The following is a 144,179-nucleotide window of genomic DNA, read 5'->3' on the forward strand; positions in this document are numbered from 1 at the left end:
ATAGTGGAGGTGACAGGATGTATGGTATAGTGGAGATGACAGGATGTATGGTATAGTGAAGGTGACAGGATGTATGGGATAGTGGAGGTGACAGGATGTATGGTATAGTGGAGATGACAGGATGTATGGTATAGTGAAGGTGACAGGATGTATGGGATAGTGGAGATGACAGGATGTATGGTATAGTGGAGGTGACAGGATGTATGGTATAGTGGAGATGACAGGATGTATGGTATAGTGGAGGTGACAGGATGTATGGTATAGTGGAGGTGACAGGATGTATGGTATAGTGGAGATGACAGGATGTATGGTATAGTGAAGGTGACAGGATGTATGGGATAGTGGAGGTGACAGGATGTATGGTATAGTGGAGATGACAGGATGTATGGTATAGTGAAGGTGACAGGATGTATGGGATAGTGGAGATGACAGGATGTATGGTATAGTGGAGGTGACAGGATGTATGGTATAGTGGAGATGACAGGATGTATGGTATAGTGGAGGTGACAGGATGTATGGTATAGTGGAGGTGACAGGATGTATGGTATAGTGGAGGTGACAGGATGTATGGTATAGTGAAGGTGACAGGATGTATGGGATAGTGGAGGTGACAGGATGTATGGTATAGTGGAGGTGACAGGATGTATGGTATAGTGGAGGTGACAGGATGTATGGTATAGTGGAGATGACAGGATGTATGGTATAGTGAAGGTGACAGGATGTATGGGATAGTGGAGGTGACAGGATGTATGGTATAGTGGATGTGACAGGATGTATGGTATAGTGGAGGTGACAGGATGTATGGTATAGTGGAGGTGACAGGATGTATGGTATAGTGGAGGTGACAGGATGTATGGTATAGTGGAGGTGACAGGATGTATGGTATAGTGGAGATGACAGGATGTATGGTATAGTGAAGGTGACAGGATGTATGGTATAGTGGAGGTGACAGGATGTATGGTATAGTGGAGATGACAGGATGTATGGTATAGTGAAGGTGACAGGATGTATGGGATAGTGGAGGTGACAGGATGTATGGTATAGTTTCCCCCCTTTGTTTCCCTTTGAGATGTGCTGAGGAGGACAAACAGTAAAATGACGAGACAGACGACCTCTAACCCCAACCTTGGGGGTCACTAAGGGTCAAACAGGTCCTGGTGCTGCTGCTGCTCCAGCTGATTGTTGAAGAGGTCGATCTCTCGGTTGGCCTCCTCAACATACTCTGCTATGAACTGGTCCATTTCTGCAGGGGCTTGATGTAAGGACAGCTACACCACCTACTACTCATCAACAACAAACCATTCAGTGGAATAGGGCTGTGTTGTCAGGTGTTGTATTAGACGCCAGGGCCTTACAATGGTTGTGTTGAGGACAGACAGTAGCGATAAAAGGATACGTGGATGGAAGTTGTTCTTCTCTCCAAAGAAACTGACGTACTGTTGTCCATTGTAGAAGAAGCCTGGAGGCAGAGGGTCCAGATGTCTCTTCACCTGAACACAGAAACAGGCAGGTTGACAGGCGGGTCAAGAGAGAGGAACAATGATATGTTGTATTAGAGGAACACTCACATGGATGGTCCTGATTTCCTGAGGAGAGAGGCTGGTGTGGGTCTTCTTCACCTTCCTCACCTCCTTCTGAAAACAAGACCACAGATACCAAGATGAGTATATTACCTCTGATGTTAAGGTTACAATACGATCAACCTCTGCAACTTGTCTACAGCACAGTAGATGGTCAGTTGGATGGTCAGCTAGATGGTCAGTTAGATGGTCAGTTGGATGGTCAGTTAGATGGTCAGTTAGATGGCCAGTTAGATGGTCAGTTAGATGGCCAGTTAGATGGTCAGTTAGATGGCCAGTTAGATGGTCAGTTGGATGGTCAGCTAGATGGTCAGTTAGATGGCCAGTAGATGGTCAGTTAGATGGCCAGTTAGATGGTCAGTTAGATGGCCAGTTAGATGGTCAGTTGGATGGTCAGTTAGATGGTCAGCTAGATGGTCAGTTAGATGAGCTGGGAGTTCCAGTAGATGGTCAGTTAGATGGTCAGTTAGTTGGTCAGTTAGATGGCCAGTTAGATGAGCTGTGAGTTCCATTAGTTGGCCAGTTAGATGGCCAGTTAGATGGTCAGTTAGATGGTCAGTTAGATGGTCAGTTAGATGGTCAGTTAGTTGGTCAGTTAGATGAGCTGTGAGTTCCATTAGTTGGCCAGTTAGATGGCCAGTTAGATGGCCAGTTAGATGGTCAGTTGGATGGTCAGTTAGATGAGCTGTGAGTTCCAGTAGTTGGTCAGTTAGATGAGCTGTGAGTTCCAGTAGATGGTCAGTTAGATGGCCAGTTAGATGGTCAGTTAGGTGGTCAGTTAGATGGTCAGTTAGATGAGCTGTGAGTTCCAGTAGTTGGTCAGTTAGATGAGCTGTGAGTTCCAGTAGATGGTCAGTTAGATGGTCAGTTAGATGGTCAGTTAGGTGGTCAGTTAGATGGCCAGATAGGTGGTCAGTTAGGTGGTCAGTTAGGTGAGCTGTGAGTTCGTTAGATGGTCAGTTAGATGAGCTGTGAGTCCCGTTAGATGGTCAGTTAGATGAGCTGTGAGTCCCGTTAGATGGTCAGTTAGATGGCCAGTTAGATGAAATGTGAGTTCCAGTAGTTGGTCAGTTAGATGGCCAGTTAGATGGTCAGTTTGATGGCCAGTTGGATGGTCAGTTAGATGAGCTGTGAGTTCCAGAAGTTGGTCAGTTACAGTGCCTTGCGAAAGTATTCGGCCCCCTTGAACTTTGCGACCTTTTGCCACATTTCAGGCTTCAAACATAAATATATAAAACTGTATTTTTTGTGAAGAATCAACAACAAGTGGGACACAATCATGAAGTGGAACGACATTTATTGGATATTTCAAACTTTTTTAACAAATCAAAAACTGAAAAATTGGGCGTGCAAAATTATTCAGCCCCCTTAAGTTAATACTTTGTAGCGCCACCTTTTGCTGCGATTACAGCTGTAAGTCGCTTGGGGTATGTCTCTTTTAGTTTTGCACATCGAGAGACTGAAATTTTTTCCCATTCCTCCTTGCAAAACAGCTCGAGCTCAGTGAGGTTGGATGGAGAGCATTTGTGAACAGCAGTTTTCAGTTCTTTCCACAGATTCTCGATTGGATTCAGGTCTGGACTTTGACTTGGCCATTCTAACACCTGGATATGTTTATTATTGAACCATTCCATTGTAGATTTTGCTTTATGTTTTGGATCATTGTCTTGTTGGAAGACAAATCTCCGTCCCAGTCTCAGGTCTTTTGCAGACTCCATCAGGTTTTCTTCCAGAATGGTCCTGTATTTGGCTCCATCCATCTTCCCATCAATTTTAACCATCTTCCCTGTCCCTGCTGAAGAAAAGCAGGCCCAAACCATGATGCTGCCACCACCATGTTTGACAGTGGGGATGGTGTGTTCAGGGTGATGAGCTGTGTTGCTTTTATGCCAAACATAACGTTTTGCATTGTTGCCAAAAAGTTCAATTTTGGTTTCATCTGACCAGAGCACCTTCTTCCACATGTTTGGTATGTCTCGCAGGTGGCTTGTGGCAAACTTTAAACAACACTTTTTATGGATATCTTTAAGAAATGGCTTTCTTCTTGCCACTCTTCCATAAAGGCCAGATTTGTGCAATATACGACTGATTGTTGTCCTATGGACAGAGTCTCCCACCTCAGCTGTAGATCTCTGCAGTTCATCCAGAGTGATTATGGGCCTCTTGGCTGCATCTCTGATCAGTCTTCTCCTTGTATGAGCTGAAAGTTTAGAGGGACGGCCAGGTCTTGGTAGATTTGCAGTGGTCTGACACTCCTTCCATTTCAATATTATCGCTTGCACAGTGCACTTTGGGATGTTTAAAGCTTGGGAAATCTTTTTGTATCCAAATCCGGCTTTAAACTTCTTCACAACAGTATCTCGGGCCTGCCTGGTGTGTTCCTTGTTCTTCATGATGCTCTCTGCGCTTTTAACAGACCTCTGAGACTATCACAGTGCAGGTGCATTTATACGGAGACTTGATTACACACAGGTGGATTGTATTTATCATCATTAGTCATTTAGGTCAACATTGGATCATTCAGAGATCCTCACTGAACTTCTGGAGAGAGTTTGCTGCACTGAAAGTAAAGGGGCTGAATAATTTTGCACGCCCAATTTTTCAGTTTTTGATTTGTTAAAAAGTTTGAAATATCCAATAAATGTCGTTCCACTTCATGATTGTGTCCCACTTGTTGTTGATTCTTCACAAAAAAATACAGTTTTATATCTTTATGTTTGAAGCCTGAAATGTGGCAAAAGGTCGCAAAGTTCAAGGGGGCCGAATACTTTCGCAAGGCACTGTAGATGAGCTGTGAGTTCCATTAGTTGGTCAGTTAGATGAGCTGTGAGTTCCAGTAGTTGGTCAGTTAGATGAGCGGTGAGTTTCAGTAGTTGGTCAGTTAGATGAGCTGTGAGTTCCAGTAGATGGTAAGTTAGATGAGCTGTGAGATCCAGTATATGGTCAGTTAGATGAGCTGTGAGTTCTAGTAGATGGTCAGTTAGATGAGCTGTGAGTTCCAGTAGTTGGTCAGTTAGATGGCCAGTTAGATGAGCTGTGAGTTCCAGTAGTTGGTCAGTTAGATGGTCAGTTGGATGGTCAGTTGGATGGTCAGATAGATGGTCAGCTGGATGGTCAGTTAGATGGCCAGTTAGATGAGCTGTGAGTTCCAGTAGGTGGTCAGTTAGATGGTCAGTTGGATGGTCAGTTAGATGGCCAGTTAGATGAGCTGTGAGTTCCAATAGTTGGCCAGTTGGATCGCCAGTTAGATGGTCAGTTAGATGAGCTGTGAGTTCCAGTAGTTGGTCAGTTGGATGGTCAGTTAGATGGTCAGTTAGATGGCCAGTTAGATGGTCAGTTAGATGGCCAGTTGGATGGTCAGTTGGATGGCCAGTTGGATGATCAGTTAGATGAGCTGTGAGTTCCAGTAGTTGGTCAGTTGGATGGCCAGTTAGATGAGCTGTGAGTTCCAGTAGTTGGTCAGTTCGATGGCCAGTTAGATGAGCTGTGAGTTCCAGTAGTTGGTCAGTTAGATGGCCAGTTAGATGGTCAGTTAGATGGCCAGTTGGATGGTCAGTTGGATGGTCAGTTGGATGGTCAGTTGGATGGTCAGTTAGATGGTCAGTTGGATGGTCAGTTAGATGGTCAGTTGGATGGTCAGTTAGATGGTCAGTTAGATGGCCAGTTAGATGGTCAGTTGGATGGTCAGTTAGATGGTCAGTTGGATGGTCAGTTGGTCAGTTAGATGGTCAGTTAGATGGTCAGTTGGATGGTCAGTTAGGTGGTCAGTTGGATGGCCAGTTAGATGGCCAGTTAGATGGTCAGTTAGATGGCCAGTTAGATGAGCTGTGAGTTCCAGTAGTTGGTCAGTTAGATGAGCTGTGAGTTTCAGTTAGTTGGTCAGTTAGATGGTCAGTTAGATGAGCTGTGAGTTCCATTAGTTGGTCAGTTGGATGGTCAGTTAGATGGTCAGTTAGGTGGTCAGTTAGATGAGCTGTGAGTTCCAGTAGGTGGTCAGTTAGATGAGCTGTGAGTTCCAGTAGGTGGTCAGTTAGATGAGCTGTGAGTTCGTTAGATGGTCAGTTAGATGGCCAGTTAGATGAGCTGTGAGTTCCAGTAGGTGGTCAGTTAGATGAGCTGTGAGTTCCAGTATATGGTCAGTTGGATGGCCAGTTAGATGGCCAGTTAGATGGCCAGTTAGATGGTCAGTTGGATGGCCAGTTAGATGGCCAGTTATATGGCCAGTTAGATGGTCAGTTGGATGGCCAGTTAGATGGTCAGTTGGATGGCCAGTTAGATGGCCAGTTAGATGGCCAGTTAGATGGTCAGTTAGATGGTCAGTTAGATGGCCAGTTAGATGAACTGTGAGTTCCAGTAGTTGGTCAGTTAGATGAGCTGTGAGTTCCAGTAAATGGTCAGTTAGATGGTCAGTTAGATGAGCTGTGAGTTCCAGTAGTTGGTCAGTTAGGTGGCCAGTTGGATGGTCAGTTGGATGGTCAGTTGGATGGTCAGTTAGATGGCCAGTTAGATGAGCTGTGAGTTCCAGTAGTTGGTCAGTTAGGTGGCCAGTTGGATGGTCAGTTAGATGGTCAGTTGGATGGTCAGTTGGATGGTCAGTTGGATGGTCAGTTGGATGGTCAGTTGGATGTCAGTTAGATGGTCAGTTAGATGGTCAGTTAGATGGTCAGTTAGATGGTCAGTTAGATGAGCTGTGAGTTCCAGTAGGTGGTCAGTTAGATGAGCTGTGAGTTCCAGTATATGGTCAGTTGGATGGCCAGTTAGATGGCCAGTTAGATGGCCAGTTAGATGGCCAGTTAGATGGTCAGTTAGATGGCCAGTTGGATGGTCAGTTGGATGGTCAGTTGGATGGTCAGTTAGATGGTCAGTTAGATGAGCTGTGAGTTCCAATAGTTGGCCAGTTGGATCGCCAGTTAGATGGTCAGTTAGATGGTCAGTTAGATGAGCTGTGAGTTCCAGTAGTTGGTCAGTTGGATGGTCAGTTAGATGGTCAGTTAGATGGCCAGTTAGATGGTCAGTTAGATGGCCAGTTGGATGGTCAGTTGGATGGTCAGTTGGATAGCCAGTTGGATGGTCAGTTAGATGGTCAGTTAGATGGCCAGTTAGATGAGCTGAGAGTTCGTTAGATGGTCAGTTAGATGGCCAGTTAGATGAGCTGTGAGTTCCAGTAGTTGGTCAGTTAGATGAGCTGTGAGTTCCAGTAGATGGCCAGTTAGATGAGCTGTGAGTTCCAGTAGATGGCCAGTTAGATGAGCTGTGAGTTCCAGTAGTTGGTCAGTTAGATGGTCAGTTAGATGAGCTGTGAGTTCCAGTAGATGGTCAGTTGGATGGTCAGTTAGATTGTCAGTTAGATGGTCAGTTCGATGAGCTGTGAGTTCCAGTAGTTGGTCAGTTAGATGGCCAGTTAGATGAGCTGTGAGTTCCAGTAGTTGGTCAGTTAGATGAGCTGTGAGTTCCAGTAGTTGGTCAGTTAGATGAGCTGTGAGTTCCAGTAGTTGGTCAGTTAGATGGTCAGTTAGATGAGCTGTGAGTTCCAGTAGATGGTCAGTTAGATGGCCAGTTAGATGAGCTGTGAGTTCCATTAGTTGGTCAGTTAGATGAGCTGTGAGTTCCAGTAGTTGGCCAGTTGGATGGTCAATTGGATGGTCAGTTGGATGGTCAGTTAGATGGTCAGTTAGATGAGCTGTGAGTTCCAGTAGTTGGTCAGTTAGATGGCCAGTTAGATGGTCAGTTAGATGAGCTGTGAGTTCCAGTAGATGGTCAGTTGGATGGTCAGTTGGATGGTCAGTTGGATGGTCAGTTAGATGGTCAGTTAGATGAGCTGTGAGTTCCAGTAGATGGTCAGTTGGATGGTCAGTTGGATGGCCAGTTAGATGGCCAGTTAGATGGCCAGTTAGATGGTCAGTTAGATGGTCAGTTAGATGGTCAGTTAGATGGTCAGTTATATGGCCAGTTAGATGGCCAGTTAGATGGTCAGTTAGATGGTCAGTTAGATGGCCAGTTAGATGAGCTGTGAGTTCATTAGATGGTCAGTTAGATGGCCAGTTAGATGAGCTGTGAGTTCCAGTAGTTGGTCAGTCATTCTTGTACCTGCTTTACACAGATCCTCAGCCAGTCCTTCAGGGCCTCCTGTGTCAATCCCACTCCATGGAACAGCAGGAAGCATCCAGAGGGCTCCTGGTCTCCCTGGTGGCTGTCCCCCAAGGGCTGCTGAGTGATACGGAGGTTCCCACTCACAGTGTTGTAGCTCACCTCCATCATCCTCTCAGAGTCTGGAGAAGAACATGGAGATATCTCAGCATCTCACTGACCTGTCTGATGGTCCTAATGACTGGTCTGATGGACCTACCACTGTGGCAGCTACATATACCAAACAGCATGCTGAGGATGAGGAGGGGTTCAGTGCTACAACATCCATCCATCTATCCATGATCCAACTCCAGAATGACTCAAACAACATGGAACATTCAATAGAAGACACAAATAAACAAAATCAATGCAACTAGTTTAATTCAATGGACAGCAACTTAAAATTCACAGAAACTAGTAAGGAACACGCCAAGGACCACCAGCTTCAGAATCATTCAACTTCCACAAACATCTGCTCTTTCTTCATTCTGCACTCTCTTCATTCTGCACTCTCTTCATTCTGCACTCTCTCCTCATTCAACAACGTCACATAAACGTCTGTATGAATAACGTGAGGAGAAACTACTCAACCAAACTAAACCAGTGGAGAGTGAAGGAGCTCAGTTTCCTACCATCAGCTGGTGCTGCCTGCCTTGAGGACAAACCTTTATCTAATAATACTCACAACTGGGAATGCAAGTACAGGTTAAATGTTGGCATTTAGTATTAGAACACAAGGCAGAAGACATCTCAAATAATACTTGTATGATTATTGATAAGTAGTACAAGTAAACATTTCTACTCAATCATCACCATCATTGTACAGAGTGATGTTGTGTATATTGTCAGTGAGGGAGAATAACAGAGAAACCCTACCAGAGAAGAGGACCTTCCCCGAGACGTTGTAGACGTTTCCTCTGAAAGGGTTTGGTCTCAGAGCTGACTTGAAGGCTAGGGGGCAGAGAGAGACTGGTAGGATATTCAACGGTAGAAAATATACATGGTTAAGCATTGTACTGTACACTATATAGATCCTCGAAAAGTTATACAGCTGCACCATTGAGAGCATCTTGACTGGCTGCATCACCGCCTGGTATGGCAACTGCTTTGGCATCTCACCGTAAGGCGCTACAGAGGGTAGTGCGTACAGCCCAGTACATCACCGTGCCAATCTCCCTGCCATCCAAGACCTCTATACCAGGCGGTGTCAGAGGAAGAGCCTAAAAATTGTCAAAGACCACCCAAGTCATAGACTGTTCTCTCTACTACCGCACAGCAAGCGGTACCAGAGCGCCAAGTCTTGGACCAAAAGGCTCCTTAACAGCTTCTAGCTTCTGCCTAAATAAAGATGAAATAAATCAAATCAATAAATAAGGCCCATCTCCCCAGATACTGCTGAACAGTTAATGGCTACTCTGACTGCTAACATTGAGCCCTTTCTTAATTGAATGACATTCTTGCACTGGCTCTATGCGCCCTCACACACACACTACATACGCTCACACACACACACACTACATACGCTCACACACACACTACATACGCTCACACACACACACACACTACATACGCTCACACACACACACTACATACGTTCACACACACACACTACATACGCTCACACACACACAATAACATATTGGTATTGACTGGTACATCTAGTCTATGGTCTCAGTATTGGTATTGACTGGTACATCTAGTCTGTAGTCTCAGTATTGTTATTGACTGGTACATCTAGTCTGTGGTCTCAGTATTGGTATTGACTGGTACATCTAGTCTATGGTCTCAGTATTGGTATTGACTGGTACATCTAGTCTATGGTCTCAGTATTGTTATTGACGGGTACATCTAGTCTATGGTCTCAGTATTGTTATTGACGGGTACATCTAGTCTATGGTCTCAGTATTGGTATTGACTGGTACATCTAGTCTATGGTCTCAGTATTGTTATTGACTGGTACATCTAGTCTATGGTCTCAGTATTGGTATTGACTGGTACATCTAGTCTATGGTCTCAGTATTGGTATTGACGGGTACATCTAGTCTATGGTCTCAGTATTGGTATTGACGGGTACATCTAGTCTATGGTCTCAGTATTGGTATTGACTGGTACATCTAGTCTATGGTCTCAGTATTGGTATTGACTGGTACATCTAGTCTATGGTCTCAGTATTGTTATTGACTGGTACATCTAGTCTATGGTCTCAGTATTGTTATTGACTGGTACATCTAGTCTATGGTCTCAGTATTGTTATTGACTGGTACATCTAGTCTATGGTCTCAGTATTGTTATTGACTGGTACATCTAGTCTATGGTCTCAGTATTGGTATTGACTGGTACATCTAGTCTATGGTCTCAGTATTGTTATTGACGGGTACATCTAGTCTATGGTCTCAGTATTGTTATTGACTGGTACATCTAGTCTATGGTCTCAGTATTGTTATTGACTGGTACATCTAGTCTATGGTCTCAGTATTGTTATTGACTGGTACATCTAGTCTATTGTCTCAGTATTGTTATTGACTGGTACATCTAGTCTATGGTCTCAGTATTGTTATTGACTTGTACATCTAGTCTATGGTCTCAGTATTGTTATTGACTGGTACATCTAGTCTATGGTCTCAGTATTGTTATTGACTGGTACATCTAGTCTATGGTCTCAGTATTGTTATTGACGGGTACATCTAGTCTATGGTCTCAGTATTGGTATTGACTTGTACATCTAGTCTATGGTCTCAGTATTGGTATTGACTTGTACATCTAGTCTATGGTCTCAGTATTGTTATTGACTGGTACATCTAGTCTATGGTCTCAGTATTGGTATTGACGGGTACATCTAGTCTATGGTCTCAGTATTGTTATTGACTGGTACATCTAGTCTATGGTCTCAGTATTGGTATTGACTGGTACATCTAGTCTATGGTCTCAGTATTGGTATTGACTGGTACATCTAGTCTATGGTCTCAGTATTGGTATTGACTGGTACATCTAGTCTATGGTCTCAGTATTGGTATTGACTGGTACATCTAGTCTGTGGTCTCAGTATTGTTATTGACTGGTACATCTAGTCTATGGTCTCAGTATTGGTATTGACTGGTACATCTAGTCTATGGTCTCAGTATTGGTATTGAGTGGTACATCTAGTCTATGGTCTCAGTATTGTTATTGACTGGTACATCTAGTCTATGGTCTCAGTATTGTTATTGACTGGTACATCTAGTCTATGGTCTCAGTATTGTTATTGACTGGTACATCTAGTCTATGGTCTCAGTATTGTTATTGACTGGTACATCTAGTCTATGGTCTCAGTATTGTTATTGACTGGTACATCTAGTCTATGGTCTCAGTATGGTTATTGACTGGTACATCTAGTCTATGGTCTCAGTATTGGTATTGACTGGTACATCTAGTCTATGGTCTCAGTATTGTTATTGACGGGTACATCTAGTCTATGGTCTCAGTATTGTTATTGACTGGTACATCTAGTCTATGGTCTCAGTATTGTTATTGACGGGTACATCTAGTCTATGGTCTCAGTATTGTTATTGACTGGTACATCTAGTCTATGGTCTCAGTATTGTTATTGACTGGTACATCTAGTCTATGGTCTCAGTATTGTTATTGACGGGTACATCTAGTCTATGGTCTCAGTATTGGTATTGACTTGTACATCTAGTATATGGTCTCAGTATTGGTATTGACTTGTACATCTAGTCTATGGTCTCAGTATTGTTATTGACTGGTACATCTAGTCTATGGTCTCAGTATTGGTATTGACGGGTACATCTAGTCTATGGTCTCAGTATTGTTATTGACTGGTACATCTAGTCTATGGTCTCAGTATTGGTATTGACTGGTACATCTAGTCTATGGTCTCAGTATTGGTATTGACTGGTACATCTAGTCTATGGTCTCAGTATTGGTATTGACTGGTACATCTAGTCTATGGTCTCAGTATTGGTATTGACTGGTACATCTAGTCTGTGGTCTCAGTATTGTTATTGACTGGTACATCTAGTCTATGGTCTCAGTATTGGTATTGACTGGTACATCTAGTCTATGGTCTCAGTATTGGTATTGACTGGTACATCTAGTCTATGGTCTCAGTATTGTTATTGACTGGTACATCTAGTCTATGGTCTCAGTATTGGTATTGACTGGTACATCTAGTCTATGGTCTCAGTATTGTTATTGACGGGTACATCTAGTCTATGGTCTCAGTATTGTTATTGACGGGTACATCTAGTCTATGGTCTCAGTATTGTTATTGACTTGTACATCTAGTCTATGGTCTCAGTATTGGTATTGACTGGTACATCTAGTCTATGGTCTCAGTATTGGTATTGACTGGTACATCTAGTCTATGGTCTCAGTATTGTTATTGACGGGTACATCTAGTCTATGGTCTCAGTATTGTTATTGACTGGTACATCTAGTCTATGGTCTCAGTATTGTTATTGACTGGTACATCTAGTCTATGGTCTCAGTATTGTTATTGACTGGTACATCTAGTCTATGGTCTCAGTATTGTTATTGACTGGTACATCTAGTCTATGGTCTCAGTATTGTTATTGACTGGTACATCTAGTCTATGGTCTCAGTATGGTTATTGACTGGTACATCTAGTCTATGGTCTCAGTATTGGTATTGACTGGTACATCTAGTCTATGGTCTCAGTATTGTTATTGACGGGTACATCTAGTCTATGGTCTCAGTATTGTTATTGACTGGTACATCTAGTCTATGGTCTCAGTATTGTTATTGACGGGTACATCTAGTCTATGGTCTCAGTATTGTTATTGACTGGTACATCTAGTCTATGGTCTCAGTATTGTTATTGACTGGTACATCTAGTCTATGGTCTCAGTATTGTTATTGACGGGTACATCTAGTCTATGGTCTCAGTATTGGTATTGACTTGTACATCTAGTCTATGGTCTCAGTATTGGTATTGACTTGTACATCTAGTCTATGGTCTCAGTATTGTTATTGACTGGTACATCTAGTCTATGGTCTCAGTATTGGTATTGACGGGTACATCTAGTCTATGGTCTCAGTATTGTTATTGACTGGTACATCTAGTCTATGGTCTCAGTATTGGTATTGACTGGTACATCTAGTCTATGGTCTCAGTATTGGTATTGACTGGTACATCTAGTCTATGGTCTCAGTATTGGTATTGACTGGTACATCTAGTCTATGGTCTCAGTATTGGTATTGACTGGTACATCTAGTCTGTGGTCTCAGTATTGTTATTGACTGGTACATCTAGTCTATGGTCTCAGTATTGGTATTGACTGGTACATCTAGTCTATGGTCTCAGTATTGGTATTGACTGGTACATCTAGTCTATGGTCTCAGTATTGTTATTGACTGGTACATCTAGTCTATGGTCTCAGTATTGTTATTGACTTGTACATCTAGTCTATGGTCTCAGTATTGGTATTGACTGGTACATCTAGTCTATGGTCTCAGTATTGGTATTGACTGGTACATCTAGTCTATGGTCTCAGTATTGGTATTGACTTGTGCTACTATTTCTTTATTTTTCAACAAATTATTTTCTTTCTTAATAAATTATTTTTCTTTCTTAATACAGTGCCTTGCGAAAGTATTCGGCCCCCTTGAACTTTGCGACCTTTTGCCACATTTCAGGCTTCAAACATAAAGATATAAAACTGTATTTTTTGTGAAGAATCAACAACAAGTGGGACACAATCATGAAGTGGAACAACATTTATTGGATATTTCAAACTTTTTTAACAAATCAAAAACTGAAAAATTGGGCGTGCAAAATTATTCAGCCCCCTTAAGTTAATACTTTGTAGCGCCACCTTTTGCTGCGATTACAGCTGTAAGTCGCTTGTGGTATGTCTCTATCAGTTTTGCACATCGAGAGACTGACATTTTTTCCCATTCCTCCTTGCAAAACAGCTCGAGCTCAGTGAGGTTGGATGGAGAGCATTTGTGAACAGCAGTTTTCAGTCTTTCCACAGATTCTCGATTGGATTCAGGTCTGGACTTTGACTTGGCCATTCTAACACCTGGATATGTTTATTTTTGAACCATTCCATTGTAGATTTTGCTTTATGTTTTGGATCATTGTCTTGTTGGAAGACAAATCTCCGTTCCAGTCTCAGGTCTTTTGCAGACTCCATCAGGTTTTCTTCCAGAATGGTCCTGTATTTGGCTCCATCCATCTTCCCATCAATTTTAACTATCTTCCCTGTCCCTGCTGAAGAAAAGCAGGCCCAAACCAAGATGCTGCCACCACCATGTTTGACAGTGGGGATGGTGTGTTCAGGGTGATGAGCTGTGTTGCTTTTACGCCAAACATAACGTTTTGCATTGTTGCCAAAAAGTTCAATTTTGGTTTCATCTGACCAGAGCACCTTCTTCCACATGTTTGGTGTGTCTCCCAGGTGGCTTGTGGCAAACTTTAAACAACACTTTTTATGGATATCTTTAAGAAATGTCTGTCTTCTTGCCACTCTTCCATAAAGGCCAGATTTGTGCAATATACGATTGTTGTCCTATGGACAGAGTCTCCCACCTCAGCTGTAGATCTCTGCAGTTCATCCAGAGTGATCATGGGCCTCTTGGCTGCATCTCTGATCAGTCTTCTCCTTGTATGAGCTGAAAGTTTAGAGGGACGGCCAGGTCTTGGTAGATTTGCAGTGGTCTGATACTCCTTCCATTTCAATATTATCGCTTGCACAGTGCTCCTTGGGATGTTTAAAGCTTGGGAAATCTTTTTGTATCCTAATCCGGCTTTAAACTTATTCACAACAGTATCTCGGACCTGCCTGGTGTGTTCCTTGTTCTTCATGATGCTCTCTGCGTTTTTAACGGACCTCTGAGTCTATCACAGTGCAGGTGCATTTATACGGAGACTTGATTACACACAGGTGGATTGTATTTATCATCATTAGTCATTTAGGTCAACATTGGATCATTCAGAGATCCTCACTGAACTTCTGGAGAGAGTTTGCTGCACTGAAAGTAAGGGGGCTGAATAATTTTGCACGCCCAATTTTTCAGTTTTTGATTTGTTAAAAAAGTTTGAAATATCCAATAAATGTCGTTCCACTTCATGATTGTGTCCCACATGTTGTTGATTCTTCACAAAAAAATACAGTTTTATATCTTTATGTTTGAAGCCTGAAATGTGGCAAAAGGTCGCAAAGTTCAAGGGGGCCGAATACTTTCGCAAGGCACTGTATCTGCTGTATTCGGCACGTTACAAGTAAAAATAGATGTCAAAATTGTATTTGATATAATTAAATAATTCCAATGCTATTGTACTGGAAATGTTTTAGGAACATGTGCCATGTCATGACAACTCAGACTGCAGTCTCTTGGTGCTCTCCATATTAGTAGAGAAAGGTCTTCATGTGTTCCACTTGATTGACTGATGTAATTATTAGGGGGTTCTTACCTTTACAGTGTTTCAGAAACAGAGGTCTCTCCAGGGGAAGGTTGAACATCACATACTGGTGGCCCAAAGACAGGGACCCACAGCCACTGACGAACCGGCCTTTACACCTGAAATACACACAGACATCAAACCTTGTGACGGGCATTCATGCACGCTTGATAGAGTAGATAGCCTGTGTTTTCTAAGCCGCTGTTAGAAACAGTTCTAATGAGGCACAGTGACCACTGAGGTGTCATAAGGTGTCTAAATGGACCGGTCCAGAGGTAGAGCCCAGCCAGTCTGTGTACATGGCAACCGCCTGGCCAACAGCTTGGTAGTGGTCTGTTACAGTAGGAGGAACCAGGCTGGTAGTGGTCTGTTACAGTAGGAGGAACCAGGCTGGTAGTGGTCTGTTACAGTAGGAGGAACCAGGCTGGTAGTGTCTGTTACAGTAGGAGGAACCATGCTGGTAGTGGTCTGTTATAGTAGAAGGAACCAGGCTGGTAGTGTCTGCTACAGTAGGAGGAACCAGGCTGGTAGTGTCTGTTACAGTAGGAGGAACCAGACTGGTAGTGTCTGTTACAGTAGGAGGAACCAGGCTGGTAGTGGTCTGTTACAGTAGGAGGAACCAGGCTGGTAGTGGTCTGTTACAGTAGGAGGAACCAGGCTGGTAGTGTCTGTTACAGTAGGAGGAACCAGGCTGGTAGTGTCTGTTACAGTAGGAGGAACTTGCTTTGTAAGTAGGAAAACATGCAAAATCGGCAGTGTACCAAATACTTGTTCTCCCCAATGTATCTCCCTCTAACTTTAAGCATTAGCTGTCAGAGCAGCTTACCGATCACTGTACCTGTACACAGCCCATCTGTAAATAGCACACCCAACTACCTCATCCCCATATTGTTATTTATTTATATTATTTTGCTCTTTTGCACCCCAGTATCTCTACCTGCACATCATCATCTGCACATCTATCATTCCAGTGTTAATGCTAAATTGTAATTATTTCACCTCTATGGTCTATTTATTGCCTTACCTCCCTAATCTTACTCCATTTGCACACACTGTACATAGATTATTATATTGTGTTATTGACTGTACGTTTGTTTATTCCATGTGTAACTCTGTTGTTGTTTTTGTCGCACTGCTTTGCTTTATCTTGGTCAGGGCGCAGTTGTAAATGAGAACTTGTTCTCAACTGGCCTAAATAAAGGTGAAATAAATCAAATAAATCAATAAAGAAGGCCCATCTCCCCGATAGCTCAGTTTGGCTGTGTGGCCAGCTCTAGGAAGAGTCTTGGTGGCTCCACAGTGTTCTTGGTGGCTCCACAGTGTTCTTGGGGACCTTCACTGCTGCAGACATTTTTTGGTACCTTTCCTCAGATCTGTTCCATGAAACAATCCTGTCTCTGAGCTCTACGGAGAATTTATGACCTCATGGTTTATGATCTGACATGCATTGTCAACTGTGGGCCTTATATAGACAGGTGTGTGCCATTCCATATCATGTCCAATCAATTGAATTTAGCACAGGTGGTCTCCATCAAGTTGTAGGCATCTCAAGGATGATCAGTACCTCCCGAGTGGCGCAGCGGTCTAAGGTTTGGCCGCCCGGGATGTCCTTGTCCCATCGTACGCTAGCGACACCTGTGGCGGGCAGGCGCATGCATGCTGACTTCGGTCGCCAGCTGTACAGTGGTTTTTCCCCGACACATTGGTGCGGCTGGCTTCCGGGTTAAGCAAGCAGTGTGTCTAGAAGAAGTGCGACTTAGCAGGGTTGTGATTTGGAGGACGCATGGCTCTTGACCTTCGCCTCCCCCGAGTCCGCAGGTGAGTTGCAGCGATGGGACAAGACTGTAACTAATAATTGGATACCATGAAATTGGGGAGAAAAAGGGGTAACCCCCCCCTAAAAAACAAGGATGATCAAATCATGTCCAATCAATTGTATTTAGTCATAGAAGCATCTCAAGGATGACCAATGGAAACAGAACGCACCTGAGCTCAATTTCTAGTCTCATAGCAAAAGGTCTGAATACTTATGTAAATAAGGGTCTGAATACTTATGTAAATAAGGGTCTGAATACTTATGTAAATAAGGGTCTGAATACTTATGTAAATAAGGGTCTGAATACTTATGTAAATAAGGGTCTGAATACTTATGTAAATAAGGGTCTGAATACTTATGTAAATAAGGGTCTGAATACTTATGTAAATACGGGTCTGAATACTTATGTAAATAAGGGTCTGAATACTTATGTAAATAAGGGTCTGAATACTTATGTAAATAAGGGTCTGAATACTTATGTAAATAAGGGTCTGAATACTTATGTAAATAAGGGTCTGAATACTTATGTAAATAAGGGTCTGAATACTTATGTAAATAAGGGTCTGAATACTTATGTAAATAAGGGTCTGAATACTTATGTAAATAAAGGTGTTTGTTTGTTTAATACATTTTTTATTACATTTCGAAAAACATGTTTTCGCTTTGTCATTATGGGGTATTGTGTGTAGATAGATGAGGAAAGAATAATTGTTTACATTTTAGAATAAGGCTGTAATGTACATTTTTAAGAAAAGGTCAAGGGGTCTGAATACTTTCCGAATGCACTGTATATATTGTATTATACAGGGCACATTTGGAAAACAGACCTAGATCGCAATATGTCTACAGTGCCTTGCAAAATTATTCACCCCCCTATTTTGTTGCAGTACTACCCATAATTTAAATGGATTTTTATTTGTATTTAATGTAATGGACATACACAAAATAGTCCAAATTGGTGAAGTGAAATAAAAATAAATGACTTGTTTCAATAAATTCTAAAATTACAAACAATAAAAACAGAAAAGTGGTGGGTACATATTGTATTCACCCTCTTTACTATGAAGCCCCTAACTAAGATCTGGTGCAACCAATTACCTTCAGAAGACACATAATTAGTTACATAAAGTCCACCTGTGTGCAATCTAAGTGTCACATGATCTGTCACATGTTCTCAGTAAATATATCTATATCTATAAATATATTCAAACACACACCTATTCTGAAAGGCCCCAGAGTCCGCAACACCACTAAGCAAGGGGCACCACCAAGAAAGTGGCACTATGAAGACCAAGGAGCTCTCCAAACAGGTCAGGGACAAAGTTGTGGAGAAGTACAGATCAGTGTTGGGTTATAAAAAAATATCCCAAACTTTGAACATCCCACGGAGCACTCTGGGCTAGGGGGCAGTATTTTGAAGTTTGCATGACAAGCGTACCCAAAGTTAACTGTTACTCAGGCCCAGAAGCTAGGATATGCATATGCATGTAGTATTGGATAGAAAACACTCTAAAGTTTCTAAAACTGTTAAAATAATGTCTGTCAGTATAACAAAACTGATATGGCAGGCGAAACCCAGAGGACAAACCATTAAAAAAAAAAAAAAATCAGCCTACCACTGTTTCCAATGGCTGTCATGTTTCTTATAAGGCAAAATCCTCCCAGATTGCAGTTCCTAGGGCTTCCACTAGATGTCCTCAGATAATCGCATGGTGTGGTTTCGCCGTAAAGCCTTTTTGAAATCTGACACTGCGGCTGGATTAACAAGAAGTTAAGCTTTATTTTGATGTATTACACTTATATTTTCATGAATGTAAAATATTTATATTTCTGTAATTTGAATTTCGCGCTCTGCAATTTCACCGGATGTTGGCCAGGTGGGACGGCCCGTAAGAAGTTAAATCCATTATTAAAAAATGGAAAGAATATGGCACCACAACAAACTTGCCAAGAGAGGGCTGCCCACCAAAACTGACAGAACATATAGCTGGGCTTTACAGAAGAGTGGCCAGAAAAAAAGCCATTGCTTAAAGAAAGAAATAAGCAAACGTGGGAGACTCCACAAACATATGGAAGAAGGTACTCTGGTCAGATGAGACTAAAATTGAGCTTTTTGACCAGCAAGGAAAACGCTATGTCTGGAGCAAACCCAACACCTCTAATCACCCCGAGAACACCATCCCCATCCCCCCCTCAATACAATTGAGAATCTGTGGTATGACTTAAAGATCGCTGTACACCAGCGGAACCCATCCAACTTGAACTTGAAGATTGGGCAGAAATCCCAGTGGCTAGATGTGCCAAGCTTATAGAGACATACCCCAAGATACTTGCAGCTGTAATTGTTGCAAAAGGTGGCTCTACAAAGTATTGACTTGGGGGGGTGAATAGTTATGCACGCTATTTTTGGTATTATTTCATGTTTGTTTCACATTAAAACATATTTTGCATCTTCAAAGTGGTAGGCATGTTGTGTAAATCAAATGATACAAACCCCACAAAATGTTTTATTCCAGGTTGTAGGATAACAAAATAGGAAAAATGCCAAGGGGGTGAATCCTTTCACAAGCCACTGTAGATCAAATAAATATAAAACAAATAAATGGAGGGGAGAAGGAGAGAAGGAGAGGAGAGAGAGGTGGAAGAGAGGGAGAGGAGAGAAGGAGAGGAGAGAGAGGTGGAAGAGAGGGAGAGGAGAGAAGGAGAGGAGAGAGAGGTGGAAGAGAGGGAGAGGAGAGAAGGAGAGGAGAGAGAGGTGGAAGAGAGGGAGAGGAGAGAAGGAGAGGAGAGAGAGGTGGAAGAGAGGGAGAGGAGAGAAGGAGAGGAGAGAGAGGTGGAAGAGAGGGAGAGGAGAGAAGGAGAGGAGAGAGAGGTGGAAGAGAGGGAGAGGATAGAAGGAGAGGAGAGAGAGGTGGAAGAGAGGGAGAGGAGAGAAGGAGAGGAGAGAGAGGTGGAAGAGAGGGAGAGGAGAGAAGGAGAGGAGAGAGAGGTGGAAGAGAGGGAGAGGGGAAGGAGCGAGAGAGATAGAGGTGGAGAGAGGGAGAGGAGAGAAGGAGAGGAGAGAGAGGTGGAAGAGAGGGAGAGGAGAGAAGGAGAGGAGAGAGAGGTGGAAGAGAGGGAGAGGAGAGAAGGAGAGGAGAGAGAGGTGGAAGAGAGGGAGAGGAGAGAAGGAGAGGAGAGAGAGGTGGAAGAGAGGGAGAGGAGAGAAGGAGAGGAGAAATCAAGGGGAAGGAGAGAGAGGGGAAGGAGCGAGAGATAGAGGTGGAGAGAGGGAGAGGAGAAGGAGAGATCATCTTACCAGCCAGGGTAGAGCAGGTAGCGTGCTCTCATCATCTGCGCCTCAGAGAAGCTGCTCTCAGACAAAATCATCTTCACATCCTCATTCCTATAGAAGGGAATGATGCATTGTTACGCAAGGAACCAAGAGAATTACTGAAAGAGAATGAATGAGTGAGTGAGTTTAGACTTCATTAGGCTAATCTACCTGGTAACGGCTCCTCTCTCTGCCAGGATGAAGACAGCGTTGGGATTGGCTGACCGGATCAGCTGCTGTACAGTTTGGAGGAGAGGGTTCTTCTGTTCTGCTGCCAGTCCAGTGAAGACGACCGTACTCACTATACCTTGGCTGCACTGCTCCACCAGCTTCGGGAAGACAAATCTATAAGGTAGAATCAGATATACACTCAGAACGGCTACCTCACTTTAATATTATCAGTTATGGCACAGAGTGGTTTAGCTCAGAGAGTGGGGGCCCGCAGTCCCTGTTTGTGGGCCACGTCGGTGGCACTGTATTATCCTCAAAGCGGGCAACGAAGGTGTTTAGTTAGTCTGATTTTCTTTTTGTAGTCCGTAATTGCCTGTAGACACTGCCACATAAGTCTCGTGTCTGAGCTGTTGAATTACAACTCCACTTTGTCCCTATAATGACATTTCGCTTGTTTGATTGCTTGCCGATTGGTTATATTGGTTATAAGAAATGATAGCGGATTCATTTAGTTAAATAATAATTGGGTTGGAGTCTGCAAAACGGCAGCCATGCAGTACGGCGCCATCTTTTATAAATTTAAGGAATGAATCTGAGCCTCACGCTTATCACCTGTGGAAGGAGGGGCTTCCAGCGAGGAAGGTGGGGCTTCCACCTCACCTAGCCTAGGCCATAGGCCTATATGTTTTGATAAGGTTTGTATCACAACTAAAGTAGCCAAATAACTTCTTAAAAATGAAGCACATTAATCTGCTTTACAACGGAGTGTAGAGCCTAACTACATACATAAACAGCGTGTGAGTTTCAAGTTTGGGGAAGATAATGTTCACCATAGAAGCATTACATGCATAACCGCATTTGTGGCTATTTTTGATCATGGTGTTTTTCGCTAATGGAACATTTGCGCTTATAGCCTACTACCATGTGCAAATTACTGTGGTTATAATGTGAAGAAATAGCCTAATACGTTATCCACATTTTAAGCTAAACGTTCTGATCTGTTGCGTCAGCTACATTGCGGTATTTATTTATTTATTCTAGTGGTTGTATTAATTTGGGGATCTATCGCATCCCACAACTGTCCCAGACTATGTCTGGAATATTTATTTCTCGCACAGAATAGGTCAACTTTTGTACTATGGGGTATAGTAGATTGACATAGGCTAGTGCTTTTGCTGTTCATTAGGCCTACTCATCTTGTTGGCTGAGGAAAAGTAAATGTGGACAGTTCTTCCAATATCTTCAATATGCACCTCTGAATTGGATAAGGACATGTGCAGTTGCGTCCCTGATGTGTCTGTCTTCACTTGTAGCCTGTGAGAAAGACCCGATCACATGATGGAGAGCCGTGTGAGTGAAGGAGAAGAGCAGAATGCAGCACTCAGGGAGAAGGGCAGAATGCAGCACTCAGGGAGAAGGGCAGAATGCAGCACTCAGGGAGAAGGGCAGAATGCAGCACTCAGGGAGAAGGGCAGAATGCAGCACTCAGGGAGAAGGGCACAGCAGCCACTGGCCGCAAAAGTAATGTATTTTTTTTAGGGTGCATTACGGTCACAAAGGTGATGCCACCGTGAAATTCGAAGCATAATCAAGTGCCTGTCAAACTGTGACTGATGTAGTATGTACAGCGTGGCAAAAAACAAAGCAGAGCTCATGCATTTCAAGCAACTTTTTTTCCCAAATCATCATTAGAGTCCCATCATGCAGCCTTACAATGTATTAAACACCTAAACATACAGGCCAACGTCTGTAGAACAACTCAAGTTACATTAATGACTCTAAATTAAGCATCTAGGAGGACCTGTTTCTTTGTTGACCAAACAACACAGAATAGCCGCCTATTATCGTTTGGATAAAATATCCTTTCTATTTTATTAAGCTTTGTTCAATGGTATTATTTAAACTATAAACCATAAATAACGCCATGACATTCTAAGCAAATCTTGTCTGCTAAATGAACCAGTATAGCCCACAGCCATTTGGCATAGCCACATCAGGACCTAACATGAGGACAACTCAGAGTATACTATTCTGTTCTTCTGAAATAAACTACATTTCTTTATATCATGTTTATTTAGACCTGTATAAAATAAATAATGGATTTATTGTGAAGGTGTAGGATATATTAAATTGATTTTTTTTATTTTAAAAAAAGTAGATGTTTCAAAGGTCTGCATCAGTGGCTTGTAGGATAAATTATTTTATGTTAATTAACGGTCAATTACTGTGAGAACGGCAGTTATTTGCTTGACAATCACCGTCTTGATCAAATTTCCGCCACAGCCTCATGTGTGACCAGTGGAAGGTGTCCTGACCTGTGTTCCATGTATGAGCTGAGAGGGTCCACACAGGCTGTGACCGCCCCGATGGTGAAACAGGCCTGGACCACAGCATCTGGATGGGACAGGACCGCCTGGACCACGTCTAATATATCTGTACATCTAGAGATAGAGACAGAGAGATAGTCAGGGTTAAGCCATCTAGAGATAGAGAGATAGTCAGGGTTAAGCCATCTAGAGATAGAGACAGAGAGATAGTCAGGGTTAAGCCATCTAGAGATAGAGAGATAGTCAGGGTTAAGCCATCTAGAGATAGAGACAGAGAGATAGTCAGGGTTAAGCCATCTAGAGATAGAGACAGAGAGATAGTCAGGGTTAAGCCATCTAGAGATAGAGACAGAGAGATAGTCAGGGTTAAGCCATCTAGAGATAGAGACAGAGAGATAGTCAGGGTTAAGCCATCTAGAGATAGAGACAGAGAGATAGTCAGGGTTAAGCCATCTAGAGATAGAGACAGAGAGATAGTCAGGGTTAAGCCATCTAGAGATAGAGACAGAGAGATAGTCAGGGTTAAGCCATCTAGAGATAGAGACAGAGAGATAGTCAGGGTTAAGCCATCTAGAGATAGAGACAGAGAGATAGTCAGGGTTAAGCCATCTAGAGATAGAGACAGAGAGATAGTCAGGGTTAAGCCATCTAGAGATAGAGACAGAGAGATAGTCAGGGTTAAGCCATCTAGAGATAGAGACAGAGAGATAGTCAGGGTTAAGTCATCTAGAGATAGAGACAGAGAGATAGTCAGGGTTAAGCCATCTAGAGATAGAGACAGAGAGATAGTCAGGGTTAAGCCATCTAGAGATAGAGACAGAGAGATAGTCAGGGTTAAGTCATCTAGAGATAGAGACAGAGAGATAGTCAGGGTTAAGCCATCTAGAGATAGAGACAGAGAGATAGTCAGGGTTAAGCCATCTAGAGATAGATATAATCTACACAGACACAGGAAAGAGATTTAACCAGTGGATTATAAACAGAAAGATCATCAGTGACACCAGCCGCTAATGGAGGATATATCTGTCTGGTTGACTTCTGTAAGCTACATGCTACTATAATAGAACTAATGGAGGATATATCTGTCTGGTTGACTTCTGTAAGCTACATGCTACTATAACAGAACTAATGGAGGGTATATCTGTTTGGTTGACTTCTGTAAGCTACATGCTACTATAACAGAACTAATGGAGGGTATATCTGTCTGGTTGACTTCTGTAAGCTACATGCTACTATAACAGAACTAATGGAGGGTATATCTGTTTGGTTGACTTCTGTAAGCTACATGCTACTATAATAGAACTAATGGAGGATATATCTGTCTGGTTGACTTCTGTAAGCTACATGCTACTATAACATAACTAATATATCTGTCTGGTTGACTTCTGTAAACTACATGCTACTATAACAGAACTAATGGAGGGTATATCTGTCTGGTTGACTTCTGTAAGCTACATGCTACTATAACAGAACTAATGGAGGGTATATCTGTTTGGTTGACTTCTGTAAGCTACATGCTACTATAACAGAACTAATGGAGGGTATGTCTGTTTGGTTGACTTCTGTAAGCTACATGCTACTATAACAGAACTAATGGAGGGTATATCTGTTTGGTTGACTTCTGTAAGCTACATGCTACTATAACAGAACTAATGGAGGGTATGTCTGTCTGGTTGACTTCTGTAAGCTACATGCTACTATAACAGAACTAATGGAGGGTATATCTGTCTGGTTGACTTCTGTAAGCTACATGCTACTATAACAGAACTAATGGAGGGTATATCTGTCTGGTTGACTTCTGTAAGCTACATGCTACTATAACAGAACTAATGGAGGGTATATCTGTTTGGTTGACTTCTGTAAGCTACATGCTACTATAACAGAACTAATGGAGGGTATATCTGTTTGGTTGACTTCTGTAAGCTACATGCTACTATAACAGAACTAATGGAGGGTATATCTGTTTGGTTGACTTCTGTAAGCTACATGCTACTATAACAGAACTAATGGAGGGTATATCTGTCTGGTTGACTTCTGTAAGCTACATGCTACTATAACAGAACTAATGGAGGGTATATCTGTCTGGTTGACTTCTGTAAGCTACATGCTACTATAACAGAACTAATGGAGGGTATATCTGTCTGGTTGACTTCTGTAAGCTACATGCTACTATAACAGAACTAATGGAGGGTATATCTGTCTGGTTGACTTCTGTAAGCTACATGCTACTATAACAGAACTAATGGAGGGTATATCTGTCTGGTTGACTTCTGTAAGCTACATGCTACTATAACAGAACTAATGGAGGGTATATCTGTTTGGTTGACTTCTGTAAGCTACATGCTACTATAACAGAACTAATGGAGGGTATATCTGTCTGGTTGACTTCTGTAAGCTACATGCTACTATAACAGAACTAATGGAGGGTATATCTGTTTGGTTGACTTCTGTAAGCTACATGCTACTATAACAGAACTAATGGAGGGTATATCTGTCTGGTTGACTTCTGTAAGCTACATGCTACTATAATAGATGCTCTTAGAGACCGGTACACAGCTTAATGCGTACATACCCAGGAGTGAGCAGCAGTAGTCGGGGCTTCCCTCCATGTGCTCTCTGTGTCTCCAGGAAGCAGGACAGGTAGCGCTGCAAGTGGGAGGTGGAGAAACAATCACTGCAGTCTGGACCTGGACGGTAGACAACCCACCTACACACACAGGGGAAACACTACAGTTAGACACCACAGCGGGGAACACCACAGCGGGGAACACCACAGCGGGGAACACCACAGCGGGGAACACCACAGTTGGGAACACCACAGTTGGGAACACCATAGTTGGGAACACCACAGTTGGGAACACCACAGTTGGGAACACCACAGTTGGGAACACCACAGTTGGGAACACCACAGTTGGGAACACCACAGTTGGGAACACCACCGTTGGGAACACCACAGTTGGGAACACCACAGTTGGGAACACAACAGTTGGGAACACCACAGTTGGGAACACCATAGTTGGGAACACCACAGTTGGGAACACCACAGTTGGGAACACCACAGTTGGGAACACCACAGTTGGGAACACCACAGTGGGGAACACCACCGTTGGGAACACCACAGTTGGGAACACCACAGTTGGGAACACCACAGTTGGGAACACCACAGTTGGGAACACCACCGTTGGGAACACCACCGTTGGGAACACCACCGTTGGGAACACCACAGTTGGGAACACCACAGTTGGGAACACCATAGTTGGGAACACCACAGTTGGGAACACCACAGTTGGGAACACCATAGTTGGGAACACCACAGTTGGGAACACCATAGTTGGGAACACCACAGTTGGGAACACCATAGTTGGGAACACCACAGTTGGGAACACCACAGTTGGGAACACCACAGTTGGGAACACCACCGTTGGGAACACCACCGTTGGGAACACCACAGTTGGGAACACCACAGTTGGGAACACCATAGTTGGGAACACCACAGTTGGGAACACCACAGTTGGGAACACCATAGTTGGGAACACCACAGTTGGGAACACCATAGTTGGGAACACCACAGTTGGGAACACCACAGTTGGGAACACCACAGTTGGGAACACCATAGTTGGGAACACCACAGTGGGGAACACCACAGTGGGGAACACCACAGTGGGGAACACCACAGTTGGGAACACCATAGTTGGGAACACCACAGTGGGGAACACCATAGTGGGGAACACCACAGTGGGGAACACCACAGTGGGGAACACCACAGTCAGACACATACTGTACTGTGGGTCAGAGTTATAGTTCTTATTGTCTCACCTTCCTCCTTCTCTATTCAGCTGGACCAGGAAGTTAACCAGTCTGTTCTTGTGGCTGCCCGGTAGTCCAGAGATGATGGTTATAACCACCTGTTATCATACAAACACACAGGTACATCAGACTCCTGGACAATCAACAACATGTGGTAAGTAGTGGAAGCTGGGAAGACAGAATAGTAATCTGTATTAGTTACCTTGTCAACTGTCCTGTGAGAGGGTTGGTTACCTTGTCAACTGTCCTGTGAGAGGGTTGGTTACCTTGTCAACTGTCCTGTGAGAGGGTTGGTTACCTTGTCAACTGTCCTGTGAGAGGGTTGGTTACCTTGTCAGTCAGTCCTGTGAGAGGGTTGGTTACCTTGTCAACTGTCCTGTGAGAGGGTTGGTTACCTTGTCAGTCAGTCCTGTGAGAGGGTTAGTTACCTTGTCAGTCAGTCCTGTGGGAGGGTTGGTTACCTTGTCAGTCAGTCCTGTGAGAGGGTTAGTTACCTTGTCAGTCAGTCCTGTGAGAGGGTTGGTTACCTTGTCAGTCAGTCCTGTGAGAGGGTTAGTTACCTTGTCAGTCTGTCCTGTGAGAGGGTTGGTTACCTTGTCAGTCAGTCCTGTGAGAGGGTTGGTTACCTTGTCAGTCAGTCCTGTGGGAGGGTTGGTTACCTTGTCAGTCAGTCCTGTGGGAGGGTTGGTTACCTTGTCAACTGTCCTGTGGGAGGGTTGGTTACCTTGTCAACTGTCCTGTGAGAGGGTTGGTTACCTTGTCAACTGTCCTGTGAGAGGGTTGGTTACCTTGTCAGTCAGTCCTGTGAGAGGGTTAGTTACCTTGTCAGTCTGTCCTGTGAGAGGGTTGGTTACCTTGTCAGTCTGTCATGTGGGAGGGTTGGTTACCTTGTCAGTCAGTCCTGTGGGAGGGTTGGTTACCTTGTCAGTCAGTCCTGTGGGAGGGTTGGTTACCTTGTCAGTCAGTCCTGTGAGAGGGTTGGTTACTTTGTCAGTCTGTCCTGTGAGAGGGTTGGTTATCTTGTCAGTCCTGTGAGAGGGTTGGTTACCTTGTCAACTGTCCTGTGGGAGGGTTGGTTACCTTGTCAACTGTCCTGTGAGAGGGTTGGTTACCTTGTCAACTGTCCTGTGGGAGGGTTGGTTACCTTGTCAGTCAGTCCTGTGAGAGGGTTGGTTACCTTGTCAACTGTCCTGTGAGAGGGTTGGTTACCTTGTCAACTGTCCTGTGAGAGGGTTGGTTACCTTGTCAGTCTGTCCTGTGAGAGGGTTAGTTACCTTGTCAGTCCTGTGAGAGGGTTGGTTACCTTGTCAGTCAGTCCTGTGAGAGGGTTGGTTACCTTGTCAACTGTCCTGTGAGAGGGTTGGTTACCTTGTCAACTGTCCTGTGAGAGGGTTGGTTACCTTGTCAGTCTGTCCTGTGAGAGGGTTGGTTACCTTGTCAGTCCTGTGAGAGGGTTGGTTACCTTGTCAACTGTCCTGTGGGAGGGTTGGTTACCTTGTCAGTCAGTCCTGTGAGAGGGTTGGTTACCTTGTCAGTCAGTCCTGTGGGAGGGTTGGTTACCTTGTCAACTGTCCTGTGAGAGGGTTGGTTACCTTGTCAACTGTCCTGTGAGAGGGTTGGTTACCTTGTCAGTCTGTCCTGTGAGAGGGTTGGTTACCTTGTCAGTCCTGTGATAGGGTTGGTTACCTTGTCAACTGTCCTGTGGGAGGGTTGGTTACCTTGTCAACTGTCCTGTGAGAGGGTTGGTTACCTTGTCAACTGTCCTGTGGGAGGGTTGGTTACCTTGTCAACTGTCCTGTGAGAGGGTTGGTTACCTTGTCAACTGTCCTGTGGGAGGGTTGGTTACCTTGTCAACTGTCCTGTGAGAGGGTTGGTTACCTTGTCAACTGTCCTGTGGGAGGGTTAGTTACCTTGTCAGTCTGTCCTGTGGGAGGGTCAGTTACCTTGTCAGTCAGTCCTGTGAGAGGGTTGGTTACCTTGTCAGTCAGTCCTGTGAGAGGGTTGGTTACCTTGTCAACTGTCCTGTGGGAGGGTTGGTTACCTTGTCAGTCAGTCCTGTGAGAGGGTTGGTTACCTTGTCAGTCTGTCCTGTGAGAGGGTTGGTTACCTTGTCAGTCTGTCCTGTGGAAGGGTTGGCTACCTTGTCAGTCTTGTGAGAGGGTTGGTTACCTTGTCAGTCTGTCCTGCCAGAGGGTTCCTGGTGTCTGGCGTGGAGAACAGTGCCCCCAGGTGGTCATCCTGGATGGGCTCCTGACCCACACTGCTCAGAGCAAAGTGCTGCAGGAACCTGTTGGAACACAGCAGCATTAGGAAGCATGTTGTGGTGGTTCAATGGGAGAACACTTGGGCTATTGGCAGGCAGGGTGGGACATCCACACATACATACTACTGGTCAAAAGATTGAGGTCACTTAGAAATGTCCTTGTTTTTTAAAGAAAATCTAGTTTTTTTGTCCATTGAAATAACATCAAATTGATCAGAAATACAGTGTAGACATTGTTAATGTGGTAAATTACTATTGTAGCTGGAAACGGCAGATTTTTAATGGAATATGTACATAGCTGTACAGAGGCCCATTATCAGTGGTGGTGTTCCCCATTATCACTGCAGTACTTAATGCAGCTGGTGGCCACACCAGATACTGACTGTTACTTTTGATTTTGACCCCCACTTTGTTCAGGGACACATTATTCCTTTTCTGTTAGTCACATGTCTGTGGAACTTGTTCAGTTTATGTCTCAGTTGTTGAATCTTATTATGTTCATACAGATATTTACACATGTTAATTTTGCTGAAAATAAACACAGTTGACAGTGAGAGAACTTTACTTTTTTTGCTGAGTTTATATATATATATACACTGCTCAAAAAAATAAAGGGAACACTTAAACAACACAATGTAACTCCAAGTCAATCACACTTCTGTGAAATCAAACTGTCCACTTAGGAAGCAACACTGTTTGACAATACATTTCACATGCTGTTGTGCAAATGGAATAGACAACAGGTGGAAATTATAGGCAATTAGCAAGATACCCCCAATAAAGGAGTGATTCTGCAGATGGGGACCACAGATCACTTCTCAGTTCCTATGCTTCCTGGCTGATGTTTTGGTCACTTTTGAATGCTGGCGGTGCTTCCACTCTAGTGGTAGCATGAGACGGAGTCTCCAACCCACACAAGTGGCTCAGGTAGTGCAGCTCATCCAGGATGGCACATCAATGCGAGATGTGGCAAGAAGGTTTGCTGTGTCTGTCAGCGTAGTGTCCAGAGCATGGAGGCGCTACCAGGAGACAGGCCAGTACATCAGGAGACATGAAGGAGGCCGTAGGAGGGCAACAACCCAGCAGCAGGACCGCTACCTCCGCCTTTGTGCAAGGAGGAGCAGGAGGAGCACTGCCAGAGCCCTGCAAAATGACCTCCAGCAGGCCACAAATGTGCATGTGTCTGATCAAACGGTCAGAAACAGACTCCATGAGGGTGGTATGAGGGCCCGAAGTCCACAGGTGGGGGTTGTGCTTACAGCCCAACACCGTGCAGGACGTTTGGCATTTGCCAGAGAACACCGGTTTGGCGGTGGGTCAGTCATGGTGTGGGGTGGCATTTCTTTGGGGGGCCGCACAGCACTCCATGTGCTCGCCAGAGGTAGCCTGACTGCCATTAGGTGCCGAGATTAGATCCTCAGACCCCTTGTGAGACCATATGCTGGTGCTGTAGGCCCTGGGTTCCTCCTAATGCAAGACAATGCTAGACCTCATGTGGCTGGAGTGTGTCAGCAGTTCCTGCAAGAGGAAGGCATTGATGCTATGGACTGGCCCGCCCGTTCCCCAGACCTGAATCCAATTGAGCACATCTGGGACATCATGTCTCGCTCCATCCACCAACGCCACGTTGCACCACAGACTGTCCAGGAGTTGGCGGATGCTTTAGTCCAGGCCTGGGAGGAGATCCCTCAGGAGACCATCCGCCACCTCATCAGGAGCATGCCCAGGCGTTGTAGGGAGGTCATACAGGCACGTGGAGGCCACACACACTACTGAGCCTCATTTTGACTTGTTTTAAGGACATTACATCAAAGTTGGATCAGCCTGTAGTGTGGTTCAGCACTTTAATTTTGAGTGTGACTCCAAATCCAGACCTCCATGGGTTGATACATTTGATTTCCATTGATCATTTTTGTGTGATTTTGTTGTCAGCACTTTCAACTATGTAAAGAAAAAAGTATTTAATAAGAATATTTAATTCATTCAGATCTAGGATGTGTTATTTCAGTGTTCCCTTTATTTTTTTGAGCAGTGTATATCCACAGTAAAACGAGTCCTATATCAACATAACCTGAAAGACGCTCAGCAGGGAAGAAGCTACTGCTCCAAAACTGCCATAAAAAAGCCAGACTACGGTTTGCAACTGCACATGGGGACAAAGATCAGAATTTTTGGAGAAATGTCCTCTGGTCTGATGAAACAAAAATTTAACTGTTTGGCCATAATGACCATCATTATGTTTGGAGGAAAAAGGGGGAGGCTTGCAAGCCGAAGAACACCATCCCAACCGTGAAGCACAGGGGTGGCAGCATCATGTTGTGGGGGTGCTTTGTTGCAGGAGGGACTGGTGCACTTCACAAAATAGATGGCATCATGAGGTAGGAAAATTATGTGGATATATTGAAGCAACATCTCAAGACATCAGTCAGGAAGTTAAAGCTTGGTCGCAAATGGGTCTTTCAAATGAACAATGACCCCAAGCATACTTCCAAAGTTGTGGCAAAATGGCTTAAGGACAACAAAGTCAAGGTATTGTAGTGGCCATCTCAAAGCTCCGACCTCAATCCTATAGAACATTTGTGGGCAGAACTGAAAAAGCGTGTGTGAGCAAGGAGGCCTAGAAACCTGACTCAGTTACACCAGCTCTGTCAGGAGGAATGGAGGAAAAATGCCTCATAAAATGTTTTGTGGCTGGTAAAATTTGGGCACCCACCGGCCACTGCGGCTGTTAATTTCCCACCCTGCTGACAGGTGTGATACATACGGCAACAGCCTGTTGTCTTCACAAGGGGAGTAGGTACAAGTACATTTTATAGAATTTTTTATTTAACCTTTATTTAACGTTAATAACCAATTCTTATTTACAATGACGGCCTACCCTGGCCAAACCCTTCTCTAACCCGAACGACACTGGGCCAATTGTGTGCCACCCTATGTGACTCCCGTTGTGATACAGCCCAGGATCAAACCAAGGTCTGTAGTGACGCCTCTAGCATTGCGATGCAGTGCCTTAGACCGCGGCGCCACTCGGGAGCCTACATGTCCTGTTCTGGTAGCTGGGACTATGAGGCCTTCAGGCTGCCTCTATGTGGTAGGTAGTGTATCCTAGGTAGTGTATCCTAGGTAGTGTATACTAGGTAATGTATTCTAGGTAGTGTATACTAGGTAATGCATACTAGGTAATGCATACTAGGTAATGTATACTAGGTAATGCACACTAGGTAGTGTATACTAGGTAGTGTATACTAGGTAATGTATACTAGGTAGTGTATACTAGGTAGTGTATACTAGGTAGTGTATACTAGGTAGTGCATACTAGGTAATGTATACTAGGTAGTGTATACTAGGTAGTGTATACTAGGTAGTGTATACTAGATAATGTATACTAGGCAGTGTATACTAGGTAGTGTATACTAGGTAGTGTATACTAGGTAATGTATACTAGGTAGTGTATACTAGGTAGTGTATACTAGGTAGTGTATACTAGGTAGTGTATACATACATCTCCTGTTCTGGTAGTTGGGAGTATGAGGCCTTCAGGCTGCCTCTATGTGATAGGTAGTGTATCCAAGGTAGTGTATACTAGGTAGTGTATACTAGGTAATGTATACTAGGTAGTGTATACTAGGTAGTGTATACTAGGTAATGTATACTAGGTAGTGTATACTAGGTAGTGTATACTAGGTAATGTATTCTAGGTAGTGTATACTAGGTAGTGTATACTAGGTAATGTATTCTAGGTAGTGTATACTAGGTAGTGTATACTAGGTAATGTATACTAGGCAGTGTATACTAGGTAGTGTATACTAGGTAGTGTATACTAGGTAGTGTATACATACATCTCCTGTTCTGGTAGTTGGGAGTATGAGGCCTTCAGGCTGCCTCTATGTGGTAGGTAGTGTATCCTAGGTAGTGTATACTAGGTAATGTATTCTAGGTAGTGTATACTAGGTAGTGTATACTAGGTAGTGTATACTAGGTAGTGTATACTAGGTAGTGTATACATACATCTCCTGTTCTGGTAGCTGGGAGTATGAGGCCTTCAGGCTGCCTCTATGTGATAGGTAGTGTATCCTAGGTAGTGTATACTAGGTAGTGTATACTAGGTAATGTATACTAGGTAGTGTATACTAGGTAGTGTATACTAGGTAATGTATACTAGGTAGTGTATACTAGGTAATGTATTCTAGGTAGTGTATACTAGGTAGTGTATACTAGGTAATGTATTCTAGGTAGTGTATACTAGGTAGTGTATACTAGGTAATGTATACTAGGCAGTGTATACTAGGTAGTGTATACTAGGTAGTGTATACTAGGTAGTGTATACATACATCTCCTGTTCTGGTAGCTGGGAGTATGAGGCCTTCAGGCTGCCTCTATGTGATAGGTAGTGTATACTAGGTAGTGTATACTAGGTAGTGTATACTAGGTAATGTATACTAGGTAGTGTATACTAGGTAGTGTATACTAGGTAATGTATTCTAGGTAGTGTATACTAGGTAGTGTATACTAGGTAGTGTATACTAGGTAGTGTATACTAGGTAGTGTATACATACATCTCCTGTTCTGGTAGCTGGGAGTATGAGGCCTTCAGGCTGCCTCTGCGTTTGGCCACAGGGGGGGCGTGGCAGTCATGCAACCACTGCAGTCTGGAGTGCCTTGAGGGACAACATGGATCAACAACATTACTCCTAATATTGACATTTCTGACAGATCAAAGTCAGATCACTTTACGTAGAAGTCGTAGAGTAAGTGCCAGTTCGTTACTGTGACTCACATGTTCCTCTGTTCCCAGGTCAGCTGTTCTCTGTCCACCAGCTGCAGAGAGAGTCCAGAGTCTGACCCCTGCCACACTGGTAACACCTGCAACAACAATACAACACCTAAACAACCACAATCACAATACAACACGAACAACCACAATACAACACCTAAACAACCACAATACAACACAACCACAATACAACACCTAAACAACCACAATACAACACAACCACAATACAACACTTAAACAACCACAATACAACACAACCACAATACAACCACAATACAACACTTAAACAACCACAATACAACACCTAAACAACCACAATACAACACAACCACAATACAACCACAATACAACACTTAAACAACCACAATACAGCACAACCACAATACAACCACAATACAACACCTAAACAACCCCAATACAACACATAAACAACCACAATACAACACATAAACAACCACAATACAACACCTAAACAACCCCAATACAACCACAATACAACACCTAAACAACCCCAATACAACACCTAAACAACCACAATACAACACATAAACAACCACAATACAACACAACCACAATACAACACATAAACAACCACAATACAACACCTAAACAACCACACTACAACACAACACAACACATAAACAACCACAATACAACACATAAACAACCACACTACAACACATAAACAACCACAATACAACACAACCACAATACAACCACAATACAACACCTAAACAACCCCAATACAACACATAAACAACCACAATACAACACATAAACAACCACAATACAACACATAAACAACCACAATACAACACAACCACAATACAACACATAAATAACCACAATACAACACAACCACAATACAACACATAAACAACCACAATACAACACCTAAACAACCACAATACAACACAACACAACACATAAACAACCACAATACAACACATAAACAACCACAATACAACACATAAACAACCACAATACAACCACCATACAACACCTAAACAACCACCATACAACACAACCACAATACAACCACAATACAACACATAAACAACCACAATACAACACATAAACAACCACAATACAACCACAATACAACACCTAAACAACCACAATACAACACAACCACAATACAACACCTAAACAACCACAATACAACACAACCACAATACAACACATAAACAACCACAATACAACACCTAAACAACCACAATACAACCACAATACAACACATAAACAACAACAATACAACACAACCTCAATACAACAGATAAACAACCACAATACAACATAAACAACCACAATACAACATAAACAACCACAATATAATAGATAAACAAACACAATACAACACAACCACAATACAACAGATAAACAACCACAATACAACATAAACAACCACAATACAACATAAACAACCACAATACAACACATAAACAACCATAATACAACAGATAAACAACCACAATACAATACAACCACAATACAACATAAACAACCACAATACAACATAAACAACCACAATACAACATAAACAACCACAATACAACAGATAAACAACCACAATACAACACATAAACAACCACAATACAACAGATAAACAACCATAATACAACAGATAAACAACCACAATACAATACAACCACAATACAACATAAACAACCACAATACAACAGATAAACAACCACAATACAACATAAACAACCACAATACAACACCTAAACAACCGCAATACAACACAACCACAATACAACAAACAACCACAATACAACACCTAAACAACCACAATACAACACAACCACAATACAACACATAAACAACAACAATACAACACAACCTCAATACAACAAACAACCACAAAACAACATAAACAACCACAATACAACATAAACAACCACAATACAACATAAACAACTACAATACAACACATAAACAACTACAATACAACAGATAAACAACCACAATACAGCATATAAACAGCTACAGCTCCCTGTTAGTAGAAGGCTCTGTGACTGACTGGCCTGTTAGTAGAAGGCTCTGTGACTGACTGGCCTGTTAGTAGAAGGCTCTGTGACTGACTGGCCTGTGAGTAGAAGGCTGTGTGACTGACTGGCCTGTTAGTAGAAGGCTCTGTGACTGACTGGCCTGTTAGTAGAAGGCTCTGTGACTGACTGGCCTGTTAGTAGAAGGCTCTGTGACTGACTGGCCTGTTAGTAGAAGGCTCTGTGACTGACTGGCCTGTGAGTAGAAGGCTCTGTGACTGACTGGCCTGTTAGTAGAAGGCTCTGTGACTGACTGGCCTGTTAGTAGAAGGCTCTGTGACTGACTGGCCTGTGAGTAGAAGGCTCTGTGACTGACTGGCCTGTTAGTAGAAGGCTCTGTGATTGACTGGCCTGTTAGTAGAAGGCTCTGTGACTGACTGGCCTGTTAGTAGAAGGCTCTGTGACTGACTGGCCTGTTAGTAGAAGGCTCTGTGACTGACTGGCCTGTTAGTAGAAGGCTCTGTGACTGACTGGCCTGTGAGTAGAAGGCTCTGTGACTGACTGGCCTGTTAGTAGAAGGCTCTGTGACTGACTGACTGGCCTGTTAGTAGAAGGTTCTGTGACTGACTGGCCTGTGAGTAGAAGGCTCTGTGACTGACTGGCCTGTTAGTAGAAGGCTCTGTGACTGACTGGCCTGTTAGTAGAAGGCTCTGTGACTGACTGGCCTGTTAGTAGAAGGCTCTGTGACTGACTGGCCTGTTAGTAGAAGGCTCTGTGACTGACTGGCCTGTTAGTAGAAGGCTCTGTGACTGACTGACCTGTGAGTAGAAGGTTCTGTGACTGACATGTTAGTAGAAGGTTCTGTGACTGACTGACCTGTTAGTAGAAGGTTCTTTGACTGACTGACCTGTGAGTAGAAGGCTCGGTGACTCTGTGAGCGTGGCTGGAGGCTGAAGACCAAACAGTGGTCGTCACTGTGGAGAGGGAAGGGCAGGTGGGACAGCAGAGCAGCTTCATACTGTACAAACAGAGCTGCCACCACGCTCGACGAGTCCTGGCGGACACAGACAGCAGACACAGAGATATGGGGGACAGTGGTGGAATGTATAACAACCCCACAGACAGAAAAGGCACAGTAACAATAACAGAACCATGGTTGGTCCGACACAGCAACCTATTCTCACACAACACCCACACACACACACACACACACACACTATGCTGCTGCTGCTACTCTGTTCTTTATTTTAATCTTATTATTATCTATCCTGACGCCTAGTCTCTTTACCCTGCCGTCATGTACATATCTACCTCAACATATCTGCATATCTACCTTATTATTATCTATCCTGACGCCTAGTCTCTTTACCCTGCCGTCATGTACATATCTACCTCAAATACCTTATTATTATCTATCCTGATGTCTAGTCACTTTACCCTGCCTTCATGTACATATCTACCTCAAATACCTTATTATTATCTATCCTGATGCCTAGTCACTTTACCCTGCCTTCATGTACATATCTACCTCTAATACCTTATTATTATCTATCCTGATGCCTAGTCTCTTTACCCTGCCTTCATGTACATATCTACCTCAAATACCTTATTATTATCTATCCTGATGTCTAGTCACTTTACCCTGCCTTCATGTACATATCTACCTCAAATACCTTATTATTATCTATCCTGATGCCTAGTCACTTTACCCTGCCTTCATGTACATATCTACCTCAATACCTTATTATTATCTATCCTGATGTCTAGTCACTTTACCCTGCCTTCATGTACATATCTACCTCAAATACCTTATTATTATCTATCCTGATGTCTAGTCTCTTTACCCTGCCTTCATGTACATATCTACCTCAAATACCTCATTATTATCTATCATGATGTCTAGTCTCTTTACCCTGCCTTCATGTACATATCTACCTCTAATACCTTATTATTATCTATCCTGATGTCTAGTCTCTTTACCCTGCCTTCATGTACATATCTACCTCAAATACCTCATTATTATCTATCATGATGTCTAGTCTCTTTACCCTGCCTTCGTGGACATATCTACCTCAAATACCTTATTATTATCTATCCTGATGTCTAGTCACTTTACCCTGCCTTCATGGACATATCTACCTCAAATACCTTATTATTATCTATCCTGATGCCTAGTCACTTTACCCTGCCTTCATGTACATATCTACCTCAAATACCTTATTATTATCTATCCTGATGCCTAGTCACTTTACCCTGCCTTCATGTACATATCTACCTCAATACCTTATTATTATCTATCCTGATGTCTAGTCACTTTACCCTGCCTTCATGTACATATCTACCTCAAATACCTTATTATTATCTATCCTGATGTCTAGTCACTTTACCCTGCCTTCATGTACATATCTACCTCAAATACCTTATTATTATCTATCCTGATGTCTAGTCACTTTACCCTGCCTTCATGTACATATCTACCTCTAATACCTTATTATTATCTATCATGATGTCTAGTCTCTTTACCCTGCCTTCATGTACATATCTACCTCTAATACCTTATTATTATCTATCCTGATGTCTACTTTTATGACGATGTTGCCGCTTGTTATAGACCACCTTCAGCACTCAGCGGAGTCCTGGACACCTTATGTGAATTGATTGCCCCCCATCTATCATCAGAGTTCGTACTGTTAGGTGACCTAAACTGGGATATGCTTAACACCCCGGCCGTCCTACAATCTAAGATAGATCAATCTCACACAAATTATCAAGGAACCTACCAGGTACCACCCTAAATCCGTAACCATGGGCACCCTAATAGATATCACCCTGACCAACTTGCCCTCTAAATACACCTCTGCTGTCTTCAACCAGGATCCCAGCGATCACTGACTCATTGCCTCCGCCCGTTATGGGTCCGCAGTCAAACGACCACCCCTCATCACTGTCAAAAGCTCCCTAAAACACTTCTGCGAGCAGGCCTTTCTAATCGACCTGGCCGGGTATCCTGGAAGGATATTGACCTCATCCCGTCAGTAGAGGATGCCTGGTTGCTCTTTAAAAGGGCTTTCCTCACCATCTTAAATAAGCATGCTCCTTTCAAAAAATGTAGAACTAAAAACAGATATAGACCTTGGTTCACTCCAGACCTGACTGCCCTTGACCAGCACAAAAACATCCTATGCGTACTGCACTAGCATCAATTAGACCCCACGATATGAAACTTTTCAGGTAAGTCAGGAACCAATATACACAGTCAGTTAGGAAAGCTAAGGCTAGCTTTTTAAACAGAAATTTGCATCCTGCAACACTAATTCCAAAAAGTTTTCGGGCAGTGTAAAGTCCATGGAGAACAAGAGCACCTCCTCCCAGCTGCCCACTGCACTGAGGCTAGGAAACACTGTCACCACTAATCGAGAATTTCAAGGAGGACTTCTATACGGCTGGCCATGCTTTCCACCTGGCTACCCCAACCCCCCCTCCCCGCTTCTCCTTCACCCAAATCCAGACAGCTGATGTCCTGATAGAGCTGCCAAATCTGGATCCCTACAAATCAGCTGGACTAGACAATCTGGACTTTCTTTTCCTAAAACCATCCGTCGCCAATTGTTGCAACCCCTATTACTAGCCTGTTCAACCTCGCTATCGAATCGTCGGAGATTCCTAAAGACTGGAAAGCTGCCGCGGTCGTCCCCCTCTTCAAAGAGGGAGACACTCTAGACCTAGCTTTGCTTTATCTTGGCCAGGTCGCAGTTGTAAATGAGAACTTGTTCTCAACTGGCCTACCTGGTTAAATAAAGGTAAAATATATATATTTCTATATATTTTTTAATTCTATTTATTATGAATCCCCATTACTTCCTGCCAAGGCAGCAGTTACTCTTCCTGGGGTTTATTACGGATCCCCATTTCTTCCTGCCAAGGCAGCAGCTACTCTTCCTGGGGTTTATTATGGATCCCCATTAGTTCCTGCCAAGGCACCAGCTACTCTTCCTGGGGTTTATTATGGATCCCCATTAGTTCCTGCCAAGGCAGCAGCTACTCTTCCTTGGGTTTATTATGGATCCCCATTAGTTCCTGCCTAGGCAGCAGCTACTCTTCCTGGGGTTTATTATGGATCCCCATTAGTTCCTGCCAAGGCAGCAGCTACTCTTCCTGGGGTTTATTATGGATCCCCATTAGTTCCTGCCAAGGCAGCAGCTACTCTTCCTGGGGTTTATTATGGATCCCCATTAGTTCCTGCCAAGGCAGCAGCTACTGCTCATGGGGTTCAGCAATATTAAGGCAGTTTACACATTTCTTAAAACACTACAATACAGTCACAAATTGCATAACAGACTGTGTGCCCTCAGGCCCCTACTCCACCACTACCACATATCTACAGTACTAAATCCATGTGTACGTGTGTGTATAGTGCATATGTTATCGTGTGTGTGTGTGTCTGTGCCTATTTTTGTGTTTCTTCACAGTCCCGCTGTTCCATAAGGTGTTTTTTAAATCTAATGTCTTTGAAATCAATTTTTCAAAATAGAATGACATTTTATTAGTCACATGCGCCGAATACAACAGGTGTAGAACTTACAGCGAAATGCTGAATACAACAGTGAAATGTTGACTTACGATCCCCTAACCAACAATTCCGTTAAAAAAAAGAAAGAATAAGAAGTAAAAGTTAGTCGAGATAATTGAGGTAATATGTACATGTAGGTAGAGTTATTAAAGTGACTATGCATAGATGATAACAACAGAGAGTAGCAGCAGTGTAAAATGGGGGGGGGGGGGGGGGGGGTAATAGTCTGGGTAGCCATTTGATTAGATGTTCAGGAGTCTTATGGCTTGGGGGTAGAAGCTGTTTAGAAGCCTCATGGACCTAGACTTGGCGCTCCAGTACCGCTTTCCATGCAGTAGTAGAGAGAACAGTCTATGACTAGGGTGGCTCGAGTCTTTGACAGTTTTTAGGGCCTTCCTCTGACACCGCCTGGTGTAGAGATCCTGGATGTCAGAAAGCTTTGTCCCAATGATGCACTGGACCGTACGCACTACCCTCTGTATGGCCTTGCGGTCGGAGGCCGAGCAGTTGCCATACCAGGCAGTAATGCAACCAATGCTCTCGATGGCGCAGCTGTAGAACCTTTTGAGGATCTGAGGACCCATGCCAAATCTTTTCAGTCTCCTGAGGGGGAATATGTTTTGTCGTGCCCTCTTCACGACTGTCTTGGTGTGCTTGGACCATGTTAGTTTGTTGGTGATGTGGACACCAAGAAACTTGAAGCTCTCAACCTGCTCCACTACAGCACCGTCAATGAGAATGGGGGGCGCAAATGCAAATGAATTACTTAAAAATCATACAATGTTATTTTCTGGATTTTTGTTTTAGATTCCGTCTCTCACAGTTGAAGTGTACCTATGATAAAAATTACAGACCTCTACATGCTTTGTAAGTAGGAAAACCTGCAAAATGGGCAGTGTATCAAATACTTGTTCTCCCCACTGTACGTGCTCGTAGTTTGTCTATTTTATTATCCATTGATTGTACACTGGCTAATAGGACCGATGGTAAAGGTAGATTACCCTCTCGGCGACGGATCCTTACAAGGCACCCGGACCGTCATCCACAATTTCTCCGTATTTTGCTCCTGTGAATAACGGGGATGAGGGCATTGTCGGTTGTCTGTAATAAATCCTTCCCATCCAACTCGTTGAAGAAGAAGAATTCCTCCAGTATGAGGTGAGTAATCGCTGTCCTGATATCAAGAAGCTCTTTTCAGTCATAAGACACGGTGGCAGAAACATTATGTACACAATAAGTTACAAATAACGCAAAAAAACATGCACAAATGGTTACGGGATCGTAAAACGGCGGCCATCTCCTTCGGCGCCATTATCTATGTGAGCGGCTCTCCTCTAGTAAAAACTGCTGGATGGAAACCTGGTTGGCTAAAGTGAGCGGCTCTCCTGTAGTCAATGTAGCCTACCAATCAGTGAGACCCATTCATTTGGCTACTGGTGTTCCTAGGCTTTTTGGCTATTATCTGCAGATAAATTACGAAAGCATTTGATGAATGTGGCCTCCTGATGTGGTTTAAGCATGGTTGTGGATGTAGAACTTTCGATTTTGGTGTTTTTCTGTTGAAAAATAGTGATTTTGAGAGTATGCGAGCGGAGTTGACCAGTCAGAATTCCCGCTCATATCGCGCTGGCGCTCAACGTCCTTTCCAACCTCTCCCCTAAAAACCTCTCCTTGCTCACAGGATAAAAAACTGCAGCTCCAAATTCGCTTCATTCATTCAAATAATTGAACCAACACCAATCTATTATTGGGACTACCTGGACCTACCATGTGGTCTTGAAGTATTGAAACCAAACCAATTTTAAAAGGTGACTGTAAAGAAGCGCTTATTTGAAACAGGCTACATGTCATATTAAACAGCATATTAACACTAAATAGGTCAGGAGCCAGACAGGAAGCCTAATGTATTATTCAGGCTGTTATTCCACAAAGGAATACATTGTGAAGCATTTGTGAGAGCGACGCAACAGACTGGTAGGGACATAAAGCGCTCAGCATTTAAACAACATTTTGTTGTATTAAATCATTATAGTCTAGAAATTGCACATATAGGTTGTGATTTACTTAGAATAAAATACAAATTAAACAAAATTGCCTTGTTTGGCTCAGTCTACAGTGCCCTTGAATTCATTTTTAGAAACACGAGTTTGGCCAGAGACTGGATTCATGCGATGGTACCTGGAGAGCAGGGCAGAAAGAGGAAAACACCCTCTTGGCGCTTGCAGAGCCACTGGGGATGCTAAACACCTTTCAGGCCACTCTTGCCAGGCTGGGCAGGGCTGCAGAGGTGTTTTTCTATGGGTAGGCCGAAAGGTTTTTAGGCAAAATAATCGTATCAAAACAGAAAGCTCCTTGAAAGAGGTAATATGTCAGGCCTACTGGGCCAAAATCTATTGTATAGATAATAGAACTTTTAAGATATCTGGTTTTTAGTTTATAAATACTTTGCAACAATGACACACTTAGTTATCTGTTAGCACATGTACATAGTGAGTACTCCATCATGAGTCTTTAGTTGTAGACATTACATCACCACACTCCCTGTCTTGCTCTTGGTCCTCTCCCCTTCATTTAGAACCTCTGTGTTTAATCCGTTTCTTGATGAACATATCTATCCAACTCCATGACAGTAGCTAAAGCAAGGGCCTATAGCAGCACCCAAGAAGGCTACAAATGCATGCTGGGCTAAGCATGGCCTGAGCTCACTGTGCATTTTGGATGGAATCAAGGCATCAGAATGTACCAGAGGCATCGGAATGTACCAGAGGCATCGGAATGTACCAGAGGCATTAGAATGTACCAGAGGCATTAGAATGTACCAGAGGCATCGGAATGTACCAGAGGCATGGAAATGTACCAGAGGCATTAGAATGTACCAGAAACATCGGAATGTACCAGAGGCATCGGAATGTACCAGAAACATTGGAATGTACCCGCGACATTAGAATGTACCAGAAACATCGGAATGTACCAGAGGCATCAGAATGTACCAGAAACATTGGAATGTACCAGAGGCATCGGAATGTACCAGAAACATCGGAATGTACCAGAGGCATCGGAATGTACCAGAGGCATGGAAATGTACCAAAAGGCATCAGAATGTACCAGAGGCATCGGAATGTACCAGAGGCATCAGAATGTACCAGAGGCATCAGAATGTACCAGAGGCATCAGAATGTACCAGAGGCATCAGAATGTACCTGAGGCAACTAAAACAGGCCCCAACCCAGGCCCCAACCCATCCAGTGGCTGGATGGAATCAAGTAATCAGAATGTACCAGAGGCATCAGAATGTATCAGAGGCATTAGAATGTACCAGAGGCATTAGAATGTACCAGAAGCATTGGAATGTACCAGAGGCATTATAATGTACCAGAGGCATTAGAATGTACCAGACGCATTGGAATGTACCAGAGGCTTTAGGATGTACCAGAAGCATTGGAATGTACCAGAGGCATTAGAATGTACCAGAAACATTGGAATGTACCCGCGACATTAGAATGTACCAGAAACATCGGAATGTACCAGAGGCATCAGAATGTACCAGAGGCATCGGAATGTACCAGAGGCATCAGAATGTACCAGAGGCATCAGAATGTACCAGAGGCATCAGAATGTACCAGAGGCATCAGAATGTACCTGAGGCAACTAAAACAGGCCCCAACCCAGGCCCCAACCCATCCAGTGGCTGGATGGAATCAAGTAATCAGAATGTACCAGAGGCATCAGAATGTATCAGAGGCATTAGAATGTACCAGAGGCATTAGAATGTACCAGAAGCATTGGAATGTACCAGAGGCATTATAATGTACCAGAGGCATTAGAATGTACCAGACGCATTGGAATGTACCAGAGGCTTTAGGATGTACCAGAAGCATTGGAATGTACCAGAGGCATTAGAATGTACCAGAAACATTGGAATGTACCCGCGACATTAGAATGTACCAGAAACATCGGAATGTACCAGAGGCATCAGAATGTACCAGAGGCATCAGAATGTACCAGAAACATTGGAATGTACCAGAAACATTGGAATGTACCAGAGGCTTTAGAATGTACCAGAGGCATCATAATGTATCAGAGGCATTAGAATGTACCAGAGGCATCAGAATGTACCAGAGGCATCAGAATGTACCAGAAACATTGGAATGTACCAGAAACATTGGAATGTACCAGAGGCTTTAGAATGTACCAGAGGCATCATAATGTATCAGAGGCATTAGAATGTACCAGAGGCTTTAGGATGTACCAGAGGCAACTAAAATAGGCCCCAACCCAGGGACACGTGGCTGGCTACTCCGTGTACTTGTGGAAAACACTTTCGGCATGTGACAAATAACATTTGATTTGTTCCCAGGGCCCTGGTCAACAGTAGTGCACTATAGGGAACAGGGTGCCCTCTGGGAGACAGCCCATGTAACTGCCTGTGTTCTGGTAGAGAAACGTACCAGGTCATACAACTTGATCCTGCTGATGAGGCTCCTGGGTAGAGTGATGGTTCCGTACTGAGGATGGAGGAACAGGATGCCCTCTGTGAAGAAGCTCATCTTACCTGAAACACACAGACACAGGAGGTTAAAGGGACATCATTCACATTAACTACAGACTAACTCATTAACTAATTAAATAACTGACACACTGACTGGCTGGCTGACTGGCTGACTGACTGGCTGGCTGGGTGGCTGACTGGCTGGGTGGCTGACTGACTGGCTGGCTGGCTGGGTGGCTGACTGGCTGAGTGGGTGGCTGACTGGCTGGGTGGCTGACCGACTGACTGGCTGGCTGGGTGCGTTCGAGTGGATCACTATTTAATAGCCGTTGTTCCTGTTCCCAAGAAAGCTAAGGTACCTGAACTAAATGACTACTTCTGTCATCATGAAGTGCTTTGAGAGACGAGTCAAGGATCACATCACCTCCACCTTACCGCTTACCGCCCCAATAGAGCCACAGATGACGCAATCGCCATCACACTGCCCTAACCCATCTGGACAAGAGGAATACCTATGTAAGAATGCTGTTCATCGACTACAGCTCAGCATTTAACACCATAGTACCCTCAAAACTCGTCATCAAGCTCGAGACCCTGGGTCTCGACCCCGCCCTGTGCAACTGGGTACTGGACTTCCTGACGGGCCGTCCCCCACTGATCCTCAACACTGGGGCCCCACAAGGGTGCGTTCTCACCCCTCTCCTGTACTCCCTGTTCACCCACGACTGCGTGGCCATGCACGCCTCCAACTCAATCATCAAGTTTGCAGATGACACAACAGTGGTAGGCTTAATTACCAACAACGACGAGACAGCATACAGGGAGGAGGTGAGGGCCTTCGGAGTGTGGTGTCAGGAAAATAACCTCTCACCCAACGTCAACAAAACTAAGGAGATGATCGTGGACTTCAGGAAACAGCAGAGGGAGCACCCCCCTATCCACATCGACGGGACAGTAGTGGAAAAGGTGGAAAGTTTTAAGTTCCTCGGCGTACACATCATGGACAAACTGAAATGGTCCACCAACACAGACAGTGTGGTGAAGAAAGTGCAACAGCGCCTCTTCAACCTCAGGAGGCTGAAGAAATTTGGCTTGTCACCAAAAACACTCACAAACTTTTACAGATGCACAATCGAGAGCATCCTGTCGGGCTGTATCACCGCCTGGTACGGCAACTGCTCCGCCCACAACCGTAAGGCTCTCCAGAGGGTAGTGAGGTCTGGACAACGCATCACCGGGGGCAAACTACCTGCCCTCCAGGACACCTACACCACCCGATGTCACAGGAAGGCCATAAAGATCATCAAGGACAACAACCACCCGAGCCACTGCCTGTTCACCCCGCTATCATCCAGAAGGCGAGGTCAGTACAAGGTGCATCAAAGCTGGGACCGAGAGACTGAAAAACAGCTTCTATCTCAAGGCCATCAGACTGTTAAACAGCCACCACTAACATTGAGGCTGCTGCCTACATACATACTTGAAATCATTGGCCACTTTAATAAATTGACATAATAATGGTATCACTAGTCACTTTAAATATCACCACATGAATAATGTTTACATACACTACATTACTCATCTCATATGTAAATACTGTACTCTATACCATCCACTGCATCTTGCCTATGCCACACGGCCATCGCTCATCCATATATTTATATGTACATATTCTTATTAATTCCTTTACACTTGTGTGTATAAGGTAGTTGTTGTGAAATTGTTAGGTTAGATTACTCGTTGGTTATTACTGCACGGTCGGAACTCGAAGCACAAGCATTTCACTACACTCACATTAACATCTGTAAACCATGTGTATGTGACCAATAACATTTGATTTGGTCAAGTAGGTGACAATCGCTGGTTTCTGCCTTTCAAAGTGCGTTGCATTATGGGGGTAAAAATGGTCCGACTTGCACCGACATGTCGACTGCATAAACGTTACAAAAATCATGTGATCAAAGGTGATGACTGTAAGTTTCTGCAGTTGCTCTTCACCAACGTCATCCTGTAGCCCTCACCTGCATTGTGGGAGGATCTATTGTCAACCAATCATTAGGGTGTTTTTCTTTGACCCGTGTCAACGTGACCAAAGACGTGATTGAGACAGGAACCAACTTTGCCACAGTTCACGTAAACACTGGATATGTACAAATGAATGTGATATTTAAGGCCCTCTCTCTGTCCAATTGACTGTACATTGTTCACACAGTACCAGTCAAAAGTTAGGACACACCTACTCATTCCAGGGTTTTTCTTTATTTGTACTATTTTCTACATTGTAGAATAATAGTGAAGACATCATAACTATGAAATAACACATATGGAATCATGTAGTAACCAAAAAAAGTGTTAAACAAATGAAAATATATTTTATATTCTTCAAAGTAGCCACCCTTTGCCTTGATAACAGCCTTACACACTCTTGGCAAAGCTGTCCACCACCATGTTGCACTGAGCCTTGCTGTTGGAAACCAGTAGCACCGACTTCCGGCTGTCGCAGATGCACCTCCCACAACATAACTTGTCTATAGCGGTTGCTTTCGCCTTACTAATCTAACAAGACCACCAACTGACTGACTGACTGGTCGTGTTCCAGAGCATCAAAACAACTGCAGGCGACTGACTGATCTACAAATCACCTGGGATCATAAATAACTACTCATTTTAGATCCTCTCGAACACGGCCACTGGCTGGACTGACAGACTGGCTGAACTGGACAAACTAGCTGGCTGGCTGACTGACTAACTGACTGGAATAGAGGTTGACCGATTAATCGGAATGGCCGATTAATTAGGGCTGATTTGAAGTTTTCATAACAATCGGAAATCGGTATTTTTGGGCGCCGTTTTTAAATATTTTTTTTATACCTTCATTTAACTAGGCAAGTCAGTTAAGAACACATTCTTATTTTCAATGACGGCCTAAGAACGATGGGTTAACTGCCTCGTTCAGGGGCAGAACAACAGATTTTTACCTTGTCAGCTCGGGGGACCCAATCTTGCAACCTTACAGTTAACTAGTCCAACGCTCTAACCACCTGCCTCTCGTTGCACTCCACAAGGAGACTGCCTGTTACGCAAATGCAGTAAGCCAAGGTAAGTTGCTAGCTAGCATTAAACTTATCTTATAAAAACAATCAATCAACGACTGTTGTTGCTCCAATGTGTACTTAACCATAAACATCAATGTCTTTCTTAAAATCAATACACAAGTATATATTTTTAAACCTGCATATTTAGCTAAAATAAATCCAGGTTAGCAGGCAATATTAACCAGGTGAAATTGTGTCACTTCTCTTGCGTTCATTGCACGTAGAGTCAGGGTATATGCAACAGTTTGGGCCACCTGGCTCTTTGCGAACTGATTTGCCAGAATTTTACGTAATTATGACATAATATTGAAGGTTGTGCAATGTAACAGGAATATTTAGACTCATGGATACCACCCGTTAGATAAAATACGGAACGGAATAAACGTTTTGTTTTCGAGGTGATAGTTTCTGGATTTGACCTAAGGCTCGTATTTCTGTGTGTTTATTATAGTTAAGTCTATGATTTGATATTTGATAGAGCAGTCTGACTGAGGGGTGGTAGGCAGCAGCAGGCTCGTAATAGTCAAAGGTATATGGTTTAGAGAGAAATAGTCGACGCGTTATAATTCCTGTAATAACTTGCGGCTGAACTTGAAAGGGGTTCCTTCGTTATTTTACCGTTCATGTCTTCCATACAGAATGTCTTGATCTACTTCAGATAAGGTCTGTGTTTCGTGCAGGTTTAAACCACCTCTGTTCATGTCTTCCATAGAGAATGTCTTGATCTACTTCCAATAAGGTCTGTGTTTCGTGCAGGTTAGGGTGCAGGTTAGGGTGCAGGTTAGGGTGCAGGTTAGGGTTCAGGCTTAAACCACCTCTGTGTTTTGATACCCATGTAAATCTCACTAGGATAAGGTAACGTTTGTCAACATATTTTCATAAATCCACTCTACAAATTTTTTTTATTTTCGCTTATATTTAGCCAATATTGATCAGAGTTACCTTGCCCTATGGATATCTACACAGTTATAAAATTGGCAAGGTGGTGTAAGCCTACAAAAAACACAGACCTTATTTTAAGTGAATCTAAAAATATCCTATGGAATAAATGAATGAACCGCATTTCAGATTTTGCTAGAAGGTGTCATGGGAATTATGACTCGCACTTTGGTAGTCAATTCTTCCCATGCCCATTATTAAAATAGGATTTCCTGCATATAGAAAAGACAGTTTTTGTTTTCAACATTCATCACAGGTAACTTAAACTCTATTTTTATTCAAACAGTTGAGTATTTGTCTCCTAAGCAGACTCTTCAGTATCATTGTCACTTCAGAGCTGTGTGTTTTACAGATGGCAGAGAAAAGCAGAGCACCAGTGTGGGACTATTACATGGAATTGGCACCAGGGAAAGCAAGGTGTCTTATTTGTGATAAAGATGTATGCATGGGGTCAGCAACGGCTAAATCAAAAAATACCACCAACCTGTGGAATCACCTTAAGAACACCCATCCAAAAGCCCATAATATATATTATATTATGTTAAAATAAAAGTGTTCATTGTTCATTCAGTATTGTTGCAATTGTCATTATTACAAAAGTGTGTGTGTGTGTGTGTGTGTGTATATATTTATCGCCCGATTAATCGGTATCGGCCTTTTTTGTCCTCCAATAATCAGTATCGGTGTTGAAAAATCATAATGGGTCGACCTCTAGACTAAACTGACTAGCTGACTGGCGGGCTGACTACAGAGAGAGCAAGTATGTGTCACCTTCCTCTGGAGTGGAGAGCAGGCTGTTGGAGAACACATGAGCTGTGTCTGCTGTAGTCAAAGAGGTGCCCAGGCAGGTACCCTCCTCCTCCTGGGGATTAAACACACACAATACACATCAACACACTGACCAGCATGTCTCAATGTAATAACGGCAACATGAGCGGTTGTTGTCTGACCTTCAGCAGGACCTGGGCCTTCTCAGAATGCTTCACATCAGACTCCACCTAAAGCCATTAGGACACACAGTTAACAAGGGCTGTGAACGAGAGGATCAAATCCACAATGCATTATGGATTATGGACTGATCTACAAATAATAATTAGCATTTATGATGCAAGGTGATTTGCAGGTCAGTTGGCAGTCATTTTGAAGCCCTTGAACACGGCCATTTTGTTGAAAGTGACTTGATCCCTGGATGAATGGAGAGAGAGGAGAGGAAAGGAGAGAGGATTGAGGGGAGGAGAGAGGAAAGGAGAGAGGATTGAGGGGAGGAGAGATGAGAAGAGAGGAGAGATGAGGAGAGAGGGTAACATACCAGCCAGCAGACGTATCGAGGCAGAGCTGTCGTCAGGATGGTGTAGCAGCTGTCTGAGGAAACACTTCCATCTACAGGACAGACTCAACATTACAGTTCAACAGGAGGAACAACATGACTCACAGACACACAGTTTATAATAATAGGGAGTAGGCATCGGTCAGGCCTAACAGTATGTGTCTCTCTTACCTTTCTGTTGGATGTTGATGCTGGACACCAGGAAGGACTCAGAGAAGACTACAGAGCCCAGGTCTCCTTTCCCCCACTGGAGGTCTGGGATGTCGTACACTGACATGGACGCCTGGGACACACAACCACCACTATAAAGTATAACCCTTAACCCCTGACCCCTAACCCCACTGGAGGTCTGGGATGTCGTACACTGACATGGACGCCTGGGACACACAACCACCACTATAAAGTATAACCCTTAACCCCTGACCCCTAACCCCACTGGAGGTCTGGGCTGTCATACACTGACATTGACGTTTGGGAGTGATGGACAGAAAACACACATTGTAATTCATTCCAATCTAATCAATCAATCAAACACAGTGACATGCCTACCGCAAATGTTATGGAACAATTATCAGGTTGGAAGAATTGACTTACAGTTTTCACCAAGAAGCAGCTTCCTTCTTCACTCAGAGGAACAATTCTGAAAAGGAAAACAAGAAAGACGGAACATTCAGGAAAACAATGAGTCAATAAAAAGCCAGCTGACAACATTGAATCATAGTGTGAATAAACACTTTCTTTATAACAATCAGAACCCACCTGCCCTGGTTGTTCACAGCTTGGATGTGGAAAACACTTTTAGATCTGAGAGAGAAAACAACAGGTGAACACTTTATACTAGATCAGCTAGCGTCGTCATTCAGAGGACACTAATGAAACAACAGGTAGAACACTTTATACTAGATCAGCTAGCGTCGTCATTCAGAGGACACTAATGAAACAACAGGTAGAACACTTTATAATAGATCAGCTAGCGTCGTCATTCAGAGGACACTAATGAAACAACAGGTAGAACACTTTATACTAGATCAGCTAGCGTCGTCATTCAGAGGACACTAATGAAACAACAGGTAGAACACTTTATACTAGATCAGCTAGCGTCGTCATTCAGAGGACACTAATGAAACAACAGGTAGAACACTTTATACTAGATCAGCTAGCGTCGTCATTCAGAGGACACTAATGAAACAACAGGTAGAACACTTTATAATAGATCAGCTAGCGTCGTCATTCAGAGGACACTAATGAAACAACAGGTAGAACACTTTATACTAGATCAGCTAACGTCGTCATTCAGAGGACACTAATGAAACAACAGGTAGAACACTTTATACTAGATCAGCTAACGTCGTCATTCAGAGGACACTAATGAAACAACAGGTAGAACACTTTATACTAGATCAGCTAACGTCGTCATTCAGAGGACACTAATGAAACAACAGGTAGAACACTTTATACTAGATCAGCTAGCGTCGTCATTCAGAGGAATACAAAGGTAGAGTTGTTATCTATTGTGACAGGTGTGCTGGTACCTGAGAGCAGCTCTGTACTGAGGCAGGTGGACCGAGTCCAGTGCCAGATGGAAGGTATGCTCTGCTACGTCCTTCGCCTGGAAATATACACAAAATATACACAAGTTTCAGTCAGTAACCAAACACTCGTCCTCATCCAACGCCTACAGCATACCGCCGTGCCTAGCTAGTTACAGCATACCGCCGTGCCTAGCTAGTTACAGCATACCGCCGTGCCTAGCTAGTTACAGCATACCGCCGTGCCTAGTTAGTTACAGCATACCGCCGTGTCTAACTAGATACAGCATACCGCCGTGCCTAGTTAAGATACAGCATACCGCCGTGCCTAGCTAGTTACAGCATACCGCCGTGCCTAGCTAGTTACAGCATACCGCCGTGCCTAGTTAGTTACAGCATACCGCCGTGCCTAGTTAAGATACAGCACACCGCCGTGCCTAGCTAGTTACAGCATACCGCCGTGCCTAGTTAGTTACAGCATACCGCCGTGCCTAGTTAGTTACAGCATACCGCCGTGCCTAGCTAGATACAGCATACCGCCGTGCCTAGCTAGTTACAGCATACCGCCGTGCCTAGCTAGTTACAGCATACCGCCGTGCCTAGCTAGTTACAGCATACCATGCATAGCTAGTTACAGTATACCATGTATAGCTAGTTACAGTATACCATGCATAGCTAGTTACAGTATACCATGCATAGCTAGTTACAGTATACCATGTACAGCTAGTTACAGCATACCGCCGTGCCTAGCTAGTTACAGCATACCATGCATAGCTAGTTACAGTATACCATGCATAGCTAGTTACAGTATACCATGTACAGATAGTTACAGCATACCGCCGTGCCTAGCTAGTTACAGCATATCGCCGTGCCTAGCTAGTTACAGCATACCGCCGTGCCTAGTTAGTTACAGCATACCGCCGTGCCTAGCTAGTTACAGCATACCGCCGTGCCTAGTTAGTTACAGCATACCGCCGTGCCTAGCTAGTTACAGCATACCGCCGTGCCTAGTTAGTTACAGCATACCGCCGTGCCTAGTTAGTTACAGCATACCGCCGTGCCTAGTTAGTTACAGCATACCGCCGTGCCTAGTTAGTTACAGTATACCATGTATAGCTAGTTACATTATACCATGTATAGCTAGTTACAGTATACCATGTATAGCTAGTTACATTATACCATGAATAGCTAGTTACAGTATACCATGTATAGCTAGTTACAGTATACCATGCATAGCTAGTTACAGTATACCATGTATAGCTAGTTACAGTATACCATGTATAGCTAGTTACAGTATACCATGTATAGCTAGTTACAGTATACCATGTATAGCTAGTTACATTATACCATGTATAGCTAGTTACAGTATACCATGTATAGCTAGTTACAGTATACCATGCATAGCTAGTTACAGTATACCATGTATAGCTAGTTACAGTATACCATGTATAGCTAGTTACAGTATACCATGTATAGCTAGTTACATTATACCATGTATAGCTAGTTACAGTATACCATGTATATCTAGTTACAGCAAATGTGTGTATTGCTAGTTAGGTAGCTCAGTGGTTAGAGCGTTGAGCCAACAATGGAAAGTTTGCTGGATGGAATCACTGAGCTGACAAGGTAAAAATGTGTCATTCTGCCCCTGACCAAGGCAGTTAACCCAGTGTTCCCCTGACCAAGGCAGTTAACCCAGTGTTCCCCTGACCAAGGCAGTTAACCCAGTGTTCCCCTGACCAAGGCAGTTAACCCAGTGTTCCCCTGACCAAGGCAGTTAACCCAGTGTTCCCCTGAACAAGGCAGTTAACCCAGTGTTCCCCTGACCAAGGCAGTTAACCCACTGTTCCCCGGGCAGCGAAGACGTGGATTATGGCAGCCCCCCCCTCTCTGATTCAGAGCGGTGCACATGTCAGTTCAATGCATTCAGTTGAACCATTGACTAGGTATCCCCCTTTCCCTTTCAGTACACCATCTATAGCTAGTTACAACACATTTGTATAGCCAGTTATAGTACACCATTAGTTATTGTATACCATGTAAAGCTAGTTACAGCAAACGTGTAGCTAGTTATAGCAAACATACAAGGTGAGGTCGGAAGTTTACATACACTTAGGTTGGAGTCATTAAAACTCGTTTTTCAACCACTCCACAAATTTCTTGTTAACACACTATAGTTTTGTCAAGTCGGTTAGGACATCTACTTTGTGCATGACACAAGTCATTTTTCCAACAAATGTTTACAGACAGATTATTTCACTTCTAATTCACTGTATCACAATTCAAGTGGGTCAGAAGTTACAAAACACTAAGTTGACTGTGCCTTTAAACAGCTTGGAAAATTTCAGAAAATTATGTCATGGTGTTATACGCTTCTGATAGGCTAATTGACATCATTTGGAACTGGAGGTGTACCTGTGGATGTATTTAAAGGCCTACCTTCAAACTCAGTGCCTCTTTGCGTGACATCATGGGAAAATCAAAAGAAATCAGCCAAGACCTCAGAAAAAATATAGTAGACCTCCACAGGTCTGGTTCATCCTTGGGAGCAATGTCCAAACACCTGAAGGTACCACGTTCATCTGTACAAACAATAGTACGCAAGTATAAACACCATGGGACCACGCAGCCGTCATACCGCTCAGGAAGGAGACGCGTTCTGTCTCCTAGAGATGAATGTACTTTGGTGCGAAAAGTGCAAATCAATCCCAGAACAACAGCAAAGGACTTGTGAAGATGCTGGAGGAAAAAGGTACACAAGTATCTATATCCACAGTAAAACGAGTCCTATATCGACATAACCTGAAAGGCCACTCAGCAAGGAAGAAGCCACTGCTCCAAAACCGCCATAAAAAAGCCAGACTATGGTTTGCAACTGCACATGGGGACAAAGATCGTACTTTTTGGAGAAATGCCCTCTGGTCTGATGAAACAGATGTTTGGAGGAAAAAGGGGGAGGCTTGCAAGCTGAAGAACACCATCCCAACCGCGAAGCACGGGGGTGGCAGCATCATGTTGTGGGGGTGCTTTGCTGCAGGAGGTGCACTTCACAAAATATATGGCATCATGAGGAAGGGAAATTATGTGGATATATTGAAGCAACATCTCAAGACATCAGTCAGGAAGTTAAAGCTTGGTTGCAAATAGATCTTCCAAATGGACAATGACCCCAAGCATACTTCCAAAGTTGTGGCAAAATGGCTTAAGGACAACAAAGTCAAGGTATTGGAGTGGCCATCACAAAGCCCTGACCTCAATCCTATAGAACATTTGTGGACAGAACTGAAAAAGCGTGTGCGAGCAAGGAGGCCTACAAACCTGACTCAGTTACACCAGCTCTGTCAGGAAGAAATGGGCCGAAATTCACCCAACTTATTGTGGGAAGCTTGTGGAAGGCTACCCGAAAAGTTTGTCCCAAGTTCAACAATTTAAAGGCAATGCTACCAAATACGAATTGAGTGTATGTAAACTTCTGACCCACTGAGAATGTGATGAAAGAAATAAAAGCTGAAATAAATAATTCTCTACTATTATTCTGACATTTCATATTCTTAAAAATAAAGTGGTAATCCTAAATGACCTAAAACAGGGAATATTTACTAGGATTAAATGTCAGGAATTGTGAAAAACTGAGTTTAAATGTATTTGTCTAAGGTGGAAGTAAACTTCAGACTGTAGCTAGTTGGAGAAATGACTATCACCTTAGTAGCACTAGTGGTGTTGGAGTAGCATTTGATTCCAGCCAGGACCGACTGGACGGCTGCTGCATAGATCTGAGAGAGAAGACTGGAAGAGAGATAGATTTAACACCGTACATACACTACATGAACAGAAGTATGTGGACAGCTGCTCATCCAACATCTCATCTCACGTTGGGCCATGTAGTGTAATATGTACATGTTCTACATAATATTCAGGCATCATCTTCTAGAGCAGGGGTTCCCAACAGGTTTCACTGAGGCCAAACGGGGGGGGGCAAGGACATACCTCACCCCCACCTGCACGTGTGCGCACGCCATGACCAATTCTACGGGCACAAGCACTGTTCAACTGTTCAAACCCCTCTTGTTGGCGGTGAGAACATTTTGCAGGTTTAAAGCAAAACTGTCTAATGTGAATTCATATGTTATTTGAGTGAATCAAACATTACTACAAAATCTATGGACTAAAAAAAACGTACCTGGGCTAGTTGATCTGGACATTTCGGACAAGTTCTAAATATCTCTCTAAGGTCTGTAATGACTGACATGACAAGAGGAGCTGATCATGCACTACCCAAGATAGAAATATCACCTCGTGCATTCTACGGTTACAACTTCCAAGAGAAAGTTCAACGCTGGTCTGAGTTCCTGAAAACTCCACAGTTTGGTAACCACTGTTCTAGAAGAGATATATTTAACACCTTATATAATATGTAGATCTAGAGGAGATATATTTACCACCTTATATAATATGTAGATCTAGAGGAGATATATTTAACACCTTATATAATATGTAGATCTAGAGGAGATATATTTAACACCTTATATAATATGTAGATCTAGCAGAGATATATTTAACACCTTATATAATATGTAGATCTAGAGGAGATATATTTAACACCTTATATAATATGTAGATCTAGAGGAGATATATTTAACACCTTATATAATATGTAGATCTAGCAGAGATATATTTAACACCTTATATAATATGTAGATCTAGAGGAGATATATTTAACACCTTATATAATATGTAGATCTAGAGGAGATATATTTAACACCTTATATAATATGTAGATCTAGAGGAGATATATTTAACACCTTATATAATATGTAGATCTAGAAGAGATATATTTAACATGTTTGGACATGTTGTCTTGGTGAACTTACAGCAGTTCTGTTTTCTTCTGTTGCATGTTGTCATTCCCTGCAAGGGAAACATCAGATATTAGGTCTACAGACAGTCAAATAGCTATGGTAGATCTAACAAACAGTTTAGTGTATACATTATGGGCTATGTTTACCTAGGTAGGGGATGTGAGTGGTTCCAAAGAAGTAAGTCCTGGAGCAGGCTAAAGATCCTTTAGGAGCCACACACTGGAGAACCTGACAGACAAGGACAGATTACAGAGTGCTCTAGGGAGACCAAGCCCAACATGGACTGCCAAGCCATCTCATTAAACATGCACACACAACACTAATAGTCTAATCTGGATAGGGGTTAGGTAACAGTATAATCTGGATAGAGGTTAGGTAACAGTCTAATCTGGATAGGGGTTAGGTTACAGTAGAGGAACAGTCTAATCTGGATAGGGGTTAGGTAACAGTCTAATCTGGATAGGGGTTAGGTAACAGTCTAATCTGGATAGAGGTTAGGTAACAGTCTAATCTGGATAGGGGTTAGGTTACAGTAGAGGAACAGTCTAATCTGGATAGGGGTTAGGTAACAGTCTAATCTGGATAGGGGTTAGGTAACAGTAGAGGAACAGTCTAATCTGGATAGGGGTTAGGTAACAGTCTAATCTGGATAGGGGTTAGGTAACAGTAGATGAACAGTCTAATCTGGATAGGGGTTAGGTAACAGTCTAATCTGGATAGGGGTTAGGTAACAGTCTAATCTGGATAGGGGATAAGTAACAGTCTAATCTAGATAGGGTTTAGGGTGCTCTCACCATGTGTTTGGTTAGATAGGGGTTAGGGTTTAGGGTGCTCTCACCATGTGTTTGGTGAGATAGGGGTTAGGGTTTAGGGTGCTCTCACCATGTGTTTGGTTAGATAGGGGTTAGGGTGCTCTCACCATGTGTTTGGTTAGATAGGGGTTAGGGTGCTCTCACCATGTGTTTGGTTAGATAGGGGTTAGGGTGCTCTCACCATGTGTTTGGTTAGATAGGGGTTAGGGTGCTCTCACCATGTGTTTGGTTAGATAGGGGTTAGTGTTTAGGGTGCTCTCACCATGTGTTTGGTTAGATAGGGGTTAGGGTGCTCTCACCATGTGTTTGGTTAGATAGGGTTTAGGGTTTAGGGTGCTCTCACCATGTGTTTGGTTAGATAGGGGTTAGGGTGCTCTCACCATGTGTTTGGTTAGATAGGGGTTAGGGTTTAGGGTGCTCTCACCATGTGTTTGGTTAGATAGGGGTTAGGGTTTAGGGTGTTCTCACCATGTGTTTGGTTAGATAGGGGTTAGGGTGTTCTCACTATGTGTTTGGTTAGATAGGGGTTAGGGTGCTCTCACCATGTGTTTGGTTAGATAGGGGTTAGGGTGCTCTCACCATGTGCTTGGTTAGATAGGGGTTAGGGGTTAGGGTGCTCTCACCATGTGTTTGGTTAGATAGGGGTTAGGGTTTAGGGTGCTCTCACCATGTGTTTGGTTAGATAGGGGTTAGGGTTTAGGGTGCTCTCACCATGTGTTTGGTTAGATAGGGGTTAGGGTTTAGGGTGCTCTCACCATGTGTTTGGTTAGATAGGGGTTAGGGTTTAGGGTGTTCTCACCATGTGTTTGGTTAGATAGGGGTTAGGGTGCTCTCACCATGTGTTTGGTTAGATAGGGGTTAGGGTGCTCTCACCATGTGTTTGGTTAGATAGGGGTTAGGGTGTTCTCGCCATGTGTTTGGTTAGATAGGGGTTAGGTAACAGTCTAATCTGGATAGGGGTTAGGTAACAGTCTAATCTGGATAGGGGTTAGGTAACAGTCTAATCTGGATAGGGGTTAGGTAACAGTCTAATCTGGATAGGGGTTAGGTAACAGTCTAATCTGGATAGGGGATAAGTAACAGTCTAATCTAGATAGGGTTTAGGGTGCTCTCACCATGTGTTTGGTTAGATAGGGGTTAGGGTTTAGGGTGTTCTCACCATGTGTTTGGTTAGATAGGGGTTAGGGTTTAGGGTGCTCTCACCATGTGTTTGGTTAGATAGGGGTTAGGGTGCTCTCACCATGTGTTTGGTTAGATAGGGGTTAGGGTGCTCTCACCATGTGTTTGGTTAGATAGGGGTTAGGGTTTAGGGTGCTCTCACCATGTGTTTGGTTAGATAGGGGTTAGGGTGCTCTCACCATGTGTTTGGTTAGATAGGGGTTAGGGTGTTCTCGCCATGTGTTTGGTTAGATAGGGGTTAGGGTGCTCTCACCATGTGTTTGGTTAGATAGGGGTTAGGGTGCTCTCACCATGTGTTTGGTGAGATAGGGGTTAGGGTGCTCTCACCATGTGTTTGGTTAGATAGGGGTTAGTGTTTAGGGTGCTCTCACCATGTGTTTGGTTAGATAGGGGTTAGGGTGCTCTCACCATGTGTTTGGTTAGATAGGGGTTAGGGTTTAGGGTGCTCTCACCATGTGTTTGGTTAGATAGGGGTTAGGGTGCTCTCACCATGTGTTTGGTTAGATAGGGGTTAGGGTGTTCTCACTATGTGTTTGGTTAGATAGGGGTTAGGGTGCTCACCATGTGTTTGGTTAGATAGGGGTTAGGGTGCTCTCACCATGTGTTTGGTTAGATAGGGGTTAGGGTGCTCTCACCATGTGTTTGGTTAGATAGGGGTTAGGGTGCTCTCACCATGTGTTTGGTTAGATAGGGGTTAGGGTGCTCTCACCATGTGTTTGGTTAGATAGGGGTTAGGGTGCTCTCACCATGTGTTTGGTTAGATAGGGGTTAGGGTTTAGGGTGCTCTCACCATGTGTTTGGTTAGATAGGGGTTAGGGTGCTCTCACCATGTGTTTGGTTAGATAGGGGTTAGGGTGCTCTCACCATGTGTTTGGCTGGGGTCCCCTGGGGTCCGGTGTTGCGGACCTGGTGTCCATCAGAAGGGAAGTTGAAGGAGTAGCTGTGAAGGTTCTCCATGGAGGAGTGGCTCCCAAACAGAACCAAGGGCTGCCGTCTCCTGCTGCTGTCAGCGATGTTACTGGAGATCAGGCCATGAGAGAAATAACTCCGGAACGCCTGGGGATTTAACAGACATTTAGTCAATGGTTTGGTTTGCTCACTAACAAACCAACATAGCAACCTGTACTTGGCCAACTAGAGAACATGTGTTAACTCCCCTGCCTGAGCCCAGACTGTAATAATGTAGTTATAGATAACATGTAGCTATAGACAACATGTTAAGTTACCTCCCCTGTCTGAGCCCCAGACTGTAATAATGTAGTTATAGACAACATGTAGTTATAGACAACATGTTAAGTTACCTCCCCTGTCTGAGCCCCAGATTGTAATAATGTAGTTATAGACAATATGTAGCTATGTTAAGTTACCTCCCCGGCCTGAGCCCAGACTGTAATAACGTAGTTATAGATAACATGTAGCTATAGACAACATGTTAAGTTACCTCCCCTGTCTGAGCCCCAGACTGTAATAATTAAGTTACCTCCCCTGTCTGAGCCCTAGACTGTAATAATGTAGTTGTAGACAATATGTAGCTATGTTAAGTTACCTCCCCTAGTCACACCTCCATCCCTAGTGCCTGGTCATATCTCCATCCCTAGTCACACCTCCATCCCTAGTCACACCTCCATCCCTAGTCACACCTCCATCCCTAGTCACACCTCCATCCCTAGTCACACCTCCATCCCTAGTCACACCGTCATCCATAGTCACACCTCCATCCCTAGTACCTGGTCATATCTCCATCCCTAGTGCCTGGTCATACCTCCATCCCTAGTCACACCTCCATCCCTAGTCACACCTCCATCCCTAGTCACACCTCCATCCCTAGTGCCTGGTCATATCTCCATCCCTAGTCACACCTCCATCCCTAGTCACACCTCCATCCCTAGTGCCTGGTCATATCTCCATCCCTAGTCACACCTCCATCCATAGTCACACCTCCATCCCTAGTACCTGGTCATATCTCCATCCCTAGTGCCTGGTCACACCTCCATCCCTAGTACCTGGTCACACCTCCATCCCTAGTGCCTGGTCATATCTCCATTTCTAGTACCTGGTCACACCTCCATCCCTAGTACCTGGTCACATCTCCATCCCTAGTACCTGGTCATATCTCCATCCCTAGTACCTGGTCACACCTCCATCCCTAGTACCTGGTCACACCTCCATCCCTAGTACCTGGTCATTTCTCCATCCCTAGTACCTGGTCATATCTCCATCCCTAGTACCTGGTCACATCTCCATCCCTAGTGCCTGGTCATATCTCCATCCCTAGTGCCTGGTCATATCTCCATCCCTAGTGCCTGGTCATATCTCCATCCCTAGTGCCTGGTCATATCTCCATCCCTAGTACCTGGTCATATCTCCATCTCTAGTCATATCGATGTCCCTAGTACCTGGTCATATCTCCATACCTAGTACCTGGTCATATCTCCATCCCTAGTGCCTGGTCATATCTCCATCTCTAGTACCTGGTCATGTCTCCATCCCTAGTGCCTGGTCATATCTCCATCCCTAGTACCTGGTCACACCTCCATCCCTAGTACCTGGTCATATCTCCATCCCTAGTACCTGGTCATATCTCCATCCCTTGTACCTGGTCATATCTCCATCCCTTGTACCTGGTCATATCTCCATCCCTAGTACCTGGTCATGTCTCCATCCCTAGTACCTGGTCATGTCTCCATCCCTAGTACCTGGTCACACCTCCATCCCTTGTACCTGGTCACATCTCCATCCCTAGTACCTGGTCATATCTCCATCCCTAGTACCTGGTCATATCTCCATCCCTAGTACCTGGTCATATCTCCATCCCTAGTACCTGGTCATATCTCCATCCCTAGTACCTGGTCATATCTCCATCCCTTGTACCTGGTCATATCTCCATCCCTTGTACCTGGTCATATCTCCATCCCTAGTACCTGGTCATGTCTCCATCCCTAGTACCTGGTCATATCTCCATCCCTAGTACCTGGTCATGTCTCCATCCCTAGTACCTGGTCATATCTCCATCCCTAGTACCTGGTCATGTCTCCATCCCTAGTACCTGGTCATATCTCCATCCCTAGTACCTGGTCATGTCTCCATCCCTAGTACCTGGTCATGTCTCCATCCCTAGTACCTGGTCATGTCTCCATCCCTAGTACCTGGTCATATCTCCATCCCAGTACCGGGTCACACCTCCATCCCTAGTCATATCTCCATCCCTAGTACCTGGTCATATCTCCATCTCTAGTACCTGGTCACACCTCCATCCCTAGTCATATATCCATCTCTAGTACCTAGTCATATCTCCATCCATAGTACCTGGTCACATCTCCATCCCTAGTATCTGGTCACATCTCCATCCCTAGTATCTGGTCACATCTCCATCCCTAGTACCTGGTCATGTCTCCATCCCTAGTACCTGGTCATATCTCCATCCCTAGTACCTGGTCACACCTCCATCTCTAGTACCTGGTCATATCTCCATACCTAGTGCCTGGTCATATCTCCATCCCTAGTACCTGGTCATATCTCCATCCCTTGTACCTGGTCATATCTCCATCCCTAGTACCTGGTCATATCTCCATCTCTAGTACCTGGTCACACCTCCATCCCTAGTCATATATCCATCTCTAGTACCTGGTCACATCTCCATCCCTAGTACCTGGTCACATCTCCATCCCTAGTATCTGGTCACATCTCCATCTCTAGTACCTGGTCACATCTCCATCCCTAGTACCGGGTCACACCTCCATCCCTAGTCATATCTCCATCCCTAGTGCCTGCATTATTGATTGCCACATGGCCTTAAATTATACCAATTCGTTTTTCCTTGGTCGCCCATGCTATTTCAATATTTCATTAATAAATTAGATTTTTCCATTCTGTTAATTATGGTAGATTAATTGATTGCCAAGTTTTTAATATACATTTTTTTCAAGATGAGAAATGAGAATCGTCCAGTCCATTGGGTATCTCACTATACAACCATATGACATGTCTTGAAATATACAGACAGACGGATTAAAAGGAAGTTTACATTGTAATACCTCTGGCAGCCAACTTTCTAGCTCCGCCCACATATTCCAGACTATATCGCATTGCCAGAAAGCATGGATTATTGAGTCATTATTATTTTTATACTTAATCCACGTGCTGCAAAATGTGTGAATATTGTCTATTGTATAATACATTTTACACATGAATTCTACACACTCTCTATTCAATGTGTTTTCTCTGTCATCAAAATGGAGGTAACACATGATCTCTCTGAAGTAGTCTGGTGAAATGGTTTCTCCAAAGAAAGGTATCCCATACAGTACATGTCTCAGCAGAAGCTCTCCATATACACGCTCTCGCCACCGAAATACTTCACGGACATACAGGATTGAAATGAACGCTTCCAGCTCATCAACAGACAGATCCCAGGCATCCCTTGCTCCCTGTGCACCTCAGCCACAGTATGTGCTGTAGCATGTTCACGTCACATAAACAATGAAAGCAGGCGAGTGTGTTGCGGATGTACTTTTGTGCTTGAGATGTAGAGCCTGCTCTCTCAGCGATGACATTTTGTGCTGATAATCGGCCCGTAGCATTGTCACCGGCTGGTTCTATCCAAATGGTGAGTCCCTTCCTTTCTCCTGTCTCACCATTTCATTTAATTGCGGCCGTTCTGGCTTTTTTTGCGCTTAGGCCTTGGATGTGCAGGTTCAGGCTGATGCTCAGAGTCATGATTCATTTCTTCCCCACCATTTTCAATCTGATCTTGTAACAGCGCTAACGCAGCACGTGCATCAAGTCGTCTTGGTCTTCTTGCCATTGTAAATTATGCCAGCTCTCAGTGTGAAGCCTACTCCCAATAGGAACGGAGTAGACTGACTAGACTGCTGTGATTCGCTGAACTGATATAGGGTACATACCATTTTAAGATGAGGTATATAATTAGAATGGATCAATTCAATAGATTAAATGGATGATGACATAATGCTGCATCGTTCGCTTCGTCTCGCTCATCCATTCTCCCCCTTCCTCCCCCATCATACCTTACTTTATTTATGTAATCTGTTGTTATATATGTGATATTAGTTTCGTTCTGTTCCGAGACAATTATCCGGGTGATTATCAAGTGGGCACGGCACCTTCCACTGTTGGGAGAAGGAGCGAAGCAGGCCCTACTGTCGGGAAAAGAGGGGCAATGGGGAAAACCCTTAAAAAATATATTTATGACATACACTCCTAAAACTGGTTATAACTCCAGTTGTGTTTGTGATATTAAGATTCTAACACTGACAGTGTGTTATATTCACTACTGATCAAAAGTTCTAGAACACCGACTCATTCCAGGGTTTTTCTTTATTTTGACCATTTTCTACATTTTAGAATAAAAGTGAAGACATTAAAAAATATGAAATAACACATATGGAATCATGTAGGATTCAAAAACGTGTTAAACAAACCAAAATATATTTTATATTTGAGATTCTTTAAAATTGCCACCCTTTGCCTTGATGACAGCCTGGCACACTCTTGGCATTCTCTCAACCAGCTTCACCTGGAATGCTTTTCCAACAGTCTTGAAGGAGATCCCTCATATGCTGAGCACTTGTTGGCTCAATTTGGTTGAGTTCGGGGGATTGTGGAGGCCAGGTCTACTGATGCAGCACTCCATCACTCTCCTTCGTGGTAAAATAACCTTTACACAGCCTGGAGGTGTGTTGCATAGACTGAAAAACAGCTTCTATCTCAAAGCCATCAGAGTGCTAAACAGCCATCACTAACTCAGAGAGGCTGCTGCCTGCACTTAGACCCAATCACAGGCCATTTCAATAAATGGATCACTAGTCGCTTTAAACAATGCCACTTTAAACAATGCCACTTTAATAATGTTTACATATCTTACATATTACATATCTTACATTACTCATATCACATGTATATACTGTATTTTATACCATCTATTGCACCTTGCCCATCGCTCATCCATATACCTACATGTACATATTCTCATTAACCCCTTTAGATGTGTGTATTAGGTAGTTCTTGTGAAATTGTTAGATTACTTGTTAGATATTACTTGTTAGATATTACTGCACTGTAGGAACTAGAACCACAAGCATTCGCTACACTCACGTAAACATATGCTGAACATGTGTACGTGACCAATAACATCTGCTGACCATGTGACCAATAACATCTGCTGACCATGTGTACGTGACTAATAACATCTGCTAACCATGTGACCAATAACATCTGCTGACCATGTGACCAATAACATCTGCTGACCATGTGTATGTGACTAATAACATCTGCTGACCATGTGTATGTGACTAATAACATCTGCTAACCATGTGTATGTGACTAATAACATCTGCTGACCATGTGACCAATAACATCTGCTGACCATGTGACCAATAACATCTGCTGACCATGTGACCAATAACATCTGCTGACCATGTGACCAATAACATCTGCTGACCATGTGACCAATAACATCTGCTAACCATGTGACCAATAACATCTGCTAACCATGTGTACGTGACCAATAACATCTGCTGACCATGTGACCAATAACATCTGCTGACCATGTGACTAATAACATCTGCTGACCATGTGTATGTGACCAATAACATCTGCTGACCATGTGTATGTGACTAATAACATCTGCTGACCATGTGTATGTGACTAATAACATCTGCTGACCATGTGTATGTGACTAATAACATCTGCTGACCATGTGACCAATAACATCTGCTGACCATGTGTATGTGACCATTAACATCTGCTGACCATGTGACCAATAACATCTGCTGACCATGTGACCAATAACATCTGCTAACCATGTGACCAATAACATCTGCTAACCATGTGTACGTGACCAATAACATCTGCTGACCATGTGACCAATAACATCTGCTGACCATGTGTATGTGACCAATAACATCTGCTAACCATGTGTATGTGACTAATAACATCTGCTAACCATGTGTATGTGACTAATAACATCTGCTGACCATGTGTATGTGACTAATAACATCTGCTAACCATGTGTATGTGACCAATAACATCTGCTAACCATGTGTATGTGACTAATAACATCTGCTAACCATGTGTATGTGACCAATAACATCTGCTAACCATGTGACCAATAACATCTGCTAACCATGTGTATGTGACCAATAACATCTGCTGACCATGTGTACGTGACCAATAACATCTGCTAACCATGTGTATGTGACTAATAACATCTGCTAACCATGTGTATGTGACCAATAACATCTGCTAACCATGTGTATGTGACCAATAACATCTGCTGACCATGTGTATGTGACCAATAACATCTGCTAACCATGTGTATGTGACTAATAACATCTGCTGACCATGTGTATGTGACTAATAACATCTGCTGACCATGTGACTAATAACATCTGCTGACCATGTGTATGTGACCAATAACATCTGCTAACCATGTGTATGTGACTAATAACATCTGCTAACCATGTGTATGTGACCAATAACATCTGCTAACCATGTGACCAATAACATCTGCTAACCATGTGTATGTGACCAATAACATCTGCTGACCATGTGTACGTGACCAATAACATCTGCTAACCATGTGTATGTGACTAATAACATCTGCTAACCATGTGTATGTGAACAATAACATCTGCTAACCATGTGTATGTGACCAATAACATCTGCTGACCATGTGTATGTGACCAATAACATCTGCTGACCATGTGACCAATAACATCTGCTGACCATGTGACCAATAACATCTGCTGACCATGTGACCAATAACATCTGCTAACCATGTGACCAATAACATCTGCTAACCATGTGTATGTGACCAATAACATCTGCTAACCATGTGACCAATAACATCTGCTAACCATGTGTATGTGACCAATAACATCTGCTGACCATGTGACCAATAACATCTGCTGACCATGTGACCAATAACATCTGCTAACCATGTGTATGTGACCAATAACATCTGCTAACCATGTGACCAATAACATCTGCTAACCATGTGTATGTGACCAATAACATCTGCTGACCATGTGACCAATAACATCTGCTGACCATGTGTATGTGACCAATAACATCTGCTGACCATGTGACCAATAACATCTGCTGACCATGTGTATGTGACCAATACCATCTGCTGACCATGTGTGTGTGACCAATACCATTTGATTTGACTGCTTTAGCAGTTCTAGTGTTAAGTTACCTCCCCTGCCTGAGCCTCAGACAGTTCCAGGATAGACAGATGGCTCTCGATGTCAAAGCTGGAGAAGAAACTGCTCCACTGCTTCTCAAACAACACCAGGTCCTGGAAGAGACACCATACCAGAGTCAGTGTGGCCGTCACAACACGCTGGTCCAACATCTACTCACAGGTGTGTGGTGCGTTCAAGCTCAGAATGGTTACCTCAGTCAGCAGGTTGTCTAGGGACACAGGGTCCAATCTGGTGTAGGTCTGCCACAGCTTCTCACTAATGTCCATCAACTGGAACACACAGCAACAGTACACACATCCAGTCAATCATTTCCGAGAAGTAACCCAAACTCCTTGCTACGGCCAAATGCAAGTTTCTTCTCTGCAATGAGTCTGGATCCGAGTACCTCTCCGACGATTATTATAATGCAAACACATTCTAACCGTTCGGATTGGTCCCAGAAAGATGTGTTCTGGCTCTGGCCCAACCTAAGTGGGTAAAGCAGTGTTTAGAAAACGTGTCATTGGCTTTAATACTCTGATTGGTTAGAGATGATCCAATTGCTGATGACTTTATTTTTGTACAATGCTCCTCGTGACCACAAATGTCTGTAATGTATGTAGCAAATGTCTGTACCACTCAAATTAAATGGAGACGTAATTATTTTACTAACTATTCTGCCATGGACCTAAGGTTAGACAATTTCCCCCTACAATTTGTATTAGTAATATGGAGTGAGGTACCTTGTATTTCATGGTGAAGAAGCTTCCTCCACCGATCCCCTCCAGAGCGAAGGCCTGAATGATGGGCCACTTCTCTATCATAAACATGTCAAATGTCTGGATGTGGCCTGAAACAGCACAGTTTCTCATTTACATATAAACACTACACATCCCAAACCGTCACACTATAAAACAAGTTGCTGGTTACAGTTCAATTATGTTACAATTGTTCAATTAGTTGTTTGCTTCATTACATAAGTGGAACAATAGAAGTCACGTCGGAGGCTGTTAAGCAATTACTGGTTACCAAGGAAGTAGTTATAGAGGAGTAATTACTGGTTACCAAGGAAGTAGTTATAGAGGAGTAATTACTGGTTACCAATGAAGTAGTTATAGAGGAGTAATTACTGGTTACCAAGGAAGTAGTTATAGAGGAGTAATTACTGGTTACCAAGGAAGTAGTTATAGAGGAGTAATTACTGGTTACCAAGGAAGTAGTTATAGAGGAGTAATTACTGGTTACCAATGAAGTAGTTATAGAGGAGTAATTACTGGTTACCAAGGAAGTAGTTATAGAGGAGTAATTACTGGTTACCAAGGAAGTAGTTATAGAGGAGTAATTACTGGTTACCAAGGAAGTAGTTATAGAGGAGTAATTACTGGTTACCAATGAAGTAGTTATAGAGGAGTAATTACTGGTTACCAAGGAATACCTTTTCCGCATGTATTAAGTGTGTTTGTTATTCTGTGTTATCATTTACTTAGCTAATAAATAAATAATTAAACCAATTTGAGTATCAAATCAAATTTGTCACATGCATAGACCTTACAGAGAAATGCTTACTTACAAGCCCTTAACACAACTTTTTAAACTGCATAAAACAGATAAGTAAAAAATAAGAAATAATTAAAGAGCAGTAACAAAATAACAGTAGTGAGGCTTTATACAGGGGGTACCAGTACAGAGTCAATGTGCGGGGAACAGGTTAGTCAAGATAATTGAGGTAATATATACATGTAGGTACAGTTAAAGTGACTATGCATAGATAATAAACAGAGAGTAGCAGCAGTGTAAAAGAGGGGGTCCAGGGGGGGACAATGCAAATAGTCTGGGTAGCCATTTGATTAGCTGTTCAGAAGCCTTATGGCTTGGGGATAAAAGCTATTAAGAAGCTTTTTGGACCTAGAATTGGCGTTCCGGTACCGCCTGCCGTGCGGTGGCAGAGAGAACAAGTCGATGACTAAGGTGGCTGGAGTCTGACAATTTTCAGGGCGTTCCTCTGACATCGCCTGGTGTAGAGGTCCTGGACGGAAGGAAGTTTGGCCCCAGTGATGTACTGGGCCGTAAGCACTAACCTCTGTTGTGTCTTGCGGTCGGAGGCCGAGCAGTTGCCGTACCAGGCAGTGATGCAACCCGTCAGGATGCTCTCGATGGTGCAGCTGTATAACCTTTTGAGGATCTGAGGACCCATGACAAATCTTTTCAATCTCCTGAGGGGTAATAGGCTTTGTTGTACCCTTTTCACAACTGTCTTGGTGTGCTTGGACCATGATAATTTGTTGGTGATGTGGACACCAAGGAACTTGAAGCTCTCAACCTACTCCACTACAGCCCCGTCGATGAGAATATGGGTGTGCTCTGTCCACCTTTTCCTGTAGTCCACAATAATTTGTCTTGATCACATTGAGAGAGAGGTTGTTATCCTGGCACCACACGGCCAGGTTTCTGACCTCCACCCTATAGGCTGTCTCATCGTTGTCGGTGATCAGGCCTACCACTGTTGCGTTCTTGGTAAACTTAATGACGATGTTGGAGTCGTGCCTGGCCATGCAGTCATGGGTGAACAGGAAGTACAGGAGGAGAATGAGCACGCACCCCTGAGGGGCCCCTGTGTTGAGGATCAGAGTGGCAGATGTGTTGTTACCTACACTTACCACCTTGGGGTGGCCCATCAGGATGTCCAGGATCCAGTTGCAGAGGGAGGTGTTTAGTCCCAGGGTCCTTAGTTTAGTGATGAGCTTTGAGGGCACTATGGTGTTGAACGCTGAGCTGTAGTAAATTAATAGCATTCTCACATAGGTGTTCCTTTTGTCCAGGTGGGAAAGGGCAGTGTGGAGTGCAATAGAGATAGCATCATCTGTGGATCTGTTGGGGCGGTATGCAAATTGGAGTGGGTCTAGGGTTTCTGGGATAATGGTTTGTGTCACTGGGCAGCTCACAGCTGTGCTTCCCTTTGTCGTCTGTAATAGTTTGCAAGCCCTGCCACATCTGACGAGCGTCGGAGCCGGTGTAGTACGATTCAATCTTAAGTCTTGTATTTACGATTTGCCTGTTTGATGGTTCGCCGGATGGCATAGCAGGATTCCTTATAAGCGTACGGGTTAGAGTCCCGATCCTTGAAAGCGGCAGCTCTACCCTTTAGCTCAGTGCGAATGTTGCCTGTAATCCATGGCTTCTGGTTGGGGTATGTACATATGGTCACTGTGGGGACAACGTCCTCGATGCACTTATTGATGAAGCCAGTGACCAATGTGGTGTACTCCTCAATGCCATCGGAAGAATCCAGGAACACATTCCAGTCTGTGCTAGAAAAACAGTCCTGTAGCTTAGCATATACGTCATCTGACCACTTATTTTTTGAATGAGTAGTGACTTATCGATGTTATGGATGAGCGTGTTTGTTTGTTCTGTTACCCTCTCTCTCAATCTCTGTAGCTTCCGGGTACGCTGGATAAGGACCCGAGCTAAGGGAATTGGGCGGACTTTGTCGTGCCTGTCCCGAATAGCCCATTAATGTAAATGGGCATATTGAAAGACACTATGTCAGTAGTGATGTAATTTTGGAAATGTTATATTGGGATATTGTTTCATAAAAAACATGTTGCAATGTATATACTTTAGTATATTTAGTGAATGGAAAATGTAGGTTTGAATAGGTAATTGCATAATGAATTAGTGTTAATTGTTCTAATGGGAGGGGCTTCCCCAACAAAAGGAGCCTCTTGAGCTGTGAATGGGGCAGCATTGTTTTTAGCTGGCCCATAAGGTATATGTTTGATGGCAGTACTGTTGTTTTTGTTCAGGAATCACTATGTTAATAAACACCCTGAAGCACAGAAGACCTTTTGCGGCTCCGCCATCTTTTTTATTTTTGATAGAGGTTAGGTTTTCCAGTATAGCCTTCTGGCCTACTCTACGTGACACCCCGCCAGCTGTCGTCGTTCTATCCATGTCGTCGTTCTGCCACGACTCGGTGAAACATTATAGTCTTTAATGTCCCATTGGTTGGATATTCATGAACGTAGCTTGTCTATTTTGCTATCCAATGATTGTACGTTGGCTAATAGGACTGATGGTAGAGGCAGATTACCCAGTCGTCGTCGGATCCTTACAAGGCACCCCGACCTATGTCCTCGATATATCTCCGTCTCTTTCTCATGCGAATGACGGGGATTTGAGCCTTGTCGGGTGTCTGAAGTAAATCCTTCGGCTCCGACTCGTTAAAGAAAAAGTCTTCTTCCAGACGGTGGCGGAAACATTATGTACAAAATAAGTTACAAATAACACTAAAAAACACACACAGTAGCACAATTGGTTAGGAGCCCATAAAACAGCAGCCATCTCCTCCGGCGCCATTCTGCAACTTAGGTCTGTACTGAATCATAAGTAAGGCTGGGGTTTTTGCAGATGCAGGAGGTTACGACTGTTCAGAATGATGATATGAGACGAGGTTATGAATAATACGTTGACCGTTTTATGGAGGTAATAGGTAAAGACCTTCAGAATTTAATTCGGGAGATGGTAACAACCGCTCTCGTGGTGCCCCAAATCCTAATGAGTTAATTGTTACATGATTCATTTAAATCAGGTAACAAATATAGTTAGTTGATTAAATAAATAACAGTCATCAGATTAATGAAAGTAAAGTCACGATGTGGGAAAAGTCAAGGGGTCTGAATACTTGCCAAAGGCACTGTACATGTAACATGTACTATGTCATGTAATCTCTGTAACTATACTGTACCCTGGGTGCTGTAAGGAACTCCAATACGGCTGCAGTCTTGAACCATGCTCACAAAGCTGGAGATCTTAAACTCCTCCGCTGCTTCCTCGTCTTCATACTGCAGGGGGAGATGAGGGGGGAAACAAAGAAGGAGGGGGAGGGCGGAGAACAGGAGTGAACATAATTAACATCAACATTCAATTTAGACATACCTGTGTATCTGCTTGGTTAAGGAAACAAATATAAATGCATTTCTATTAATTAAGTAATCTAATCAAAACATAAAAATATTGTTATTTATTTCTTGATCAATTTAACATTTGGATGAGAACTTACAAGTGTGATGGTAGTAAGCTAACCTCTGGCTGGGTAAGACAGTCTATGTGGTTACAGTAATATCTAACCTCTGCCTTGGTAAGGCAGTCTATGTGGTTACAGTAATATCTAACCTCTGCCTGGGTAAGGCAGTCTATGTGGTTACAGTAATAGCTAACCTCTGCCTGGGTAAGACAGTCTATGTGGTTACAGTAATATCTAACCTCTGCCTGGGTAAGGCAGTCTATGTGGTTACAGCAATATCTAACCTCTGCCTGGGTAAGACAGTCTATGTGGTTACAGTAATAGCTAACCTCTGCCTGGGTAAGGCAGTCTATGTGGTTACAGTAATAGCTAACCTCTTCCTGGGTAAGGCAGTCTATGTGGTTACAGTAATAGCTAACCTCTGCCTGGGTAAGACAGTCTATGTGGTTACAGTAATAAATAACCTCTGCCTGGGTAAGACAGTCTATGTGGTTACAGTAATAGCTAACCTCTGCCTGGGTAAGACAGTCTATGTGGTTACAGTAATAAATAACCTCTGCCTGGGTAAGACAGTCTATGTGGTTACAGTAATATCTAACCTCTGCCTGGGTAAGGCAGTCTATGTGGTTACAGTAATATCTAACCTCTGCCTGGGTAAGGCCGTCTATGTGGTTACAGTAATAGCTAACCTCTGCCTGGGTAAGACAGTCTATGTGGTTACAGTAATAAATAACCTCTGCCTGGGTAAGGCAGTCTATGTGGTTACAGTAATATCTAACCTCTGCCTGGGTAAGACAGTCTATGTGGTTACAGTAATAGCTAACCTCTGCCTGGGTAAGACAGTCTATGTGGTTACAGTAATAGCTAACCTCTGCCTGGGTAAGACAGTCTATGTGGTTACAGTAATAGCTAACCTCTGCCTGGGTAAGACAGTCTATGTGGTTACAGTAATATCTAACCTCTGCCTGGGTAAGGCAGTCTATGTGGTTACAGTAATAAATAACCTCTGCCTGGGTAAGGCAGTCTATGTGGTTACAGTAATATCTAACCTCTGCCTGGGTAAGACAGTCTATGTGGTTACAGTAATAGCTAACCTCTGCCTGGGTAAGACAGTCTATGTGGTTACAGTAATAGCTAACCTCTGCCTGGGTAAGACAGTCTATGTGGTTACAGTAATAGCTAACCTCTGCCTGGGTAAGACAGTCTATGTGGTTACAGTAATATCTAACCTCTGCCTGGGTAAGGCAGTCTATGTGGTTACAGTAATATCTAACCTCTGCCTGGGTAAGACAGTCTATGTGGTTACAGTAATATCTAACCTCTGCCTGGGTAAGGCAGTCTATGTGGTTACAGTAATATCTAACCTCTGCCTGGGTAAGGCAGTCTATGTGGTTACAGTAATAGCTAACCTCTGCCTGGGTAAGACAGTCTATGTGGTTACAGTAATAGCTAACCTCTGCCTGGGTAAGACAGTCTATGTGGTTACAGTAATAGCTAACCTCTGCCTGGGTAAGACAGTCTATGTGGTTACAGTAATAAATAACCTCTGCCTGGGTAAGGCAGTCTATGTGGTTACAGTAATATCTAACCTCTGCCTGGGTAAGACAGTCTATGTGGTTACAGTAATAGCTAACCTCTGCCTGGGTAAGACAGTCTATGTGGTTACAGTAATAGCTAACCTCTGCCTGGGTAAGACAGTCTATGTGGTTACAGTAATAGCTAACCTCTGCCTGGGTAAGACAGTCTATGTGGTTACAGTAATAAATAACCTCTGCCTGGGTAAGACAGTCTATGTGGTTACAGTAATATCTAACCTCTGCCTGGGTAAGGCAGTCTATGTGGTTACAGTAATAGCTAACCTCTGCCTGGGTAAGACAGTCTATGTGGTTACAGTAATATCTAACCTCTGCCTGGGTAAGGCAGTCTATGTGGTTACAGTAATATCTAACCTCTGCCTGGGTAAGGCAGTCTATGTGGTTACAGTAATAGCTAACCTCTGCCTGGGTAAGACAGTCTATGTGGTTACAGTAATAGCTAACCTCTGCCTGGGTAAGACAGTCTATGTGGTTACAGTAATAGCTAACCTCTGCCTGGGTAAGACAGTCTATGTGGTTACAGTAATAGCTAACCTCTGCCTGGGTAAGGCAGTCTATGTGGTTACAGTAATAGCTAACCTCTGTTTGGTTCATGCAGTGTATGGAAAGGTTCCTCCAGTGGGAGACGTAGGGCAGCAGGTAACTGTAGTTGATTGGATTACAGTACAGGTGGACACTCTCTGCCTTGATCAGCACGATCACATCTGGAGATGAAGAGAGACGGGTCTCAATGTTAACGAGCCAGAACAACACACAGAGTAAGACAGCATTAACAAAACACTAGAACACATAGGTTGTCATCACAAAAGCACCCTATTCCCTATATAGTGCACTACTGTTAACCAGAGACCTATATGCACTATATAGAGAATAGGGTGCCATCCGGGATGTAGACCATTAGAAATATTAATCACTGGAGCCAGGAGCGCTTGTTGAGAACCATCCAACATGTGTGAAGTAGTATGCATTACTGATCCTAACCCCATAACACTAACCCCTACTACTGACTATATGCTGATCCTAACCCCTACTAATGACTATATACTGATCATAACCCCTACTACTGACTATATACTGATCATAACTGACTATATACTGATCATAACTGACTATATACTGATCATAACTGACTATATACTGATCATAACTGACTATATACTGATCATAACTGACTATATACTGATCATACCCCTACTAATGACTATATACTGATCATAACCCCTACTACTAACTATACTGATCATAACCCCTACTACTGACTATATACTGATCATAACCCCTACTACTGACTATATACTGATCATAACTGACTATATACTGATCATAACCCCTACTACTGACTATATACTGATCATAACTGACTATATACTGATCATAACCCTACTACTAACTATACTGATCCTAACCCCTACTACTGACTATATACTGATCATAACCCCTACTACTGACTATATACTGATCCTAACCCCTACTACTGACTATATACTGATCATAACCCCTACTACTCACTATATACTGATCATAACTGACTATATACTGATCATAACCCCTACTACTAACTATACTGATCATAACCCCTACTACTGACGATATACTGATCATAACTGACTATATACTGATCATAACCCCTACTACTAACTATACTGATCATAACCCCTACTACTGACTATATACTGATCATAACCCCTACTACTGACTATATACTGATCATAACCCCTACTACTCACTATATACTGATCATAACCCCTACTACTGACTATATGCTGATCCTAACCCCTACTACTGACTATATACTGATCATAACCCCTACTACTGACTATATACTGATCATAACCCCTACTACTGACTATATACTGATCCTAACCCCTACTACTGACTATATACTGATCATAACCCCTACTACTCACTATATACTGATCATAACTGACTATATACTGATCATAACCCCTACTACTGACTATATACTGATCATAACCCCTACTACTGACTATATACTGATCATAACCCCTACTACTGACTATATACTGATCATAACCCCTACTACTGACTATATACTGATCATAACCCCTACTACTGACTATATACTGATCATAACCCCTACTACTCACTATATACTGATCATAACTGACTATATACTGATCATAACCCCTACTACTAACTATACTGATCATAACCCCTACTACTGACTATATACTGATCATAACCCCTACTACTCACTATATACTGATCATAACCCCTACTACTGACTATATGCTGATCCTAACCCCTACTACTGACTATATACTGATCATAACCCCTACTACTGACTATACACTGATCATAACCCCTACTACTGACTATATACTGATCATAACTGACTATATACTGATCATAACCCCTACTACTGACTATATACTGATCATAACCCCTACTACTGACTATATACTGATCATAACCCCTACTACTGACTATATACTGATCATAACCCCTACTACTGACTATATACTGATCATAACTGACTATATACTGATCATAACCCCTACTACTAACTATACTGATCCTAACCCCTACTACTGACTATATACTGATCATAACCCCTACTACTGACTATATACTGATCATAACCCCTACTACTGACTATATACTGATCATAACCCCTACTACTGACTATATACTGATCATAACCCCTACTACTGACTATATACTGATCATAACTGACTATATACTGATCATAACCCCTACTACTAACTATACTGATCCTAACCCCTACTACTGACTATATACTGATCATAACCCCTACTACTAACTATACTGATCATAACCCCTACTACTGACTATATACTGATCATAACTGACTATATACTGATCATAACCCCTACTACTAACTATACTGATCCTAACCCCTACTACTAACTATACTGATCATAACCCCTACTACTGACTATATACTGATCATAACCCCTACTACTGACTATATACTGATCATAACCCCTACTACTCACTATATACTGATCATAACCCCTACTACTGACTATATGCTGATCCTAACCCCTACTACTGACTATATACTGATCATAACCCCTACTACTGACTATATACTGATCATAACCCCTACTACTGACTATATACTGATCATAACCCCTACTACTGACTATATACTGATCATAACCCCTACTACTGACTATATACTGATCATAACTGACTATATACTGATCATAACCCCTACTACTGACTATATACTGATCATAACTGACTATATACTGATCATAACCCTACTACTAACTATACTGATCCTAACCCCTACTACTGACTATATACTGATCATAACCCCTACTACTGACTATATACTGATCCTAACCCCTACTACTGACTATATACTGATCATAACCCCTACTACTCACTATATACTGATCATAACTGACTATATACTGATCATAACCCCTACTACTGACTATATACTGATCATAACCCCTACTACTGACTATATACTGATCATAACCCCTACTACTGACTATATACTGATCATAACCCCTACTACTCACTATATACTGATCATAACTGACTATATACTGATCATAACCCCTACTACTAACTATACTGATCATAACCCCTACTACTGACTATATACTGATCATAACTGACTATATACTGATCATAACCCCTACTACTAACTATACTGATCATAACCCCTACTACTGACTATATACTGATCATAACCCCTAATACTGACTATATACTGATCATAACCCCTACTACTCACTATATACTGATCATAACCCCTACTACTGACTATATGCTGATCCTAACCCCTACTACTGACTATATACTGATCATAACCCCTACTACTGACTATATACTGATCATAACCCCTACTACTGACTATATACTGATCATAACCCCTACTACTGACTATATACTGATCATAACTGACTATATACTGATCATAACCCCTACTACTGACTATATACTGATCATAACCCCTACTACTGACTATATACTGATCATAACTGACTATATACTGATCATAACCCCTACTACTGACTATATACTGATCATAACCCCTACTACTGACTATATACTGATCATAACCCCTACTACTGACTATATACTGATCATAACTGACTATATACTGATCATAACCCCTACTACTGACTATATACTGATCATAACTGACTATATACTGATCATAACCCCTACTACTAACTATACTGATCCTAACCCCTACTACTGACTATATACTGATCATAACCCCTACTACTAACTATACTGATCATAACCCCTACTACTGACTATATACTGATCATAACTGACTATATACTGATCATAACCCCTACTACTAACTATACTGATCATAACCCCTACTACTGACTATATACTGATCATAACCCCTACTACTGACTATATACTGATCATAACCCCTACTACTCACTATATACTGATCATAACCCCTACTACTGACTATATGCTGATCCTAACCCCTACTACTGACTATATACTGATCATAACCCCTACTACTGACTATATACTGATCATAACCCCTACTACTGACTATATACTGATCATAACCCCTACTACTGACTATATACTGATCATAACCCCTACTACTGACTATATACTGATCATAACCCCTACTACTGACTATATACTGATCATAACTGACTATATACTGATCATAACCCCTACTACTGACTATATACTGATCATAACTGACTATATACTGATCATAACCCCTACTACTAACTATACTGATCCTAACCCCTACTACTGACTATATACTGATCATAACCCCTACTACTGACTATATACTGATCATAACTGACTATATACTGATCATAACCCCTACTACTGACTATATACTGATCATAACCCCTACTACTGACTATATACTGATCCTAACCCCTACTACTGACTATATACTGATCCTAACCCCTACTACTGACTATATACTGATCATAACCCCTACTACTAACTATATACTGATCCTAACCCCTACTACTGACTATATACTGATCATAACCCCTACTACTGACTATATACTGATCATAACCCCTACTACTGACTATACACTGATCATAACCCCTACTACTAACTATACTGATCCTAACCCCTACTACTGACTATATACTGATCATAACCCCATAACTGACTATATACTGATCCTAACCCCTACTACTAACTATACTGATCATAACCCCTACTACTGACTATATACTGATCCTAACCCCTACTACTGACTATATACTGATCCTAAACCCTACTACTGACTATATACTGATCATAACCCCTACTACTGACTATATACTGATCCTAACCACTACTACTAACTATACTGATCCTAACCCCTACTACTGACTATATACTGATCATAACCCCTACTACTGACTATATACTGATCATAACCCCTACTACTAACTATACTGATCATAACCCCTACTACTGACTATACTGATCCTAACCCCTACTACTGACTATATACTGATCCTAACCCCTACTACTAACTATAGTGATCCTAACCCCTACTACTAACTATACTGATCATAACCCCTACTACTGACTATATACTGATCCTAACCCCTACTAATGACTATATACTGATCCTAACCACTACTACTAACTATATACTGATCATAACTGACTATATACTGATCATAACCCATACGACTGACTATGTACTGATCCTAACCCCATAACCCCTACTACTGACTATACTGATCATAACTGACTATATACTGATCCTAACCACTACTACTGACTATATACTGATCATAACCCCATAACCCCTACTACTGACTATATACTGATCATAACCCCTACTACTGACTATATACTGATCATAACTGACTATATACTGATCATAACCCCTACTACTAACTATACTGATCATAACCCCTACTACTGACTATATACTGATCATAACCCCTACTACTGACTATATACTGATCATAACTGACTATATACTGATCATAACCCCTACTACTAACTATACTGATCATAACCCCTACTACTGACTATATACTGATCATAACCCCTACTACTGACAATATACTGATCATAACTGACTATATACTGATCATAACCCCTACTACTAACTATACTGATCATAACCCCTACTACTGACTATATACTGATCATAACCCCTACTACTGACTATATACTGATCATAACCCCTACTACTGACTATATACTGATCATAACCCCTACTACTGACTATATACTGATCATAACCCCTACTACTCACTATATACTGATCATAACCCCTACTACTGACTATATACTGATCATAACCCCTACTACTGACTATATACTGATCATAACCCCTACTACTGACTATATACTGATCATAACCCCTACTACTGACTATATACTGATCATAACCCCTACTACTGACTATATACTGATCATAACCCCTACTACTGACTATATACTGATCATAACCCCTACTACTGACTATATACTGATCATAACCCCTACTACTGACTATATACTGATCATAACCCCTACTACTAACTATATACTGATCATAACCCCTACTACTCACTATATACTGATCATAACTGACTATATACTGATCATAACCCCTACTACTGACTATATACTGATCATAACCCCTACTACTGACTATATACTGATCATAACCCCTACTACTGACTATATGCTGATCCTAACCCCTACTACTGACTATATACTGATCATAACCCCTACTACTCACTATATACTGATCATAACCCCTACTACTGACTATATACTGATCATAACCCCTACTACTGACTATATATTGATCATAACTGACTATATACTGATCATAACCCCTACTACTGACTATATACTGATCATAACTGACTATATACTGATCATAACCCCTACTACTGACTATATACTGATCATAACCCCTACTACTGACTATATACTGATCCTAACCCCTACTAATGACTATATACTGATCCTAACCCCTACTACTGACTATATACTGATCATAACCCCTACTACTCACTATATACTGATCATAACCCCTACTACTGACTATATACTGATCATAACCCCTACTACTGACTATATATTGATCATAACTGACTATATACTGATCCCAACCCCATGTTGCTGCGTGGCTGGTGAAATAGATATTCTAACACAGGAATACCTAAATCTACCCGCATTTTCCGGGTGTTAATTTTATGCCCTGGACATAGATAAACTGCAGTCGGTCCACAACAGGGCAGCACGTTGCACTTAGATGTACACGGAGGTGGATGTCAGTCACATGCATGTCAGTCTCCCCTGGCTCAGAGTTGAGGAGAGATTGCCTGCATCACTATGGGTATTTGCGCAAGGTATTGATGTGTTTAAGGTACTGAACTGTATGTTCAAACCGTTGGCACAAAGTTTGGACACTCATCGGTACAAAACAAAACATGCAACCAGAGGTCTCTTCATAGTCCCCAGGTGCAGAACAGAGGCTTTGAAACAAACAGTATTAAATAGAGCTACGACTACATGGAACTCTCTGCCACCTCAGGTAACAGATTAAAGAACACCTTACGGCATGACGGGGACTGTGGAGACACAGACATGTTTATATATTTGCGTATTGTATGATGTATATTATTGATTCTATTTGTTGTGTTTTGCTTCCTATTTGGACCACAGGAAGAGTAGCCGCTGCCTTGGGGGATCTTATTGAAATACTAAACCCCATAACCCCTTCTCCTCACCATCCAGCACCTCCTCAGGGAAGTCCTCCAGAATGTGCTCCAGGTTCAGCTGGTTCTTCCGGTACAGTCCGTAGAACAGGTAGTTGGCCAGCTCACTGCAGCCCTCATTATACCTGCTGTCAATCCCTGCAATATGAACTAACATGTCAAATCATGCTGAAATCAAATAAAACAGGGAAGTTAATATGACTACAACATAGCTAAAGCATCATCTATATAAAACAGGGAAGTTAATATGACTACAACATAGCTAAAGCATCATCTATATAAAACAGGGAAGTTAATATGACTACAACATAGCTAAAGCATCATCTATATAAAACAGGGAAGTTAATATGACTACAACATAGCTAAAGCATCATCTATATAAAACAGGGAAGTTAATATGACTACAACATAGCTAAAGCATCATCTATATAAAACAGGGAAGTTAATATGACTACAACATAGCTAAAGCATCATCTATATAAAACAGGGAATAGTGTACAAAACATTAAGAACATCTGCTCTTTCCATCAGAGACTGACCAGGAGAAAGCTACTGTATGATCCCTTCTTGATGTCACTTGTTAAAGCCACTTCAATCAGTGTAGATGAAGGGGAGGAGTCAGGTTAAATCATGTTTTTTAAGCCTTGACACAGGATTGTGTATGTGTGCCATTCATAGATTTTAGTGCCTATGAACGGGGTATGGTAGTAGATGCCAGGCACACCGGTTTGTGTCAAGAACTGCAACGCTGCTGGGTATTTCACGCTCAATAGTTCCCCATGTGTATCAAGATTGGTCCAGCACCCAAATGGAAACATTGGAGTCAACATGGGCCAGCAACCCCGTGGAACGCTTGACACCTTGAGGAGTCCATGTCCCGATTAATTGAGGGCAAAGGGGGGAGGTGAAACTCAATATTAGGAAGGTGTTCCTAATGTTTGATATACTAAGTGTATAAATAATAATATCTCAAGACAGTTTACTGCGTTCAAGCCATGTTTAATATATTGTCATGTTGTCAAATCCAACTTCCTCAGAATGAATGTGACTCCAGTATTGAGACAGTGCTGGACTCACCCAGAGAGCAAAGAATCCCATCAGGGCTGGCTTCCCCCTCCCACAGCAGTGACTGGACATGGCGCAGACGGGAGCAGCTGAAAAAGACAAACACAATATAACGTAGATACAGTAGGTGCCATTGATGCCAATTTGTCAAAATACAAATAAACATCCACCATATGAACCATACAATTGGATAGAAGCCAGTGCCCTTGGAGCAGCAATTGGACAAAAGGCTATCAGTTCGACGGCGAGAAAGAGGAAATGTCATGACTCGAAAGCGGGGGAAAAATGGTTCTAAGTACAAACCTTCATCGCCTGAATACAAGCCAGGGAATATTACTTCTAAATTTAGTTTATCACTTGAGCATTTTAAGGATGTTGGATCCCATGGGTCTGCTGGCTCTCTTGAGAATCATGAGATGGAGTCAGTGATGATTCCTCTGAAACTGAGCCTGACCAGGATGAAGGCCTTCCTGTGGCAGCAGGTGTGGTGGTACAGATTTACAACGTTTGCCCTGAAAATCCTACCAGAGATGATTTTGGACCGGTAGGAGTGCGGTTTTTGGAAAAAGTGGATCTATGCTTTTTGGCCGACCAATATGTTGTTTCAAGTTGGGTAAAGGACAAACTGAGAACTGTTACATCCGTCAAAGTTTAGAGAAGTGGAATTGTTTAGATTTTTTGTCTATCCTCGACTGGTGTCATGTTCGGGGTGAAAGTAAGGCGGTATGGTCCGGTAAAACATGAGCCAATCACAGTAATGAAAAATAAATGTCAAGAAAACTGTCGGCCATTACACCATAATTTATCATTAGGCTGACGCATGGCATGAAACATTTGCGAATGGACTTGAAAACGGGTGGCATGGCCTAGACCAGGGATTATCAACTAGATTCAGCCACGGCCCATTTTTCTTAAGCAGATGGTCGGGGGGCCAGAACAGGCAGGGTCGGCAGGTAGCCTAGTGGTTAAGAGTGTCGGGCCAGTAATTGAAAGGTCACTGGTTTGAATCCCTGAGACGACTAGGTGAACAGTCTGTCGATGTGCCCTTGAGCAAGGCACTTAACCCTAATTGCTCCTGTAAGTCGCTCTGGATAAGAACGTCAACTAAAATATAAAGATAATTATAAATATTTGTAGAATGCAAATTGACCACAAGAAGCCCAAACAGATGCTTGACTAAAACATAATAATTTTGGGCCTCCCGAGTGGCGCAGTGGTCTAAGGCAGTGCTAGCTGCGTTACTACAGATCCTGGTTCGATCCCAGGCTGTGTCGCGACCGGGAGACCCCCAGCGTCGACCGGCTTGGGGAGGGCTTGGCCCCCTGGGATGTCCTTGTCCCATCGCACTCTAGCGACTCCTGTGGCGGGCTGGGCGCTGACACGTCGCCAGGTGTTTCCTCCGACACATTGGTGCGGCTGGCTTCCGGGTTAAGCGTGTATAAAAACATTTTATGTTTTATTGTTGGACATAATAGACTGTGAAAACACTAGGAAATCAGCTCCAAGTGATTATAATTCAAGAAATCTGTTCCCAAGTGAATACTATATAGACACACAGGACCAGTCAAAAGATTGGACAAACCTACATGGTTTTTCTTTATTTTTACTATTTTCTACATTGTAGAATAATAGTGAAGACATCAAAACTATGAAATAACTATGATTACAGAGAACCTATTGAATGAATAAGGATTATATATATATAATTCTATGATTAGGCCCACAGAGATCCTATTGAATGAATAAGAATTATATATATATAATTCTATGATTAGGCCCACAGAGATCCTATTGAATGAATATGGATTCTATATGTAATTCTATGATTAGGTGCGTGCACATATAGGTGGTCCCGTACTGGGAAGACATGAAATCAATTTTCACCCCTGGTCGTGCTTTGTTCTCTTTAGTAGGGCACCGATCAAAGAAGTGATCACTGGGGGGGCATTGAGTGTGGAGGTGGATAAGATGAGAAATAAAATTTCTGGTGTTTTGTGTCAGCTGCCGTTTCGGGAGTCTCAAATCCGGTGGAAATGGTAAGATGGAGGCTACACAGTCTTTCTTGCTGAGCTTCAATATGGAGTTTCTAACGAATAAGGTCTGGCAGGGGTATATTTGCTATTCGGTGAGGGCGTTTATTCCGAACCCGCTACGGTTGATTAGGTGCCAAGGATTTGGATATGTGGCAGCAGTATGTAGAAGGGAGATCCCAGAATGTGGAAAGTGTACAGGAGGGCATAGTCAGAGGGAGTGTGAAGTTGGGGGTTGAGAACACTGTGGGGCGCCCATGCAGCTGGGGGTCTGAAGTGCCCTGTACAAGTTGAGATTGCCAGAGTTCGAGTGGGGAAGACTTTCATATGCTGAGACGTTAAGGAGAGTGGAGGATAGCCCAAGGATGAAGGATTTGACTGAGAGCCCCCCCAGTGAGTAGGCCTGAAGAGAGAGATTCAGAGAGGTTGAGTTTTAATAAGGTTGGATTTCTTGCATTTATAACCATGGTGATCAACTGCAGGGATAGAGCAGAAATCACAGAAGAAAGATGTGATAGTTGAAGCAGCAGATAAATATTTGGGTGTGAGAGTTTTGTGCAGCAGATCAACAGGAAGTTGAGAGAAGGGTTTCCATCCTCCAAGGACAACGGCCTGGTGTAGAATCGTTTAGGGCTAAAGTAGTGGGATGGGTTTTGGGGATAGTGTATAGGTAAGATGCAGGGTTAGATGGTGGTGTAATTTAAATTTTCCACCTTCTACCTTTTTTCGTATGATCAAAATGTGCAATCCGCACTCAGACCTGCGAAAGGCAGAAATAGCAACACAGCATCTACAGTAAATAAGAAAAAAGACAGTAAAAAGGTGCAACGTAGATGAATCCATCCGCAATGCACATTCTCAAAGTGCGACTTTGATTGAATTCCTAGGCAATTGACGCTAGCAGCTAACTAGTCTAGCTACAATCAATCGATTAGTTAGCTTCATATCTAGCCGATCCAATGTCATAGTCAAACATGGCGAGATAGCTTAACAGTAGCTTTCAAGCAAACGTTAGCTAGCTCAACTGCCGAGCAACGTAAAGAAACAACACATCTGCAGCTAAATATTTATAGCTAAGCTAGCTAGCTTCATCACATCCCTTTTCGGTAAACAAGATAGCGTCAGAAATAGACGTTACCTGACAGCGGGGCTCATACACGGGAATTGTCCGTTCACCCTGCGGATACAAGACATGTTTATTAGCAACCGTCGTTATGGCGTTTTGAAAATAACGTTTTTTTTTTGGAATCCGCCGATATTTGATCAAGGCGCGAGCACCAGTGCCGTCATTGTGTTCGTTAGCGTTGCTGCTATAGACCTGTCGACGGCATAGCAACCGCCTGGACCATTACACATTTAGGGGAGTAGCTTTTTAAAACAGTCATATTTAGGCTTAACAACATGCAATTACATTAGTTATGGCTGGTATTAGACATATATCACTAAAGAGCATACCTAGTTTTTTTAGGGGGGGTGGTATTAGTTGTTTCAATATAGAAAAGGATGTAACCTACATATTGGAATCCCCCTTCCTACACCACAGCAGCAGTCGATGCAACCCTGTTAGCCCTTGATCAGGACTCTCACAGTTCCATTAGACGCAGGACTCTTCTGTAGGTGGGGTTGATCTGAACATTAACACGCATCGCTTGTGGTACGGTTTTCATATCGGAGAGAGAAATTATTTATTTTTTAAATAGGCTAAATTGATACACAGGGTTAGTGTTCCCACAGGGCCATATGTCCATGTTACAGAGCTTGTTTACGGAAGACAGAGTGGACTAACCAATCTGCGTCTCTCTGAACACCTGTGTAACAGATGTGATCCTTACTCTCTCTCGCACTGGGTAATAAAGAACAGAAGCCCAGCCAATGGTTCCAGATGATCCGTAGTTTGTTTTGATACAAATATATTACACATGTCGTTTATGACTCGATAGTGCTTGAATGTCAATATCAGACTGGGATTTACAATCAATAATTGAACAATTACAAAAATATTAAAAATGCAATATGTATAAATACTTAATAAAAAGATTGCACATTAGATATGCAGTTCTAGATGCTCTGGATGGCTGTAGAAAAACACCTGTAATTAGCAGGGAGCTAATATGCCCATTACATTTAGAGCATGTTAACAAACTCTTCTTACAGCAATCATACATACAAAAGCACATTACAGGAAGATCATAATATCTAACAGGTATTGTACACACACACTACGTGTACAAAACATTAAGGACACCTGCTCTTTCCATGTCAGACTGATCAGGTGAAAGCTATGATCCCTTATTGATGTTGCTTGTTAAATCCTCTTCAACCAGTGCAGATGAAGGGGAGGAGACAGGTTAAAAGAAGAATTTTGAACAGCCTTACCCCACTTACCCCATTTCATGGACCCAAGATCCGTAGGTATCAGCTTACTCAGTGACACCCACAGAACACAACTGTGAAGAGTTTACACAAATATAAAGGTTGTGACTCTTATTGCAGGACTTTGACCCAACTGTGAAATTAGCCACATTAGCTCACTAGTCAATAGGCTCAATAGTTTTTTTGTGTTTTATTTCACCTTTGTTTATACAGGTAGGCCAGTTGAGAACAAGTTCTCATTTACAACTGCAACCTGGCCAAGATAAATCAAAGCAGTTTAACACATACAACAACACAGAGTTACACACGGAATAAACAAACATACCGGTCCTGGCATTCATCATTACGCGCACCTGCCATTTATCATTACGCGCACCTAACTCCTACGTTGTATCGTTCCATGTTATTTGTTATATTACATTTACCACCTGCTTCTCAACTCCCAGCATCTACGTTAAACTAACGTTATATCATAATTGGACTTTGATGCAGGTCATATTGTTCTTCACATTACCGTCTCTGGTAAACACACACTATATCAAATAAAATCCAAGTTTATTTGTGATATGCCCAGGATACAGAAGGTGAAATGGTTACTTGCATAGTGGAGTCTTCTCTTTAGACATGTAGGTAGTTAAACAATGAACCATAATCCAAGCTCTGCCCTCCTGCATGAATCTACAGATAGCGAAAGCTAAAAAAAACTAGCTCGGTTCAATGTAGCTAGCTAAAATAAGGCTATAACTAGCAATGTAAATGGCTCCAGAAGGCATATCTGCCAAATAATGCATTTTGATGAAAAAATATATTTTACGTTCAAATGCCTCTCCTGTGAAGTAGTTACGTGCGACATATGCCAAGTTTCCTGAAACGAGTCACATATATTTATGTCACCAAATAATTGATTAAAACACACTGTTTTGCAATAAAGGTCTACAGTAGCCTCAACAGCACTCTGTAGGGTAGCACCATGGTGTAGCTGGAGGACAGATAGTTTACGTCCTTCTCTGGGTACATTGATTCAATACAAAACTTAAGTTCTCACCCCCCTTCCATAGACTTACACAGTAATTATGACAACTTCCGGAGGACGTCCTCCAACCTATCAGAGCTCTTGCAACATGAACTGACATGTTGTCAACCCAATTATAAGATCAGAGAATTAATCTAGTACTGAAAACATAAGCTACAGCTAGCTAGTACTGCCGTGCATAAAATGTGGTAGGTAGTTGACTCAAAGAGAGAGAAAGACAATAGTTGAACAGTTTTGAAGAAATTGATTTGTTAAACAATAATGGTGAAGCTAGAGAGAGAGAGAGAGAGATATTGCGCTAGCTATAGTTCGTTGTATTTTTTTCATTGTTAATTTCACTGAGCTAGCGAATGCTAGCTAGTTTAACCTACTCAAACAGAGAGGAATGCTAAGTTAGCTAGCTGGCTATATCTATCCTACACTGGAACTTTTCCAAGTCAAGGTAAGCTTTTGGTTTTATTAATTTATTGCCACCGTGGCCCTCCGGTGTAACTGCTAAACTGTACTGCATGATTGTAGCAGGTTTACTAATGCATTATTTCTAGTCGCTATGTTGACTATGACGTTAGCTAATATGGTGACAACGATGTAGGCTGTGTGTAGTGGTTAGCGGTTATGATATGAAGGTTTGGCTTGGAAAGGTTTTTTTGCCTGCTCACAGACAGCTGATGTGTTGTGCACTGAAGTCCAGAAGCGAAGAGAAAAGGTTAGAGGAGGAGAGCGCGTAGATACGAGAAGGAATTATACAACAAAATGATCATGCTGCAAACTGTGTTTGTGTGTGATCAGGTGTGTATTCATTCCACTGATTCTGTTGAAAAACATTTCTTAAACAGAAGCAAATGGAACGAAACGGGGATAAACGTACCTGAATTTGTCCAATAGAAAGTCTTGTTTGCAACTGTTGGACTAATGAGTACACTCCTTGATCAGCAAGATGCAGTTAAGAGTGTTGGATGTGTCACTGTCTGGGTAGTAACTTTATGAGTTGGGATTTTGGTTCATTGTTTAGCTAGCTAGCTACATGTCTAAACAAAAGACTCCACTATGCAAGTAACCATTGCAATAGAATGTTTATGACATCACTGCGACAACTGTCGATAGACGTAGCTGGTAAATTCTCTCAGGCTATGTACTCAGATTTCAGAGCACTCTCATCTGAATGTACCAGAGAGCAGAATAACTGACAAATGTACGAACGCTAAACACCTGTTGAAAATGGCCAGTGTCAGTAAACGTTGGCAAAAAAACGTCATTCAATTGTTGCCAGCAGTACAGTTACAGTCACCAACACTCTAGACAACATAAAAACAGCCTAACCAGCTCTGCTAGGGAGAGTAAAATGGTCAGTGAGCTGTTCTCTCATTTGTGTCTGGAAGTAGCTAGCAAGCTAGTCAAAGTTTGCTAGTTAGCTTGGGTGCTTGACTGCTGTTGTAAGATCAACCCTACTCCTCTGCCAGAGCGTCCAGTGTGCGCTCTGAACGCTCCAAGACCGAAATGCTCTGAATTTTCGAACAGACAATCTGACAACTATCTGCGTTTACGAACACCCAGAGCACACTGGCACTACAGATTCAATTTACAAACACACCCGTAGCACAAACCAGCCTTTTGTTTAGTACATGTCCTCACATATGAATCCTTAAAGAGGATGCTGAATGGGTGTAGACAAAGATGGGCTCTCCAGTAGGTACCAATACACTCAAAGGCCTTTTTCTTAAAAGTGAAGTTACAAGTTTATCAACTTTCAAAGCAGAATTACTTTCCCATTGTTCCTCAACTGTAGTGAGAGAAAAAAAACTCAAGGGGCAGAATACTTCCCGAAGGGCACTGTATGTATTATATAAACTCATATATATATATATATATAAATTCAGATCTGTGTATTATATCAACTCAGATCTGTGTATTATATAAACTCAGATCTATGTATTATATACATTCAGATCTATGTATTATATAAACTCAGATCTGTGTATTATATAAACTCAGATCTATGTATTATATAAATTCAGATCTATGTATTATATAAACTCAGAGCTATGTATTATATAAACTCAGATCTATGTATTATCTTCTATAAACTCAGATCTATATATTATATAAACTCAGATCTATATATTATATAAACTCAGATCTATGTCTTATATAAACTCAGATCTATGTATTATATAAACTCAGATCTGTGTATTATATAAACTCAGATCTATGTATTATATAAACTCAGATCTATGTATTATATAAACTCAGATCTATGTATTATCTTATATAAACTCAGATCTATATATTATATTATATAAAGTCAGATCTATATATTATCTTATATAAACTCAGATCTATATATTATATTATATAAACTCAGATCTATATATTATCTTATATAAACTCAGATCTATATATTATCTTATATAAACTCAGATCTATGTATTATATAAACTCAGATCTATGTATTATATAAACTCAGAGCTATGTATTATATAAACTCAGATCTATGTATTATCTTCTATAAACTCAGATCTATATATTATATAAACTCAGATCTATATATTATATAAACTCAGATCTATGTCTTATATAAACTCAGATCTATGTATTATATAAACTCAGATCTGTGTATTATATAAACTCAGATCTATGTATTATATAAACTCAGATCTATGTATTATATAAACTCAGATCTATGTATTATCTTATATAAACTCAGATCTATATATTATATTATATAAAGTCAGATCTATATATTATCTTATATAAACTCAGATCTATATATTATATTATATAAACTCAGATCTATATATTATCTTATATAAACTCAGATCTATATATTATCTTATATAAACTCAGATCTATGTATTATATAAACTCAGATCTATGTATTATATAAACTCAGATCTATGTATTATATAAACTCAGATCTATATATTATATAAACTCAGGTCTATATATATATATATATATATATATATATATATATATATAAATTCAGATCTATGTATTATATAAACTCAGATCTATGTATTATCTTATATAAACTCAGATCTATATATTATATTATATAAAGTCAGATCTATATATTATCTTATATAAACTCAGATCTATATATTATATTATATAAAGTCAGATCTATATATTATCTTATATAAACTCAGATCTATATATTATCTTATATAAACTCAGATCTATGTATTATATAAACTCAGATCTATGTATTATCTTATATAAACTCATATCTCTATATATTATCTTATATAAACTCAGATCTATGTATTATATAAACTCAGATCTATGTATTATATAAAGTCAGATCTATATATTATCTTATATAAACTCATATCTCTATATATTATCTTATATAAACTCAGATCTATGTATTATATAAACTCAGATCTATGTATTATATAAACTCAGATCTATGTATTATCTTATATAAACTCAGATCTATGTATTATATAAACTCAGATCTATGTATTATATAAACACAGATCTATGTATTATATAAACTCAGATCTATGTATTATCTTATATAAACTCAGATCTATATATTATATAAACTCAGATCTATATATTATATCAACTCAGATCTATGTCTTATATAAACTCAGATCTATGTATTCTATAAACTCAGATCTATATATTATCTTATATAAACTCAGATCTATGTATTATATGAACTCAGATCTATATATTATATAAACTCAGATCTATGTATTATATAAACTCAGATCTATGTATTCTATAAACTCAGATCTATATATTATCTTATATAAACTCAGATCTATGTATTATATAAACTCAGATCTATGTATTATATAAACTCAGATCTATATATTATAGAAACTCAGATCTATGTATTATATAAACTCAGATCTATGTATTATATAAACTCAGATCTATATATTATATAAACTCAGATCTATATATTATATAAACTCAGATCTATATATTATATAAACTCAGATCTATGTATTATATGAACTCAGATCTATATATTATATAAACTCAGATCTATGTATTATATAAACTCAGATCTATGTATTCTATAAACTCAGATCTATATATTATCTTATATAAACTCAGATCTATGTATTATATAAACTCAGATCTATGTATTATATAAACTCAGATCTATATATTATAGAAACTCAGATCTATGTATTATATAAACTCAGATCTATGTATTATATAAACTCAGATCTATATATTATATAAACTCAGATCTATATATTATATAAACTCAGATCTATATATTATATAAACTCAGATCTATGTATTATATAAACTCAGATCTATGTATTATAAAAACTCAGATCTATGTATTATATAAACTCAGATCTATGTATTATATAAACTCAGATCTATCCAGGCTGTTTCACATCCGGCCGTGATTGAGAGTCCCATAGGGCGGCGCACAGTTGGCCCAGCGTCGTAAGGATCATTGTAAATAAGAATTTGTTTTCAACTGACTTTCCTAGTTGTCTTTCCTCGACTTTGTCATTGTCATTTACAAAATAGCCTCCAACACTCTACCCAACAAATTGGATGCAGTCTACCACAGCTCCATCCGGTTTGTCACTAAAGCCCCATATACTACCTATAGATGTTTCTACTGTGTTATTGACTGTATGTTTTGTTTACTCCATGTGTAACTCTGTGTTGTTGTATGTGTCGAATTGCTTTACTTTATCTTGGCCAGGTCACAGTTGTAAATGAGAACTTGTTCTCAACTGGCCTAACTGGTTAAATAAATGTGAAATAAAAATATAAACATAAAGGTTAAAAAAATATATATTATATTAGATAGTACAAACTCAGATCTATGTATCATTTCATATAAACTCAGATCAATCTATTCCTCAATGTCGGAGGAGGGCCCATAAAATTGTCAAAGACTCCAGTCAACCTAGTCATAGACTGTTCTCTCTGCTACGGAACAGCAAGCGGTACCGAGGCATCAAGTCTAGGTCCAAAAGGCTCCTTAATTAACAGCTTCTACCCCCAAACCATAAGACTGCTGAGCAATTAATCAAATGGCCACCCGGACCATTTGCATTGACCACCCACTCCTATGTTTTTAACTGCTGCTACTCGCTGTTTATCATCTATGCATAGCCACTTTACCCCTACCACTTTTAAAAATGTTATTTAGTAAAAATGTTCTTAAGTGTATTCCTTGAACTGCGTTGTTAGTTAAGGGCTTGTAAGTAAGCATCTCATGTTCTATTCGGAGCATGTGACAATGAACAAATATGTAGTATATTGTATTATATTACATCTATGTATTTTATGTATTATATTACATCTATGTAGTATATTGTATTATATTACATCTATGTAGTATATTGTATTATATTACATCTATGTATTTTATGTATTATATTACATCTATGTAGTATATTGTATTATATTACATCTATGTAGTATATTGTATTATATTACATCTATGTAGTATATTGTATTATATTACATCTATGTAGTATATTGTATTATATTACATCTATGTAGTATATTGTATTATATTACATCTATGTATTTTATGTATTATATTACATCTATGTATTTTATGTGTTATATTACATCTATGTAGTATTCTAGTGCTTTCGGAAAGTATTCAGACCCATTGACGTTTCTCACATTTTGTTACATTACAGCCTTATTCTAAAACTGATGAAATTATTTTTCCGCTCATCAAACTACACATAATACCCCATAGTGACAAACTAATAAAAGGATTTATAAATGTTGCTAATGTATTATAATAATACATTTAGACACGTTTTCAGACCCTTTACTCAGTACTTGGTTGAAGCGTCTTTGGCAGCGATTACAGCCTTGAGTCTTCTTGGGTATGATGCTACAAGCTTAGCACACCTGTATTTTGGGAGTTTCTCTCATTCTTCTCTGCAGATCCTCTCAAGCTCTGTCAGGTTAGATGGGGAGCGTCGCTGCACAGCTATTTTCAGGTCTCTCCAGAGATGTTCGATCGGGTTCAAGTCTGGGCTCTGGTTGGGCCACTCAAGGACATTCTGAGACTTGTCCTGAAGCCACTCCTGCGTTGTCTTGGCTGTGTGCTTAGGGACATTGTCCTGTTGAAAAGTGAACCATCGCCCCAGTCTGAGGTACTGAGTGCTCTGGAGCAGGTTTTCATCAAGGATCTCTGTACTTTGCTTAGTTCATCTTTCCCTCGATCCTGACTAGTCTCCCAGTCCCTGACGCTGAAAAACATCCCCACACCATGATGCTGGCACCACCATGCTTCACCGTAGGGATGGAGCAAGGTTTCCTCCAGATGTGACGCTTGGCATTCAGGCCAAAGAGTTCAATCTTGGTTTCATCAAACCAGAGAATCTTGTTTCTCATGGTCTGAGAGTCCTTTAGGTGTCTTTTGGCGAAATCCAAGCGGGCTGTCATGTGCTTTTTACTGACGAGTGGCTTCCGTCTGGCCACTGCATAAAGGCCTGATTGGTGGAGTGCTGCAGAGATGGTTGGTGGATATCAGGACAGAGATCACTCACCTCGGATTAGACAAAGAGCTTCTGGATATCATGACAGTGACCACCTCGGATTAGACAAAGAGCTTCTGGATATCAGGACAGCGATCCCTCACCTCGGATTAGACAAAGAGCTTCTGGATATCAGGACAGCGATCACTCACCTCAGATTAGACAAAGAGCTTCTGGATATCAGGACAGCCATCACTCACCTCGGATTAGACAAAGAGCTTCTGGATATCAGGACAGCGATCACTCACCTCGGATCAGACAAAGAGCTTCTGGATATCAGAACAGCGATCACTCACCTCGGATTAGACAAAGAGCTTCTGGATATCAGGATAGTGATCACTTCGGATTAGACAAAGAGTTTCTGGATGTCAGGACAGCGATCACTCACCTCGGATTAGACAAAGAGCTTCTGGATATCAGGACAGCGATCACTCAACTCGGATTAGACAAAGAGCTTCTGGATATCAGGACAGCGATCCCTCACCTCGGATTAGACAAAGAGCTTCTGGATATCAGGACAGCGATCACTCATCTCGGATTAGACAAAGAGCTTCTGGATATCAGGACAGCGATCACTCACCTCGGATCAGACAAAGAGCTTCTGGATATCAGGACAGCGATCACTCACCTCGGATTAGACAAAGAGCTTCTGGATATCAGGATAGTGATCACCTCGGATTAGACAAAGAGTTTCTGGATGTCAGGACAGCGATCACTCACCTCGGATTAGACAAAGAGCTTCTGGATATCAGGATAGTGATCACCTCGGATTAGACAAAGAGTTTCTGGATGTCAGGACAGCGATCACTCACCTCGGATTAGACAAAGAGCTTCTGGATATCAGGACAGCGATCACTCAACTCGGATTAGACAAAGAGCTTCTGGATATCAGGACAGCGATCCCTCACCTCGGATTAGACAAAGAGCTTCTGGATATCAGGACAGCGATCACTCATCTCGGATTAGACAAAGAGCTTCTGGATATCAGGACAGCAATCACTCACCTCGGATCAGACAAAGAGCTTCTGGATATCAGGACAGCGATCACTCACCTCGGATTAGACAAAGAGCTTCTGGATATCAGGATAGTGATCACCTCGGATTAGACAAAGAGTTTCTGGATGTCAGGACAGCGATCACTCACCTCGGATTAGACAAAGAGCTTCTGGATATCAGGATAGTGATCACTTCGGATTAGACAAAGAGTTTCTGGATGTCAGGACAGCGATCACTCACCTCGGATTAGACAAAGAGCTTCTGGATATCAGGACAGCGATCACTCACCTCAGATTAGACAAAGAGCTTCTGGATATCAGGACAGCGATCCCTCACCTCGGATTAGACAAAGAGCTTCTGGATATCAGGACAGCGATCACTCATCTCGGATTAGACAAAGAGCTTCTGGATATCAGGACAGCGATCACTCACCTCGGATCAGACAAAGAGCTTCTGGATATCAGGACAGCGATCACTCAACTCGGATTAGACAAAGAGCTTCTGGATATCAGGACTGCGATCACTCACCTCGGATTAGACAAAGAGCTTCTGGATATCAGGACAGCGATCACTCATCTCGGATTAGACAAAGAGCTTCTGGATATCAGGACAGCGATCACTCACCTCGGATCAGACAAAGAGCTTCTGGATATCAGGACAGCGATCCCTCACCTCGGATTAGACAAAGAGCTTCTGGATATCAGGATAGTGATCACCTCGGATTAGACAAAGAGCTTCTGGATATCAGGACAGCGATCACTCAACTCGGATTAGACAAAGAGCTTCTGGATATCATGACAGCGATCACTCACCTCGGATTAGACAAAGAGCTTCTGGATATCAGGACAGTGATCACCTCGGATTAGACAAAGAGCTTCTGGATATCAGGACAGCGATCACTCACCTCGGATTAGACAAAGAGCTTCTGGATATCATGACAGCGATCAATCACCTTGGAATAGACAAAGAGCTTCTGGATATCAGGACAGCGATCACTCACCTCAGATTAGACAAAGAGCTTCTGGATATCAGGACAGCCATCACTCACCTCGGATTAGACAAAGAGCTTCTGGATATCAGGACAGCGATCACTCACCTCGGATCAGACAAAGAGCTTCTGGATATCAGGACAGCAATCACTCACCTCAGATTAGACAAAGAGTTTCTGGATATCAGGATAGTGATCACCTCGGATTAGACAAAGAGTTTCTGGATGTCAGGACAGCGATCACTCACCTCGGATTAGACAAAGAGCTTCTGGATATCAGGACAGCAATCACTCACCTCAGATTAGACAAAGAGCTCCTGGATATCAGGACAGCGATCACTCAACTCGGATTAGACAAAGAGCTTCTGGATATCAGGACAGCGATCACTCACCTCGGATTAGACAAAGAGCTTCTGGATATCAGGACAGCGATCACTCATCTCGGATTAGACAAAGAGCTTCTGGATATCAGGACAGCGATCACTCACCTCGGATCAGACAAAGAGCTTCTGGATATCAGGACAGCGATCACTCACCTCGGATTAGACAAAGAGCTTCTGGATATCAGGACAGTGATCACCTCGGATTAGACAAAGAGCTTCTGGATATCAGGACAGCGATCACTCACCTCGGATTAGACAAAGAGCTTCTGGATATCATGACAGCGATCACTCACCTCGGAATAGACAAAGAGCTCCTGGATATCAGGACAGCGATCACTCACCTCGGATTAGATGAAGATTTTTTCTACAAAAAGGAGGATGCACAAGACATTCTCCAAACACCCCACAGAGCCGACATCCCCGTTATTTGCAAGAGGAAGCGATGCAGGTACAGAGGACAAAGAGCCGGATGCCTGGTCAGGACCCGGAAAAGGCAAGTGGGAAAGATGCCGTTACCGTCAATACTACTTGCCAACGTGCGTCAACGTCATTGGACAATAAACTAGACGAGGTACGATCACGAATATCCTACCAACGGGACATCAAAAACTGTAATATCCTATGTTTCACGGAATCGTGGCTGAATTGTGGCTGAACCATAAATTGCAGGCCACACTACTTGCCAAGAGAGTTTTCAGCTATACTTTTCATGGCTGTTTATTTACCACCAAAGACAGATGCTGGAAATAAGACCGCACTCAGTATAAGGAAATAAGAAAACAGGAGGCGGTGCTCCTAGTGGCCGGAGACTTTAATGCAGGGAAACTGAAACTGGCACAGAGAGACAGGGAACACAGGGATAAATACACAAAGTGAGTTTGTATTTATACAGGACCTGCTGCCCCCACCTACCGTCAACCAATCATGTCAATGTGGAGCTACACAAAATATTGTTACAAAATTTGAGAGGCTCATGGCGATGCAGTACTGAGATTGATTTGGCCTCTGTGATGCAGTATGGAGCTTGATTTGGCCTCTGTGATGCGGTTTGGAGATTGATTTGGACTCTGTGAAGCGGTATGGAGATTGATTTGGCCTCTGCTATGCGGTATGGAGATTGATTTGGCCTCTGTGATGCGGTATGGAGATTGATTTGGCCTCTGTGATGTGGTATGGAGATTGATTTGGCCTCTGCTATGCAGTATGGAGATTGATTTGGCCTCTGTGATGCGGAACGGAGCTTGATTTGGCCTCTGTGATGTGGTATGGAGATTGATTTGGCCTCTGTGATGTGGTATGGAGATTGATTTGGCCTCTGTGATGCGGTTTGGAGCTTGATTTGGCCTCTGCGATGCGGTATGGAGCTTGATTTGGCACCTGTGATGTGGAACGGAGCTTGATTTTGCCTCAGCAATGCGGTATGGAGCTTGATTTGGCGGCTGCGATGCGGTTTGGAGCTTGATTTTGCCTCAGCAATGCGGTATGGAGCTTGATCTGGCCCCTGTGATGCGGTACGGAGATTGATGTGGCCCCTGCAATGTGGAACGGAGCTTGATTTGGGCCCTGCGATGTGATACGGAGCTTGATCTGGCCCCTGTGTGTCTCTGAAGGCGCTACACCCTCCATATGAAGCCTCCTATTACATTTTGGGATCAAACATAAATGGGCCTTTAGACTCACCGCGTTACCTGGTTCCCATGATGACAAGGTGTGGCTGTCCAACTCTGACAGCACATGTATCCTGAAACACTGAGGGAAACACCCTTGCTGGAGCTCACCTAGCCCACCCAGGAACAACCACAGGGCTGTGTGTGTGTGTGTGTGTGTGTGTGTGTGTGTGTGTGTGTGTGTGTGTGTGTGTGTGTGTGTGTGTGTGTGTGTGTGTGTGTGTGTGTGTGTGTGTGTGTGTATCCCTGTGTGTGGTCTGACACTGAAACAGTTATCAGGGGGATCTCTAAAGAATGCTTTTTTATGTCTATATGTTTAATTATTTTCTCTCCCCATCTGTCCTTCCCTTTCACTGTCCTCCTCCCTCTCCCCCTCTGTCCTTCCCTTTCACTGTCCTCCTCCCTCTCCCCCTCTGTCCTTCCCTTTCACTGTCCTCCTCCCTCTCCCCTCTGTCCTTCCCTTTCACTGTCCTCCTCCCTCTCCCCCTCTGTCCTTCCCTTTCACTGTCCTCCTCCCTCTCCCCCTCTGTCCTTCCCTTTCACTGTCCTCCTCCCCCTCCCCCTCTGTCCTTCCCTTTCACTGTCCTCCCTCTCCCCCTCTGTCCTTCCCTTTCACTGTCCTCCCTCTCCCCCTCTGTCCTTCCCTTTCACTGTCCTCCCTCTCCCCCTCTGTCCTTCCCTTTCACTGTCCTCCTCCCTCTCCCCCTCTGTCCTTCCCTTTCACTGTCCTCCGTCTCCCCCTCTGTCCTTCCCTTTCACTGTCCTCCCTCTCCCCCTCTGTCCTTCCCTTTCACTGTCCTCCTCCCTCTCCCCCTCTGTCCTTCCCTTTCACTGTCCTCCCTCTCCCCCTCTGTCCTTCCCTTTCACTGTCCTCCCTCTCCCCCTCTGTCCTTCCCTTTCACTGTCCTCCCTCTCCCCCTCTGTCCTTCCCTTTCACTGTCCTCCTCCCTCTCCCCCTCTGTCCTTCCCTTTCACTGTCCTCCTCCGTCTCCCCCTCTGTCCTTCCCTTTCACTGTCCTCCTCCCTCTCCCCCTCTGTCCTTCCCTTTCACTGTCCTCCTCCCTCTCCCCCTCTGTCCTTCCCTTTCACTGTCCTCCTCCCTCTCCCCATCTGACCTTCCCTTTCACTGTCCTCCTCCCTCTCCCCCTCTGTCCTTCCCTTTCACTGTACTCCTCCCTCTCCCCATCTGCCCTTCCCTTTCACTGTCCTCCTCCCTCTCCCCCTCTGACCTTCCCTTTCACTGTGCTCCTCCCTCTCCCCCTCTGTCCTTCCCTTTCACTGTCCTCCTCCCTCTCCCCCTCTGTCCTTCCCTTTCACTGTCCTCCTCCCTCTCCCCCTCTGTCCTTCCCTTTCACTGTCCTTCTCCCTCTCCCCATCTGTCCTTCCCTTTCACTGTCCTCCTCCCTCTCCCCCTCTGTCCTTCCCTTTCACTGTCCTCCTCCCTCTCCCCCTCTGTCCTTCCCTTTCACTGTCCTCCTCCCTCTCCCCCATCTGTCCTTCCCTTTCACTGTCCTCCTCCCTCTCCCCCTCTGTCCTTCCCTTTCACTGTCCTCCTCCCTCTCCCCCTCTGTCCTTCCCTTTCACTGTCCTCCTCCCTCTCCCCCTCTGTCCTTCCCTTTCACTGTCCTCCTCCCTCTCCCCCTCTGTCCTTCCCTTTCACTGTCCTCCTCCCTCTCCCCCTCTGTCCTTCCCTTTCACTGTCCTCCTCCCTCTCCCCCTCTGTTCTTCCCTTTCACTGTCCTCCTCCCTCTCCCCATCTGTCCTTCCCTTTCACTGTCCTCCTCCCTCTCCCCCTCTGTCCTTCCCTTTCACTGTCCTCCTCCCTCTCCCCATCTGTCCTTCCCTTTCACTGTCCTCCTCCCTCTCCCCCTCTGTCCTTCCCTTTCACTGTCCTCCTCCCTCTCCCCCTCTGTCCTTCCCTTTCACTGTCCTACTCCCTCTCCCCCATCTGTCCTTCCCTTTCACTGTCCTCCTCCCTCTCCCCCTCTGTCCTTCCCTTTCACTGTCCTCCTCCCTCTCCCCCTCTGTCCTTCCCTTTCACTGTCCTCCTCCCTTTTCCCCTCTGTCCTTCCCTTTCACTGTCCTCCTCCCTTTCCCCCTCTGTCCTTCCCTTTCACTGTCCTCCTCCCTCTCCCCATCTGTCCTTCCCTTTCACTGTCCTCCTCCCTCTCCCCCTCTGTCCTTCCCTTTCACTGTCCTCCCTCTCCCCCTCTGTCCTTCCCTTTCACTGTCCTCCTCCCTCTCCCCCTCTGTCCTTCCCTTTCACTGTCCTCCTCCCTCTCCCCCTCAGTCCTTCCCTTTCACTGACCTCCCTCTCCCCCTCTGTCCTTCCCTTTCACTGTCCTCCTCCCTCTTCCCATCTGTCCTTCCCTTTCACTGTCCTCCTCCCTCTCCCCCTCTGTCCTTCCCTTTCACTGTCCTCCTCCCTCTCCCCCATCTGTCCTTCCCTTTCACTGTCCTCCTCCCTCTCCCCATCTGTCCTTCCCTTTCACTGTCCTCCTCCCTCTCCCCCTCTGTCCTTCCCTTTCACTGTCCTCCTCCCTCTCCCCCTCTGTCCTTCCCTTTCACTGTCCTCCTCCCTCTCCCCCTCAGTCCTTCCCTTTCACTGTCCTCCCTCTCCCCCTCTGTCCTTCCCTTTCACTGTCCTCCTCCCTCTCCCCCTCTGTCCTTCCCTTTCACTGTCCTCCTTCTCCCCCTATGTCCTTCCCTTTCACTGTCCTCCTCCCTCTCCCCCTCTGTCCTTCCCTTTCACTGTCCTCCTCCCTCTCCCCCTCTGTCCTTCCCTTTCACTGTCCTCCCTCTCCCCCTCTGTCCTTCCCTTTCACTGTCCTCCTCCCTCTCCCCCTCTGTCCTTCCCTTTCACTGTCCTCCTCCCTCTCCCCATCTGTCCTTCCCTTTCACTGTCCTCCCTCTCCCCCTCTGTCCTTCCCTTTCACTGTCCTCCTCCCTCTCCCCCTCTGTCCTTCCCTTTCACTGTCCTCCTACCTCTCCCCCTCTGTCCTTCCCTTTCACTGTCCTCCTCCCTCTCCCCATCTGTCCTTCCCTTTCACTGTCCTCCTCCGTCTCCCCCTCTGTCCTTCCCTTTCACTGTCCTCCTCCCTCTCCCCATCTGTCCTTCCCTTTCACTGTCCTTCTCCGTCTCCCCCTCTGTCCTTCCCTTTCACTGTCCTCCTCCCTCTCCCCCTCTGTCCTTCCCTTTCACTGTCCTCCTCCCTCTCCCCCTCTGTCCTTCCCTTTCACTGTTCTCCTCCCTCTCCCCCTCTGTCCTTCCCTTTCACTGTCCTCCTCCCTCTCCCCCTCTGTCCTTCCCTTTCACTGTCCTCCTCCCTCTCCCCCTCTGTCCTTCCCTTTCACTGTCCTCCTCCCTCTCCCCATCTGTCCTTCCCTTTCACTGTCTTCCTACCTCTCCCCCTCTTTCCTTCCCTTTCACTGTCCTCCGCCCTCTCCCCCTCTGTCCATCCCTTTCACTGTCCTCCTCCCTCTCCCCCTCTGTCCTTCCCTTTCACTGTCCTCCTCCCTCTCCCTCTCTGTCCTTCCCTTTCACTGTCCTCCTCCCTCTCCCCCTCTGTCCTTCCTTTTCACTGTCCTCCTCCCTCTCCCCATCTGTCCTTCCCTTTCACTGTCCTCCTCCCTCTCCCCCTCTGTCCTTCCCTTTCACTGTCCTCCTCCCTCTCCCCCTCTGTCCTTCCCTTTCACTGTCCTCCTCCCTCTCCCCCTCTGTCCTTCCCTTTCACTGTCCTCCTCCCTCTCCCCCTCTGTCCTTCCCTTTCACTGTCCTCCTCCCTCTCCCCCTCTGTCCTTCCCTTTCACTGTCCTCCTCCCTCTCCCCATCTGTCCTTCCCTTTCACTGTCTTCCTACCTCTCCCCCTCTTTCCTTCCCTTTCACTGTCCTCCTCCCTCTCCCCCTCTGTCCATCCCTTTCACTGTCCTCCTCCCTCTCCCCCTCTGTCCTTCCCTTTCACTGTCCTCCTCCCTCTCCCCCTCTGTCCTTCCCTTTCACTGTCCTCCTCCCTCTCCCCCTCTGTCCTTCCTTTTCACTGTCCTCCTCCCTCTCCCCATCTGTCCTTCCCTTTCACTGTCCTCTTCCCTCTCCCCCTCTGTCCTTCCCTTTCACTGTCCTCCTCCCTCTCCCCCTCTGTCCTTCCCTTTCACTGTCCTCCTCCCTCTCCCCATCTGTCCTTCCCTTCCACTGTCCTCCTCCCTCTCCCCCTCTGTCCTTCCCTTTCACTGTCCTCCTCCCTCTCCCCCTCTGTCCTTCCCTTTCACTGTCCTCCTCCCTCTCCCCCTCTGTCCTTCCCTTTCACTGTCCTCCTCCCTCTCCCCCTCTGTCCTTCCCTTTCACTGTCCTCCTCCATCTCCCCCTCTGTCCTTCCCTTTCACTGTCCTCCTCCCTCTCCCTCTCTGTCCTTCCCTTTCACTGTCCTCCTCCCTCTCCCCCTCTGTCCTTCCCTTTCACTGTCCTCCTCCCTCTCCCCCTCTGTCCTTCCCTTTCACTGTCCTCCTCCCTCCCCCCTCTGTCCTTCCCTTTCACTGTCCTCCTCCCTCTCCCCCTCGTCCTTCCCTTTCACTGTCCTCCTCCCTCTCCCCATCTGTCCTTCCCTTTCACTGTCCTCCTCCGTCTCCCCCTCTGTCCTTCCCTTTCACTGTCCTCCTCCCTCTCCCCCTCTGTCCTTCCCTTTCACTGTCCTCCTCCCTCTCCCCCTCTGTCCTTCCCTTTCACTGTCCTCCTCCCTCTCCCCCTCTGTCCTTCCCTTTCACTGTCCTCCTCCCTCTCCCCCTCTGTCCTTCCCTTTCACTGTCCTCCTCCCTCTCCCCCTCTGTCCTTCCCTTTCACTGTCCTCCTCCCTCTCCCCATCTGTCCTTCCCTTTCACTGTCTTCCTACCTCTCCCCCTCTTTCCTTCCCTTTCACTGTCCTCCTCCCTCTCCCCCTCTGTCCATCCCTTTCACTGTCCTCCTCCCTCTCCCCCTCTGTCCTTCCCTTTCACTGTCCTCCTCCCTCTCCCCCTCTGTCCTTCCCTTTCACTGTCCTCCTCCCTCTCCCCCTCTGTCCTTCCTTTTCACTCTCCTCCTCCCTCTCCCCATCTGTCCTTCCCTTTCACTGTCCTCCTCCCTCTCCCCCTCTGTCCTTCCCTTTCACTGTCCTCCTCCCTCGCCCCCTCTGTCCTTCCCTTTCACTGTTCTCCTCCCTCTCCCCCTCTGTCCTTCCCTTTCACTGTCCTCCTCCCTCTCCCCATCTGTCCTTCCCTTCCACTGTCCTCCTCCCTCTCCCCCTCTGTCCTTCCCTTTCACTGTCCTCCTCCCTCTCCCCCTCTGTCCTTCCCTTTCACTGTCCTCCTCCCTCTCCCCCTCTGTCCTTCCCTTTCACTGTCCTCCTCCCTCTCCCCCTCTGTCCTTCCCTTTCACTGTCCTCCTCCCTCTCCCCCTCTGTCCTTCCCTTTCACTGTCCTCCTCCCTCTCCCTCTCTGTCCTTCCCTTTCACTGTCCTCCTCCCTCTCCCCCTCTGTCCTTCCCTTTCACTGTCCTCCTCCCTCTCCCCCTCTGTCCTTCCCTTTCACTGTCCTCCTCCCTCCCCCCCTCTGTCCTTCCCTTTCACTGTCCTCCTCCCTCTCCCCCTCTGTCCTTCCCTTTCACTGTCCTCCTCCCTCTCCCCTCTGTCCTTCCCTTTCACTGTCCTCCTCCCTCTCCCCCTCTGTCCTTCCCTTTCACTGTCCTCCTCCCTCTCCCCATCTGTCCTTCCCTTTCACTGTCCTCCTCCCTTTCCCCCTCTGTCCTTCCCTTTCACTGTCCTCCTCCCTCTCCTCATCTGTCCTTCCCTTTCACTGTACTTCTCCCTCTCCCCCTCTGTCCTTCCCTTTCACCGTCCTCCTCCCTCTCCCCATCTGTCCTTCCCTTTCACTATCTTCCTCCCTCTCCCCATCTGTCCTTCCCTTTCACTGTCCTCCTCCCTCTCCCCCTCTGTCCTTCCCTTTCACCGTCCTCCTCCCTCTCCCCCTCTGTCCTTCCCTTTCACTGTCCTCCCTCTCCCCCTCTGTCCTTCCCTTTCACTGTCCTCCTCCCTCTCCCCCTCTGTCCTTCCCTTTCACTGTCCTCCTCCCTCTCCCCATCTGACCTTCCCTTTCACTGTCCTCCTCCCTCTCCCCCTCTGTCCTTCCCTTTCACTGTCCTCCTCCCTCTCCCCATCTGCCCTTCCCTTTCACTGTCCTCCTCCCTCTCCCCCTCTGACCTTCCCTTTCACTGTCCTCCTCCCTCTCCCCCTCTGTCCTTCCCTTTCACTGTCCTCCTCCCTCTCCCCCTCTGTCCTTCCCTTTCACTGTCCTCCTCCCTCTCCCCCTCTGTCCTTCCCTTTCACTGTCCTCCTCCCTCTCCCCCTCTGTCCTTCCCTTTCACTGTCCTCCTCCCTCTCCCCATCTGACCTTCCCTTTCACTGTCCTCCTCCCTCTCCCCCTCTGTCCTTCCCTTTCACTGTCCTCCTCCCTCTCCCCATCTGCCCTTCCCTTTCACTGTCCTCCTCCCTCTCCCCCTCTGACCTTCCCTTTCACTGTCCTCCTCCCTCTCCCCCTCTGTCCTTCCCTTTCACTGTCCTCCTCCCTCTCCCCCTCTGTCCTTCCCTTTCACTGTCCTCCTCCCTCTCCCCCTCTGTCCTTCCCTTTCACTGTCCTCCTCCCTCTCCCCATCTGTCCTTCCCTTTCACTGTCCTCCTCCCTCTCCCCCTCTGTCCTTCCCTTTCACTGTCCTCCTCCCTCTCCCCCATCTGTCCTTCCCTTTCACTGTCCTCCTCCCTCTCCCCCTCTGTCCTTCCCTTTCACTGTCCTCCTCCCTCTCCCCCTCTGTCCTTCCCTTTCACTGTCCTCCTCCCTCTCCCCCTCTGTCCTTCCCTTTCACTGTCCTCCTCCCTCTCCCCCTCTGTCCTTCCCTTTCACTGTCCTCCTCCCTCTCCCCCTCTGTCCTTCCCTTTCACTGTCCTCCTCCCTCTCCCCATCTGTCCTTCCCTTTCACTGTCTTCCTACCTCTCCCCCTCTTTCCTTCCCTTTCACTGTCCTCCTCCCTCTCCCCCTCTGTCCATCCCTTTCACTGTCCTCCTCCCTCTCCCCCTCTGTCCTTCCCTTTCACTGTCCTCCTCCCTCTCCCCCTCTGTCCTTCCCTTTCACTGTCCTCCTCCCTCTCCCCCTCTGTCCTTCCCTTTCACTGTCCTCCCTCTCCCCCTCTGTCCTTCCCTTTCACTGTCCTCCTCCCTCTCCCCCTCTGTCCTTCCCTTTCACTGTCCTCCTACCTCTCCCCCTCTGTCCTTCCCTTTCACTGTCCTCCTCCCTCTCCCCATCTGTCCTTCCCTTTCACTGTCCTCCTCCGTCTCCCCCTCTGTCCTTCCCTTTCACTGTCCTCCTCCCTCTCCCCATCTGTCCTTCCCTTTCACTGTCCTCCTCCGTCTCCCCCTCTGTCCTTCCCTTTCACTGTCCTCCTCCCTCTCCCCCTCTGTCCTTCCCTTTCACTGTCCTCCTCCCTCTCCCCCTCTGTCCTTCCCTTTCACTGTCCTCCTCCCTCTCCCCCTCTGTCCTTCCCTTTCACTGTCCTCCTCCCTCTCCCCCTCTGTCCTTCCCTTTCACTGTCCTCCTCCCTCTCCCCCTCTGTCCTTCCCTTTCACTGTCCTCCTCCCTCTCCCCATCTGTCCTTCCCTTTCACTGTCTTCCTACCTCTCCCCCTCTTTCCTTCCCTTTCACTGTCCTCCTCCCTCTCCCCCTCTGTCCATCCCTTTCACTGTCCTCCTCCCTCTCCCCCTCTGTCCTTCCCTTTCACTGTCCTCCTCCCTCTCCCCCTCTGTCCTTCCCTTTCACTGTCCTCCTCCCTCTCCCCCTCTGTCCTTCCTTTTCACTCTCCTCCTCCCTCTCCCCATCTGTCCTTCCCTTTCACTGTCCTCCTCCCTCTCCCCCTCTGTCCTTCCCTTTCACTGTCCTCCTCCCTCGCCCCCTCTGTCCTTCCCTTTCACTGTTCTCCTCCCTCTCCCCCTCTGTCCTTCCCTTTCACTGTCCTCCTCCCTCTCCCCATCTGTCCTTCCCTTCCACTGTCCTCCTCCCTCTCCCCCTCTGTCCTTCCCTTTCACTGTCCTCCTCCCTCTCCCCCTCTGTCCTTCCCTTTCACTGTCCTCCTCCCTCTCCCCCTCTGTCCTTCCCTTTCACTGTCCTCCTCCCTCTCCCCCTCTGTCCTTCCCTTTCACTGTCCTCCTCCCTCTCCCCCTCTGTCCTTCCCTTTCACTGTCCTCCTCCCTCTCCCTCTCTGTCCTTCCCTTTCACTGTCCTCCTCCCTCTCCCCCTCTGTCCTTCCCTTTCACTGTCCTCCTCCCTCTCCCCCTCTGTCCTTCCCTTTCACTGTCCTCCTCCCTCCCCCCCTCTGTCCTTCCCTTTCACTGTCCTCCTCCCTCTCCCCCTCTGTCCTTCCCTTTCACTGTCCTCCTCCCTCTCCCCTCTGTCCTTCCCTTTCACTGTCCTCCTCCCTCTCCCCCTCTGTCCTTCCCTTTCACTGTCCTCCTCCCTCTCCCCATCTGTCCTTCCCTTTCACTGTCCTCCTCCCTTTCCCCCTCTGTCCTTCCCTTTCACTGTCCTCCTCCCTCTCCTCATCTGTCCTTCCCTTTCACTGTACTTCTCCCTCTCCCCCTTTGTCCTTCCCTTTCACCGTCCTCCTCCCTCTCCCCATCTGTCCTTCCCTTTCACTATCTTCCTCCCTCTCCCCATCTGTCCTTCCCTTTCACTGTCCTCCTCCCTCTCCCCCTCTGTCCTTCCCTTTCACCGTCCTCCTCCCTCTCCCCCTCTGTCCTTCCCTTTCACTGTCCTCCCTCTCCCCCTCTGTCCTTCCCTTTCACTGTCCTCCTCCCTCTCCCCCTCTGTCCTTCCCTTTCACTGTCCTCTTCCCTCTCCCCATATGACCTTCCCTTTCACTGTCCTCCTCCCTCTCCCCCTCTGTCCTTCCCTTTCACTGTCCTCCTCCCTCTCCCCATCTGCCCTTCCCTTTCACTGTCCTCCTCCCTCTCCCCCTCTGACCTTCCCTTTCACTGTCCTCCTCCCTCTCCCCCTCTGTCCTTCCCTTTCACTGTCCTCCTCCCTCTCCCCCTCTGTCCTTCCCTTTCACTGTCCTCCTCCCTCTCCCCCTCTGTCCATCCCTTTCACTGTCCTCCTCCCTCTCCCCCTCTGTCCTTCCCTTTCACTGTCCTCCTCCCTCTCCCCCTCTGTCCTTCCCTTTCACTGTCCTCCTCCCTCTCCCCCTCTGTCCTTCCTTTTCACTCTCCTCCTCCCTCTCCCCATCTGTCCTTCCCTTTCACTGTCCTCCTCCCTCTCCCCCTCTGTCCTTCCCTTTCACTGTCCTCCTCCCTCGCCCCCTCTGTCCTTCCCTTTCACTGTTCTCCTCCCTCTCCCCCTCTGTCCTTCCCTTTCACTGTCCTCCTCCCTCTCCCCCTCTGTCCTTCCCTTCCACTGTCCTCCTCCCTCTCCCCCTCTGTCCTTCCCTTTCACTGTCCTCCTCCCTCTCCCCCTCTGTCCTTCCCTTTCACTGTCCTCCTCCCTCTCCCCCTCTGTCCTTCCCTTTCACTGTCCTCCTCCCTCTCCCCCTCTGTCCTTCCCTTTCACTGTCCTCCTCCCTCTCCCTCTCTGTCCTTCCCTTTCACTGTCCTCCTCCCTCTCCCCCTCTGTCCTTCCCTTTCACTGTCCTCCTCCCTCTCCCCCTCTGTCCTTCCCTTTCACTGTCCTCCTCCCTCCCCCCCTCTGTCCTTCCCTTTCACTGTCCTCCTCCCTCTCCCCCTCTGTCCTTCCCTTTCACTGTCCTCCTCCCTCTCCCCTCTGTCCTTCCCTTTCACTGTCCTCCTCCCTCTCCCCCTCTGTCCTTCCCTTTCACTGTCCTCCTCCCTCTCCCCATCTGTCCTTCCCTTTCACTGTCCTCCTCCCTTTCCCCCTCTGTCCTTCCCTTTCACTGTCCTCCTCCCTCTCCTCATCTGTCCTTCCCTTTCACTGTACTTCTCCCTCTCCCCCTTTGTCCTTCCCTTTCACCGTCCTCCTCCCTCTCCCCATCTGTCCTTCCCTTTCACTATCTTCCTCCCTCTCCCCATCTGTCCTTCCCTTTCACTGTCCTCCTCCCTCTCCCCCTCTGTCCTTCCCTTTCACCGTCCTCCTCCCTCTCCCCCTATGTCCTTCCCTTTCACTGTCCTCCCTCTCCCCCTCTGTCCTTCCCTTTCACTGTCCTCCTCCCTCTCCCCCTCTGTCCTTCCCTTTCACTGTCCTCCTCCCTCTCCCCATATGACCTTCCCTTTCACTGTCCTCCTCCCTCTCCCCCTCTGTCCTTCCCTTTCACTGTCCTCCTCCCTCTCCCCATCTGCCCTTCCCTTTCACTGTCCTCCTCCCTCTCCCCCTCTGACCTTCCCTTTCACTGTCCTCCTCCCTCTCCCCCTCTGTCCTTCCCTTTCACTGTCCTCCTCCCTCTCCCCCTCTGTCCTTCCCTTTCACTGTCCTCCTCCCTCTCCCCCTCTGTCCTTCCCTTTCACTGTCCTCCTCCCTCTCCCCCTCTGTCCTTCCCTTTCACTGTCCTCCTCCCTCTCCCCATCTGACCTTCCCTTTCACTGTCCTCCTCCCTCTCCCCCTCTGTCCTTCCCTTTCACTGTCCTCCTCCCTCTCCCCCTCTGTCCTTCCCTTTCACTGTCCTCCTCCCTCTCCCCCTCTGTCCTTCCCTTTCACTGTCCTCCTCCCTCTCCCCCTCTGTCCTTCCCTTTCACTGTCCTCCTCCCTCTCCCCCTCTGTCCTTCCCTTTCACTGTCCTCCTCCCTCTCCCCCTCTGTCCTTCCCTTTCACTGTCCTCCTCCCTCTCCCCCTCTGTCCTTCCCTTTCACTGTCCTCCTCCCTCTCCCCCATCTGTCCTTCCCTTTCACTGTCCTCCTCCCTCTCCCCCTCTGTCCTTCCCTTTCACTGTCCTCCTCCCTCTCCCCATCTGTCCTTCCCTTTCACTGTACTCCTCCCTCTCCCCCTCTGTCCTTCCCTTTCACCGTCCTCCTCCCTCTCCCCATCTGACCTTCCCTTTCACTGTCCTCCTCCCTTTCCCCCTCTGTCCTTCCCTTTCACAGTCCTCCTCCCTCTCCCCCTCTGTCCTTCCCTTTCACTGTCCTCCTCCCTCTCCCCATCTGTCCTTCCCTTTCACTGTCCTCCCTCTCCCCATCTGTCCTTCCCTTTCACCGTCCTCCTCCCTCTCCCCCTCTGTCCTTCCCTTTCACTGTCCTCCTCCCTCTCCCCCTCTGTCCTTCCCTTTCACTGTCCTCCTCCCTCTCCCCCTCTGTTCTTCCCTTTCACTGTCCTCCTCCCTCTCACCCTCTGTCCTTCCGTTTCACTGTCCTCCTCCCTCTCCCCCTCTGTCCTTCCCTTTCACTGTCCTCCTCCCTCTCCCCCATCTGTCCTTCCCTTTCACTGTCCTCCTCCCTCTCCCCCATCTGTCCTTCCCTTTCACTGTCCTCCTCCCTCTCCCCCTCTGTCCTTCCCTTTCACTGTCCTCCTCCCTCTCCCCCTCTGTCCTTCCCTTTCACTGTCCTCCTCCCTCTCCCCCTCTGTCCTTCCCTTTCACCGTCCTCCTCCCTCTCCCCCTCTGTCCTTCCCTTTCACTGTCCTCCCTCTCCCCCTCTGTCCTTCCCTTTCACTGTCCTCCTCCCTCTCCCCCTCTGTCCTTCCCTTTCACTGTCCTCCTCCCTCTCCCCATATGACCTTCCCTTTCACTGTCCTCCTCCCTCTCCCCCTCTGTCCTTCCCTTTCACTGTCCTCCTCCCTCTCCCCATCTGCCCTTCCCTTTCACTGTCCTCCTCCCTCTCCCCCTCTGACCTTCCCTTTCACTGTCCTCCTCCCTCTCCCCCTCTGTCCTTCCCTTTCACTGTCCTCCTCCCTCTCCCCCTCTGTCCTTCCCTTTCACTGTCCTCCTCCCTCTCCCCCTCTGTCCTTCCCTTTCACTGTCCTCCTCCCTCTCCCCCTCTGTCCTTCCCTTTCACTGTCCTCCTCCCTCTCCCCATCTGACCTTCCCTTTCACTGTCCTCCTCCCTCTCCCCCTCTGTCCTTCCCTTTCACTGTCCTCCTCCCTCTCCCCATCTGCCCTTCCCTTTCACTGTCCTCCTCCCTCTCCCCCTCTGACCTTCCCTTTCACTGTCCTCCTCCCTCTCCCCCTCTGTCCTTCCCTTTCACTGTCCTCCTCCCTCTCCCCCTCTGTCCTTCCCTTTCACTGTCCTCCTCCCTCTCCCCCTCTGTCCTTCCCTTTCACTGTCCTCCTCCCTCTCCCCATCTGTCCTTCCCTTTCACTGTCCTCCTCCCTCTCCCCCTCTGTCCTTCCCTTTCACTGTCCTCCTCCCTCTCCCCCATCTGTCCTTCCCTTTCACTGTCCTCCTCCCTCTCCCCCTCTGTCCTTCCCTTTCACTGTCCTCCTCCCTCTCCCCCCTCTGTCCTTCCCTTTCACTGTCCTCCTCCCTCTCCCCCTCTGTCCTTCCCTTTCACTGTCCTCCTCCCTCTCCCCCTCTGTCCTTCCCTTTCACTGTCCTCCTCCCTCTCCCCCTCTGTCCTTCCCTTTCACTGTCCTCCTCCCTCTCCCCCTCTGTCCTTCCCTTTCACTGTCCTCCTCCCTCTCCCCCATCTGTCCTTCCCTTTCACTGTCCTCCTCCCTCTCCCCCTCTGTCCTTCCCTTTCACTGTCCTCCTCCCTCTCCCCATCTGTCCTTCCCTTTCACTGTACTCCTCCCTCTCCCCCTCTGTCCTTCCCTTTCACCGTCCTCCTCCCTCTCCCCATCTGACCTTCCCTTTCACTGTCCTCCTCCCTTTCCCCCTCTGTCCTTCCCTTTCACAGTCCTCCTCCCTCTCCCCCTCTGTCCTTCCCTTTCACTGTCCTCCTCCCTCTCCCCATCTGTCCTTCCCTTTCACTGTCCTCCCTCTCCCCATCTGTCCTTCCCTTTCACCGTCCTCCTCCCTCTCCCCCTCTGTCCTTCCCTTTCACTGTCCTCCTCCCTCTCCCCCTCTGTCCTTCCCTTTCACTGTCCTCCTCCCTCTCCCCCTCTGTTCTTCCCTTTCACTGTCCTCCTCCCTCTCACCCTCTGTCCTTCCGTTTCACTGTCCTCCTCCCTCTCCCCCTCTGTCCTTCCCTTTCACTGTCCTCCTCCCTCTCCCCCATCTGTCCTTCCCTTTCACTGTCCTCCTCCCTCTCCCCCATCTGTCCTTCCCTTTCACTGTCCTCCTCCCTCTCCCCCTCTGTCCTTCCCTTTCACTGTCCTCCTCCCTCTCCCCCTCTGTCCTTCCCTTTCACTGTCCTCCTCCCTCTCCCCATCTGTCCTTCCCTTTCACTGTCCTCCTCCCTCTCCCCCTCTGTCCTTCCCTTTCACTGTCCTCCTCCCTCTCCCCCTCTGTCCTTCCCTTTCACTGTCCTCCTCCCTCTCCTCCATCTGTCCTTACCTTTCACTGTCCTCCTCCCTCTCCCCATCTGTCCTTCCCTTTCACTGTCCTCCTACCTTTCCCCCTCTGTCCTTCCCTTTCACTGTCCTCCTCCCTCTCCCCCATCTGTCCTTCCCTTTCACTGTCCTCCTCCCTCTCCCCATCTGTCCTTCCCTTTCACTGTCCTCCTCCCTCTCCCCGTCTGTCCTTCCCTTTCACTGTCCTCCTCCCTCTCCCCGTCTGTCCTTCCCTTTCACTGTCCTCCTCCCTCTCCCCATGTGTCCTTCCCTTTCACTGTCCTCCTCCCTCTCCCCATCTGTCCTTCCCTTTCACTGTCCTCCTTCCTCTCCCCCTCTGTCCTTCCCTTTCACTGTCCTCATCCCTCTCCCCCTCTGTCCTTCCCTTTCACTGTCCTCCTCCCTCTCCCCCATCTGTCCTTCCCTTTCACTGTCCTCCTACCTCTCCCCCATCTGTCCTTCCCTTTCACTGTCCTCCTCCCTTTCCCCCTCTGTCCTTCTCTTTCACTGTCCTCCTCCCTCTCCCCATCTGTCCTTCCCTTTCACTGTCCTCCTCCCTCTCCCCCATCTGTCCTTCCCTTTCACTGTCCTCCTCCCTTTCCCCCTCTGTCCTTCCCTTTCACTGTCCTCCTCCCTCTCCCCCATCTGTCCTTCCCTTTCACTGTCCTCCTCCCTCTCCCCCTCTGTCCTTCCCTTTCACTGTCCTCCTCCCTCTCCCCCCTGTCCTTCCCTTTCACTGTCCTCCTCCCTCTCCCCCATCTGTCCTTCCCTTTCACTGTCCTCCTCCCTCTCCCCCTCTGTCCTTCCCATTCACTGTCCTCCTCCCTCTCCCTATCTGTCCTTCCCTTCCACTGTCCTCCTCCCTCTCCCCCATCTGTCCTTCCCTTTCACTGTCCTCCTCCCTCTCCCCCTCTGTCCTTCCCTTTCACTGTCCTCCTCCCTCTCCCCCTCTGTCCTTCCCTTTCACTGTCCTCCTCCCTCTCCCCCTCTGTCCTCCCTTTCACTGTCCTCCTCCCTCTCCCCCATCTGTCCTTCCCTTTTACTGTCCTCCTCCCTCTCCCCCTCTGTCCTTCCCTTTCACTGTCCTCCTCCCTCTCCCCCTCTGTCCTTCCCTTTCACTGTCCTCCTCCCTCTCCCCCATCTTTCCTTCCCTTTCACTGTCCTCCTCCCTCTCCCCATGTGTCCTTCCCTTTCACTGTCCTCCTCCCTCTCCCCATCTGTCCTTCCCTTTCACTGTCCTCCTTCCTCTCCCCCTCTGTCCTTCCCTTTCACTGTCCTCCTCCCTCTCCCCCTCTGTCCTTCCCTTTCACTGTCCTCCTCCCTCTCCCCCTCTGTCCTTCCCTTTCACTGTCCTCCTCCCTCTCCCCCTCTGTCCTTCCCTTTCACTGTCCTCCTCCCTCTCCCCCTCTGTCCTTCCCTTTCACTGTCCTCCTCCCTCTCCCCCATCTGTCCTTCCCTTTCACTGTCCTCCTCCCTCTCCCCCTCTGTCCTTCCCTTTCACTGTCCTCCTCCCTCTCCCCATCTGTCCTTCCCTTTCACTGTACTCCTCCCTCTCCCCCTCTGTCCTTCCCTTTCACCGTCCTCCTCCCTCTCCCCATCTGACCTTCCCTTTCACTGTCCTCCTCCCTTTCCCCCTCTGTCCTTCCCTTTCACAGTCCTCCTCCCTCTCCCCCTCTGTCCTTCCCTTTCACTGTCCTCCTCCCTCTCCCCATCTGTCCTTCCCTTTCACTGTCCTCCCTCTCCCCATCTGTCCTTCCCTTTCACTGTCCTCCTCCCTCTCCCCCTCTGTCCTTCCCTTTCACTGTCCTCCTCCCTCTCCCCCTCTGTCCTTCCCTTTCACTGTCCTCCTCCCTCTCCCCCTCTGTTCTTCCCTTTCACTGTCCTCCTCCCTCTCACCCTCTGTCCTTCCCTTTCACTGTCCTCCTCCCTCTCCCCCTCTGTCCTTCCCTTTCACTGTCCTCATCCCTCTCCCCCTCTGTCCTTCCCTTTCACTGTCCTCCTCCCTCTCCCCCATCTGTCCTTCCCTTTCACTGTCCTCCTACCTCTCCCCCATCTGTCCTTCCCTTTCACTGTCCTCCTCCCTTTCCCCCTCTGTCCTTCTCTTTCACTGTCCTCCTCCCTCTCCCCATCTGTCCTTCCCTTTCACTGTCCTCCTCCCTCTCCCCCATCTGTCCTTCCCTTTCACTGTCCTCCTCCCTTTCCCCCTCTGTCCTTCCCTTTCACTGTCCTCCTCCCTCTCCCCCATCTGTCCTTCCCTTTCACTGTCCTCCTCCCTCTCCCCCTCTGTCCTTCCCTTTCACTGTCCTCCTCCCTCTCCCCCCTGTCCTTCCCTTTCACTGTCCTCCTCCCTCTCCCCCATCTGTCCTTCCCTTTCACTGTCCTCCTCCCTCTCCCCCTCTGTCCTTCCCATTCACTGTCCTCCTCCCTCTCCCTATCTGTGATTCCCTTCCACTGTCCTCCTCCCTCTCCCCCATCTGTCCTTCCCTTTCACTGTCCTCCTCCCTCTCCCCCTCTGTCCTTCCCTTTCACTGTCCTCCTCCCTCTCCCCCTCTGTCCTTCCCTTTCACTGTCCTCCTCCCTCTCCCCCTCTGTCCTCCCTTTCACTGTCCTCCTCCCTCTCCCCCATCTGTCCTTCCCTTTTACTGTCCTCCTCCCTCTCCCCCTCTGTCCTTCCCTTTCACTGTCCTCCTCCCTCTCCCCCTCTGTCCTTCCCTTTCACTGTCCTCCTCCCTCTCCCCCATCTTTCCTTCCCTTTCACTGTCCTCCTCCCTCTCCCCCATCTGTCCTTCCCTTTCACTGTCCTCCTCCCTTACCCCCTCTGTCCTTCCCTTTCACTGTCCTCCTCCCTCTCCCCCATCTGTCCTTCCCTTTCACTGTCCTCCTCCCTCTCCCCCATCTGTCCTTCCCTTTCACTGTCCTCCTCCCTCTCCCCCTCTGTCCTTCCCTTTCACTGTCCTCCTCCCTCTCCCCCTCTGTCCTTCTCTTTCACTGTCCTCCTCCCTCTCCCCCATCTGTCCTTCCCTTTCACTGTCCTCCTCCCTCTCCCCCTCTGTCCTTTCCTTTCACTGTCCTCCTCCCTCTCCCTATCTGTCCTTCCCTTCCACTGTCCTCCTCCCTCTCCCCCTCTGTTCTTCCCTTTCACTGTCCTCCTCCCTCTCCCCCTCTGTCCTTCCCTTTCACTGTCCTCCTCCCTCTCCCCATCTGTCCTTCCCTTTCACTGTCCTCCTCCCTCTCCCCCTCTGTCCTTCCTTTCACTGTCCTCCTCCCTCTCCCCATCTGTCCTTCCCTTTCACTGTCCTCCTCCCTCTCCCCATCTGTCCTTCCCTTTCACTGTCCACCTCCCTCTCCCCATCTGTCCTTCCCTTTCATTGTCCTCCTCCCTCTCCCCCATATGTCCTTCCCTTTCACTGTCCTCCTCCCTTTCCCCCTCTGTCCTTCCCTTTCACTGTCCTCCTCCCTCTCCCCCATCTGTCCTTCCCTTTCACTGTCCTCCTCCCTTTCCCCCTCTGTCCTTCCCTTTCACTGTCCTCCTCCCTCTCCCCATCTGTCCTTCCCTTTCACTGTCCTCCTCCCTCTCCCCCTCTGTCCTTCCCTTTCACTGTCCTCCTCCCTCTCCCCCTCTGTCCTTCCCTTTCACTGTCCTCCTCCCTCTCCCCATCTGTCCTTCCCTTTCACTGTCCTCCTCCCTCTCCCCCTCTGTCCTTCCCTTTCACTGTCCTCCTCCCTCTCCCTATCTGTCCTTCCCTTCCACTGTCCTCTTCCCTCTCCCCCTCTGTCCTTCCCTTTCACTGTCCTCCTCCCTCTCCCCCTCTGTCCTTCCCTTTCACTGTCCTCCTCCCTCTCCCCATCTGTCCTTCCCTTTCACTGTCCTCCTCCCTCTCCCCATCTGTCCTTCCCTTTCACTGTCCTCCTCCCTCTCCCCATCTGTCCTTCCCTTTCACTGTCCTCCTCCCTCTCCCCCTCTGTCCTTCCCTTTCACTGTCCTCCTCCCTCTCCCCATCTGTCCTTCCCTTTCACTGTCCTCCTCCCTCTCCCCATCTGTCCTTCCCTTTCACTGTCCTCCTCCCTCTTCCCCTCTGTCCTTCCCTTTCACTGTCCTCCTCCCTCTCCCCATCTGTCCTTCCCTTTCACTGTCCTCCTCCCTCTCCCCATCTGTCCTTCCCTTTCACTGTCCTCCTCCCTCTCCCCCTCCTTCTCCCTTCTCCCTCTCTCTCCTCCCTTCTCCCTCTCACCCCCTCCTCCATTCTCCCTTCTCATTCTCCCTTCTCCCCCTCACCACCCTCCCTCCTCCTCCCTCTTCCCCCCCTCGTCTCCCTTCTCCCCCTCCCTCCACCCTCCTCCCTCTTTCTCCCCCTCCCTCCACCCTCACCACCCACCCTCCCTCCTCCTCCCTCTCCCCCCTCCTTATCCCTTCTCCCCCTCCCTCCACCCTCACCACCCTCCCTCCTCCTCCCTCTCCCCCCTCCTTATCCCTTCTCCCCCACCCTCACTCCTCCTCCCTCTCCTTCTCCCTTCTCCCCCTCCCTCCACCCTCACTCCTCCTCCCTCTCCTTCTCCCTTCTCCCCCTCCCTCCACCCTCACTCCTCCTCCCTCTCCTTCTCCCTTCTCCCCCTCCCTCCACCCTCACCACCCTCCCTCTCCTTCTCCCTTCTCCCCCTCCCTCCACCCTCACCACCCTCCCTCTCCTTCTCCCTTCTCCCCCTCTCTCCACCCTCACCACCCTCCCTCTCCCTCCTCCCTTCTCCCTTCTCCCTCACCTCCCTCCCTCTCCCTCCTCCCTTCTCCCTTCTCCCTCACCTCCCTCCCTCTCCCTCCTCCCTTCTCCCTTCTCCCTCACCACCCTCCCTCTCCTTCTCCCCCTCCCTCCACCCTCACTCCTCCTCCCTCTCCTTCTCCCTTCTCCCCCTCCCTCCACTCACCACCCTCCCTCCTCCTCTCTCTCCCCCCTCCTTTCAGGATTACTGTTAATCTTTCTAATCTCCTTTGTTTCCTCGTTCTCTGCAGTTCCATCTGATGAGAGGGTTAGTGGTAGGTGAGATAGGTGTTTACTATCACGCTGGTGTGTGTGTGCACATTTGTGTCTGCATGCATGTCTGTGTGTGAGTGTGGTATGGTGTATGTGTATGTGGGTGTGGGGTGTGTGAGAATGTGTGTGTGTGGTGTGTGTGTCTGCAGGTGTGAATGAGTATGTGTACATGTGGTGTGTGTGTGTGTGTGTGTGTCTGCAGGTGTGAGTGAGTGAGTGTGTGTGTGTGTGTGTGTGTGTGTGTGTGTGTGTGTGTGTGTGTGTGTGTGTGTGGTGTGTGTCTGCAGGTGTGAGTGAGTATGTGTACATGTGGTGTGTGTGTGTGTGTGTGTGTGTGTCTGCAGGTGTGAGTGAGTGAGTGTGTGTGTGTGTGTGTGTGTGTGTGTGTTAGGTGTTTAGAGCAGGGTTGGAGGAGATCCCTCTTGTGTTAATCTCTCTCATTACCTCCAGCAGACAGCCAGGCAGGCAGGCAGTTCGCTCTAGAAAACTCCCCACACCTCCAGCCCAGACAGGGTCTCTCAGCCCAGTAACACTCTACACACCATCCAGCCCAGACAGGGTCTCTCAACCCAGTAAAACAACCCACATCGTACGACCCAAGCAAGAGGACAAGTACATTAGAGTGTCTAGTTTGAGAAACAGATGCCTCACAAGTCCTCAACTGGTAGCTTCATTAAATAGTACCCACAAAGCACCAGTCTCAATGCCAACAGTGAAGAGGTGACTCCAGGGATATTGAGTCTCTGACGTGATCTTTCTGTCCGGGTTGACGCCCCCTCAGGTTCGTGCCGTGGGGGAGATCTTCTTGGGCTATACTCGGCCTTGTCTCAGGATAGTAAGTTGGTGGTTTGAAGATATCCCTCTAGTGGTGTGGGGGCTGTGTTCTGTTAAAGTGGGTGGGGTTATATCCTGCCTGGTTGGCCCTGTCCGGGGGTATCGTTGAACGGGGCCACAGTGTCTCCTGACCCTGCTGGTCATCTATGAAAGTTTGAACATCTTGGCCTGGTTCCTCTCTAGGTTTCTTCCTAGGTTTTGGCCTTTCTAGGGAGTTTTTCCTAGCCACCGTGCTTCTACACCTGCATTGCTTGCTGTTTGGGGTTTTAGTTGGTTTTAGATGGAACAGTAGCGGAGAGGGTAGCAAGTTTTAAGTTCCTCGGCATACACATCACAGACAAACTGAATTGGTCCACTCACACAGACAGCATCGTGAAGAAGGCGCAGCAGCGCCTCTTCAACCTCAGGAGGCTGAAGAAATTCGGCTTGTCACCAAAAGCACTCACAAACTTCTACAGATGCACAATCGAGAGCATCCTGGCGGGCTGTATCACCGCCTGGTATGGCAACTGCACCGCCCTCAACCGTAAGGCTCTCCAGAGGGTAGTGAGGTCTGCACAACGCATCACCGGGGGCAAACTACCTGCCCTCCAGGACACCTACACCACCCGATGTCACAGGAAGGCCATAAAGATCATCAAGGACATCAACCACCCGAGCCACTGCCTGTTCACCCCGCTATCATCCAGAAGGCGAGGTCAGTACAGGTGCATCAAAGCTGGGACCGAGAGACTGAAAAACAGCTTCTATCTCAAGGCCATCAGACTGTTAAACAGCCACCACTAACACTGAGTGGCTGCTGCCAACACACTGACACTGACTCAACTCCAGCCACTTTAATAATGGGAATTGATGGGAAATGATGTAAATATATCACTAGCCACTTTAAACAATGCTACCTTATATAAATGTTACTTACCCTACATTATTCATCTCATATGCATACGTATATACTGTACTCTATATCATCGACGGTATCCTTATGTAATACATGTATCACTAGCCACTTTATACTATACTATGCCACTTTGTTTACATACTCATCTCATTTGTACATACTGTACCCGATACCATCTACTGTATCTTGCCTATGCTGCTCTGTACCATCACTCATTCATATATCCTTATGTACATATTCTTTATCCCCTTACACTGTGTACAAGACAGTAGTTTTGGAATTGTTAGTTAGATTACTTGTTATTACTGCATTGTCGGAACTAGAAGCACAAGCATTTCGCTACACTCGCATTAACATCTGCTAACCATGTGTATGTGACAAATAAAATTTGATTTGATTTGATTTGATAGGCTGGGTTTCTGTACAGCACTTTGAGACATCTGCTGATGTAAAAAGGGCTATATAAATACATTTGATTGATTGGTCCTCTCCCCAACGCCACTCTGCTCTACTGATCCACCGCACAGCTCAAGAAAACTCTTGATAAAATCACAACACAGTCTGGGGACCTGACAACAGGGAGAACATCCCAACACAGTCTGGGGACCTGACAACAGGGAGAACATCCCAACACAGTCTGGGGACCTGACAACAGGGAGAACATCCCAACACAGTCTGGTGACCTGACAACAGGGAGAACATCCCAACACAGTCTGGGGACCTGACAACAGGGAGAACATCCCAACACAGTCTGGGGACCTGACAACAGGGAGAACATCCCAACACAGTCTGGTGACCTGACAACAGGGAGAACATCCCAACACAGTCTGGGGACCTGACAACAGGGAGAACATCCCAACACAGTCTGGTGACCTGACAACAGGGAGAACATCCCAACACAGTCTGGGGACCTGACAACAGGGAGAACATCCCAACACAGTCTGGGGACCTGACAACAGGGAGAACATCCCAACACAGTCTGGTGACCTGACAACAGGGAGAACATCCCAACACAGTCTGGGGACCTGACAACAGGGAGAACATCCCAACACAGTCTGGTGACCTGACAACAGGGAGAACATCCCAACACAGTCTGGTGACCTGACAACAGGGAGAACATCCCAACACAGTCTGGTGACCTGACAACAGGGAGAACATCCCAACACAGTCTGGTGACCTGACAACAGGGAGAACATCCCAACACAGTCTGGTGACCTGACAACAGGGAGAACATCCCAACACAGTCTGGGGACCTGACAACAGGGAGAACATCCCAACACAGTCTGGTGACCTGACAACAGGGAGAACATCCCAACACAGTCTGGTGACCTGACAACAGGGAGAACATCCCAACACAGTCTGGTGACCTGACAACAGGGAGAACATCACAACCATTTTAATATATGATATACGGCGTGTCTGTATGTGTGCCAGTGTGCGTGTCTTTGTGTGTGTCTTTGTGTGTGTGTGTGTGTGTGTGTGTGCCAGTGTGCGGGTCTGTGTGTTTGTGCCAGTGTGTGTGTGTGTGCCAGCATGCGTGCGTGTCTGTGTGTGTGCCAGTGTCTGTCTTTGTGTGTGTCTTTGTGTGTGTGTGTGTGTGTGTGTGCCAGTGTGCGGGTCTGTGTGTGTGTGCCAGTGTGCGGGTCTGTGTGTGTGTGTGCCAGCGTGCGGGTCTGTGTGTGTGTGCCAGTGTTGTGTCTTTACTATCAATAAATTGAAGACTTAGTTTTTATCAAAGATTCTCTAATTAGTATTACGCAATTAAACTGATTAATCATGTAACCGTAATTAACTAGGAAGTCGGGGCACCAAGGAAAATATTCAGATTACAAAGTTATCATTTCCTAAAATAACTTTTCAGGTATTTTATCAATTGTTGCCAATTGTTTTGGAGGTGGACAAGTCCACTGCACTTCCTTTACGACCAGTGTGGTACACCTCAGTAATATCTTAGATGTGTTCTAAGATAAACCCCATCTAGGGGCCTGTCTGCTCCTCACTGATCTCACAGGGGAGTTTACAACTAGATTTTATTTATGCTCTGTCGGCCTTGTATGGTGTTGTCCGTAATCTCGACCCCCCCACCGGCCTCGATGAGGCTCATCATGGGTCTGGGCTACTATTCCCTTCCTTTGTGTCTCGGGACCCCCCCACCAGAGGGTGGTGTTGGTATCTGAGGCGCAAACGAAAAGGTCGGACCCTATGTACGAGTTGTCAGCGGCCGCGTTGTTGTGGGAATGGCTGTAACCTTTCAACCAAATCTCCTGGTGTTTGTGCTTCAAAGCGCTCAGTGGCTGTAGCAGCATGTCAGTCACCACCGCGTCCGCGCGTGGCAACCTCTTCAGTACCTGTGAACTGAGACGAGGATATCGTCTGTGATATCACAAAGTGTTTCACCAGTGGGAGTCATCGGGTCAGTTGCTGGACTGACGCCATTAGTGTCATTGTAAGGGGTGACAGTACCCAACAAAGAGGAAGGTGTATCATCGGAAGCAGAGTATACTCTGCTCATCAATGTTTTTCTTGCTGAGACGGCCACAGTGCTTGCGGAAGTGTCTGAAGGCCAAGAGGAGTTCATCTCAACTACCGTATTGCATGACAGCAAGAAGGAGGGAAGTTGCTTATTCATAGAGATAAAATCTAAATCAAGAAAATAATGGTCAATCAGGTTGGCTGATGGAATGTGTCAAGATATCCTAATATCTCCTGGGATCGGATTCTGCCCCAAGAGGTTTCTAAACGTCTTTTTCCCAAGGGGTGCTTTTGACAGATACCCCTCGTGAATGACTGCATTGCAGCTAGCGTTAGGGGAAGACAGTGTGGTCAGTGGAGAAGGCACGGTGGCCTGTGACCATACCTGGTTGGTTTTCCAATCCATCAATGGGAGTAACCGATCCATCAAGTCTGCTCCAAGTAGCAGGGGTACAGTTTCGAGGCTGGTAACATACACAGGGTGAACAAGCGACACGTCCTTGAAGTGTAGTTTCAGCATGACTCTCAATGTGAGAGGCGAGGTAGTCTGAGTGACCCCTCGAAGTGTAGCGTCGCATCGTTCCACTTTTAACTAACGTTTAGTTGGCTTCAAAGCCCTTTTTGAGATCATCAAACAATGTTTGAGAGATGAGTGATATTGTCGCACCCGAATCAATTAGCGCATGACAAGTTAAGCAGTTCTCCAGGACTGTTTCCAGGTATGGGCGTTTAGATTCATGGTTAGTGGACATGTTCCCCACAAAGTGGAGTGGTTCTTCACAACGACGTGATGTGTCAATTCTGTTCAAGGTGGAAGCAGATTGACTTTTCCGATGTTGAGTGGGCGTGGCTTTAACGAAGCGTTTGTGCTTTTTCTTCTCCACCTTTGTATCAGAGTCTATAGACAAAGCCCGGGGGCTTGTTTCTTGATCAAGCGGGCCCTGGATAGGGTCTTGAATGAGAGATGGGAGAGATTAGAATTTTAACGTCCTTGCTATGGGTGTTAATTCCTGTGAACCTGGTGTCCGGTAATTCCCTGTCTAGTCCTTGCTATGGGTGTTAATTCCTGCGGACCTGGTGTCCGGTAATTCCCTGTCTAGTCCTTGCTATGGGTGTTAATTCCTGCGGACCTGGTGTCCGGTAATTTCCCGTCTAGTCCTTGCTATGGGTGTTAATTCCTGCGGACCTGATGTCTGGTAATTCCCCATCTAGTCCTTTCTATGGGTGTTAATTCCTGCGGACCTGATGTCTGGTAATTCCCCATCTAGTCCTTGCTATGGGTGTTAATTCCTGCGGACCTGGTGTCTGGTAATTCCCCGTCTAGTCCTTGTGACTTATCTTTTACCCTTTTCTCAAATGTTTCTCGCTTTAGGTCTTCACGTAGTGGAAATTCTGGAGAAAATTGGTCTACGTTTTGATCGTCCTTCAACTCTTTGTTACCCTTGTGCTCTGACACTTTTTGGGGGTTGGGTGCAGGAACGTAGTGAACAGGTCGATTGTAGCGGTAGTCATGTTGATGGAGACGTACTTTACAGTTATTTCGACCGCGGAGGTTATTGGAATCATGGTTTCGTGGTAGAAACTGTTGTTGTGCGTCATCTCTCAACGCTCCAATACTGCACCCTCTAACTGGAGTGAGTGGTCCTGGTCAAACTTCAAAACCGAGTGGTCAGGGCTCTTAGTGTTCCAATACCTGATAATGCACCCTCTGACTGGAGTGAGTGGTCCTGGTCAAACTTCAAAACCGAGTGGTCAGGGCTCTTAGCGTTCCAATACCTGATAATGCACCCTCTGACTGGAGTGAGTGGTCCTGGTCAAACTTCAAAACCGAGTGGTCAGGGCTCTTAGCGTTCCAATACCTGATAATGCACCCTCTGACTGGAGTGAGTGGTCCTGGTCAAACTTCAAAACCGATTGGTCAGGGCTCTTAGCGTTGTGAACTTTTGATGCCTCAAAAGCTGTGCTTGCAAGCTCTCTGAGTTGTAAGATAGGCAAGCCAACGTGGGCTGCAGGGCCCAAGTAGGTAATGATGGTAGGATACATGTTCGACAGGAACATTTGTTTAAAAGGTAACAGGTCTTCTATGCCTGTTTCAGTGAGTAGACCAAAGTAAGCTGAACAAGTAAGCTTGTGGGTGTTCGTTCCGAGCTTGTTTGACGGTGTTAGCCAGTGAGCTATTGTGTTTTCGAGACGCAGAACCACTGAATTCTAATTTCAAAGCTGTGACAAGTTTAGCATAGTTATTTAGCACATGTTGCTGTTGTAGACTAATGAAGTTTGTCACGTGTCTATTTGATGTTCGCTTCAACAGGGAAACCCTGTCAGAACCCGTAGCATTCAGGTAGCCATCCAACGCGTCCTCTATGTCAGCTAGGAACGTCTCAGTATCGTTTGGCTGACCTGGAACGGGGTCAAAGGTGGGGAAATCCTTGAGTTTGTCAAGGTATTCAGCGCCAAGGGGGTGGAGGGGGTTGGCTTCATCCTGTGATTGGGGCCGAAAGGCCAAGAGGAGAAGCCTTGTTGTTGTTGGCCAAGAGGCACAATATTACTCAGTGCCGAATGGCCAATAGGAGAAGACTGAGGGACACTTAATGGAGGCAAGGTCTGAAACCAACCGGAGCCCTGTACTACTGTGAGTACAGGGCTCCGGTTGCTTGGATTGGTAGTCACGCTGTAGAGCGGACTTCCTCCAGATGGTACCTAAGGGTGGTATTCTGCTGCACTGCAGAGTCCACTTGAGCGCTTAGAGTACTGATTTTGGACACGTGAGTGTCACACTTGCTCCTTTCGGTCTCAAACGTATCTGTCATGGTTTGCAGATAGTGCGAGAGATTTAGTGATGAGATTTCCTCCGCTTGCTTAGAAATCAACATTTCCATCTTCATCACCTGAGTTCTCTCATCCTTCATTTGGTCAGCGACTTCAATGAGTTCTGCTGATTTGTCAACCAACTTTGTCATTGTGTTCATCGTCTTTGGTCTGCAACGGTTTTTTTTGTTTTTTTGTTTTGAATTTTACCCCTTTTTCTCCCCAATTTCGTGGTATCCAATTGTTTAGCAGCTACTATCTTGTCTCATCGCTACAACTCCCGTACGGGCTCGGGAGAGACGAAGGTTGAAAGTCATGCGTCCTCCGATACACAACCCAACCAAGCCGCACTGCTTCCTAACACAGCGCGCATCCAACCCGGAAGCCAGCCGCACCAATGTGTCAGAGGAAACACTGTGCACCTGGCCACCTTGGCTAGCGCGCACTGCGCCCGGCCCGCACAAGAGTCGCTGGTGCTCGATGAGGCAAGTTTTTCCCTATCGGCCAAACCCTCCCTAACCCGGACGACGCTAGGCCAATTGTGCGTCGCCCCACTGACCTCCCGGTCGCGGCTGGTTACGACAGAGCCTGGGCACGAACCCAGAGTCTCTGGTGGCACAGCTGGCGCTGCAGTACAGCGCCCTTAACCACTGCGCCACCCGGGAGGCCGGTCTACAGCGTTTTGAGTAGAACCGTGTTACTTTGAGTAACGTTCAACAAAACTGCATGCATGTTATCAAGTTGAGGGCTCCTGTTTGTAGTTAACTCTTCAGATTGATCTAGTTTGACGTGAATATCATCGTATTTAGTTTTGGCTAAATCGAGTTGTTCCTGTAGCATATGAATTTGTTCCTGTAGAAGCCATGCTTGTCTTTCAGGGGGATTCCAACATTCCCAGACAGGCCCGACCTCTCGTCTGCGATAAGGCTTTTGTCCCGGCTTCTATCTGTACCGTAGTCCTCGGTTTCTGTCTCGGCTCTGTGACTGTTTTATTCCCAGAGAGCCGGAGTTGTGCAGTCTCCCAGAGAGGACAGGTCTGAGTCTGAACCTGCTGTGGAAAGTATTTTTCAGACGTTGTTATTAACTTCAAGAACTGGAGCATCGTATTAATACTACTTGTTCTTTGATATTAGAGACAGAGAGAAACATGATGATAGAGGAGGGATGTTGAACACAGACCGTTAGGGATAACGTTACCCCTTTGAAGTCAGTCTCTGGAATATATAAATAAATTAGGGCTATATAAATAAATTTGATTTGATTTATCAGTTAATCTGACCATTCTCTCATTGTCTTCATCTACTTATTCCAGCTATTTGAGTTTGGGTTTTCAGAACAGTTGACGGGATCAGTTGACGGGGCATATTATTCTATTTTAATGTTACTCCTGATAAAGAAGAGTTTTTATTCAGTGTATTTTTAACAGAGCTCAGATTTACTTTGAAGTGAAGATGTAGGAATAGGCTTACAGGTGAACTCAGTCATTGAACATCTTCTTCAGCTTCTATACCCCCAAGCCATAAGACTCCTGAACAGCTAATCAAATGGCTACCCAGACTATTTGCACCCCCCCCCCCCCTCCACATTGACTCTATACCGGTACCCCTGTATATAGCCTCCACATTGACTCTGTACCGGTACCCCCTGTATATAGCCTCCACATTGACTCTGTACCGGTACCCCTGTATATAGCCTCCACACTGACTCTGTACCGGTACCCCCTGTATATAGCCTCCACATTGACTCTGTACTGGTACCCCCTGTATAAAGCCTCCACACTGACTCTGTACTGGTACCCCCTGTATATAGCCTCCACATTGACTCTGTACTGGTACCCCCTGTATATAGCCTCCACATTGACTCTGTACTGGTACCCCCTGTATATAGCCTCCACATTGACTCTGTACTGGTACCCCCTGTATATAGCCTCCACATTGACTCTGTACTGGTACCCCCTGTATATAGCCTCCACATTGACTCTGTACCGTAATACCCTGTATATAGCCTCCACATTGACTCTGTACCGTAATACCCTGTATATAGCCTCCACATTGACTCTGTACCGTAATACCCTGTATATAGCCTCCACATTGACTCTATACCGGTACCCCCTGTATATAGCCTCCACATTGACTCTGTACCGTAATACCCTGTATATAGCCTCCACATTGACTCTGTACTGGTACCCCCTGTATATAGCCTCCACATTGACTCTGTACCGGTACCCCCTGTATATAGCCTCCACATTGACTCTGTACCGTAATACCCTGTATATAGCCTCCACATTGACTCTATACCGTAGTACCCTGTATATAGCCTCCACATTGACTCTATACCGTAATACCCTGTATAAAGCCTCACTACTGTTATGTTACTGCTGCTCTTTAATTATTTGTTATTTTAAACTTATATAATTTCTTTACTTAACAATTACTTTTTCTTTAAACTGCGTTGTTGGTTAAAAGGTCTTTTACGAAAGCATTTCACTGTGAGGTTTATTCGGCGCATGTGACAAATAACATTTTATTTGATTAGTTTGTTGATGGTGGTGTAGCAGGAAGATTAGGAAGATAGCAGGACGATTGAAATGGTGAGGTTGTCAGTTCAAATCCCAGGCGAGGACATGTTTTTATTTTATTTTTTATTTCACCTTTATTTAACCAGGTAGACCAGATCACCTTTATTTAACCAGGTAGACCAGATCACCGTTATTTAACCAGGTAGGCCAGATCACCTTTATTTAACCAGGTAGACCAGATCACCTTTATTTAACCAGGTAGACCAGATCACCGTTATTTAACCAGGTAGGCCAGATCACCTTTATTTAACCAGGTAGAACAGATCACCTTTATTTAACCAGGTAGACCAGATCACCTTTATTTAACCAGGTAGAACAGATCACCTTTATTTAACCAGGTAGACCAGATCACCTTTATTTAACCAGGTAGACCAGATCAGCTTTATTTAACCAGGTAGACCAGATCACCTTTATTTAACCAGGTAGGCCAGTTGAGAACAGGTTCTCATTTACAACTGCGACCTGGCCAAGATAAAGCAAAGCAGTGTGAACAGACAACACAGAGTTACAGTAGAAAAAAAGAAAAAATAGTCTCTATACATTGTGTGCAAAAGGCATGAGGAGGTAGGCGAATAATTACAATAATAATATACACAATGTAATCATGTCTGTCAAGTATATAAGTTGAAACATGATATGCTAAAAGCACTGTTTGTGTGGTTGTCCCTAGCGTTGTCAGCTGTGACTGGATCAGTAGTTAACCAATCAGGGCTCTGCTACGTTAACGAGGGTGATGTTTAATGAAACTAGGGTGCCCTGGGTGACACGTTTGTTTCTTTTGCCACCATCAGGAGACGTCACCGGGACAAACCGGGAACTAGACATTAACCTCCAGGGGACCATGACACAACATCCTGACGACTTTAGGCGACCATTTCGTGACGTCCCGGGGACGTCCTAACGACTCATTATTGTTTTCAGTGATAACAGTTTAATGTATAGATGAAGAGGGACCTGATGGCCCCGTTCATAATGTTTTGAAGTGAGGGCCGAGAGAGGGTGAGAGGGGTGAGAGGGCCGAGAGAGGGTGAGAGGGCCAAGAGAGGGTGAGAGGGTGAGAGGGCCGAGAGAGAGTGAGAGGGCCGAGAGAGGGTGAGAGGGTGGGAGGGGTGAGAGGGGTACACCTCTTTGATGATAGGATGACTAGGAGGTGGTGGAGGGGAAGAGGAGAGAGCGAGAGAGGGCTGAGGCACTGCACTCACAGTCAGTGACCTACGTCCCATTTTCACGCTACATTGAGGAACACTCACCAGTGGAGGAGCAGAGGGGGCGTCACCGGGGGACATCAGAGAACACCTGAAACACACCTGAGACACCAAGGCCAATTGCTGGGCTTTGATTATGACACTATAGCAAACACAATCACACACACCTATTCCACCTTGTTGCCACCTCTACCTAAGAATGTCTGTTACACATCTCTGGAATACCTAGTGAGAAACATCAGACACACCTAGACCAATAGCTGACCCTGACACCTAGACCAATAGCTGACCCTGACACCTAGACCAATAGCTGACCCTGACACCTAAACCAATAGCTGATCCTGACACCTAGACCAATAGCTGATTCTGACACTTAAACCAATGGCTGATTCTAAAACCTAGTCCAATAGCCTATCCTGAGACCTAGACCAATAGTTGATCCTGACACCTAGACCAATAGCTGATTCTGACACCTAGACCAATAGCTGATCCTGACACCTAAGACCAATAGCTGATCCTGACACCTAGACCAATAGCTGATCCTGACACCTAGACCAATAGCTGACCCTGACACCTAGACCAATAGCTGATCCTGACACCTAGACCAATAGCTGATTCTGACACCTAGACCAATGGCTGATTCTAAAACCTAGTCCAATAGCCTATCCTGAGACCTAGACCAATAGTTGATCCTGACACCTAGACCAATAGCTGATTCTGACACCTAGACCAATAGCTGATTCTGACACCTAGACCAATAGCTGATCCTGACACCTAGACCAATAGCTGATCCTGACACCTAGTCCAATAGCCTATCCTGAGACCTAGTCCTGACTCCTAGACCAATAGCTGATTCTGACACCTAGACCAATAGCTGATCCTGACACCTAGACCAATAGCCTATCCTGAGACCTAGTCCTGACTCCTAGACCAATAGCTGATCCTGACACCTAGACCAATAGCTGATCCTGACACCTAGACCAATAGCTGATCCTGACACCTAGACCAATAGCTGACCCTGACACCTAGACCAATAGCTGATCCTGACACCTAGACCAATAGCTGATCCTGACACCTAGACCAATAGCTGATCCTGACACCTAGACCAATAGCTGATCCTGACACCTAGACCAATAGCTGATCCTGACACCTAGACCAATAGCTGATCCTGACACCTAGACCAATAGCTGACCCTGACACCTAGACCAATGGCTGACCCTGACACCTAGACCAATAGCTGATCCTGACACCTAGACCAATAGCTGATCCTGACACCTAGACCAATAGCTGACCCTGACACCTAGACCAATGGCACCATGTCACAAAACTACATCATCACCGCGTCGCATTAATCGTCTCTCAAAGCACACAGAAACTCAGGAGCTTCGTCACAGTGACCATTGGGTTGTTGGTCACCTCCCTGACCAAGGCCATTCTCCCACCATTGCTCAGTTTGGCCGGGCGGCCAGCTCTAGGAAGAGTCTTGGTGGTTCCAACTTCTTCTATTTAAGAATAAAGAATAAAGGACCGCTGTGTTCTCGGGGACCTTCAATGCTGTAGAAATGTTTTGGTACCCTTCCCCAGATCTGGGCCTCGACACAATCCTGTCTCTATGGAGAATTCCTTTGACTTCATGGCTTGGTTTATGCTCTGACATGCACTGTCAACTGTGGGACCTTGTATGGATTGGTGTGGGCCTTTCCAAATCATCTCCAATCAATTGAATTTACCACAGGTGGACTCAATGGAAACAGGATGCACCTGAGCTACATTTTGAGTCTCATAGTAAAGGGTCTGAATACTTATGTAAATAAGGAAATTCTGTTTTTAATTTGTCATAGATTTGCAGACATTTCTAAAAACCTATTTTCACTTTGTCATTATGGGATAGATTAGTGAGGAATTTCTTTTTTGTAATACATTATAAAATAAGGCTGTAATGTAACAAAATGTGGAAAAAGTCAAGGGGTCTGAATACTTTCCGAATGCACTGTCTAGTGAACATATATAATGAACATTTATAATGAACATATACAGTCAACATATATAGTGTACATTTATAATGAACATATACAGTCAACATATATAGTGTACATTTATAATGAACATATACAGTCAACATATATAGTGTACATTTATAATGAACATATACAGTCAACATATATAGTGTACATTTATAATGAACATATACAGTCAACATATATAGTGTACATTTATAATGAACATATACAGTCAACATATATAGTGTACATTTATAATGAACATATACAGTCAACATATATAGTGTACATTTATAATGAACATATACAGTCAACATATATAGTGTACATTTATAATGAACATATACAGTCAACATATATAGTGTACATTTATAATGAACATATACAGTCAACATATATAGTGTACATTTATAATGAACATATACAGTCAACATATATAGTGTACATTTATAATGAACATATACAGTCAACATATATAGTGTACATTTATAATGAACATATACAGTCAACATATATAGTGTACATTTATAATGAACATATACAGTCAACATATATAGTGTACATTTATAATGAACATATACAGTCAACATATATAGTGTACATTTATAATGAACATATACAGTCAACATATATAGTGTACATTTATAATGAACATATACAGTCAACATATATAGTGTACATTTATAATGAACATATACAGTCAACATATATAGTGTACATTTATAATGAACATATACAGTCAACATATATAGTGTACATTTATAATGAACATATACAGTCAACATATATAGTGTACATTTATAATGAACATATACAGTCAACATATATAGTGTACATTTATAATGAACATATACAGTCAACATATATAGTGTACATTTATAATGAACATATACAGTCAACATATATAGTATAAGCTACCTATACTAATATACCACATTAACTAAATACCACAGACAACCTGCTATAGGCCTATACTAATATACCACATTAACTAAATACCACAGACTACCTGCTATAGACCTATACTAATATACCACATTAACTAAATACCACAGACTACCTGCTATAGGCCTATACTAATATACCACATTAACAAAGTACCACAGACTACCTGCTATAGACCTATACTAATATACCACATTAACAAAATACCACAGACTACCTGCTATAGACCTATACTAATATACCACATTAACAAAATACCACAGACTACCTGCTATAGACCTATACTAATATACCACATTAACAAAGTACCACAGACTACCTGCTATAGACCTATACTAATATACCACATTAACAAAGTACCACAGACTACCTGCTATAGACCTATACTAATATACCACATTAACAAAGTACCACAGACTACCTGCTATAGGCCTATACTAATATACCACATTAACAAAGTACCACAGACTACCTGCTATAGACCTATACTAATATACCACATTAACAAAGTACCACAGACTACCTGCTATAGACCTATACTAATATACCACATTAACAAAGTACCACAGACTACCTGCTATAGGCCTATACTAATATACCACATTAACAAAGTACCACAGACTACCTGCTATAGGCCTATACTAATATACCACATTAACAAAGTACCACAGACTACCTGCTATAGACCTATACTAATATACCACATTAACTAAATACCACAGACTACCTGCTATAGACCTATACTAATATACCACATTAACTAAATACCACAGACTACCTGCTATAGACCTATACTAATATACCACATTAACAAAATACCACAGACTACCTGCTATAGGCCTATACTAATATACCACATTAACAAAATACCACAGACAGCCTATACTAATATACCACATTAACTAAATACCACAGACTACCTGCTATAGACCTATACTAATATACCACATTAACTAAATACCACAGACTACCTGCTATAGACCTATACTAATATACCACATTAACAAAGTACCACAGACTACCTGCTATAGACCTATACTAATATACCACATTAACTAAATACCACAGACTACCTGCTATAGGCCTATACTAATATACCACATTAACTAAATACCACAGACTACCTGCTATAGGCCTATACTAATATACCACATTAACTAAATACCACAGACTACCTGCTATAGACCTATACTAATATACCACATTAACTAAATACCACAGACTACCTGCTATAGACCTATACTAATATACCACATTAACTAAATACCACAGACTACCTGCTATAGGCCTATACTAATATACCACATTAACAAAGTACCACAGACTACCTGCTATAGACCTATACTAATATACCACATTAACAAAGTACCACAGACTACCTGCTATAGGCCTATACTAATATACCACATTAACTAAATACCACAGACTACCTGCTATAGACCTATACTAATATACCACATTAACTAAATACCACAGACTACCTGCTATAGGCCTATACTAATATACCACATTAACTAAATACCACAGACAGCCTATACTAATATACCACATTAACAAAATACCACAGACTACCTGCTATAGACCTATACTAATATACCACATTAACAAAATACCACAGACTACCTGCTATAGGCCTATACTAATATACCACATTAACTAAATACCACAGACAGCCTATACTAATATACCACATTAACTAAATACCACAGACTACCTGCTATAGACCTATACTAATATACCACATTAACTAAATACCACAGACAACCTGCTATAGGCCTATACTAATATACCACATTAACTAAATACCACAGACTACCTGCTATAGACCTATACTAATATACCACATTAACAAAATACCACAGACAACCTGCTATAGGCCTATACTAATATACCACATTAACTAAATACCACAGACAACCTGCTATAGGCCTATACTAATATACCACATTAACTAAATACCACAGACTACCTGCTATAGACCTATACTAATATACCACATTAACTAAATACCACAGACAACCTGCTATAGGCCTATACTAATATACCACATTAACAAAATACCACAGACTACCTGCTATAGACCTATACTAATATACCACATTAACAAAATACCACAGACTACCTGCTATAGGCCTATACTAATATACCACATTAACTAAATACCACAGACTACCTGCTATAGACCTATACTAATATACCACATTAACTAAATACCACAGACTACCTGCTATAGGCCTATACTAATATACCACATTAACTAAATACCACAGACAGCCTATACTAATATACCACATTAACAAAATACCACAGACTACCTGCTATAGACCTATACTAATATACCACATTAACAAAATACCACAGACTACCTGCTATAGACCTATACTAATATACCACATTAACAAAATACCACAGACTACCTGCTATAGGCCTATACTAATATACCACATTAACTAAATACCACAGACTACCTGCTATAGGCCTATACTAATATACCACATTAACTAAATACCACAGACAGCCTATACTAATATACCACATTAACAAAATACCACAGACAACCTGCTATAGGCCTATACTAATATACCACATTAACTAAATACCACAGACTACCTGCTATAGGCCTATACTAATATACCACATTAACTAAATACCACAGACTACCTGCTATAGACCTATACTAATATACCACATTAACTAAATACCACAGACTACCTGCTATAGGCCTATACTAATATACCACATTAACTAAATACCACAGACAGCCTATACTAATATACCACATTAACAAAATACCACAGACTACCTGCTATAGACCTATACTAATATACCACATTAACAAAATACCACAGACTACCTGCTATAGGCCTATACTAATATACCACATTAACAAAATACCACAGACTACCTGCTATAGACCTATACTAATATACCACATTAACAAAGTACCACAGACTACCTGCTATAGACCTATACTAATATACCACATTAACAAAATACCACAGACTACCTGCTATAGACCTATACTAATATACCACATTAACAAAATACCACAGACTACCTGCTATAGGCCTATACTAATATACCACATTAACTAAATACCACAGACTACCTGCTATAGACCTATACTAATATACCACATTAACAAAATACCACAGACTACCTGCTATAGACCTATACTAATATACCACATTAACAAAATACCACAGACTACCTGCTATAGGCCTATACTAATATACCACATTAACAAAATACCACAGACTACCTGCTATAGGCCTATACTAATATACCACATTAACTAAATACCACAGACTACCTGCTATAGACCTATACTAATATACCACATTAACAAAGTACCACAGACTACCTGCTATAGGCCTATACTAATATACCACATTAACTAAATACCACAGACTACCTGCTATAGGCCTATACTAATATACCACATTAACTAAATACCACAGACTACCTGCTATAGACCTATACTAATATACCACATTAACTAAATACCACAGACTACCTGCTATAGGCCTATACTAATATACCACATTAACTAAATACCACAGACTACCTGCTATAGACCTATACTAATATACCACATTAACATAATACCACAGACAGCCTATACTAATATACCACATTAACAAAATACCACAGACTACCTGCTATAGACCTATACTAATATACCACATTAACTAAATACCACAGACTACCTGCTATAGACCTATACTAATATACCACATTAACTAAATACCACAGACAACCTGCTATAGGCCTATACTAATATACCACATTAACTAAATACCACAGACTACCTGCTATAGACCTATACTAATATACCACATTAACTAAATACCACAGACTACCTGCTATAGACCTATACTAATATACCACATTAACTAAATACCACAGACTACCTGCTATAGACCTATACTAATATACCACATTAACTAAATACCACAGACTACCTGCTATAGGCCTATACTAATATACCACATTAACTAAATACCACAGACAGCCTATACTAATATACCACATTAACTAAATACCACAGACTACCTGCTATAGACCTATACTAATATACCACATTAACTAAATACCACAGACTACCTGCTATAGACCTATACTAATATACCACATTAACTAAATACCACAGACTACCTGCTATAGACCTATACTAATATACCACATTAACTAAATACCACAGACTACCTGCTATAGGCCTATACTAATATACCACATTAACTAAATACCACAGACTACCTGCTATAGGCCTATACTAATATACCACATTAACTAAATACCACAGACTACCTGCTATAGACCTATACTAATATACCACATTAACTAAATACCACAGACAACCTGCTATAGACCTATACTAATATACCACATTAACTAAATACCACAGACTACCTGCTATAGGCCTATACTAATATACCACATTAACTAAATACCACAAGGAATCCCCAAGCACCAAATCCCAACAAACTAAAACGCTCTAAAGATGTCTCGTGATTAGCTGAACGCTGCAACCTCATAATACTGATTGCATCAAAGTCTTACCACTGAGAGGTGAACATGTATATGCTAATTAAAACTACGATGTGGTTACCATAGCTGCCTCCGTGGGAAACAGAGTAAACACATGAGTTAATGCAGTGTGGATTACATTAGTTTCAGAGTTAATCACACCTGAAGAGAACCTGTCAGTCTGTTGGTTTACACCTGAATAGTCTGTCTGCCTCACCTGAAGAGCCTGTTTGCTCAAGCTTGGTTTTGGGCCTCGTTTGAGCCACCCCTCCCCCCCGTCCACCACTGCATCCCAGACATACGGCTGATTTATGTAGCTGCCTAGCTGTTTCTACCTGGCCGGGCTGACGGTGGTTTCCACGAGCAGGAACTGTGACGTGTTGTCAGGGGCAGACAGCATCCACAGTGTTCCAGTATGGAACAACATTCTGCAGACCACTGGAGATGCTGAACATGAAATATGACCATAACAGAATCCAAGTGAAAAATCTACAATTTAATCGCTTGTTTCGAATGTGGTCAACGCTGTTCCGTATCCTAAAGTATGTCTGAAATAACCTAACAGAAATTTGCGCATATTTTCTGTGGTTTTGCTGTCCTTTTCATTCAGAGCCCTCGTCTTTGAGTGTCTGTCCAGACTGCAGTGACCCGATTTGAAGGTGCTGAAGAGTCTCGTCTGTCAGCGTGGCAGAGCGACTTTGTTTGAGGTCCTCGCAGTCCTCTTTGAATACTTTGATAATTTGGACCGGGTCCCATAGGGTCTGGTAGTGAGTTATTAACGTGACTATGCACAGATGACAACAGAGAGTAGCAGTGGTGTAAAGAGGAGATGGGGGGGGGGGGGGGGGACACTGGAAAAAGTCTGGGTAGCCATTTGATTAGGTGTTCAGGAGTCTTATGGCTTGGGGGTAGAAGCTGTTAAGGAGCCTTTTGGTCCCAGACTTGGAGCTCCGGTACCACTTGCCGTGCTGTAGCAGAGAGAACAGTCTATGATGGCTTTAGTCATTGACAATGTTTGGGGCCTTCTTCTGACACAGTCACAGTAATACTGGTGACTGAGGTAATATTAGGTAACACAGTAATACTGGTGACTGAGGTAATATTAGGTAACACAGTAATACTGGTGACTGAGGTAATATTAGGTAACACAGTAATACTGGTGACTGAGGTAATATTAGGTAACACAGTAATACTGGTGACTGAGGTAATATTAGGTAACACAGTAATACTGGTGACTGAGGTAATATTAGGTAACACAGTAATACTGGTGACTGAGGTAATATTAGGTAACACAGTAATACTGGTGACTGAGGTAATATTAGGTAACACAGTAATACTGGTGACTGAGGTAATATTAGGTAACACAGTAATACTGGTGACTGAGGTAATATTAGGTAACACAGTAATACTGGTGACTGAGGTAATATTAGGTAACACAGTAATACTGGTGACTGAGGTAATATTAGGTAACACAGTAATACTGGTGACTGAGGTAATATTAGGTAACACAGTAATACTGGTGACTGAGGTAATATTAGGTAACACAGTAATACTGGTGACTGAGGTAATATTAGGTAACACAGTAATACTGGTGACTGAGGTAATATTAGGTAACACTCTACTCCTCCTATACTCCTCTTCCTCAACGCCTCTTCCTCAACTCCTCCTCTGCTCCTGCTACACTAATTCTCATCCTCTACTCCTCCTCAACTCCTCCTCTGCTCCTCCTCTACTCCTCCTCTACTCCTCCTTCACTCCCTCTCCGCTCTACCTCCACTCTTCCTCTACTCCTCCTCTACTCATCCTCCTCTAGTCCACCTACACACCTCCTCAACTCCTTCTCTAGCAGACCACTCTTCCTCTACTCCTCCTTTGCTCCTCCTCTACTTCTCCTCCTCTACTCCTGCTACACTAATTCTCATCCTCTACTCCTCCTCAACTCCTTCTCCTCCTCCTCTACTCCTCCTCTACTCCTCCTTCACTCCCTCTCCGCTCTACCTCCACTCTTCCTCTACTCCTCCTCTACTCATCCTCCTCTAGTCCACCTACACACCTCCTCAACTCCTTCTCTAGCAGACCACTCTTCCTCTACTCCTCCTTTGCTCCTCCTCTACTCCTCCTCCTCTACTCCTCCTCCACTCCTCCTCTACTCCTCCTCCTCTACTCCTCATCTACTCCTCCTCTTCTTCTACTCCTCCTCTTCCTCTACTCCTCCTCCTCATCTACTCCTCCTCTTCTTCTACTCCTCCTCCTCTACTCCTGCTCCTCCACTCCTCCTCCTCTACTCTTCCTCTACTCCTCCCCCTCTACTCCTCCTCCTCTACTCCTCCTCCTCTACTCCTCCTCCACTCCCCCTTCTCCACTCCCCCTCCTCTACTCCTCCACTCATCAATTACTCCTCCTCCTCTCCTCCTCCTCCTCTACTCCTGCACTCCTCCTCCTCCTCTACTCCTCCTCCTCAACTCCTTCTCCTCTACTTCTACTCTTCTCCTCCTCCTCCACTCCTCCTCCTCTCATCCTCCTCTACTCCTCCTCTACACCTCCTCCTCCTCTACTCCTCCTTCAGTCATCCTCCTCTACACCTCCTCTACTCCTCCTCCTCTACTCCTCCGCTCCTCCTCCACTCCTCCTCTACTCCTCCTCTACGCTCCTCTAGCAGACCACTCCTCTTCTACTCCTCCTCCTCTACTCCTCCACCACTCCTCCACTCCTCCTCCTCCTCCTATACTCCTCCACTCCTACTCCTCTACTCCTCCTCCTCCTCCTCTACTCCTCCTCCACTCCTCCTCCTCCTCCTATACTCCTCCACTCCTCCTCCTGTACTCCTCCTCCACTCCTCCTCCTCCTCTACTCCTCCTCTCCTCCTCCTCCTCATCCTCCGCTCCTCCTCCTCCTCTACTCATCCTCCACTCCTCCACTCCTCCACTCCTCCTCCTCCTCCTCCTCTACTCCTCCTCTCCTCCTCCTCCTCATCCTCCGCTCCTCCTCCTCCTCTACTCATCCTCCACTCCTCCACTCCTCCACTCCTCCTCCTCCTCCTCCTCTACTCCTCCTCTACTCCTCCTCCTCATCCTCCGCTCCTCCTCCTCCTCTACTCATCCTCCACTCCTCCACTCCTCCACTCCTCCTCTACTCCTCCTCTACTCCTCCTCCACTCCTCCACTTCTCTGTTCATTCTTCTCTCTGTTCCTTTGTATTGTTGTAATCCCAGGGCTGGCTGGGTCTTGCCTGGTTTCAAAAGGTAATAGACACCTCACCTGTCATTTACTGGGTTCACCTGCCTTTGATGTCTGAGAGAGAGAGGGAGTCTGCTGGGGTTTGGATGTGAAGAGAAGAATGAAACGGAGACGGGGCGCGTGACTCTGTGGGACTGTGTGTGTGTGAGTGTGTGTGTGTGTGTGTGAGTGTGTGCTTTAACTTTCAAGTTGTAATGTCACATGCACAACTCTACTCCTCAAGAGCAGAAGTCGAACAACAAAACACCCGATATAAAAATAAGAACAACACAATACATTAATTGAGAGATGGAGGTAGATATGTATAGGGGCAAGGAGACAGGGATACTGGAGTGATGGAGGTAGATATGTATAGGGGAAGGTGACAGGGATACTGGAGTGATGGAGGTAGATATGTATAGGGGGAAGGAGACAGGGATACTGGAGTGATGGAGGTAGATATGTATAGGGGGAAGGAGACAGGGATACTGGAGTGATGGAGGTAGATATGTATAGGGGAAGGTGACAGGGATACTGGAGTGATGGAGGTAGATATGTATAGGGGTAAGGTGACTATATACAGGGTCAATACCATATTAACAATGTACAGGGATACTGGAGTGTGGGAGTATCAGTGTGTGGGAGTATCAGTGTGATGGAGTATCAGTATGATGGAGTATCAGTGTGATGGAGTATCAGTGTGTGGGAGTATCAGTGTGATGGAGTATCAGTGTGTTGGAGTATCAGTGTGATGGAGTATCAGTGTGATGGAGTATCAGTGTGATGGAGTATCAGTGTGATGGAGTATCAGTGTGATGGAGTATCAGTGTGTGATGGAATATATGTGTGATGGAGTATCAGTGTGTGATGGAGTATCAGTGTGTGATGTAGTATCAGTGTGATGGAGTATCAGTGTGTTGGAGTAGCAGTGTGATGGAGTATCAGTGTGTTGGAGTATCAGTGTGATGGATTATCAGCGTGTTGGAGCATCAGTGTGATGGAGTATCAGTGTGTTGGATTATCAATGTGTGTTGGAGTATCAGTGTGTGATGGAGTATCAGTGTTATGGAGCATCAGTGTGTTGGAGTATTAGTGTGATGGAGTATCAGTGTGTGATGGAGTATCAGTGTGTGATGGAGTATCAGTGTGATGGAGTATCAGTATGTGATGGATTATCAGTGTGGTGGAGTTTCAGTGTGTGATGGAGTATAGGTGTGATGGAGTATCAGTGTGATGTAGTATCAGTGTGGTGGAGTATCAGTGTGGTGGAGTATCAGTGTGTTGGAGTATCAGTGTGGTGGAGTATCAGTGTGGTGGAGTATCAGTGTGTTGGAGTATCAGTGTGGTGGAGTATCAGTGTGTTGGAGTATCAGTGTGGTGGAGTATCAGTGTGATGGAGTATCAGTGTGATGGAGTATCATTGTGATGGAGTATCAGTGTGATGGAGTATCAGTGTGTTGGAGTATCAGTGTGATGGAGTATCAGTGTGATGGAGTATCAGTGTGGTGGAGTATCAGTGTGATGGAGTATCAGTGTGATGGAGTATCAGTGTGATGGAGTATCAGTGTGTGATGGAGTATCAGTGTGTTGGAGTATCAGTGTGATGGAGTATCAGTGTGTGATGGAGTATCAGTGTGATGGAGTATCAGTGTGTTGGAGTATCAGTGTGATGGAGTATCAGTGTGTGATGGAGTATCAGTGTGATGGAGTATCAGTGTGTTGGAGTATCAGTGAGATGGAGTATCAGTGTGTTGGAGTATCAGTGTGATGGAGTATCAGTGTGATGGAGTATCAGTGTGATGGAGTATCAGTGTGTGATGTAGTATCAGTGTGATGGAGTATCAGTGTGTGAACCTCCTACGACGGGTCGCAGTCCGGAACCTCCTACGACGGGTCACAGTCCGGAACCTACCACGACGGGTCGCAGTCCGGAACCTACCACGACGGGTCACAGTCCGGAACCTACCACGACGGGTCGCAGTCCGGAACCTACCAAGACGGGTCACAGTCCGGAATCTACCACGACGGGTCACAGTCCAGAACCTACCACGACGGGTCACAGTCCGGAACCTACCACGACGGGTTACAGTCCAGAACCTATCACGACGGGTCACAGTCCGGAACCTACCACGACGGGTCACAGTCCGGAACCTACCACGACGGGTCGCAGTCCGGAACCTACCACGACGGGTCGCAGTCCGGAACCTACCACGACGGGTCACAGTCCGGAACCTACCACGACGGGTCACAGTCCAGAACCTACCACGACGGGTCGCAGTCCGGAACCTACCAGTCCGGATCCGCCAGAGTCTCCCTCCAGTCCGGATCCGCCAGAGTGTCCCTCCAGTCCGGATCCGCCAGAGTCTCCCTCCATTCCGGATCCTCCAGAGTCTCCCGTCTGTCCTGAGCCGCCAGAGTCTCCCGTCTGTCCTGAGCCGCCAAAGTCTCCCGTCTGTCCTGAACCGCCAGAGTCTCCCGCCAGTCAGCCAGGAGCCGCCAGTCAGCCAGGAGCCGCAAGAGACGCCAGTCAGCCAGGAGCCGCCAGAGTCGCCAGCCAGCCAGGAGCCGCCAGAGCCGCCAGCCAGACAGGAGCCGCCAGAGCCATCAGCCAGCTAGGAGCCGCCTGAGCCGTCAGCCATCCACGAGCCGACAGAGCCGTCAGCCAACCAGGAGCTGCCAGAGCTGGAATCTCCCTCCTGTCCGGAGCTGCCAGAGCGGCTCCTCAGTCCATTACCTTCACGATGTTCTTCAGTCCGGGGCCCGCTGCGAGGGTCCCCGCTCCAGAGGCGTCACCTAAGTGGGCCAAGACTGAGGTAGAGCGGGGTCCACGTCCCGCACCCGAGCCGCCGCCGTGAAAAAGGCCCACCCGGACCCTCCCCTTCTGATTAGGTTTTGCGGCCGGAGTCCGCACCTTTGTGGGGGGGGGGGACTGTCACTCCCTGACCTGAGTATTCTTTGTTTTCTTTATTGTTTTGGTTAGGTCAGGGTGCGACATGGGTGATGTATGTGTTTTGGTACTGTCTAGGGGGTTTTGTAGGTTTATGGGGTTGTTTACCATCTAGTTGTTCATGTATGTCTATGGTTGCCTAGATTGGTTCTCAATTAGAGGCAGCTGTTTATCGTTGTCTCTGATTGGGAACCATATTTAGGCAGCCATCTTCTTTGGGTATTTCGTGGGTTATTATCTATGTCTATGTCTCGTTGCCTGTGTCTGCACATTTAGATGATATAGCGCCACGTTCGTTTGTTGTTTTGTAAGTTTCTTTCTTCCTTCATTAAACATAGAACATGTATTCATATCACGCTGCGCCTTTGGTGTGTAGGGCCCCGTCAGTGTGTATAGAGACAGTGTGTAGTGTGTATGACCCCGTCAGTGTGTATAGAGACAGTGTGTAGGGCCCCGTCAGTGTGTATAGAGACAGTGTGTAGGGCCCCGTCAGTGTGTATAGAGACAGTGTGTAGGGCCCCGTCAGTGTGTATAGAGACAGTGTGTAGTGTGTATGACCCCGTCAGTGTGTATAGAGACAGTGTGTAGGGCCCCGTCAGTGTGTATAGAGACAGTGTGTAGGGCCCCGTCAGTGTGTATAGAGACAGTGTGTAGGGCCCCGTCAGTGTGTATAGAGACAGTGTGTAGGGCCCCGTCAGTGTGTATAGAGACAGTGTGTAGGGCCCCGTCAGTGTGTATAGAGACAGTGTGTAGGGCCCCGTCAGTGTGTATAGAGACAGTGTGTAGGGCCCCGTCAGTGTGTATAGAGACAGTGTGTAGGGCCCCGTCAGTGTGTATAGAGACAGTGTGTAGGGCCCCGTCAGTGTGTATAGAGACAGTGTGTAGGGCCCCGTCAGTGTGTATAGAGACAGTGTGTAGGGCCCCGTCAGTGTGTATAGAGACAGTGTGTAGGGCCCCGTCAGTGTGTATAGAGACAGTGTGTAGGGCCCCGTCAGTGTGTATAGAGACAGTGTGTAGGGCCCCGTCAGTGTGTATAGAGACAGTGTGTAGGGCCCCGTCAGTGTGTATAGAGACAGTGTGTAGGGCCCCGTCAGTGTGTATAGAGACAGTGTGTAGGGCCCCGTCAGTGTGTATAGAGACAGTGTGTAGGGCCCCGTCAGTGTGTATAGAGACAGTGTGTAGGGCCCCGTCAGTGTGTATAGAGACAGTGTGTAGGGCCCCGTCAGTGTGTATAGAGACAGTGTGTAGGGCCCCGTCAGTGTGTATAGAGACAGTGTGTAGGGCCCCGTCAGTGTGTATAGAGACAGTGTGTAGGGCCCCGTCAGTGTGTATAGAGACAGTGTGTAGGGCCCCGTCAGTGTGTATAGAGACAGTGTGTAGGGCCCCGTCAGTGTGTATAGAGACAGTGTGTAGGGCCCCGTCAGTGTGTATAGAGACAGTGTGTAGGGCCCCGTCAGTGTGTATAGAGACAGTGTGTAGGGCCCCGTCAGTGTGTATAGAGACAGTGTGTAGGGCCCCGTCAGTGTGTATAGAGACAGTGTGTAGGGCCCCGTCAGTGTGTATAGAGACAGTGTGTAGGGCCCCGTCAGTGTGTATAGAGACAGTGTGTAGGGCCCCGTCAGTGTGTATAGAGACAGTGTGTAGGGCCCCGTCAGTGTGTATAGAGACAGTGTGTAGGGCCCCGTCAGTGTGTATAGAGACAGTGTGTAGGGCCCCGTCAGTGTGTATAGAGACAGTGTGTAGGGCCCCGTCAGTGTGTATAGAGACAGTGTGTAGGGCCCCGTCAGTGTGTATAGAGACAGTGTGTAGGGCCCCGTCAGTGTGTATAGAGACAGTGTGTAGGGCCCCGTCAGTGTGTATAGAGACAGTGTGTAGGGCCCCGTCAGTGTGTATAGAGACAGTGTGTAGGGCCCCGTCAGTGTGTATAGAGACAGTGTGTAGGGCCCCGTCAGTGTGTATAGAGACAGTGTGTAGGGCCCCGTCAGTGTGTATAGAGACAGTGTGTAGGGCCCCGTCAGTGTGTATAGAGACAGTGTGTAGGGCCCCGTCAGTGTGTATAGAGACAGTGTGTAGGGCCCCGTCAGTGTGTATAGAGACAGTGTGTAGGGCCCCGTCAGTGTGTATAGAGACAGTGTGTAGGGCCCCGTCAGTGTGTATAGAGACAGTGTGTAGGGCCCCGTCAGTGTGTATAGAGACAGTGTGTAGGGCCCCGTCAGTGTGTATAGAGACAGTGTGTAGGGCCCCGTCAGTGTGTATAGAGACAGTGTGTAGGGCCCCGTCAGTGTGTATAGAGACAGTGTGTAGGGCCCCGTCAGTGTGTATAGAGACAGTGTGTAGGGCCCCGTCAGTGTGTATAGAGACAGTGTGTAGGGCCCCGTCAGTGTGTATAGAGACAGTGTGTAGGGCCCCGTCAGTGTGTATAGAGACAGTGTGTAGGGCCCCGTCAGTGTGTATAGAGACAGTGTGTAGGGCCCCGTCAGTGTGTATAGAGACAGTGTGTAGGGCCCCGTCAGTGTGTATAGAGACAGTGTGTAGGGCCCCGTCAGTGTGTATAGAGACAGTGTGTAGGGCCCCGTCAGTGTGTATAGAGACAGTGTGTAGGGCCCCGTCAGTGTGTATAGAGACAGTGTGTAGGGCCCCGTCAGTGTGTATAGAGACAGTGTGTAGGGCCCCGTCAGTGTGTATAGAGACAGTGTGTAGGGCCCCGTCAGTGTGTATAGAGACAGTGTGTAGGGCCCCGTCAGTGTGTATAGAGACAGTGTGTAGTGTGTAGGGCCCTGTCAGTGTGTATAGAGACAAATGTCAACTCAGATAGCACATTTAGCCATTTTGTTAGCTATTTAGTTAACTATTTATACTGAACAAAAATATAAACGCAACAATTTCAAATTGAAACATGTTGGTATTACAGACTCAATCAGGGAGAGGTTGAAAACGTCAGTGAAGACACCTGCCACGTCTGACGAGCGTCAGAGCCGGTGTAGTAGGATTCAATCTTAGTCCTGTATTGACACTTTGCCTGTTTGATGGTTCGTCTGAGGGCATAGCAGATTTTCTTCTAAGTGTCTGGATTAGTTTCCTGCTCCTTGACGTCAGCAGCTCCAGCCTTTAAATCCATGGCTTCTGGTCGGGATATGCACTATTCTATCCTACGTATTCTACAGATATACTATATATTCTATTCACACACTGTCCATTATGTCAAAACGTCCTATCACATATATACATCCATATTTATACTCTGGACTCTGACATTGATCGTCCTAATATTTACATTCTTCTACTTTTTGATTTGTGTGTATTGTTGTGAATTGTTAGATACTACTGCACTGTTGGAGCCAGGAACACAGGCATTT

General features: G+C 45.1%; 1 protein-coding gene across 1 annotated transcript; it reads right to left on the reverse strand.

The window, feature by feature from the left end:
- Window positions 1-877: 877 nt before the first annotated feature.
- Window positions 878-85,302, reverse strand: c25h20orf194 (chromosome 25 C20orf194 homolog). Its single transcript, XM_036962462.1, has 35 exons — window positions 85,128-85,302; window positions 81,972-82,048; window positions 80,907-81,032; window positions 73,798-73,922; window positions 71,345-71,441; window positions 67,341-67,447; window positions 66,810-66,887; window positions 66,609-66,710; window positions 59,255-59,446; window positions 56,546-56,627; window positions 56,412-56,448; window positions 55,242-55,326; window positions 51,544-51,620; window positions 50,771-50,815; window positions 50,606-50,651; window positions 50,183-50,294; window positions 49,994-50,064; window positions 49,635-49,682; window positions 49,456-49,546; window positions 44,610-44,713; window positions 36,499-36,645; window positions 33,607-33,692; window positions 33,386-33,487; window positions 28,736-28,853; window positions 26,576-26,664; window positions 25,332-25,466; window positions 22,748-22,873; window positions 20,433-20,606; window positions 20,247-20,333; window positions 15,145-15,251; window positions 8,583-8,657; window positions 7,668-7,849; window positions 1,569-1,634; window positions 1,397-1,490; window positions 878-1,243 (listed from the first exon to the last, which is right to left on the reverse strand). Exons 1-35 carry the CDS (start codon window positions 85,181-85,183, stop codon window positions 1,137-1,139), a joined length of 3,453 nt encoding a protein of 1,150 aa, XP_036818357.1. The 5' UTR covers window positions 85,184-85,302; the 3' UTR covers window positions 878-1,136.
- Window positions 85,303-144,179: the final 58,877 nt, after the last annotated feature.

Source organism: Oncorhynchus mykiss, chromosome 25 (genome assembly GCF_013265735.2).
Source record: "Oncorhynchus mykiss isolate Arlee chromosome 25, USDA_OmykA_1.1, whole genome shotgun sequence".
Classification (NCBI taxonomy): Eukaryota; Metazoa; Chordata; class Actinopteri; order Salmoniformes; family Salmonidae; genus Oncorhynchus; species Oncorhynchus mykiss.

What these genes read in the sequence shown, in the direction of transcription:
- c25h20orf194 (XM_036962462.1), bottom strand. Translation starts at nt 85,183, where the DNA reads ATGTCTTGTATCCGCAGGGTGAACGGACAATTCCCGTGTATGAGCCCC. An exon ending in AGCTCATACATGGAACACAG is followed by an intron (nt 20,607 to 22,747) that starts GTCAGGACACCT and finishes TCTACCTTATAG; the next exon opens with ATTTGTCTTCCCGAAGCTGG. An exon ending in GTTTCTGAAACACTGTAAAG is followed by an intron (nt 8,658 to 15,144) that starts GTAAGAACCCCC and finishes TCTGCCCCCTAG; the next exon opens with CCTTCAAGTCAGCTCTGAGA.